Source organism: Schistocerca piceifrons, chromosome 5 (assembly GCF_021461385.2).
Source record: "Schistocerca piceifrons isolate TAMUIC-IGC-003096 chromosome 5, iqSchPice1.1, whole genome shotgun sequence".
Lineage (NCBI taxonomy): Eukaryota > Metazoa > Arthropoda > Insecta > Orthoptera > Acrididae > Schistocerca > Schistocerca piceifrons.
In genome coordinates this window covers 565152497-565296675 of record NC_060142.1, presented here as the reverse complement: position 1 = coordinate 565296675, position 144179 = coordinate 565152497, and the positions used below count along the sequence as shown (strand labels likewise).

At 41.0% G+C, this 144179-nt stretch overlaps 1 protein-coding gene across 3 annotated transcripts; it reads left to right on the top strand.

Moving 5' to 3' along the window:
• Positions 1 to 53734: 53734 nt before the first annotated feature.
• LOC124798153 (E3 ubiquitin-protein ligase MIB1-like) lies at positions 53735 to 131753 on the top strand. Of its 3 annotated transcripts, none has more exons than XM_047261435.1 (9): positions 53735 to 53752; positions 88031 to 88250; positions 98157 to 98285; positions 106028 to 106209; positions 107881 to 108076; positions 115086 to 115251; positions 118491 to 118544; positions 118651 to 118766; positions 131366 to 131753. In XM_047261435.1, the coding sequence occupies exons 2-9, from the start codon at positions 88035 to 88037 to the stop codon at positions 131504 to 131506; spliced, it is 1200 nt and encodes a 399-aa protein (XP_047117391.1). In that variant the 5' UTR covers positions 53735 to 53752; positions 88031 to 88034; the 3' UTR covers positions 131507 to 131753. The 3 variants fall into 3 exon arrangements, with proteins under 3 accessions (XP_047117391.1, XP_047117389.1, XP_047117390.1); XM_047261433.1 differs by lacking the exon at positions 53735 to 53752 and adding an exon at positions 70825 to 70946; XM_047261434.1 differs by lacking the exon at positions 53735 to 53752 and adding an exon at positions 87278 to 87312.
• The last annotated feature ends 12426 nt before the right edge of the window (positions 131754 to 144179 follow it).

Genomic DNA, 144179 nt, shown 5'->3' with positions numbered 1-144179 from the left:
TATATGTAGATGTAGAAAGGTACGGCAGTGTAATGCTCCCAGTAATGTTACACTGTATTAGTCATTCACCAGTTCGTAAGCCGTTTGGTTGACAGCCCGCGCTTCATCTCACATACAGCCTGTTACGTTCAGCAGCATCTCTGAAACAAAAGTTGTAGTTGTTTCCGTATTTTCGATTGTCTTGAGCTCCACAGGTTATAGTTACTAATACTGAAATTTCCTCGCTTAACATTATTTATCTTCCGTTGTCGTATGACACAGTATCCTTCCAGTTTTTGGCGGCATTAGTAATCGCCTCGTTTATTATTAGCAGCTAAACATTTGTTCGGTGTTCGATTTTCCTAAATATGGGCAGGTGTTAGAGGTTAAGTATTCCTTCACGTGAAGACGCAGCTTTTTCTCTTTCCGTAGCGTTTGCCATCGTTCAGTACTCACCTTGCGCCTCGAGAATCTTGTGCGAAGTCGGTTCAGAGTTTTCGGACACAAAAAGTCTGGTGGTAACTCGGCGACAGTTCTTCCTTTAGTGGGACGATGGGGCACTGGCTCTCGGCTCTTTATTTTCAAAGTATTTTAGCTACTTAACGAAAAGCGTCGTTGCTAAAGAAGCTGTGATGCGAACGGAGTCTTGAGGACAGTGGTTGATTCCCCTACGAAAGCGACACTGGATCTGTGATTAGGTACTTCCTTTGTATCCTTGCGGAAATCTCCCTCTTCTTGTTGGATAGAAGTTGACTGGAAACATCCATTAACTATACGCATAATTTTATTGGAAATTACGTGAATTTGCTTGTAGAAAAGCAGCACCGCAAAATATAGTGTAGTGTATAACCCAGTGTTACCACACTTGACGGACTAGTGTGTCACTCCTGTATACACTGACGCAGAAACTGCTCGCATTGATTTCTTTGGCAAATTTCTGGTGAGCTTTCACTCAGCACACGTTACCAAACTGAAGTATGTCTTGACAATCCAGGCCGATTCTCATCTTAAAATTTCCATATATTTTCACAGTCTTTGAATATGGAATAGTAATATATTGTCGATGACATCTGCTTGTGGCCCTTTGGAAGATTTACAAATATGTTCGGAAGTTTCGACAGTTGTGTAATTCACGCCAGGCGCTGGGATGCACACCTGCCACCTTCTGTGCACGCAGCACAACGTGGGAACACTAAATTGCCTTGTTCGTCCGAAGACGTTTTGTATGTTTATGATAATACGAACGGCGGCAGCAGTTCTTGATACCTGGGTCACTCTGATTGAATTATGGTTCCACACACGAGATGATGGTACAGTAGAAGAAGAAATCCGCACACGTGAAGCCATATGGCCTCAGTGGCGATCCCCAACATCTCGATAATCGCCCACAAAAGCGCAAAAGTGGGCTGCTGTCATTGTATTGTAAATACTTTTTCGTCTAATGCCCTCGAGTACATCTTCCGGGAATTCTAATAAAAGACACCTTCGAGGAATAAGTAGAGTACCTATTTTTGCCAGCTGTGCCGTAGAATGAACTAGGGTGTTGACTTATGCAATTAACTACAGCGATCCTTTGTATTCCATAAGCTTTTACCTTCGTGTTATCTACCGTTCTAAGTAACTGAAACGAATAATTTTCAGTACTCATTGTACTCTGCAAGTCATCGTAAAGTGCACGGCTGAGGCATGATTTATATTCATATCTCTATCTGTTCTATTTTCGGGAGAAACATGGACAGAAGAATTGCTTTATTTTCACTTTTCTTTCTACTCCCAGGAGTGGAGCAGGCTGTCTAATATCCAGCCCGTTGTACAACCGCACGCTGGTAGTGGAGCAGAGTGTTCCCGTTGGGGAATAATTGGAGAGAAGGGCGGTGGAGAGGGGGGAGATTATCACTCCCGGCATATGCTTTACAACCAAGGGAAACCTCCTGAGAGCGAGTGATTGGATCTGTCCTTAACTTATTTCTTGCACAGTTTTGTGCCAAATAAAAATCATAATTTTGTATTGTTAGGATGATGTGGCACTTATAGGTCCCGCCGTGGAAACCTTTTCTTGGGAGTTAGGTTTCCGCTGGATGTAGGCATCGATACTTCGATTATTTGCTGCCATTTCCGTTATACTCTCTCCTGTTGAACAAGCCTCTGACTGTTCGCGCCGAATTAAATCGTACGATTTGATTTACATGTAGTCGATATTGTGCAACATCCGCTTCATATCAGCATACTTTGGCTCTTCAACGTTGTTATTTGGCATGATTGATTCTGGTGTAGGAACTAATTAATTTTGCCTTTGGACGCAATAATTCTTTCGTTTCACCAGTTAGTCTATAATTCTTACGTTTCACCAATTAGTCTGTATTATAAATCTTCATACCTAGAGAGAGAGTCGCCAGTTTTTGTACAAGACTGATATTTTGTCTAATCCTGACAGTACTGTACCACCACTTTTTCCTTGAATAACAGTCCATGAGATAATGTCGTCATCTGCAATGCGTTGAGAGTGCAGTTGTCTCTATCCTCTAAGTGACTGTTGTGCACTTTGTGATCAGCAGTATACGGCATTCCCTTACGTTATGCGGAATTGATCAGTAGCTGTCAAAGTAGTTGGACCCGCCAGTATGAAAAGAGGCGGGGAGTATTGTGTCGTTAGTAGAGAAGTTGTAACAGCAGAATGGATCGGCCAGGAGACCTCAGTCACTACGAACGTTGACTGGTTACTGGATGTCACCTGAGTAACAAGTCCATCAGGGACACTTCTAGCCTTCTAAAGCTGCCCGAGTCAGCTTTTGTTGATGTTATGGTGAAAAGGAAACGCGAAAGACCAACCACCGCTAATCTAAGACCGTGCGGGTCTCCTGTACCAGTAGTCCAGCTAGCGCAGTGACTGTGCTTCGGGAGTAAAAAAAGAAAGGGGCACAACGACCGAGCAGCTCCTCACAACGCAAACTTTTCCTTCGTCAGTGCTGAGCGATGCTCGAGGAGCCGTAAAGAACGACGCCACGGGTGAGGAGTCCCACTGTACCCTGTGCCAATCCGATGGGAGAGTTTGGATTTGGTGAATGCGTGGAGAACGTTACGTGTGGTCATGTGTGGTGTCAGCATTGAAACTGGTGTTGGGGTGTGGGAGTGTTTTCCGTGGTTAGGGCGTGGTCCAGTCATTGCGCTTAAGGAAGCCCTAAATGCAAAAGGGTATGAATGCGCTTCACAGCTTTGTGTATTGCGTACGCTATAGGAGCAGTTCGGAGGTGATGATTGATTGTATCAGTCTGATAATGCAACCTGTCATACAGCAGTATCTATGAGGCCGTGGTTTGCGGACAACAACATTCCTCAAATGGACTGGCCGGCCAATAGTTCCGACTTGAACCTTATTGAAAACCTTTGGAATGAGTTACAGCGTCAGCTTCGCTCCCGACCCCAGCTTTCAGCACCGCGACCTTTTCTCGTTTATGCTCTTGAGGAAGAACGGACCGCCATTCTTGCACAGACTTTCAGACACCTCACTGGATGTGTCCTGAGCAGAGCTGAAGCCGTCATAGAGGCGAAGGGTGGACCCACCCCATGTTAATCTCCACTAATAGGTGTCCGGGTACTTTTGATCACGTAGTGTACAAGGATTAACCAAATAAAACCGGGCGGAAATTAAATGTTGACGAACATACTGCAATAGCAGCAATAGCGTGTACAACGCTCTGCTCATCCAGTGTGTGAGAATGATTTGAGTTCAACCAACTCTTCAGTTTGCTCCGCAGGCAAAATTCAGGGGAGAGATCTACATCTAAATTTACATGATTACTCTGCAATTCACATTTAAGTGCTTGGCAGAGGGTTCATCGAACCACAATCATACTATCTCTCTACCATTCCACTCCCGAACAGCGCGCGGGAAAAACGAACACCTAAACCTTTCTGTTCGAGCTCTGATTTCTCTTATTTTATTCTGATGATCATTCCTACCTATGTAGGTTGGGCTCAACAAAATATTTTCGCAACCGGAAGAGAAAGTTGGTGACTGAAATTTCGTAAATAGATCTCGCCGCGACGGAAAACGTCTTTGCTTTAATGACTTCCATCCCAACTCGCGTGTCATATCCGCCACATTCTCTCCCCTATTACGTGATAATACAATACGAGCTGCCCTTTTTTGCACCCTTTCGATGTCCTCCGTCAATCCCACCTGGTAAGGATCCCACACCGCGCAGGAATATTCTAACAGAGGACGAACGAGTGTAGTGTAAGCTGTCTCTTTAGAGGACTTGTTGCATCTTCTAAGTGTCTTGCCAATGAAACGCAAGCTTTGGCTCGCCTTCCCCACAGGCGGTTGCGGTGGCCAGGGAGTGGCACTGCCTCTGCTGGTGGTTCTCTCCTCGCCGAACACTCACGCACTCGTGACAAGGCTGCCAAGGTGGTGAGTGCTGATGCTCCGTCTTGCTAAAAAATATCAGTACAGACGTCCATCCACATATGGATTAAACAGTTTCTGAGCAAACGGGTTGGCGTGAGCAATGTGGCGACAAGATAGTGTTACGGCGAGAAAATCAGTCTTGAGATTACGCAACGACTCTTCGAAGTACTAACGGGGATCTTCTGATGCATAATGGCGCGTGTTCTTAGTGTTCATAAGCCCTGACAGGCTGAATTCACTTTAGCCTTTATAGTATCTATTGTATATGACATATCTCATGAGCAGTGTTCCCCTTCATTAACAGGGGTCAGTTCCGCGTCAGTCTTTTAGTATTTTACGGGCTAGCTTTATTCTTCCCACCCTGTACCTGAAGGCAGTGGCCGTATCTATGGCACCCATCCATTAGTCCACCGCCAGTATGTCTAACTCTTCTGAATAGCTTTGGTTCTTTTCTAATACTTCGACAGTTATTTTAGGCTTAATGCGTCGCTCGATTTATTATTCGTCCGCGTATAGTCTGCGGGGAGAAATGATAGTCCATATTTCATATGCACGCAATAGGAGTATCATCCTTGCAACGATATTGTAAGAGGCAATTTAATCGTTTTGCAATCTGTGTAGAACGCATTTTCTCGAAATTTACCGTAATGTCGTTCGCGAGAGGGATGTCCTCTTTTGTTCAGAGCATTCTTACGTAAGTCCAGTGGATATTCCTCAGTATCCACAAATCAATCACTTGCTAGCAGCGTCCTCCCTATCATTGTTTCAGTTCGATTTGATAGGGGTTCCAAAAAACTCAAAACTATACAAAAACAAGTCGGTATATCTTCTTTAAAAGCATAACACTTTTATGAAGTATACCAATAAACTGAAGTCGATCCTCGATGTGACTAAGATCTGAAGCTATTGACTATTGTCATTTAATAACACACCACCCTTCCTCGTTCGTATGTGCAAACTTCGTATGCTGTTGGTGGATAGATACAAGAATGACTGTTTCATACGCATCTTTGCACTTAGTGTATTGTGCCTTTTGTAATCCTTTACTACTTACAATCACGGGAACCGTGCGAAACTTTCGCAGTTCTATTGTTTTAAAAATGTCATGCATTTGGAATAGGTGTAGTCGTTGGCATAAAGGCAGTTGCTGGAATGGCGAGAAAACATCTTTAAAAATGAACCTAACGACTTGAAGTAATAGTCATGAATTTATGGTACTTGTATATACATTTCCATGCACATAACTTTGAACAAATTCTTTAAAGAGCATTACAGTACCTCGGTGTAAGCGATATTTGACACAAAAATGTAATTTTCGTGTACTTTTTGTTTTTCGTTTTCTTTAAGGGATACAAATATGTCAGTTGCGTTAATTATCCTTCAGTAGATTAATACAATTGTCCGTGAGTAAAAACGGGATTTGGTAAACACAGTCCTGTTCTTTGAAGCGTTGGTCTTTGCGGGTTGTTTACAGCGATCGGTAATGCAATTTTAATAGGGAATTGTCTTCTTGTCAATTGAAAAGGCGTGCTTGGGTCAGATGGTGTTAAGTTTATCCGTGATATTACAACAGTGTTACTGGTGACGATGAGCTGAGGATTAATTGTAAATTCATTGAGTTTTGTTACAACCATGCGTGCTCCATTGACTGAGTACTGTTTAGAATTCAGGTTTCTTATGAACATGACAATAGTATTTTTGTTTAGTATAAGTTTATGTGGCGTTAATCCTGACAGTCTAATGAATGTTAACAGTTCTGCAGGATACAACCTCCCGTCGGACGGTATGGAGTCACAGCAGTAGTAAAAGCGAAATGTATAGGTTGGAACACGAGTGTCCGCTTCGTATCTTCTATGTCACAAAGGACATACGACCTGTAACTGTATTTTGAAATTTTAACTGTGCTTGATAGTTTATGTCAGCACGTTAGGCCTTAGTGGCAATAGGTAAATCACAACTCAAGGTGACAATGACAAACATGTTGTCGTTTCGAACAATATACCACCACCCAAGATACTTCCAAGAATATCCTCCCACCTCCAACATTCGAGCTAACTGCGTCTTCGCACTATTGGACCCTGCAATTACTTGCGCGAAATCTCGATGCTGCGATGTTTACCTTGTCGTAGCAGTGGCCCAGCCTGTATCACGCGTTGGGAAGTATGGCGACCATCGGCCAGCTGCGCCCCCCCTCCCCTCCCCCCCCCCCCTTGCTACCTATCCTTCTCCCTTTGGCCACAGATTTAATGGTCACTCAGACATTGTTGTGCTTCGGTAAGCTTACATTTAGGGTTACTCATTATTGTAGACGATTCCCGTACCAATTGCAAAATCAGAAATTCGAGGTTAATCAGTGTGCTCTGGTGGACATTTATTGCCCAGTGTTCGTTAGCATCTGAGACGAAACCATCCAGCGAGTAATAATGGGAAGTCAACTTTTTGCCGACAGCGAAGTCTTCAGAATTGGGACGTCTACCTAGTTTTGACAAGGCTGAGTTATAGAACCGGCCTTGACCTTTGTGTGAAATCCTTTGAGCATTTATCAAAGTGCCTAGAGGGAAAATCACGAAGCATATACACTAGAACAGTTGTAATAGATCTGTGAGCGTCTCCTTGTCAAGGATGCAGAAGTTGAGCTGCCGTGACGACATTCTGCGTGTTTCTCTTGCGTTCTGAGAAACCGAGTGCTGCTTAAAATGGTTACCTTTGATTCGAATAAGCTGTGATCATTTCTGCATGTACTGCTGTGTTATTTGCTTTAATGCCACTTGTTTGGTAAGTTCTTACACGAAACTGGTTTGCTTGAGGTGTTGTGCAGCTCAGAGGCGTAGGTCCACAGGAAAAACTAAGCTGTTGTGCCAGTGCGGCTCGAAGCGTTCCTGTGTAGATCGTCACTTCTGCCACGTACTAGTAGTTGAGTGTAATTTATTTCAAAGGACAAATGTGCAGATATGTGATGAAAAGAAAGTGAGGCAGATTTGGTCTTGAAGAAGAGAACAGTGTCTAAAAAAAGCACCAGACAAATTGAATCACTAGAGCAATCTTTGGAATGGGCACTAATAAAAGGTTCCTCCTGCCATACGTGGGCATGATAACAGATCCCGTGTTCCTTTCTAGGTAGGCGACATAGACAACTGCAAAAAATATTTGCGCAGAACTTCACATAAACGCCGAAAGCAGAAACGAGTTCTCTTATTTTACTCTTTTTTTAAGTTGATAAATGTAAATCAATGAATAGCTTCGTACCGAGACGCCAGTCAGAAAAATTGGAAGAGAGGTTAGGGTTTTCCGTATTGTCGTTCATAGCTTCATTAGAGACTGACCGCGAACCTGGATTAGACCAGAATTAATGAAGGTGTCGACCGTAGCCTTTTCAAAGGAATTCGACTAAGTGATTTAGAAAAAGTACAAAATTTCGAAATTCGGATAGTCTGAAGCGAATAGGAACGCCGCTCCACCCGATGGATCCCGTGCCTCAATCACCTCGTCAACTCTCCCTCGGTGGACATCGCCACAGTGACGCAGTGCTTATAGCACTATGGACCCGCACGCGGAAATACTGCACTACAAAATACACTGTACGACAAAAGCGGTTACAAATGCGTGAGCTATGTTCTTGAAGATTGAAGATCTTCTGCAACCGGGCAATTACTTTCATGTTTATAGTTCAAAAATCCTCATAAACACACACACACACACACACACACACACACACACACACACACACACACACACACACACAGAGAGAGAGAGAGAGAGAGAGAGAGAGAGAGAGAGAGAGAGACAGTAGCGTACGCGAATATTAACTGTTGAAAGATGTTGCTGTATTGATATCAAATAATGAGGATAATTTACATAGATCACTTCATCAATTTAATAAAACAGCTAAGCAGTACAACATGGGAACCTCATCTAAAAAGACTAAGAATATGGTAACATCAAAAACACTTGTACGATGTTAATGAGAAGTAGATGGTGTATCAGTTGAACAAGTAATGAGCTTTAATTATCTAGAGACTCTTTTATCAGCAGCTATAAAGATTTAACTATGGAAGTTAAAAATTAAGGGACAAGGCAGTAAAGGTAGCCGCGTGCCTGCAAAATAAAACAAGTTTATAACAGATGAGAGGAAAATGAAAATATATAAAACGATGGTGGGTCTACTTAAACCGTTTAGGAGACAATCTGAGCACCCCTCGTAGATGGCAGATGATGCTGCCGTCTGCTGTCTTGTAAAGTTATCAGAAGATCAAAGCTAGTTGCAAAATGATTTCGACACGATATCTGTATGGTACAAGAAGTGGCAATTGACTCTAAAAACTAAAAAGTGGGAAGTCATCCACATGAGTACTAAAAGGAATGCTTTAAATTTTGGATGCATGATAAATCATACAAACTTAAAGGCTTTAAATTCAACAAAATATCGAGGGATTGCCATTATGAATATCGTATGACAGCTTATGAGACGATCACATAGGTAATGTTGTGGGGGAAGACGAACCAAAGACTGTGTTTTATTAAGAGAGCACTTAGAACAGACTTATTAGAGGGAATTCGTAAACTGTGCTTGGCCATCCTCTTCTGGAATATTGCTGCATGGTATGGAATCCTTACCAGATAAAATTGACAGAGGACTTAAATAAAGTTCAGAGAAGTGCAGCTCGTTTTGTGTTATTTCCACACAGGAGAGAACGATGTCAAGTTGGCGTGGCAGTCATTAAAGCAATGGGCTTTTTATTGCGGTGAAATTTCAGTCCCCAACTTCTTCTTCCAAATATGAAGATATTTTGTTAACAACAACCTATACAGGAAGAAATGATCGTTGTGATACGAGAAATCGGAGCTCGTATGGAAAAATGTAAGTGTTCGTTTTTCCTGTGTGCCTTTTGGGCGTGGAACGATAGAGAAATAGGGTCAAATTGGTTCGATGAACCCTCTGCCAGGCGCTTAAGTGTGTATTGCAGAGTATTCATGTAGATGTAGATGCGTTCTGTTAGGGCATACGCAGCACGAACGGTAAAGATAAAATGAAAGTTTCGGCAATGGGAATGAAGGTATCAAGACAGATCTGTAACCCTGTGGGACAAAAAATGTATGATAAGGGAATAGTGTGGAATACGAGATATAAATAAAAGGATTAAGACAAGAAAAAGAAACTGAAAGGATCCTGTCGAAAGGATGGGCCCCACAAGACTAGCTAAAATTTGTAGACATGGACGACCGATCGGAAAACTACTATCTTGACGACCACGGAAGAGATACGACTGCAGTTGCTCCAGTAATTACACTGAGTGAGGCAGACAAACAGGAGCAGCCTAGTCAGCAGAAGAACAAGAAGAAGAAGAAGAAATATTTGGTCCTGGAGTAAAGTGAGCTGTCAAATAGTAAAAATTTGTACTTGTTTTTTCAATTGTTGTTGTCTGTTACTAGTTACATGTATTCCACTGTCAGACATGAAAGATGGTCAGATATTTTTATCGCTGCGTAAATTCATTTTTTCTTTGCCGGGCTCAGGTTAAATAGCAAACAACGGAGATCATAAGTTTTGTCAGTGTAAGAACATAATTGTTTTCAGATATTGGAGGTTGCTGAATAGAAAATTAATAATTGTGTCGTGAACCTGTTGTTAATATGCGTATTTGCGTAAATCATTGTCTACAGGAGGCTGAAGTGTGTGCCGCAGATTACGTTGTAGCGTCTACTATACAGGGTGTTCGGAAATTACCGTTAGAAACGTCTAGGATTGTAGAGGGGAGTGAGTGAATAATATTTTGAATATGAACATATGTCCTGAAACGTCACCCAACGATGTTGCAGAGCGCCTAAGTTGCAGGCGTCGGCGCCTGTAAATGTATGTATATACAGGGTGATTTCGTGATGATGTTACAAATTTTCTCTAATGATGGAGAAGGATAGATGTATCAATTAAACGTAAGAATCCGTGGTTCGGTAACGAACGAGTTGAAAGTTACAAGCGATAATTAACCTGAAACCTCTGACAGTGGAATACATGTACCGGTACTGTTGTTGCTAAGAATATAGGGTATGCAACTTTCAGAGATGGTAGTATGGACCAAAACAAGAAAAATGTCTAGTAAACAAGAGCTCTAAAATGCATACCTGAGGAGCTATGAGTCCTTGTTCAATAGAGGAGGTGTGTTTCACACTAGCGAAGATGAGGAAGTGCTCACAGCTCCTCAGGTATGCATTTTGGAACCCTTGTTTTAAAAAATGGCTCTGAGCACTATGGGACTTAACTGCTGTGGTCATTAGTACCGGTACTGTTGTTGCTAAGAATGTAGGGTATGCAACTTTCAGAGATGGTAGTATGGACCAAAACAAGAAAAATGTCTAGTAAACAAGAGCTCTAAAATGCATACCTGAGGAGCTATGAGTCCTTGTTCAATAGAGGAGGTGTGTTTCACACTAGCGAAGATGAGGAAGTGCTCACAGCTCCTCAGGTATGCATTTTGGAACCCTTGTTTTAAAAAATGGCTCTGAGCACTATGGGACTTAACTGCTGTGGTCATTAGTCCCCTAGAACTTAGAACTACTTAAACCTAACTAACCTAAGGACATCACACACATCCATGCCCGAGGCAGGATTCGAACCTGCGATCGTAGCGGTTGCGCGGTACCAGACTGAAGCGCCTAGAACCGCTCGGCTACAACGGCCGGCCACTGAACCAGGGACCCTTACTTCTAGTTTACACATTTATCATCTTGTATATACACACATTTACAGACGCCGGTGCCTGTAACTTCGACGCTCTGTCGCATCGTTGGATGACGTTTCCGCACTTGTGTTCCTTTTCAAAAGTCCTAGAAGTCAATAACGTGAATTTCGGAATGCTAGGTATTTTTTGTCTGTCTGAACTGAACTGGAAAGAAAGGGAAGCAGACCACAGAAGGTAGCAGTCGTTCTATTTTCATTCTTCACTCTGGAAGACATTGTCCGCAAACTTTGGATTAGTTTATAGCAGATGTCGGGAGGGTACTCTGTTAACTTGCAGAGTATCCGTGCCCTGATACTGAACAGGACAGTACTTTTGGCCCTGTTCTTCAGCTCGAGTATTGTAACGTTATAGTCGAGAGAATAGGCTGGTTCCCGACGGACGTTCTTTGTGGAATTCATAAGGAACGCTGGAGGAGAGCATTGCGACGCAGGAGGGCTGGAGCGGTGATTGGTGGGAGACAGGTGCCAGATAGGAGGCGCGAGGGGGCAGGAAACGCGATCCGCGGCGGGGTGCCCGTGGATTCGCCAGCTGCCTGCCCGCTGCCCTCTCTTCCTCCTCCTCCTCCTCCTCCTCCTCCGCTCCTCCTCTCCCTCTCCCCAACCCCCACCCCTCCCCACCTCGGCGTTGGCCGGTCTATTTCTGCGCCGCATATGGCAGGCGCGTAAATAGCGCCACCTCCCGCGGCTGCCGCCCTCCGCCCACGCCGCACACCGCCGCAGCTAATTCACATCGGATATTCTCCAGCTGGCCGATGGGGAGGCCAGGAATGCAGCTACAAGTCAGACCTCTTATATGTTACGGAGAGGTGACACACTGGCTTACGTGTCAAATCCGAAGCACGATCGTACCATTTCTGTTATGGCGGTTAACGATGCTTTGGCGCGTATGGACAACTTGCGCCGTGGTGCTACAATCGTGTGATGTCCGCCTCTTGGCAGGACTTTTTCCACTTTTCCCCGGCGAAGACAACGTGACAGAGAGTTCATATTTTTGTTTTAGGTTCCCTCCTTAATCTTACCGGGCCACCCTTTTTTGGGACTGTACATTGCTGAGTTTGTCTTGGGTTGGTCGGAGGGCTGGTGATGGGCAGAATGGAGGACAAGAAATCGCTAACATTGTTCACGACACCCAGAGGAATCGAATGCACCTCCTACAACCGGTAACTTTTACGAGGTACGGCCTAGCTGCCTGGGGCACCGTAACCTTCATTAACACAGCCTGTTGTATCCGCAGAGTTCCTGTGCCTGTGTCCATAAATCAGTATTTAAAGTCATGTCTTGCGCATCTGAGAAATTAATTTTGCTTGAATCAAACGAAGCTGCATACGTTTCTGAAGTCAGTTTTCCAGATGACATTTTACTTTTTGCATAAGGATTAAAAGGTACTCTGTTTTTGTATTAGAGTGTTTTGTTTGCTTTTCATGTATCCTAATTTTAAGGAACTATTATTTCACTTATTACCGTGTGAAATCACCGCTGGCTATATTTTCGTTATGGCCATAGTTATTACGAAGCTCCGAAATTAAACATTCTACCGCAAACGGCAACAAATACACGGCCGACTACCGATAACTTTCGCGAGAACAACCAACCAACAATAACTCTTATCTGCTCTCAAGGGCTGTTAACACGAGGTTTGATGAAGTACGGATTAAATAAAGAACACGTGTGCTGTTGGCCTTCCGACTTGTGGAAGGGCTATAGATTATAGTATAACGTTTCGCAGAAATACAGGTAATTAAGTTCGAAGAAATATGAACCAACGATCGGCCATTTCATTTTTAAAAGAACTGTTCTGGAATTAAACATTGGAAATGTTGAAGAGGTGGGTGACTTGAACGGCACTCTTAGGGGTGACGTGTTTAGAGCCTTAACAACTGTGACACCCCGTTCGCAATCAGTTTCCTCAGTTGGTAAATTGCACCAGAAACTCTGTGCTCTGTGTCGTCCAGACGAGCGAAAGTGTTGGTGGAGACGAAATTTGACTCCTTCCTCTCTGTCAAGAGGTCTGAAAATCTACTTGCGATTAACAGACGATACCTGTTGTCGCAGTGCTAAGGTGGTGCTAAGGGCTTTTATTCCGGGAACGTCTGGAAGAATTCATTATTTTGTCGACCAAGGGGCAGTTGCAAATTACTGTCGTATGAGATTGGATTTTTGTGTGCCCACAGAAAAAATAAACAACAACAAAGCGCTTAATGCGAAAGGTTGCCTACGAACCCTAACTTACGTCGTTTTAATTGGTATCAAATATCTGCTGAATTGTATTTCAGACCACGAAATGTTAGTAACTGACATAGCGTATATTCCAAAGACCGTAGCTAGTTCACTTTCTGCATGAAAATGACATGTAGCATAACTTCTGTTTTATGCCCTCGGGCCCACATTTAGTCAAATCCAATTGTAATGCATCGTAAATTTACGGTAAACTGATCTAAGTTCTGTTGCAGATGCGCGTTGCTTACAAAGTCACTGACTCCTAAAACGGGAGACAAGAGCGTGGTAACAGAAGACTTCGCCATTCGTGAGTTGGCCACCGCCCACGAACAGACAGCTAACTCAGTTTGCTGACATCATCGATGCCCACTCGATTACGAAACTGCGGTCTCTTAACAAATTTACGAACTCCGTCTTCTCGTTGGAAAGTAAACTTAAATGAATGCACTTGTTAAAGACTAATAGGAATGTAATTTCAAAATTGCTTGGAACCACAAAATTATGTTTGACAAGAGACCACCGTGGAACTGTTTCATTGCTAGATGCTGTAATTGTATGAAAAGTAGGTTATCATTATATTTCCGTATAAAGACTACATTAAACAGAGCTAGACATAAACACACTCTCATGTGAGCATATCATCATTCAGTGATGTGTAACGTGTCGATGTGCAGTATGCGAAGTTGCCTCTTGCGGCTTTCATTTTCGATCTACATCGTCTTGATCTCTTGGCTAGTGCTTTGTGACGTATTTCAGAATCCTTCCATGATTATTTTGCTAACCAAACTGGTTTTTTTTTGCCTTGTATTTTTTTCCTTGTTGCTGACGTACTTTGAAAGTACTTCCGGACATTATCACTGACAGTGAGGTGCCGCAGTGGTTTTGATTCTTCATGCTCACCGTGGTGTTAACTTTACATTCTATCTCAGCTATTGAAACAAATACTATCGAGACTTCGCCTCTGATGCATTTCATGCTGCTGTATGAGTGACTGGTGATGCAGTAGAGAAATATTGCGGGGGACAGATTTTAAACATTGGATAGTCGAGGTTTCCAGAAATGACTAAAAGCGGTTGCGGAAACGATTTCTTCAGTAAGACCCCACCAAAGCACTGCCAGTGCTTCGTTTGAAATGAAATCGCCGCCCACATAACGCTCACTCCTGCCTTTAATAAACAAATAAACAAGTAAATTTTTTATCTGATGTAGTGTTGTTGGGTTTATATGAATAGCACGACAAAATACGTACGACATCCGAGAGATGTTCCACATCTAGCAATTATTTCGCACAGTTCTTTGAATGATCCACCAAGAAGGATTCGTACCTGGAGGCTAAACTGCCTGGTTGTTGCTCCACTGTAACGGGCATATTGAGCGTCCTAGTTTGTATCATAGCTGCTGTTAGTAACTGTTACACACGAACAAAGCTCGTGGATACGAGAAGTCCGGGAAGACGATTCTTCCCAAAATTAGAACTAATACTGCACCAACACTTTAAGGGTCATATACTTTCCAGCTGTACCAAATTCCATTACACATTGCCGATATACGCTCATAACTGTCAATTTTAGCTTTGTGAGGGCACAGTGCATTTTTACCTGTGTACGAACTGGAAGAAAAGAAGCATACTACAGCCTGAGCGACGACTACGTAGTGAATAGCACTTCAGTGAAACTACTTGATTCTGGTATCTGCAAAATACCGTATACATCGATCAGTTTTCTGCGGAACAATTGAGGACTGCATAGTCCTTTATTATTTCTTCTCTCTCTCTCTCTCTCTCTCTCTCTCTCTCTCTCTTTCTCTCACTGCAGCAAGTGATGCGCTGTACCGATCTACTGAGAGTGAAGGTCCAGTCAATCCTGCCCAGTCTGTTCTGGCACCCTATCTCTAATGACGTCGACGTAGGCAGAACATTCAATCTTCCTACTTTAATTTCGTAGGAATGCTATCAAGAAATTCCAAATACATAGGCTGGCCATCAGTTGACTCATATTCCCTTTTTAAGTAAAGAATCGTGAAAAATTGTCCAACTATTGTGGAAATGCAAAACGAACAAGGTGAGGTACATACCTATACGCAAAACGTTTGCTATAAAGAACTATATAGATCTCTGACTTTAAAAATTTATAATGGTGTCATACGCACATGCCTCAATAAAGCGCCGAATCGGCGTAACGTGCAATCAAAGCCGGCCTGAATATGTTCCTAGGGAGTCTCCCTCCATACTGTTTGTACACGACTCCACAGAGCAGCATTTGTGTATGTTGCAAGGTCGTAGCGATCGAGTTACTGCATTTCTGGCATGTTCAACGGATGGCTAACGAAAGTGTAGGCGAGCGAAACAAATAGTACACATATTTCCTCCAAGAAATCTTTTACGTTCCCGTCACAAGGGGCTCGATTTGGCTGCTGGAGTATGGTATGCGCAGTTGTCTGAAAGCCTTCCCCATGCAGTGGCGCCCTTTTCGAAGCAATCGAGGTCATTTTATGCTTGCTTGCTTGTTTGGCTGTTGTACAGTTTGGCCTCTAACGAATGAGTCGAGATTGTCTGTTGTATCCAGCGATACTTCCAAACACCACACTTTATGTTCGCCCACGATACCATTCCAGAATGCCGGCTGCCAGACAACAGTAGGGTCAGACACACATGCAGCTGAGTAGGACGCGCTGAGCCGGGGTTCATCTACTCAGCACGCCGCGGATGGCTTTTAAGTGTTCAATGCAGTCTCTTGCGTCAATGCAGTCTCGTGCGTTTTGGGTTTGAGGATACGGAGAGCGGAGGCAGTGGCATACATGTCACATGTGCCGTCCGTGGAAGGTGGCGCCGAAGTGTCGACGCGCTGCCACGTTCACATTTGTTGCAGAGCGTCGCTTCGTCCAGCCCAGGCTGTGGACGAAGTTGTGCAGTCCGTTACGCGGATGTGGTCCATGGTGTAGTCACAGTACACTGGCCAGTACCCTCCAGTAATTTTGTACCACCCTCGTGTGTCCACTGGCTGCACACACTTCATCACTGCCGTAGCAGCACGAGCTGAAATATTTTTGTATGACAGACCGTTTCCTGGAGACCGATCATTCCACCTCCGTTTGAACTCACTGACGTGTTGACACCGAGCCTACCGGTATTTGCTTTCACACTCGACGGTTGTTCATTGAATGTCCTTGTCATTGCATGGACTTCAAAGAACTTACAAGTAACGTTAACGTCATGTGTTTGCAGTCTTAACCACTTAATGTTTGTATGCTGCTCTACACAAACTTACTGTTTGGTTTCATTCGGGCAACTGTTTCTGGATGATGAATCATTGTAAGTGCCCGACCACTACAAAAGTTTTCGCCATTGAGCACATTTCTGGCCGAATCATGCCAAATAAAAGGCCTCAATCAGGAGGAATACCAAGACAGACATTTTGCGCAAGGGTGATCATACATCACAATTTGAAAGCTGTGGATCGAGACAAGTAAGTGGGTGCAGTATTTATTGGTTTTCGAAAAGCTCTTGTCTCATTGCCACATCAAATCTTACTAACAATAGCAAGATAATACGCGGTATCATACGAAATTTGTGACTAGATTGATGATTTCTTGGAAGGACGCAGCACATTATCTTGGTTGGAGGATCATCAAGGGTGCCACAGGGAAGTGGTTTAAGACCCTTATTGTTGGTACTACACATTAGTGACCCAGAAAACACTACTTACTTTTTTAAGTGTCGCCGTTATCTATAATGAAGAATTATCTGAAAAAAGTTAGCTAAGTGTCCACTCAGATTTTGATAACATTTTCAAGTAGGTCAAGGATTAGCAATTTCCTTCAAATATTCAAAAATGTGAAATTGTGCACGTGACAAAATGTAAAAACATAAAATCCTCGGACTACAATATCACTGTAATATACTTGGAAAATACACGCAGTCTATAAAGTGGATTGCTTACAAACCATTCGTGCAATCCGTTCTACAACACTGACCAATTGTCTGGTACCCGTACAAGACAGAACTGACAGGGGATATTGAAGAGAAGGACAGCACAAATGGTCAGAGGTTTGTTTGACTGACGGGAGGGCGTCACGCAAATGAGGAAAGTCCTAAAGTAGCAAACGCTTAAAGGAGACGCCGAAACTCCCGCTAATGCTTACTTACCAGGCATTAAGTGAGAAACCTAGCAACACACTGTAGCCCCCCTAGTATCGCTGCGAAGACAAGATCAGATCAGTTACAGCGCTCACAGAGGTATTTGAGCAGTGCAACGGTAACTAGAGCCCAGGGCAATCGTTGAATTTGCACCTCTTGTCTCTCCTCCACCCCTTCCCTACCGACAGCTGCCCACGTTTTGTTTCATCCTCGTCGCTGCTTAGCGTGTTCCTTAGTTTATTGAGATCAACAGAACTTTACAGTGAAGTAATTCTTTTTTTGTATGATTCAAATTCAAATCGTGGAAAAAACACGATACATCGTCACAGTACTTGCGACAATAGCACAATTCCGTCTTCGTTGTTTCATTGCCGATCAATGGAAAGGCGCTGCAAAGAAAACACAGGCAAGCAAAATATAGTCTTAGCGCATAATGATTTCCTTTCGTTCTTTTCCAACCCTTTCTCATTTTACTGCCCCTCGAGTCCTTTCGCGTCTTCTTCTTCTTCTTCTTCTTCTTGCTTCGCCCTCCGTTTGTCCTTCCTCATCTTTTTTTCGCCCACAGGGAAACCGTTCCCAGAGGATGCGCCCTGCTGCCGTACTTTAGTTACGCCACTACATTTTTAACAGTCATTCTTTCCACGCGAATGGAACGGGAAGAAACGTTAAAGCCGGATTTTGACATGCATCTAAAGTGGCCTAACGGCTGTCGGCAGTGGTGTCGCGTGCTGGTGTCTCCACGCACTCCTGTGAAACTTCTAGTGGGCCGCGCGGGATTAGCCGATCGGTCTCGGGCGCTGCAGTCATGGACTGTGCGGCTGGTCCCGGCGGAGGTTCGAGTCATCCCTCGGGCATGGGTGTGTGTGTTTGTTCTTAGGATAATTTAGGTTAAGTAGTGTGTAAGCTTAGGGACTGATGACCTTAGCAGTAAAGTCCCATAGGATTTCACACACATTTTTTGAACTTCTAGTGGCGCCGTTCTCAGTATAGCGTCAAATGAGGTTATTCAGTTATTGGTGTTATCATTCAGGTTATGGCGTTAGAATTGATCCAGCAGTCGAATAAGAAGAAAAGAAAGCCTAACTCTTGGATTTAGAAGTGGATTTTGCGCAACAATAACACGGGGGCATCAAACACACTTGAAGTAGTACTGGTAAACGAAGATCTATTCGTGAACCACTTTCGGATAACAAAAGCAAATTTTGAGTACTGATTGAGCTACGTATCTAGCTTTGTGCATTAGAGATGCAGTACTGGCTTGAGTGAAACATTAAGTGACACCTTGGTATTTGACATTTGGCGATTACGTCATCTTGCAAGTGTATATACCACGTCCCCAAAAGTAAAGTTTGAAAGTTCTTGTGTGATGTACTGGATGTTAGTTACGATGACCTGAGGACTCATTAGAAAACTAATATTTTCACTCTTGCACCCTTCATCAGTTAATTAAATAAGATACCACAGTATTGTATTATTCTGCCGTATACTAAGTTTTGGATCTAAGCTTTGTGCAAATGCAGTAAAAGGCACTGTAATGCAGTCGGTGATTGGATATTGATGTGCTTTTTGTAAAATGTACAGTCTAGCTGAAATTATACTGCCACCAGTAACAATGCTACTTCTAAAATTGGCTTGACGGGTGTTAAACTGACACGGAAACAAGAATACAGTTATGCTGCTTCGAAATTCGACTACGAGATGAGAATAGAATGAGACTAATCGGTGGCGGATGAAGGAAAGTGACGTTAGTAAATCGACTTTAACCTTTAGTGCTAATGGATAACGCCACAGGAATATGCGTATTTCCAGATGCAACTTCCGTGGCGCCACTCGAGTGGCGGTCGAGAGGTGTCGCTTTAGTTGTTTCTGCAAACCCAGCTGTAATGGGTGGGCTGGTGGGAAGTTTCGTCTGCCATGCACATCGCGCTGGTTTTAAGGCGTTTAGAAGCAGATCGTCCGTAAAAACATTTGCGGTACTGGTAATTTTTCCCCAAAAGAAGATCGATTCCATGGATAAAAGTAGGGGGAAGGCTACGTTTGAGAAAGGCACGGGAAGACCGTGGCGTGGCGCAGCGCGGCGGAGTGCGGAGGAGTCGGAGCTTCGCTAATGGGCGCCACGGGACACGCGAACCGACGGCGGGCGCAGGGCGCGGGGCGCTGGCCGCTGGCTTGCCAGATCGCCCGCGGCGCAGCGCTGCCCGCCGCCGCCGCTGTAATTGACGGAGTTTAACATTCGTCAGCCTCGGCCTCAGCAGCCGCGTCCGCCTGCCCGGCCTGCGCCTCCATTCACTCGCTGTGCCATTCCTGCCCTCCCTTCTCACCTCTGGTTCACTAAGCTGAAAAGTCTTCTCTGTATGCATTACGACAAAGCCGTCACTAAATGACGTGCTACTTATCACCGTCTGACTCTTGAGGGATAATTATTCGACCCGGCTTGTAGCCCAGAGAGTAATTTTAGGTGCTGTAATTGCAGTCCTCAGACTACTGCGATCTTTGAGACGGAAGAGCTTCGGCGGGGCTTTAGTAAGACGTTGCCAGCTGCATGGAAGCTGGAATTCTGCGTGTGTAGGCAGCCTTAGGGCTTTCGGGCAAGGGGAGGAGGGCAGAGGGATTTTCACCAAATCCGAGAACAATGTGACACCTGGGAATGCTTTCACTGCACAGAGTGGCTCTCTTGACGTAGCGGGAACTTTCCTGATTGGTAAGTTCCCAAATATGGTTACGAATTTAATGTTAATAGCTTAGAGAGAGCTGAACAAGTGATAAAGCCTCTGAACGAGACAGTCCGAGCACTGTGCAAGGATGGTGCTGATTGACTCAAAAGCCTAAATGTTTATCTTATCGGGAATTGGTCTGATCTCGCGAAATAGAAGAGACTGACGCGGTCCCTAGTGGACTGATAAAGCAGGTCAAACATGACCTCAACAAAAAGTATGAAAGGCGCTCCTGAGTTTCGCAGACCGTCTAAACCATTTTAGCTCAGGCACTAGTTTTAGGAGCACCAACTTTTCTGTCGGTAGTAGTGGATGGGCACTTGTGATTATCAAAGTCGAGTTTACGGTGATGTATCTGTTGTTGTTCGCTGAGAGCTGTATGTAGATCAGGGAGTTTGCAGCTAGCTGGAGATGTACTGGACGACCAAACAAACTCGATAAGGTTTATTAAACAAAAGTAAACTTTTTTCTTGTGTGACTCTTTGTGATATTGGCATCTTCGGAGTATATTCCGAAACTCCTCTTTTCTGAGATTGTCGAGGATTTGGCGAGGTGGTTGAGTTGGAGATTGAATGGAGATTGTTAGCGCTATTTTCCGAGTAGTCAGATATCGGAATTTATCTGAGGGACGACACGTTGCCACAGGGCAGTGATACGTTTTGTAGAAGTTGTGCAATTTTAAGCTTGTCTCGCTGGTTAAGGAAATGATGGCTGCTTCAGCAGTGTAGAGAAGTGATTGGGGTCCGCTGGTTTAAGTTCCTCGGGCAACAGTGGTGCAATTTCGTCACATAGCAGAGTTCTACGTGTCGTAAAGGGCTGGAAAGCTCGGGAGTGCTCTTTTTTTTATTTTTGGGACTGTGCGCTGCTAGCAAAGAGGAGAAGAGGTTCTCGCGGCGCGGTTGATTAAAAGTGTGCTTATGGGTGTTCCGAAGAGTTGTTGTTACCGTTTTATCCACAGTATTTCCACGATGAACCAAGCCGGAATCACATTATTAAGGAGAAGACAATACTGCTACATTACTGCAATGTCGATGACAGCTTCGTTTCTTCACATTAGAGCCGGCCGAAGTGGCCGTGCGGTTAAAGGCGCTGCAGTCTGGAACCGCAAGACCGCTATGGTCGCAGGTTCGAATCCTGCCTCGGGTATGGATGTTTGTGATGTCCTTAGGTTAGTTAGGTTTAACTAGTTCTAAGTTCTAGGGGACTAATGACCTCAGAAGTTGAGTGCCGTAGTGCTCAGAGCCATTTGAACCATTCTTCACATTAGACGCTAGTGACGTGCTACCTGTAGAGAGATATTTCACAAGCCAAATTTAGAGTAAGACAAGTAATTTTGAACAAAGATAATGCTGTAAAGCTAGAAACGTTATCTTTTTTACTGTACACTGATTGTGGAAAGCATTTAGTTAGTTAAATAATTTTGATTCATTAATTCTTGGAAGATGAATCATACATTTGTTAGGAGCTGCGGAGTGAAGATTTCTTGTAGTGTTTTAATTATCTATTACTAAAGATGAATAAAAGAGAAAAAAAGAATTTGTAGTGTACAATTATTTATTCGTAAAATGAATCCAAAACAACAGTTTCCTCAAATAAAATTCAATTACAAATAACGTCTACTTTTAGTGTAAGTAACGATACACATGAATTAGGTGCAGATATAGAATCACAATATTTTTAAAGAGTTGCACGACTCTTCACGCTAGTCACATCGAGTTGTAACCGTTCAGTCATTAACTCTAACAAGAGTTTCATCCATCCGAAATTGTGCAGCGAGTAAAACACTGGATTGCATATGCGACAAGCAAGATTGAAATCCTCATTCGACAGTCTACGAATGCCGGGATTATTCCTTAAACGGATAGCGGCTACTTCCTTGCTCTCACCCCTCTCCGTCCGGGCCACAGATCCGTCATTAGTGGCCTTGAAATCGACGAGACGTTAAACTCTAACCTTCCTGCTTCCTGCGCATATCGGTATCATGGTAGAAAATATGTTTCCCCAGTCATCTTAAAGTGGCTCTTTTCGTTCGTTTGTTAATTGGAATCGATCTTTTGGAGCTCTTAAATAATCCAGAAAATTCTGATTACTCCTAAATCAGTTGATTATAACGTATCTCCGTAAGTCTTGGGCAGTTGTGAAGAAAGACGCAGTAGACCTTTACTGAATCTTCAGCTTTTTTTGTGGGAAGGGGGTGGGAGGTGGGGGTCTTTGGACATTATCCACTCAGCCACCCTCTAATACATGATATGTTATAATTTAAAAGGCACATACAGCCGTATTCATCACACATATGCAGCCATTACTGACACAAAATATTTATATTGGTGTAGTCAAAATAGTTAAATCGTGATGCGTTAAGATGCCAAAAAGTAATATAAGCGAATAGGCCTGTACAACACAATGATACATTTTTTGTCATTGTTTTCGAATCTTTTAAAATTTATGTTCGAACATGAATTTCCTCCACTTAACTATAGCAGTGCCATCACATTCATTATCTTTATGTTCCATTAATGGTACTTTGCTACCTACATCCCGGAGTTAACTGTGACGGCCTGCTACCTATTCATTTTCTATCGGACTGTGTGTAGAGCCAAATTTTACATTTTCTTCCGTCATTCAAACAGAATCTTCTTTTCTTCTTCATGAACAACAGTTCTGCCGCTTTTTGATATACGTCTGTGCAACAGTTCTGCCATCTTTATGAGATACGTCAGATAGAAATAATGAGAATGATATAAGTAAGGTTAGCACTTCTCCTGAGGAATGTAGTTGTTTTTCCCTCACATCACACACAAATGGAATAGGAAAGAAGGACGCAGTGTACTCCACAATGCTCTATACAGTTGTTTTTGCAGGAGATATACGTTATGTAGCTAACTGCCTACAATTTGTGAAATCACTACAATACACTTCTATTCTCCCGAAATCCTGTATTTTATTTTCTTATAGTAAAGGAAATTCAGCACATCCATAATACTGTATTTACATTGAAGAGCGAAAGAAACTGGTACATCTGCCTAATATTGTGTACGGCCCCCGCGAGCACGCGGAAGTGCCGCAACACGACGTGGCATGGACTCGACTAACGTAGTGTTGGAGGGAATTGATACCATGAATCCTGCTGGGGTGCCCATAAATCCGTGAAAGTACGAGGGCGTGGAGATCTCTTCTGAACAACACGTTGCAAGGCATCAAAAATATTCTCAGTAATGTTCACATCTGGGGAGTTTGATGGCCAGCGGAAGTGTTTAACTCAGAAGTGTTCGTGGAGCCGCTCTGTTGCAATGGACGTGTGGGGTGTCGCATTGTCGTGCTGGAATTGCCGAAGTCCATCGGAGTGCACAGTGGAATGAATGGATGCAGGTGATCAGATAGGATGCTTACCTACGTGTCAACTGGCAGAGCCGTATCTAGACGGATCAAGGATCCCATATCACTCCAACTGCACACGGCACCCGTCATTAAACCGCCTCCACCAGTTTGAAAATGCCCTGCTGACATGCAGGGTTCATGGATTCATGAGGTTATCTTCATAACCGTACACGTCCATCCGGTCGATACAATTTGAAACGAGACTCCTCCGACCAGGCAACATGTTTCCATTCATCAACAGTTCATTGCCGGTGTTGACGAGCTCAGGCGAGGCCTAAAATTTTGTGTCGTGCAATCATCAAGGGTAGAGTGGGCCTTCGGCTCCGAAAGCCCATATCGATGATGTTTCGTGGAATGGACCGCACGCTGACACTTGTTGATGGCCCAGCATTGAAATCTGCAGCAATTTGCACTTCTGTCACGTTGGACAATTCTCTTCAGTCGTCAGTGGTCCCGTTCTTGCAGGATCTTTTTCCAGTCGCAGCGAAGTCGGAGATTTGATGTTTTACCGGATTCCTGATATTGACGGTGCATTTGTGAAATGGTTACACGGGAAAAGCCCCACTTCATCGCTACCTTGGAGATGCAGTGTCCCATCGCTCATGCGCCGACTATAACACCATGTTCAAACTCACTTAAATCGTGATAACCTGCCATTGTAGCAGCAATGACCGATCTAACAACTGCGCCACACACTTGTTGTCTTTATAGGCGTTGCCGTCCTTAGCGCCGTATTCTGCCTGTTTACATATTTCTGTATTGAAATACGCATACCTATACCAGTTTCTTTGGCGCTTCAGTGTATTTTAGTCTTTATCCGAGTACTTATTAAATATTAGTAAAAAAATCGTTGATGGAATGTATGTTTTTCGTGTTTTTACTTACCTCTAAAAGGAAATACCTTGTCTTATCTAAATGTAAGTTAATCCATTCGTCAACCACAAAATAGTGACTCTCAGACATTATTTTGAAACATCCGAATAGCTTTTGGTCACATTGTTTGGATTCCTCTGGCGTTCCAGAGTGAACGATGAGTTGTCGTTTTCGTGGATTTCGCTTTGTTTATTTTTTTTTTTAACTCAGTGTCACAAGTACGTAATTCCTGAGATTAATTGAAAAATTAAGTTAGCTGCTTGAAGTCAGATTTTGTCAGTAATAGTTCTGTTCCCTGTTAGATTCACTATTCTGATGTATTGGAAGGTTGAGAAACCACATTCGCCAATAAGAGAAAAACAAGCAAATTTCATTAGGTACGCGACTTGAAACCAGTACCAGTATTCTAAAGTGAAAAGAAGTGTGTGTCTGACAAGTGGTGTACATTTCGGCAAATATGAGTTCTACGTCGCTGAGCTGCCCAGCGTCATAGTATTTACACCAACATATTTATTTCTCCAGTTATGTAACATACAGAAAATTGTAAAATTTGCCTCTCGAAGTACCATGAAAATTACACATCGGAGGAAGCTCGATGTCACACCGTGCCGAACGAGAATCGTGTTTGATAACTGCTGCAGTCCGTTTACACCCAGAGAAGTATATATGACTGCATATTGGAGGTATTGCAAATCCTGGGAATGTGAGTTTATTTTTCTTTTGTATTTCTTTTACATGGAGGAGAACAGTATGGCCGGCAAACGTTTGAAGTTACTGTTGTATGGTGGAACTGTAAGTGCACCTGAACTTCAAATTAGTTGTATGTCCTGTTGTAGATAATGACTGTGGCCACGGTTTTGAAGCCCCAGCATTATAATTCAACTCAGATGACCCAACTACAAACATAACTGAAAAGTTTAAGACATTAACGTACACCTGTGGAGTGTTTTGATGTATTTTAAGACATTTTTGTTACTCGTTGTACGAGTCCACAACACAAAGAAAACATTTTCTGTACAATGTCACTCGCAGGTATCGTACTATGTTGCGTCGTTCGTTTGGACCCCACACGAGGTCGTTACTGCGCTGCTCTTCAACCGTTGCAGAGCTTTTGCTCTCGTCTTCACGACGATGGGTGTGGCATAATAGCGCTTCGTGACTGCCTCTAGTTCAATGACCGGAAACGCGATGATACGGACACAGCCCCCGTTAGCTCAGCAGATAAAAGCACGCTACCAAACGGCCGTCCTCGCTCTGATGACACACACTGCCTCAACGATCCAAGTAATTGGCCTTCCCATTCGTTTCCGCTGCCACGGTGGGCGAAGTACTTTTTATCGCAACCGTAATGTAGCCACACGCCTTGTAGAGCACTCGACCAATCTCCACAGTGCGGAGACGACACGAAACGTTTTAGTTTTCAGCCTTTTTAGTAACGGCAAAGGACTTTGTTACGCATTTGAATAGAATGGACTGTGTTTTGGAAGGAGGATATAAGATGAACACCAACAAAAACAAAACAAGGAAATGTAGTCAAATTAAATCAGCCGAAAGTGAGGGAATTATATTATAAAATGTGACATTAAAACTAGTAGATCAGTTTTGCTATTTGAGCAATAAAATAACTGATTATGGCTGAAGCAGAGAGAGAGGATATAAAATGCACACTAGCATTGGCTAGAAAAGCGTTTCTGCAAAGAAGTAGAGTGGTGAAATGTGGACGGTAAGCAAGTTCAAACAAAAAGAGAACGCAAGTTTTGAAATGTGGCGCTACAGAAGGATACTGAAGATTAGGTGGGTAGATCGCGTAAGTTATGAGGTGGTACTGAGCAGAATAGGACAGAAAGGGAATCTGAGGCACAACTTGGTTAAAGGGATCGGTTGATAGGAGACATCCTGAGACGTCAAGGAACCATCAGTTTAGCTTTGGAGGGAAGAGTGTGGGATAAACACTGTAGATCGAGACCAAGAGATATAAATGGAAATGTCGTGTGGCTAGGGCCTCCCGTCGGGTAGACCGTTCGCCTGGTGCAGGTCTTTCGATTTGACGCCACTTCGGCGACCTGCGCGTCGATGGGGATGGAATGATGATGATTAGGACAACACAACACCCAGTCCCTGAGCGGAGAAAATTTCCGACCCAGCCGGGAATCGAACCCGGGCCCTTAGGATTGACAGTCTGTCACGCTGACCACTCAGCTACCAGGGCGGACTTTTGACCAAGAGATGAATATAGTAAGCATGTTTCAACGGATGTCGGATGCAGTAGTTTTTCGGAGATGAAGAGGCTTGCACATAATGGAGTAGCATGAAGAGCTATATTATGCCAGTCTTCGGACTGAAGACAGTAACAACAACAACAGTATCAGCTGTAGTACGGCTCGTTCCCGTTACGTAAGTTTATTTTAAAGGTCACGTGATCTCTGGATAGTGCCGCTGGCTGGTAAAGCGAGGTCGCGGGTTCGAATTTCGCCTCGGCAGAGGTGTGGGTTTTAAATGCTCCGTTACTTTATGCATAATCTGTAGCTGCAGGGACGCGAACATAAATGATGAATGGAAAATAAATAAGAAAAATGCTTTGATATCATTTAAAATTACTGTGCGGCGTGTAAATATGAGTGGAGGTCAGAGTTTTGTCGACTGGGGATCCTGAGTCGACTGCGCATTCTTAGATTCTCAGGAGGCCTCTGACACTGTTACCCACCAGCTGCTTCTAATCAAAATTTTAGAAAGCATTCTTTAATTGGAGCAAGGCATGCTAACTAAATCGTGTGCCTGTTAAATGAAGTATCAGTTATGTGAATGGATTCGTGATATGCTGTCAGAAAGGTCACACTGTGGAGTAAATTGCTGCAATAAACAATCTGAGCAGTTCTCGTGGATTATTGACAAATGATGCCGTTGTCTGCCTTCTTTCTAGCGGTGTCCAACAGAAAACAAAAAATTAGAGAATGATTCAGACGAGATGTGTGAGTGTTTTAAGAAGTGGCACTAGATTTTGAACAACGAAAAAACGTGCGATTCTCCTCTCAAGTACTAAGAAAATTCCATTAAATATCAGTTACATGATAAATAACACAGATTTAGAGGTTGTCGAGTGAAGTAAATAGAGTATATGCGTCACAGTTACGAATAACTACATTGGAAAGACTACGTAGAAGATGTGGTAGAAAAGGCGAACCAAAGACTGTGTTTCGTTGGCAGAACTCTTAGAATGTGGAACAAAAGCAATAAACAAGTTACTTACACTATGCTTGTCCGCCGTGTATGAGAGTGTTGCTCTCATACCACAAGCAACCAAAATTTTGTTGTACGTCTTGAACCACCGTCTGCAGCCATACACTCAGTCTCACACATCCACAGGAAAAGGTACTGAACATACGACAAGTAATCGAGAAATCGCGAGAGTTCTGTGTTCCTTGACTATAGAAAAGGCTTTGGCTGTGTTGTCTGGAAAATGTTGCGGTAGTTGTTTCCAGAGTTTGGTGTCCCACCAAACTTAACAGCACTGATCGGAAGTCTATACAGTAATTACCTCGCAGCTATGACAAGTGCTGGCACCTCTGATGTATCGAAAGATGTCAGACAGGGTTGTGTTCTATCCTCCCATCTATACAGTACATGTCATTACGAACGTTCTTGATGTTTGGACTAAAGGCGTCTCAGTTAGTGGTGGAACTATTAAGAACCTCCGATTTGCTGATGACACCGTGCTTTTAGCCAGCAGCGGAGGTGAACTTGATGAGTTGTAAACAAAAGTAAAAGACATTAGTCTATCATATGGATTTGACCTCAATCTCAGTAATTCCAAACTCGTGATAATTAATGGAGGAGTACTGGTTCAACTCATATTTCGATTAAAGGAACTGGAAATCGTACAGTCTGTCACCCATTTCAGATCAACTGTCTGTAACACGGAAAGCTATGAAGATGAGATAAGAAGACTGATCACGCCGTTTGAAAGTGGTATTTTGCACCCTCTGCCAAGCACGTAAGTATATCTTTCATAGTAATTGCGTAGATTTAGCTGTAGATAAAAAGATGGCTTCAAAATAAATGCGATAGATGTGTGGATTAGAGGACAAAGAAGAAGAAAGTATTAGTTCATCTGTAGACCCTCTCGTATAGGGCGCTGCACAGCGGGCTAAACTTGCGAGATAGGGAGGGGAGCCAGGCCCAGATGGAGGGAGGGGAGCCAGGCCCAGATGGAATCCGCCCAGCGTATTATCGACGAGGGCCGGTGTGCCAGACAGCCTGGATGAGGATTTCAGGCGGTTTCCCAATCCGACTAGGTGAAAGCCGGGCTGGTACCCACTTCCTGCCTCTGTTACACGATTCGCAAACATTTCGAAAATGAACGCACTTCTTTAGATGGGATAACAATGGACGCAGACAGTTGGGGTACACAAATTCCTTCTCAAGGGGAGGGGAGGGGAAGGGATGGCAAAAGGCTGATGACAGGTGTCAGCATTCTAGATGCGGGATAAACGCTAGGGAAAAGAAAGATAGGTACTTGATATTTTATGGTATATGTAATGAGCGTACCATTTGGTCCTCGCTAACCCGATCTCGAATGGTCCGACTCCCCACTTAGTCCAACCATCCCACTGCCAAAGATAGAATAACTGTTGCTGTCTGTAGTGACGCTAATGGTAGTCACAGTAGTGTTCTCATGTTACGGGTCAATAAAAGAGCTCCTCTGATAGTTCGACCTTTTTTGCATACCGACCATGCTTCCGGTCCCGTAGGTGACGGACTAGCGAGGACCTACTTATCATCTGGCTCGAATATCATCTATCAAAATCAGACGGAGAATAAACGATTCTTATCAAACAAAGGATATGTTTTGATTGAAGCTTTCACTCTTCACTGTAGTGCGTATAACGTAATGAAATTCCGTGACAACAGACTTCTTAGCCAGGCTTCAACCGGATTCTTCCCTTTCGGAGACAAAGTCTTATCAATTAACCTTCCTAATACGCCTCACAGTCCAATGTGACTTGCTTGGACACTTTGCTAATGGTTTGACAACTCTGAGAGTCAGCTTGACAATTAAAGAAAACCTGTTACGGTCACAGTCTGTGATGTGGCTGCTACGCACAGGACGTAGTAATTACTGCCAGGGTTTTTTGAATGATGGCATGACAGGTACGGTGCCAGCAGAAGAACTACTTGAGTGACCAGTAGCGGCTGCAAGGTATACAAAGCCGACAAGGCCGGAAGAAATGTTTGCTGATCCTACGCCCTCCATAACGCATTCGAATGACGCCAGAACGCGGAGCTTTGCTTTAAATTGTGCAAGAAGCATCGACCCTATGTTTTGAGTCTGTAGTAAAATAGAAAAATCGTTGTTTAAACCAGCCATAAATGTGTTCACTTTAATTCTTAGTGTTCCTAAGGAATACAAGGTCTGAAATACCACTTGCTGTCGAGACTAGAAGGATTACACAATAATTAGGAAAATTACCGGCTGTGGCATTATTTAAGGAACCATCATGGCGTTTGTCTCAAATTGTATAGGAATACTACTGACAGGGCTCGAACCCCATTCCTGTAGAATGTGAGCCCATCATCTCACCCACATTATCGCTCCGTCTGGTGTATCCCTTGAAATAATGGGTGTCTTGAGGCATCTGGTCCTCTATTTAACATCTGTAAAGGTGTGTTTGCTGCTGCGTATCAAGCACAGATTACCAGTACCGTATAACATGGCCTGTTGTTTCACAAGTGACCTTCAAGTCGGGAAACCCAGAGTCTTACTTTGGTAAGACCGTTAATTCCCGGAGAAGGGAAAGTTACCTATCCGGCATACAGTTCTAATGTTCTCCGAAATATTATTTATTTGGTCATGAATGCCTTCATGTTCTTAGGACATCGTCGGGTCACAACTGACAAAATACTTAAATAATAATTTTCAAAATGATATTTTGCAGAGTACCACTAATTTATATTGTTGTCTTGTTCTGTCAAGCACCAACGGAACAATCCAGTTTTAAATTGCCAGCAACTTTCATTACCGCAAAAAGCGAGATTCCTAAAGGGTAGCAACGACAGCGCAAAATCGGCAGTTCGACAACGTAAGGCAAAATGACGGTTTTTACGAAATGTGGCGTAATTTTGGTATTTCCGCTGTGCCCGTGTCTTAAATCTGAGGATAGCAGTTTTCTGGTGTTGTTAACTGATAGCTATTGAATGTTGAAAGTGGATTTTGACTTTTTCCTAAATAATCTAAAAATGTTCATTCTCCGCCTAAAAAGCTATGGTTCTAGATGTGACGTCGAACGAAAATACCTTACTTTCAACGATCTCTATCCTTGGAACAATTTTAGTCGCCGACGGTTCTTCGGGTCTAGTGTAGCAGGGGATACAACCCGTCGGCTTTGAACAATGACGTCATTCCTTAGTCATAGATAGTAATGTCTTCTCTTCGAGGCATAGATAATAAAGCAGTTCTGTGTTCTAATAAGCGCTATCATTAAAATAATTGAATGTGAATCTAAAAGCGATCGCTTGATATTAGATACAGATGCTTCAGTAGCTGATAAGTGTTTTTTGGCATTTAAAAAAAAAAATCTCACGAGATAGAATAAACTGATCCTACTTTATTAAGCAATCAATAAAAAAACTAAAGTAAAACATAACAGAAAAATACAAGCGAAACACAAAGGTTAAATAAACAATCAAAACATATAAAATGAAACAGGTTGCAAATGTAACGTACGTGTATTTCCACCTATTCGTAAGTAGGATCAGTTTATTCTATCTCGTGAGATTTTTTTAAAAAAAAGCCAAAAAACACTTATCAGCTACTGAAGCATCTGTATCTTCTAATGGGTGCGGGAGTTCCGACTCCTGGGGAGGTGGGTGGGTGTGAGATACGGATGCTTCAGTAGCTGATAAGTGTTTTTTGGCTTTTTAAAAAAAAATCTCACGAGATAGAATAAACTGATCCTAAGATACAGATGCTTCAGTAGCTGATAAGTGTTTTTTGACTTAAAAAAAAATCTCACGAGATAGAATAAACTGATACTACTTTATGTTAGTAATAGCGGAGACGAAATAAACAGCACATCTACAATTTGTATCCCGTGTTCCACTTAGGGTTTACTGAAGCGGAGGATACATCGTTCAGGTGAAGAACAGGACAGTAATGCTAGTGAAAACGAAGAAATCGCCTTACGACAAACTCGTATTCCGGACTGTACTTAAGCAACACACTTCGAATGAGCTTTTAATTTGTATCGGGTTTCATTTGCGGTGTAGTGAAGCAGGGGATACATAGTTCAAGTGAACAACAGGACAGCAATGCTAGTTGAAACTAAGAAATCGACTACGCTGAACTTGTATCCCGTACTGCACTTAAGCAATACAGTTCGAAAGACTTTCGAGATACAACTGACATACATGTAACGTGATGTATTCTTTGCTAGTAATTTCATTCATTTCTTTCCATTGTATTTTGCGGAGAAATACTAAGATACAAACACGCGATATCGTTAACGTGAAAATACTACTGGCCCTTACATATGTGAAATAAAGTTTATCTCTCTCGCATTCCTTTGTTTCTCAATATTCTCCTCAGCTCTTTCATCTTTGTAATACATGCTCTCTGGCGACTTGTGACGTCATTGTTCAAAGCCGACGGGTTGTATCCCCTGCTACACTAGACCCGGAAAGTGGATTTTGACTTTTTCCTAAATAATCTAAAAATGTTAGTTCATTCTCCGCCTAAAAAGCTATGGTTCTAGATGTGACGTCGAACGAAAATACCTTTCTTTCAACGATCTCTATCCTTGGAACAATTTTAGTCGCCGACGGTTCTTCTTCCTACACTTTTGCACAAGTCCATGTTTTGTAGTTCATAAGTGTGAAAGCCACCAAATAATGCACCTTAGCTTTGGAAACACCTAAATCAACATGGCGTCTCTCAGTTTCTTTCCATCACTCAATCACAGTGTTCTGTTTGACAACCAGGAATTCATTTGTCTGATGGCGGGTGCCTTGTCCTGTGACTGGCCGATAAAAGCAAACCGTACAGACGTGTTAATAACGCTTAAGTGCCGAGGTGAGTTGTTTTCGTATTTGTAATTGCGTAAACAAAAATATGCTATTTAATTGATGCATCGCTTTAATAACCTTTCAAAAACACGTCGATACTGGTAAAATTTGTTGCCTAAAATGTGGTGAATTGTGACGTCGACGGATAAAACTGTTACTTCTGTTTAAAAAGTTTGAAGGGTACTTCGTTATTGAGGGAATAGGAACTTCTGGTGATGAAAGCCACCAAGCTTTTGAGATATACGAAAGGGAAATGTTTCAACCTTAACAGGAGAATGTTGTTGTTGATGATGATAATGATGATGAACTCTATTAATATTGACGAGTTAAATTGTTATGTATACCTGCGGCAGCCGTGTAAATATTCTGAAGGAATACCAATCCCTTCATGATTCAGTGGAAAAGTAATTTCTCCATGCCAGCAGGCAATGTAGACATTCACTATACCCACAGGGATGGCCTATTGCAACTGCCGTTTAAATTGGCAGTTTATGTGGCTGTAATGTACAACCAGTTGTTTCTTATTGTTGTGTTAACTAAGTTTTCAAGTCACTGCAGGCTGGCCATCAGATGAAGATGAAGATGTTACAGGAACATTACCTGGTCCCTAGGATCGGAGTGCTGTCTTAAATAGCGGATACTTAATTAAAGAAAAATTTTTGAAACGAAAACATGGTTGCATTTTAGGGTACCTACTTTGCATTGCCTCGTGGTATCCGTGCACATGGTCCAGATAATGTTCCTGTAACATCTCCATCTGATGATGAGGCAGCAATGGCTTCAGATCTAATTAACAGTGCAGAAAATAATTCTTAGCAAAATTTAAAAAAGCGAACCACTGGTTCCGTATTATATAATACGCCAATTTAGACAATGTCAAATGTCTGTTGTTGCTTAGTAGTAAAAACAGTAGTAGTGGTTGTAGTATATAGTTTTATTTATCCGTAGATCACTTTTACAAGAATATTGGACATGCCAGGGATTTACAATTCGAGAACAACAAAAATAATGCAATTCATATGTGCAGACATGTACATACTTCCAGGTGTAATTTGACAAGGATGGGGCAGGTAGTCGACCGTGGCCATACAGTAGGATCCATCACGGCATTTGCTTCACGTAATTTAGGGAAACCACAGGAAACCTAAATAACTATGGCTGAAGACTGGGGTCTGTCTTTAAGACAGTGTTACCTCATTCGACTTATCCGTAGTGTACTATACCGCTTTGCAAAGAAATTATTTAATAATGTGAAAGGCTAGTGCTACTCTGTTAATTCATTTCTCACACCCACTACTCCACTCATTGCACACACTGTTTGATAATGTAACCCTACGCACACTGTCAGCTGACGTCAGAACGATAGTGACCTTGTTTTGTTTCCATTTTGTGCGCCTCATCTTCCCATCTGCTAGCGTGAGAAACTGACTCACCATCCATCTTTAGTGAGCGAGATGTTGAGTTCAGAAAGAGGAAAAGGTGTTAGTATTATACATTGCGTATCTTGGGCAGTAAGTTTTTAGAGAAAATAAGAAAAAGGAGGAAAAAAATATGACGTGAAAGAGTGATGTGGAAGGACAAGTGTTTTATTATTTATTTGAGTTAATATTTTTATCAAACACCAACTCTGTGGTATCTAAATAATCATTCAATGTACAGAATGACTGAGTTAACATATATTTTCCAACTGCCTTTTTAAATAAGTTTGTTCTAGCAGTTTCTTTACTCTCTTTGGGCAGTTTATTGTGCAATGTTATTGCTTGGTAGAAAATACCGTTTTGTGTTACATGTTTATTCTTTCTTGCTAAATGTAAGTTCAGCCTAGATCATGTTCCATGGCCACGGACAGAGCTGTTTGTGAATAATTATCAATGTTATTTTTTATGTGTACAGCTAACTGGTAAATATACTCACATGGTGTACTTAAAATCGTCAGTGTTTTGAACAACTCTTTGTAGTGGGAGCGACTGCTGTTTTTGGTTATTTTTCTTATGGCCCTTTTCTTTAGTTGGAAAACTGTGTTTTTCTTCCCTAGGAGAGAATTCCATAGCTAAGAACTGAGTGTACAAATGAATGGTATGTAATGAAGTGACACTGGCTGTTACACGCTGATAACAGGACTAACAGCATAACATGCTGATGATGTTGAGTGTGTTCACACCACTTCAACTGAGAATCAATACTGATTCCTAGAAAATTTGTATTTCGTACACAGTCTATAAAGATGCTATCTATATTTAATTTAACACTGTCATTGTCCCTCTTCAAATTAAAATACATAGTATTTGATTTCTTTGTTCAGTGTCGCTTTAATGCATATTTACCAGCTGTGTGCTTCCTTGAGGGCTTAATTTACTTTCTCTTCGAGGAGTTCTCTTGTTTTCTCAGTGACTATAATACTGCTGCCATTAGCAAACAGGATTTTTTTCCCCATGACTAATACTATTGGCAAAGTCACCGATGTATATCAGAACAGTATTGGTCCTAATATACCACCCTGAAAAAATCCTGTTTAATGTATTTTAGTTCTGGTAAGTGTTTTATTACAATTTTAGATTTATTGAGGTATGTGTTATCTCTAATCTTTGTGCCCTGTCCGCTAGGGACCAGTTATTTAGCCGGCCGGAGTGGCCGAGCGGTTAAAGGCGCTACAGTCTGGAACCGCACGACCGCTACGGTCGCAGGTTCGAATCCTGCCTGGGGCATGGGTGTGTGATGTCCTTAAGTTAGTTAGGTTTAAGTAGTTCTAAGTTCTAGGGGACTTATGACCACAGCAGTTGAGTCCCATAGTGCTCAGAGCCATTTGAACCAGTTATTTAGTTGTTCCTCTTCTTGCAAACGCCTCCAGCTTTTTCTCTGTCTTCTGCCTTACCTTTCTTTGGCAGAGGTACAACTCTATCGAATTTTCCATGATGTGACTGACTCTTTATGCATTGTTTCAGCACACACATTGGTACCTCATCTAAACTTACTGCCTTTTTATTTTTTACTGGCGTCATGCTCTGCGGTTGGTAGTAACATCATTGTAATTAGTGCATATTTTTATATTTGTTTTTGGGATTTTTTTTGTAATTTCTCTGCAGTGCTTGAAAAAATCCCCATTTGCATAGTTTGCTAGGTGGTGTTGATCATTTATTACTGTATCCCTTCCCCTTATGATCATGTAATTATGCTCTTGTTTGTCTCTCCCTGTATCCTTTTTAACGACATCCCTGTCTGCTTTACTTTTACTCTCTGCCTTGTACCTTATTTTGTCATTTTTTGTGGTAATGAGCACCTTTCTATAAATCTTTTTCTACCTATGATAGAAATTTGAGAACTATGGTTCAATATGACTGTTTTTCATGGAAGTGAGACGCTTTAGCGGACTTCCTAATACCTATTTTTGTGAAACATCGATACTGATGTGGTTGCTTTTGTAAATGTCTTTTCAAAATTCAATTTATATAATGTTATGAATTTAGAGAATTTCTCATATTCAAGGATTTCTCTTCACATTTCATTCCAGCTATATTGTGCTGGTTATCTTTAAAAATATTTTAATTTTTCATTTTTGATCAATCTTCTTTGTAGGACTGCAGTTTAGGCATTTTTCCTTACCCAGTTTTACTGTTATTATTTATCAGAAATAGCCTGAGAGTCCAAGATCTTTATAAACAGTCACATCACACCTTTCCTGTTCATATTTGTGGCCACTTGGTCGATTATTGATGGAGTCATTGTAGTAACCCTAGTTGCACTATTGGCCGACAGGGACATGCCAAAACTCTGAAGAATATTTATGAGGATGCTACTACTTTCATGTGTGATATTTGTGTTTATATCTCCATACACAATTATGTTGCCTTTTGTGCTCCCGCTAATTTAATGAAAAAAGTGTCCGCACTGCCAATGGGTGATCGATGCACACAAAATGACTAGTTTCTTGATGATGTCAAGCCATCTTAATTCAGTAGCTGATATTTCAGGGTGTTTGTCCTCACTTACTGTGCTAAGTTCATGTTTTGATCTGAATTGTGTTCCTCTTCTGCTATAAATGCATGATCCTCCACCCTTTGAGGTAGTCCTACAGTAAAAGTCTGTCGTTTCATACACAGATGTTACTGCATGTTGTACATCTGTGTGTCTGTGCCATTGCTCTGTGACACGAACTATTGTGCAGTGTAAAGATTGGAGCTCAGCTTCAGATTGCTGAATTTAATTTTTTATTGGCTACATAGTTTGGTGAAGGATTGTTCAGTGGTTTCTTTTACTTTATAACGTGTAATACGTGTGTCACGTGGTGTTTTAGAATCTGTCTTGTGAGTGATTATTGCCGTATTTTTAAATCTTCTAGAGATAATGTTTAGGTAGGGGAACCTATTGTGTGGATTTATTCTAGAAAAGACCCATCCCCTGTACTTCCACGAATTAGCTGTACTACTCATCCCTTTCCAATACTAATCAGGTGTAAGACATACCTATAGAGGTACCATCTATGAATAGACTCGACTGGTGGCAGAGAGACATGCGCAAAGTCGGCTGCCATCAGCACCATCTGTATCCCCAGACGAACCCGCATCACAGGGTCATTAAAGCATGGCCAATCATGACGTCGGAACAGCACGACAAAGTGTATATCAGTGCCACGATTCAGGGAAGCTATTTTGTCCAGGTCACCACCTATACGCACTATCCCTGTCCAAAGTGTCTCCCGCTTCATCCACTATCCCTGCACGAACCTCTTTTGAAAAATCATGACATAAAGACCCTTAGTAATTTTTCACTTAACTTACACTAGACTTCTTAAGTCAGGATATTGGCACAACTCGATGAGGACCCTTGGCAGCTTAACCTGATGATGTTCTTCTGAATGAAACTGATCGTGACACTTTAAATGTGTGTGAATGCAGCTGTAGTGGTTTCTTATTAATATTAACAAGAATCAGCTGTGGAGCTCGAGATAGTCAGTATCATTGACGAAAGCTTGTCGCATGCATACGGAACTGAGACGACCGGTAGGACGCAGTGTGGCGTGACACGTTTTCGGCTGCCGCGGCATGCACGGCACGGCGGCAGGGTAGGGTGGTGGCTGCGGCCGTGCCGTCTGGCAATTGAGTCGACGCGGAGGCCGGGCCAGAAAAAGTCGAGCGAGGCGGGCCGCCCCTCCTCTCCTCTCCCCTCCCCTCCCCCAGCTGCCGCCCACGCATGCCGCCAGACTCTGTGCCCATCTGCATCTCGGCGTGTGGTTCGGCACCGACGCGACTCAGCGTGTGCTGTACTCATTGCGGTAGGCTGCCCCCTCGCTTTAATCTCTCCTGCCATGCAACCAACGTAAAGGTTAATAAGTCGCCAGTAAGTAAGCAACTACGTACATCAACTACTTGCCTTAAAATACAACGTCTCAGGATGTTTTTTGTACGGTAACTGTCTGTTAACTGATAAGAATACTTGGAGAAATACAGCAACCAGACACTTTTTATATGGCTTTAGTTATGCCAAGACGCGTTTCGGGCTTTCACTCTTCTTCAGTTGGCGTAACATATTTGAAATGCTTCAAATGGCTCGTAGCACTATGGGCCTTAACATCTGAGGCCATCAGTCCCCTAGATCTTAAAACTGCTTAGACCTAACTAACCTAAGGACATCACACACATCCATGCCCGAGGCAGGATTCGAACCTGCGACCGTAGCGGTTGCTCGGTTCCAGACTGAAGCGCTAGAACCGCTCGGCCACTCTGTCCGGCTAACACATTTATGAGTTCGTCTGTGTAATGTCTTTATCGACCATATTTTGAACACTGCAGCTGCTTTTTAATTCCTTTTCCCTCCACTGTGTGCGATCGCAAATACTTCTAGGTTCATTGATGCATACTGACGAATTTACATATGTATTACGCTAACTGAAAGCGAGTGACAGCCCAAACTCGCCTTAGCATAACACGCAGTCGAAGTTTTTTCAACATTTCACTATTTAAAACATCTGCAGAAAGATAAAAAATTTCATTTGATGACGGGAGAGTTAGTAATTGCAGGGTGCGTTGTCAAGGCTGTTTTTTAAGATGAGGAGGACAGATGGTAGTTCGGAAACTGCCACCCGCATTTCGTATTCCGGATAGATAGGGGGGGGGGGGGGGCGGCGGTGCATCGCATTATCTTGATTCAAGGAGTATTATTAGATCTTACGTTTCCGTGTATCAGATCTAAATGGCACATCCTGCGCATAATGAGGCCCCTTAGGGGTACAGGTGCCAACGAGGAGAAGAAGTTCGGTGTGTGCTCTCTGTGTGCGTACCGGTGAGAGTCATCCCGGATGAGGGACGGGTCCTTCCGGAAGCCACGAAGAGCACAGGCAGCAGCCAGCTGCAGGCATCATGTCGGCACTAATGGCGTGTTTCTCCCTGGACCAGAAGAGATTCTCCCTGATTTCTGGCTACTGTGAGAACTGGTAAAGACGATTTTCTTGCGGGATGAAGGCAGAGCTCACCATGGACAGGACCGATTACGGACTTTTGGTAGAGAGCTGGGGGGCGGACTGAATCAGAAGCTCAGACGGTTCTGCGACCGCTTATGCTGCAGATTCCTGACATGACAACCGAAATAAATTAATAATTGGTTCCTTTTTCCGATCCCCGACTCAGGTGATACAGTTGCTAAACAGTACAAAGAAGACTTGTGTCTCATAAAATTATAGTTGGCGGCGACTTCAGTCTTTCCTCGACATATTGGCAAAAATACATGTTTAAAGTCATTGGTAGGCATAAAATATCGTTCGAAATCGTACGAAATGCTTTCTCTGAAAATTATTTTCAGCAGTTAGCCTAAGAGCCCACTCGAAGTGTAAATGACAACGAAAGCATACTTGACCTGTTAGCAAAAACTATTGAGCAAGTTGGGATGTACATAAGGGATGCATGGTCGTTTTAGGCAGACTGAATACCGTATCAACCGAACGCAGTAAATGTATATATTTAGAAAAGCAGAGTTAAATTCGCTTCACGCCTTCTTAAAAGCCAGTCTCCAGTCCTTACAAACTAATTATGTAAGCGTAAAGCAGGTGTGGCTTGAATTCGAAGAAATAGTTTTTGCGGTAATTGGGAAATTTATACCAAATAAATTAATAAGAGGCAGAACTGATGCCCCATGGTACACAAAACAGAACGCTGTTGCAAAAGCAAGAAAAAAAGCATGCCAAACGTAAAAGAGGACAAAACTCCAAGATGTCGATATTTTTACTGAAGTTCGAAATTTAGTGCGGATTTCAACGCGAGGTACTTTTAATAGTTTTCACAACGGGGTTCCAAATGTTGCTAAGAGTTTCGACTAAGCTGTAGAAATTTCGATGAGAAGCCCTTAACACATTCTCCGTACAGTTCCGATCTCTCCCCATGAGATTTTCATATTTTTGGTGCCCTGGAGAGGGACATTCGTGGCCCTCGAATTGCTTTGGACGAAGAGGTGCACGCCAAGGTACAATCATTGTTCCGTAGACAACCGTAAATATTTTTCCATGAAGGCTATGGCCGTCCTATCTCACAGAGGGATAAATGTATAAACAGTTACGGCAATTACTTTTGGAATAATAAACCTATTTCTTACTTTTCCCCTTCTGTCACGTTTTCATTTGGCTACCACCTAGAAACGTAGTCTCAGTTGGCAACCACTCTCTGTGTGTAGCAATTGTGTTCAAAGTCACTGCCTATAAGGCCCATTGAAAAGAAAGTTGCATTTGTACATATTAAGGGGCTATAATGAAGTGCTCCTCTGTCGTGTCTGAAACTTCCTCCTAGATTATTTCTGCTGAACACAATTCTTAGCAAAAGCCCACGATTAAACACGTCCGGTATATTAAATCTTTTGTATTCTGAAGTCCCCTTGCAGTACCGAAGTCACAGTAACGAAGAAATTAGTTACAAGCAGTGGTTTGGACATTCCTGATGCAAGGCTGTCAGAAGCAGACGAGTTCCAAGAACACAGTTGACTCCCTACAGTGATGCACGGACGCTGGTCGTATTGCCCGTGATTCACGCCTATTGTGGTATGCCAGCTACTTCATACAGCACGCGGTGCGATCCCACGCAGGATACTGTCAAGTTCACTGCAGCGCTTTTTATAGAAAGTTTCTCGCCGTGTTCGCCGTCTTGTTGATGACTGTAATAATACATTCACAAGCCTGATCTTTATTAATTGCTTTCTGAAGAACGTTGTTATTTTCGCTTCACACATCACCGTTCACTCGCTGTTGTATATCAGTAATTGCAAAGTTGTTAGCAGCCGGGCTCGAGGATGGCTAGACTGATGAGCCTGACTGCCTTGAATGGGACAAGGGAGACGAGAACGATTCTTACCAGCGAGATACATGAAAGTGACTGTGCTCGAGAAAAAAAGAAAAGAAGGAAGATTAGGGTTTAACGTCCCGTCGACAGGATTGGTCATTAGAGACGGAGCACAAGCTCGGATTAGGAAAGGAATGGGAAGGAAACGAGCCGCACCCTTTTCGAAGGAAGCATCCCGGTATTTGCGTGAAGCGATTTAGGGAAATCACGGAAAACCTAAATCAGTAAGGCCGGACGGGGATTTCAACCGTCCTCCTCACGAATGCGAGTCTGGTGGACTACCCGCTGCGCCAACTCGCTCGGTAGCTGAATTTCAGGTAGATAATAAAACAACTAAAGAGATAAACTAAGTAACAAGCTCTGATTGATCGCAGCTGCAAATACTGCGCCAACTCGCTCGCTCTAAGGCCCAATTTTCACAGAAATGTCGTTGCGCGGACGCCTGGCGGCGGTGAGTCAGGGACGTGGTGTGGGCGGGGCGTGAGCAGTTCACAGTGAAGTGGCGCTGCCAGAGAGGCGCGGACCGGTCGTGCTGCGAATGGATTAGAAAATGATGCGCTGGAGATTTTGTAACTCATAAATGTTGAGCAGCGAAAAACATAAGCCTATTGTGCACATCCGTTATTATTGAAAAAAGAGGAAAGATATGGCATCTTAGATGTAATAAAAGAACTGAACATATATTCTGAACGTTTCCAGATTGACTGACATAATATGGAAGTACTTCTGACACAAAGTGAAGGACAGTATTTAGAGAAAAAACAACGAAACTGGAATGTTTTGATCATAATCCCTATTTTTCATATGATTTCCATTTGAACGTAAGCCTAAACAATGCTGATTTTGTGAGATGTGTTCAAAATATTAGGATATTATTCCAAAATTTCATAATCCGTAAATATGTACTGCGGAAGACCAGATGTTCGTCATTACAGGGCATAGTTTCCGACCATATGAAAGAGATTTTGCCCTTATAGAGAGAAACAAAATATTCTTTCATTCACACGCCAGGATTGGAACCAGAGAATTTCAGGGATCTTAGCGCACTAGACCACGGTTGCACAGAGACTCATTCAAAATAACTGAGTATGTCTGGTTACAGATTTCATCTGACGACCGTACTACACTAAGGGGAAGGAAAACATCCAGCAACGGTGAATTTGTCAAAACATTGCAGGGAAGCCGAGAGGTACTGGGAAAAGAAACCTGCAGTCAGATAACATTACAGTTTTTCATATTCTGCAAGCAAAAAGTGTTAAGAAGAAACCCTTACTAGATATGTGGCAGTGTTCCCAGCGGAAAAACGGAATTTCTATGAACAAGAACCAAGTGAACACAGGATTTGCACGTCTTGTCTGACAAAACTCATTGATTGGTGATGGAGAATGTACATGTTTAGTGTAACTACAACAGGAACAGTGTTACGTTTTTCCCTTTCCTCTGCTGTTGCTTGCACAGATTTTGACCTTTTTTATTGTACTTCTTCAAATAAGGTTTCTTTTTCTGCAGTTAGTAGCATATAAAAACCAGAGATTTTCAGCAGCACAACGTTGTAACTGCACAGATTCAACATTGTCATGGAAAATAAATGAGATGGTACTATTTCTCATTAATTGTGTAATGCTATCAAGCTGCCATGTCGACTATAACATGTGGAAGATCTTTTTTTTTTCATTTTTTTCTGCCGAATAGTTTCCTCCAAACCGAATGAGGAAGGCTGTAGAGCGCAACATGCGCGGTTCCTAAAACAGTGGTTTTTAATTTTTTACGCGGAAAGGCCCAGTTCACACACCAATGACGTGGCGCGAACGTCATGCGGGCACGTGGCGGTGCTTGGCGCTACTAACCCTTTCGGTCATGGTGTCCTCATTATAAGGACATACTAAAGAAATGCTTAGTATATTAAAATTCGTTAAATTTTACCATTTGTGATTTTTGTCCTCATATTGTCACAAGCAGATAGTTTATTTGATAACTGTGTCGACATCTCCAGTCAATCTGTGGTAGCACAAAACAAAACTGAATGTGCACAGTCACATGGATGCTGCCCAATAATCTTTGTACCTCCCATCAGCCTGTTAATATCTTCTGAGTTTACATTAAACAAAATTATTTGTGCGTAGAAAGATGCATTCTTGAAGGTGAAAACTAAACGTGTCTTTCAGAACGAAACGCAAGTGGTATATTTATAACTTTATACATGTCTCCAAATGAGAACATAATGATTGAAAGGCTGTAATAGCGTAGAAATTTAGGACATTATTTCGCTGTCTTTTTAGTCATCTTGCGGCGATTTCACATTGCCCCCCACTCCAAGATAGACGAAGGCCACCTACAGAAGAAGTTATAGAGCTCCTTAATTCATCAGAAATTCACGAGCTACCAGATGATCCTGGCGACAATTTTGAACAAGAGGATAATGATGGAGGTAATATTAGACGTTTTATATCATACGATTTATTGTAAGGTGAGTAACCTAGACGCAAGACCGTCAGTTACATGATGAGTGACAGTGAGATAATCACGAAACGCTCGTCCCATTCAAACGACAATGCACTGGCAGCGAGAATGTTAGTGTTGCGTACGAATTTGTTATAGCGCAGCCAACCTAAAGCTCAATAAGAAAAATATCTATTCTAATAGTAACAGACTGAAAGATAGCTTTGAATGTCCAGATTGGTAAGTCTGATGTCTGTTCACGTGCGTGGCAGGACGTGGCAGAGCGACAGCCACGTCTATTGGGCATTTAGCGGGCTTTGCACCCGAAGACAATATGCAGTTAGCTCCTTTTGAAACCAAACACGGTTTACGACGACCATTTTCAACGGTTTATAGCCGGTTTTGCAACCTGAAACATATTCCACCATGTAAGCGCTGAAAAAACCCATACGGCCGTGAGCCCATCTCGAAATCGACATAAAATGAATTTTTCTATGACAATAAACTTCACCAACAGCCGTACACTTTAAGATATTTTATTTTATTTTGAAAGCAACCAGTTTCGACAATTCATTTTGCCATCTTCAGGCCCCATACGTTTTTATCCAAATAAAGTAACATCGTATAGCGCCATAAAACACTGGATATCGTGAATTCCAATCGATATGCAAATGCTTCATTTGTGTAATTTAAGTATTTCGGTGAAATAAAATCAAATAAAATACTTTGGCTTTTAGACTTATTCTGCACCCACTTGAACACAATGTCCTCATTTGGGGATGCGTTGTATCTCCCCTTGGAGGCACCTCGGAATATTTTATACATCTGAAAAATCATAATTTAATTCGAATAACTGTATAGCAAAGGCTTGAATTTTTTAAAGAAAAAAATAATTCGTGACCGAAAGGGTTAACAAATGAAGCGATTCACACAGAGACGGCGTCGCTGGGACGCGTCGCTCCGTGGTCCGCGACACTTCCGTTTGTCATCATGAGTGGCGCACCGAAGGGACTGCTGCCACATCGATTTGGAGTCATCCGATGTGCCTCAAAAAATTGTTTTATTTACTCATTAACACTATAATTCGCGTAATTAATTACAAACCACTGTTTTTCGGATCCACGCATGTGCTCCGCTATGCAGTCTTTGTCATTCGGTTTTTAGGAAACAATTCGCTGAAAAAATTGTTTTCCGCATCTTATAGTCTGATATTACAGCTTGATAATGAACTACTTTTGTCTTCTTTACTGTGATACTTCCCAAATAAGTAAAACTTCGGACATATTTTAAAAAGTTTGCTGTGGAGAATGTAGTCGCTGGCCAGTTTACGTTTGGTGGCTTTGAGGACATAGATTGCTACATATGAAATATAGCTAACATATTAAAATTATTTTTAACAGTGGAAGGAAAACGATACCCCTTCCCTGTCCCGAGTAAATAAGTGACAAACTCTGATGTTTGGTCGACTTTATGGCCGAGTTCATTCGATTGTGATTTATGAAGTCAGTTACAATGACATTTTAAATTTACATTGCGTTAATATCTATTCTCATTTTAAAACTAGAGGTAGACAACCGCAGATCTAACGGCAGAGTTAGCTATATACTGTATACATAAATTTATCTTGTCTGCACTGAAAAGGTTTGTTCAGCAAACACTGAATAACTGTTTTCGTTCACGTATTGTCGTACAAATGGCGTGTGTTACAGCGAGTAATGAATGAGAAATGGGATCTTGCTCTCTATATAACTGAAGTATTCTGTGTTCTGGATGTTTTATGCTTACCTATTTTATTTATGCTTATACATTTGCGCTTCCTTGGTGTAGACATTGTATGTGGTGTAAAACACCATTTTGCATATTTTTGCAACGGTTATTACACAATTACGGATGTTACTTTCAAAAAATGGCAGTCTTTTTCACTTTCCAGGGCGGACAACGTGATGCTGTTGAACGCTCTGGTTTTCGTGTGTTATTTTTTGCAGAAATTATTTTAAGGAGGTGAAAACATTTACTGCAATACAAATGTACACACGCAGCAGCAGCAGCAGCAGAGGATACGAACAAATTTAACACTATTCCTCTTGCAATTAGGCTAAACACGTACAGTCAGAATTCCAAAAAAATGATTCAAATGGCTCTAAGCACTACGGGACTTAACATCGGTGGTCATCAGTCCCCTAAACTTGTTGTTGTTGTGGTCTTCAGTCCTGAGACTGGTTTGCTGCAGCTCTCCATGCTACTCTAACCTGTGCAAGCTTCTTCATCTCCCAATACGTACTGCAGCCTACATCCTTCCGAATCTGTTTAGTGTATTCATCTCTTGGTCTCCCTCTACGGTTTTTACCCTCCACGCAGCCCTCTAATACTAAATTGGTGATCCCTTGATGCCTCAGAACATGTCCTACCAACCGATCCCTTCTACTTGTCAAGTTGTGCCACAAACTCCTCTTCTCCCCAATCCTATTCAATACTTCCTCATTAGTTACGTGATCTACCCATCTAATCTTCAGCATTCTTCTGTAGCACCACATTTCAAAGGCTTCTATTCTCTTCTTGTCCAAACTGTTTATCGTCCAAGTCTCACTTCCATACATGGCTACACTCCATACAAATACGTTCAGAAACCACTTCCTGACATTTAAATCTATACTCGATGTTAACAAATTTCTCTTCTTCAGAAACGCTTTCCTTGCCGCTGCAAGTCTACATTTTATATCCTCTCTACTTCGACCATCATCAGTTACTTTGCTCCCCAAATAGCAAAATTCCTTTACTACTTTAAGTGTCTCATTTCCTAATCTAATTCCCCCAGCATCACCCGACTTAATTCCATTATCCTCGTTTTGCTTTTCTTGATGTTCATCTTATATCCTCCCTTCAAGACACTGTCCATTCCGTTCAACTGCTCTTGCAAGTCATCTGCTGTCTCTGACAGAATTACAATGTCATCGACGAACCTCAAAGTTTTTATTTCTTCTCCACGGATTTTAATACCTACTCAGAATTTTTGTTTCCTTTACTGCTTGCTCAATATACAGATTGAATAACATCGGGGAGAGGCTACAACCCTGTCTCACTCCCTTACCAACCACTGCTTCTCTTTCATGCCCCTCAACTCTTATAACTGTCATCTGGTTTCTGTAAAAATTGTAAATAGCCTTTCGCTCCCTGTATTTTAGCCCTGCCACCTTAAGAATTTGAAAGAGATCATTCCAGTCAACATTGTCAAAAGCTTTCTCCAAGTCTACAAATGCTAGAAACGTGCCTTTCCTTATTCTAGTTTCTAAGATAAGTCGTATGATCAGTAATGCCTCTTTCACATCTGTTAATGCCTGATTTCTTTGGGATTGGAATTATTATATTCTTATTTCGCCTGTCTCATACATCTTGCTCACCAGATGGCAGAGTTTTGCCAGGACTGGCTCTCCCAAGGCTGTCAGTAGTTCTAATGGAATGTTGTCTACTCCTGGGGCCTTGTTTCGACTTAGGTCTTTCAGTGCTCTATCAAATTCTTCACGCAGTATCATATCTCCCATTTCATCTTCGTCTAAATCCTATTCCATTTCCATAATATTGTCCTCAAGAACATCGCCCTTGTATAGTCCCTCTATATACTCCTTCCACCTTTCTGCTTTCACTTCTTTGCTTAGAACTGGGTTTCCATCTGAGCCCTTGATATTCATACAAGTGGTTCTCTTTTCTCCAAAGGTCTCTTTAAATTTCCTGTAGGCAGTATCTATCTTACCCCTAGTGAAAAAAGCCTCTACATCCTTACATTTGTGCTCTAGCCATCTCTGCTTACCCATTTTGCACTTCCTGTCGATCTCATTTTTGAGACGTTTGTATTCCTTTTCGCCTGCTTCATTTACTGTATTTTTATATTTTCTCCTTTCATCAATTAAATTCAGTATTTGTTCTGTCACCCAAGGATTTCTACTAGCCCTCGTCTTTTTACCTACTTGATCCTCTGCTGCCTTCACCACTTCATCCCTCAAAGCTATCCATTCTTCTTCTACTGTATTTCTTTCCCCCCATTCTTGTCAATTGTTCCTTTATGCTCTTCCTGAAACTCTCTACCACCTCTGGTTCTTTCAGTTTATCCAGGTCCCATCTCCTCAAATTCCCACCTTTTTCCAGTTTCTTCAGTTTTAATCTACAGTTCATAACCAATAGATTGTGATCAGAGTCCACATCTGCCCCTGGAAATGTCTTACAATGTAAAACCTGGTACCTAAATCTCTGTTTTACCATTATATAATCTATCTGAAACCTGTCAGTATCTCCAGGCTTCTTCCATGTATACAACTTCCTTTTATGATTCTTGAACCAAGTGTTAGCTATGATTAAGTTGTGCTCTGTGCAAAATTCTACCAGGCGGCTTCCTCTTTCATTTCTTACCCCCCAATCCATGTTCACCCACTACGTTTCCTTCTCTTCCTTTTCCTACTATCGAATTCCAGTCACCCATGACTATTAAATTTTCATCTCTCTTCACTATCTGAATAATTTCTTTTATCTCATCATACATTTCTTCAATTTCTTCTTCATCTGCAGAGCTAGTTGGCATATAGACTTATACTACTGTTGTAGGCGTGGGCTTCGTGTCTATCTTGGCCACAATAATGCGTTCACTATGTTGTTTGTAGTAACTTACCCGAACTCCTCTATTTTTTTATTCATTATTAAACCTACTCCTGCATTACCCCTATTTGATTTTGTATTTATAACCCTGTAATCACCTGACCAAAAGTCTTGTTCCTCCTGCCACCGAACTTCGCTAATCCCACTATATCTAACTTTAACCTATCCATTTCCCTTTTTAAATTTTCTAATCTACCTGCCCGATTAAGGGATCTGACATTCCACGCCCATAAACTTAGAACTACTTAAACCTAACTAACCTAAGGACATCACACACATCCATGCCCGAGGCAGGATTCGAACCTGCGACCGTAGCAGCAGCGCGGTTCCGGACGAAGCGCCTAGAACGCTCGGCCACATCGACCGGCAGTCAGTATTCCATTTTCTGTGCTCAGTCAATTGGTTTTGCCAGACAGACGTCCAAATTCACTATTCACTTTGTGCTAGCTCGATTGGAGCAAGCTGTCTGTGACGGACCAACATAATTATTTTACATAACACCCATGTTGCTGTCTATAATTTGTTGCCCTGTAGCAGTATAGGGTTGCAACTTGCATCAGCGAAGTTGGAAGTCTACCGAATAATATACATGACACATGATACCCCAACCGATAATGGGAACAGTATAAAAAAATCTGAGGCGCTACTTTTCAGCACGCCTCCGTATTGCTTACCATAAACAGAAATTTGCCAGACTTTTTAGATGCATTGTACAATCTTCTGGGCGCACGACATCGAACTTCAGCACTCACACTGTAGTTTAGTGAGACGAATGTGTTAAAACATGTAAGAACGTTAAGAAATTACACACACACACACGAAATCATATTTTATAGCAGTTTGAAACTACAGTACATTTCATTTGTTGTGCGACAAGGTAAATAAGTAACTGAATGACGTTTATATTCTTAAACCTAGATGTTAAGGGACCTTTTGGTAATGGAATGTAGTCGTGCGTGAAAGGATCTCTTGTTCCTCACTATAACGGCAAAATCTGTTCCACGTTGTAGGAAAATGTGTCCTGTAACGAGGAATTTTTGGTCAGTTACGACTAGATGTTACACTACTGCATCACAACTCTCAGATATTTAATATACAGCTACAACTTTTTGGCTAAGCGAATGAGAGAGTTTTATTTCGTTGCGAGTTGCAGTTACAGAGTTGTTTCATTCACACCGTCAAGTGACAATTTTGCAGCATCGGGACTATTTCCCCTCGATATATAAAGACATGCACTGTCCCTCGGTGTCTGCGTTTATTGCCCTTCCACTCAAAACAAAGAATTTTGTGGTTGGACAGTGGTAGCGCGACGGTGCTGCTGCGTCTCTACTGCAGCTGCGCCCCCGCGTGCGTTGCTCACGTCCCGCCCGCGCCACGTCCCTGCCTCGTCTGCGTCACGCCACCCCATTTGTGTGTGTACTGGGCCTAACGACTCCGTGTCGACGGGAGATTAAGCTCCACACTGCGCTTTGGCAGACTTCTTACAAACTGCTCCTTGTCACCTATACTGAAGTATTTCTGCGTCGTGTGGCATGTGTACTTGTTAGGTCATATAATGGATACTAGTCTTTCCATTTCATGTGGGAATGTTACAGAAATGTGGATGATTTGAACTGGGTAACACGCAACGAACCTTCTTATTAGTTGCATAAAATTTATTTTCAAGTCCTTTACCGTCTCATATACACCAGTCTCGTACCAAACGAGGAACTGTGGCGAGTAGAATTACCGTCCATGTGGAGGCATGTAAAAAATTATTCTTGTGGCGTTATAACCTGCCACACCTAGTGCGGTTTGTATTAAGAGTGACGACATGCCGACCATGGTGGCCGAGCGGTTCTAGGCGCTTCAAATGGTTCAAATGGCTCTGAGCACTATGGGACTTAACTTCTGAGGTCATCAGTCCCCTAGAACTTAGAACTACTTAAACGGAACCAACCTAAGGACATCACACACATCCATGCCCGAGGTAGGATTCGAACCTGCGGCCGTAGCGGTCCCTCGGTTCCAGACTGAAGCGCCTAGAACCGCTCGGTCACTCCGGCCGGCCTTGGGCGCTTCAGTCCGGAATCACGCGACTGCTACGGTCGCAGGTTCGAATCCTGCCTCGGGCATGGATGTGTGTTATGTCCTTAGGTTAGTTAGGTTTAAGTAGTTCTAAGTTCTAGGGGACTGATGACCTCATATGTTAAGTCCCATAGTGCTCAGAGCCATTTGTTACGACTTGTTAAAACAGCAATTGAGACAACCACATGATTGATGTTCTAAATCTCAATTCGAATCACAGACAGCTCTGCATGTTTATTCACGCCATCAGCAGTACAAACACAGACCTAATATAGTGGTGCGTGATACTGAAAAATATGTAGTCTGCTAACTGAGTGAGGAATAGTTTCTCTACTTGATTAATTAGGGAACAAATATCTAGCAAAGCATAAATTGTGTTGGCTTATCAGTATGTTATGTAGGATATTGAAGAGGAAAAATGTGTCACATTTAGTCATATATAGTCCTGTATTGGAACATGCAATAACGTCAATTATGAACAGAACACTTTCAGAATAGTGGTAGACATCTTTCCAGCGATAACAGACGCCTTGACTGAGTGGCGTTTGGAGTTTACCCCGTCATCAGAAATAAACTCAAATTATGACAGTCGGGAGAACAGTGCGTCTTTGCATTTCACAAGACGTCAGCGATCCCTCTTGTCTTGCTCGTAATTGTTCGCAGAAAGATGTCAAATCAACGTTAGTTTGAGTGTAACAGCATGAACAGCTATACCTAGTTATATGTAACTTCAGAATAATTGTACATCGTCTACTGAGAATTTACAGCCGCCGGCCAGGGTGGCCGAGCGGTTCTAGGCGCTACAGTTTGGAACCGCGCAACCGCTACGGTGGCAGGTTCGAATCCTGCCTCGGGCATGGATGTGTGTGATGTCCTTAGGTTTAAGTAGTTCTAAGTTCTAGGGGACTGATGACCTCAGAAGTTAAGTCCCATAGTGCTCAGAGCCATTTGAACCATTTTGAATTTACAGCCTTAGTCGTCATTCACAAGAGAGCTAAACCAAAACGGTTACTGAGTCGAAGAAATCAGGAGAGAGTTTACATGAGAAAAAGTACGTGCGGCTTAATTTGTGACAGTGTATAATACGGAAAAATAGCGAAGTACGACCACATTCAGTTTGTCCAAGAATTTCCATGGGTACAGTGCACTAACAGACGATTCACAGATGATGCGGTTATCTATGAGGAAGTGTTATCTAATGAAAATTGTAGTACTCTCCAGTAAGACAACAAAAAGTGCTAAACAAGTGTAAAGACTGGAAAGTAACTATTAATATAAAGAAATGTAAAACAGTGTATATTCTGAAGCGTTGAAATAGTTTTCTTCAACTAACCAACTGTTAAATCGCAGCTGGAATCAGTTATTTCATATAAATACCCTGGCAGTGAGCGATAATAAATGCCGAGCTATTTGTAAAACATAGGCTTACAACTTTGACAGTATTTTGGAACTCTGTTGTCTACGAGAGAGATCGCATATCAAATATTTACTCAGAACAAAGCTAAACTGCCTGAATGTGTGCCAGGTTGGACCAATAGGGACATTGAGATGAAAAGCGTGAAAGTCCCAAGTTTGACTGAGAGCGGCGTGTAATAGAAGTACTGCAAATTCTGAAATGACAAAAATATGAAGAGGGACGGCTACTATTTCGCGAAAAGCTACGTAGAGAAACCCAGGAATTGTTTTGGGGATAAAATCTTAAAGGTTTTGTAAACTTCCCACAGTTGGAGCGGACTGTAGCACGACGAAAAGTGAGACTAATGGAAGCTTGCAGAAAGATACACGAGCAGTTCTTCCCACGGCCCATATACACGAGCAGTTCTTCCCACGGCCCATCGTTGAATAAAGTGGAGAAGATTTAAATACATGGTGCAATGGTTTTTTATATGAAAAAGTTACGGCAGACGTTGAGCGTTACCTACGGAACAATGGTCCCACTTGTCAGACTCGCACGACGGTTGCATGCCTTACAGTCGGAGGAGCTTTCTTTCGTGCCACATCGGACGGGAAGTATTATCGGTACTAGGAATGACGGGTAGTGTTTTAGCAGAATGCGCTTCGAGATCTGTGGGATGGCAGTCGCGATTGCGGAGGGCGTGTTTACAAACGCGGAGTGCCAAGTAACCCAAGGCGCAGTGTGTCGGCTACGCTTTTAGCCCGCTGGCCACGTGACGCCGTGGGCGCGGGCGCTGACGTCAGCGTAGGCGCGTGTCGCCATGTTTACACTGACCGGCTACCTGCCGACGTCCGCCGGCTCACGCCTTAAAGCCGAACTTCCTCTGCCGTGTTGCCTTGGCCAGTGCGTGTTTCCAATTCTTTAGCGTTGTTAATTCGTATCCGGGAGATATCCTCTTTGATCACCCCGCAATTGTCGTCTAGGGAAAGCCGAGATGGTTGTTACAGTAAGACCCCTCCTTGTCTAAATCAGTTTTTGCTCTGTGTTTACTGACGTCGATATTGCATTTAAGCTTTACAGATCACTGTAATGTGCGTTGCAATAGCCTCTTTCCACCACACCGTATACTACGAAGTTTTTATCGCTCATTTCCCGGGTGACGCTTGGTAACAAGTACGAGAAATAATTCGCCTAATATTATTTATGCCGTCTTTAAAATGTAAAATATTATGTATTGTTTCTGGAGCCCTCGCTAGATACTGATTCCAGCAATTCGATTTCGCAGACTAGGCGCCTGTCGATTGATACTTTCGGCATTTGTGTTACTCCCACAAGTAAAGAAACTTGCGAAATTTCACACCACACTTATTCACATACGCGTAGTGTCTGCTGTTCAACCAGCCTGGTACCGTCATTTATTATTGGCTTTTCCGTCCTAAGCTTACTGCAATTTAATTGAAGAGAATTTTGCATCGGACGTCGTTTCGCTTTTATTTATTAAGCGGCTTCCGTGGTTATTCTGCAAAAGGAGAAACATACGTATCCAATTTGTAGTATAACCACGGAAGGTGCTTTGTAAATAAAAGCGTAACGCGTATAGTGTAAAATTTTCTTCAGTTGAATTGCTGTAAGCGTACGACGGAAAAACCAATAACGATTGATTTTAACAGCTGCTGCGGGGAAATGGTCGTGCAAACAAACATAGCCTGATACAGGCTCCACCGCGCTCGAACGGTATCCTAGTATGGGCCGAGCAGTTTATGTCTCCAACCGACGAACGGAAATTTGTCTACACGTTTCGCTTCTACTAACCGTGCGTGATCGATCCTTCGCGGTACGCAAAACGTCGAATTTCTTTTAAATTCTGGGTAGTTCGAGCCTTTAGTAAAAAGAGCTACTGACTAAAATTTGGTTGCCCTCGGGAAGAATCTCGAACAAAGCAAACTTCTCGGCTGTGTGCATCGCAATGTACTGATTAAGTGAATGCGATTCGTATTTAAAACGAAGCATACGGACGGTGACGCTTTTGCTGCTGGCAGTCGGAAATGTGGGTCCTGAATGCACCTCTAAAAACACGCACGACACCTGTTGTTGGCGGTGAGTGTCGGGAAGGGCGACTGTCGCTCGTCGCTTCCGGAAGTGGCTGCAGGTACTCACCGCGCGTGCGTCGGCGTCGGCGTCGGCGTCGGCGTCGGCGTCGCGGTCGCCGCTGCGTCGCCGGCGGCCGCCCGCGGGGAATGGCGGCGCTGGCGGCGGCCGCGTGGCGCCGCTGGCCCCGCCTCCCCCCACCATCGCGCCGGCCCGGCCCACATGTGCCGCACAAAAAGCCGCCGCCGCCGCTTCCGGGCAACGCCACCGCCTTGGCTCGCCTCCCAGGCAACGCCGCCGCGCCGGTACGTGCTGACACGTTCTGCCCGTAGGCGCAACATTCAGCTCTGGCCCTCACTAGGGGTCCGCGCGGATTATCCAGTTGGTCCGTGAAGTCCCCGTAGCACTGTATACTCCAGCATATACGTACACTGATACACTAAAACATCGTGACCTTTGCCTACCGCCAGAATGTATGCCGCTCGGTGGTGTTGCGGCGACGTCACGTGGTAAAGAAAGTATACAGCGTGATTCACCTAAAACTTGCACCGCAAACATTGCGGAAATCGAAAGTGCTATTGATGTGCGGTTTTCACACAGTTTTCATTACCACACACACACACACACACACACACACACACACACGGCTGTCTGTTATAAAATGCAGTTAAATGTATTTTTACCACTGTTAACTTCTAAATTATAGATCACATTTTTTTTTTTTCTAATGATGAAATGTTCATATTTATGAAAATTATGTGAATACCGCACATCAGTGGCACCGCAATGTTTGCGGTGCAAGTTTTAGGTGAATCACCCTGTAAAAGCGGAGCAGAGGCGAATGGAGAATCATTCGAGCGACGATACGGGCCACAAATGGAGAAATTTACTGACCAAGGGTAATTTATCACGGTCCGGCGCATCTAGAAAACGGCAAAGCTGATCTGGTGTTCGCTTGCTACTGTTGTGAGCATCAGTGGAAAGTGGTCGAGGGACGGTGAACCCACGAAGAGGCAACGAGATGATGGAAGACTGCGCCTCAAGTCTGAGGGTTGCCTACTCTATACAGCTAGCCAGAGGGGCGATCCGTGGCAGATAGGGTGACAGCTAGTGCAGGTATTGGTGAAGCACCAGCTCGCCATTCGGCGCACATTGTAGAACAAGGGGTTCCGCAGCAGACGACAGTTACCGTGGTGACCCAACGATATCGCCATTTGCGATTGCAGTGGGCACGCGTCGATGATTGTGTCAGTTTCTCCTTAAAATCAGCGGCGATAGCGGCTTCATCCCCGGGTAATGATTCGCCGCTGATGGCGATTTCACGAATGCCGTGCCGCTTATTGAACCGACCCTGTCCGCCATCACTTCCGAGGAATTCTTGCTCCTTTCCTTCAATCAGCTCATAAAAAGTCATCGCTTTTTGACGAAGTAGAGGATCTGAAACTGGCACGCCTTTGGCTCTTATTTGTTCGTGCCACAAAAGTAAAGCCTCTTCTACATCTACATCTACATTCTACATTGATACTCCGCAAGCCACCCAACGGTGTGTGGCGGAGGGCACTTTACGTGCCACTGTCATTACCTCCCTTTCCTGTTCCAGTCGCGTATGGTTCGCGGGAAGAACGACTGTCTGAAAGCCTCCGTGCGCGCTCTAATCTCTCTAATTTTACATTCGTGATCTCCTCGGGAGGTATAAGTAGGGGGAAGCAATATATTCGATACCTCATCCAGAAACGCACCCTCTCGAAACCTGGCGAGCAAGCTACACGCGATGCAGAGCGCCTCTCTTGCAGAGTCTGCCACTTGAGTTTATTAAACATCTCCGTAACGCTATCACGGTTACCAAATAACCCTGTGACGAAACGCGCCGCTCTTCTTTGGATCTTCTCTATCTCCTCCGTCAGACCGATCTGGTACGGATCCCACACTGATGAGCAATACTCAAGTATAGGTCGAACGAGTGTTTTGTAAGCCACCTCCTTTGTTGATGGACTACATTTTCTAAGCACTCTCCCAATGAATCTCAACCTGGTACCCGCCTTACCAACAATTAATTTTATATGATCATTCCACTTCAAATCATTCCGCACGCATACTCCCAGATATTTTACAGAAGTAACTGCTACCAGTGTATGTTCCGCTATCATATAATCATACAATAAAGGATCCTTCTTTCTATGTATTCGCAATACATTACATTTGTCTATGTTAAGGGTCAGTTGCCACTCCCTGCACCAAGTGCCTATCCGCTGCAGATCTTCCTGCATTTCGCTACAATTTTCTAATGCTGCAACTTCTCTGTATACTACAGCATCATCCGCGAAAAGCCGCATGGAACTTCCGACACTATCTTCTAAGTCATTTATATATATTGTGAAAAGCAATGGTCCCATAACACTCCCCTGTGGCACGCCAGAGGTTACTTTAACGTCTGTAGACGTCTCTCCATTGATGACAACATGCTGTGTTCTGGTTTGCTAAAAACTCTTCAATCCAGCCACACAGCTGGTCTGATATTCCGTAGGCTCTTACTTTGTTTATCAGGCGACAGTGCGGAACTGTATCGAACGCCTTCCGGAAGTCAAGAAAAATAGCATCTACCTGGGAGCCTGTATCTAATATTTTCTGGGTCTCATGAACAAATAAAGCGAGTTGGGTCTCACACGATCGCTGTTTCCGGAATCCATGTTGATTCCTACAAAGTAGATTCTGGGTTTCCAGAAATGACATGATACGAGAGCAAAAAACATGTTCTAAAATTCTACAAGAGATCGACGTAAGAGATATAGGTCTATAGTTTTGCACATCTGCTCGACGACCCTTCTTGAAGACTGGGACTATCTGTGCTCTTTTCCAATCATTTGGAACCCTCCGTTCCTCTAGAGACTTGCGGTACACGGCTGTTAGAAGGAGGGCAAGTTCTTTCGCGTACTCTGTGTAGAATCGAATTGGTATCCCGTCAGGTCCAGTGGACTTTCCTCTATTGAGTGATTCCAGTTGCTTTTCTATTCCTTGGACACTTATTTCGATGTCAGCCATTTTTTCGTTTGTGCGAGAATTTAGAGAAGGAACTGCAGTGTGGTCTTCCTCTGTGAAACAGCTTTGGAAAAAGGTGTTTAGTATTTCAGCTTTACGCGTGTCATCCTCTGTTTCAATGCCATCATCATCCCGTAGTGTCTGGATATGCTGTTTCGAGCCACTTACTGATTTAACGTAAGACCAGAACTTCCTAGGATTTTCTGTCAAGTCGGTACATAGAATTTCACTTTCGAATTCAATGAACGCTTCACGCATAGCCCTCCTTACGCTAACTTTGACATCGTTTAGCTTCTGTTTGTCTGAGAGGTTTTGGCTGCGTTTAAACTTGGAGTGGAGCTCTCTTTGCTTTCGCAGTAGTTTCCTAACTTTGTTGTTGTACCACGGTGGGTTTTTCCCGTCCCTCACAGTTTTACTCGGCACGTACCTGTCTAAAACGCATTTTACGATTGCCTTGAACTTTTTCCATAAACACTCAACATTGTCAGTGTCGGAACAGAAATTTTCGTTTTGATCTGTTAGGTAGTCTGAAATCTGCCTTCTATTACTCTTGCTAAACAGATAAACCTTCCTCCCTTTTTTTTATATTCCTATTAACTTCCATATTCAGGGATGCTGCAACGGCCTTATGATCACTGATTCCCTGTTCTGTACATACAGAGTCGAAAAGTTCGGGTCTGTTTGTTATCAGTAGGTCCAACATGTTATCTCCACGAGTCGGTTCTCTGTTTAATTGCTCGAGGTAAATTTCGGATACTGCACTCAGTATAATGTCACTCGATGCTCTGTCCCTACCACCCGTCCTAAACATCTGAGTGTCCCAGTCTATATCTGGTAAATTGAAATCTCCACCTAAGACTATAACATGCTGAGAAAATTTATGTGAAATGTATTCCAAATTTTCTCTCAGTTGTTCTGCCACTAATGCTGCTGAGTCGGGAGGTCGGTAAAAGGAGCCAATTATTAACCTAGTTCGGTTGTTTAGTGTAACCTCCACCCATAATATTTCACAGGAACTATCCACTTCTACTTCACTACAGGATAAACTACTACTAACAGCGACGAACACTCCACCACCGGTTGCATGCAATCTATCCTTTCTAAACACCGTCTGTACCTTTGTAAAAATTTCGGCAGAATTTATCTCTGGCTTAAGCCAGCTTTCCGTACCTATAACGATTTCAGCTTCCGTGCTTTCTATCAGCGCTTGAAGTTCCGGTACTTTACCAACGCAGCTTCGACAGTTGACAATTACAATACCGATTGCTGCTTGGTCCCCGCATGTCCTGACTTTGCCCCGCACCCGTTGAGGCTGTTGCCCTTTCTGTACTTGCCCAAGGCCATCTAACCTAAAAAACCGCCCAGCCCACGCCACACAACCCCTGCTACCCGTGTAGCCGCCTGTTGCGTGTAGTGGACTCCTGACCTATCCAGCGGAACCCGAAACCCCACCACCCTATGGCGCAAGTCGAGGAATCTGCAGCCCACATGGTCGCAGAACCGTCTCAGCCTCTGATTCAGACCCTCCACTCGGCTCTGTACCAAAGGTCCGCAGTCAGTCCTGTCGACGATGCTGTAGATGGTGAGCTCTGCTTTCATCCCGCTAGCGAGACTGGCAGTCTTCACCAAATCAGATAGCCGTCGGAAGCCAGAGAGGATTTCCTCCGATCCATAGCGACACACATCATTGGTGCCGACATGAGCGACCACCTGCAGATGGGTGCACCCTGTACCCTTCATGGCATCCGGAAGGACCCTTTCCACATCTGGAATGACTCCCCCCGGTATGCACACGGAGTGCACGTTGGTTTTCTTCCCCTCTCTTGCTGCCATTTCCCTAAGGGGCCCCATTACGCGCCTGACGTTGGTGCTCCCAACTACCAGTAAGCCCACCCTCTGCAACTGCCCGGATCTTGCAGACTGAGGGGCAACCTCTGGAACAGGACAAGCAGCCATGTCAGGCCGAAGATCAGTATCAGCCTGAGACAGAGCCTGAAACCGGTTCGTCAGACAAACTGGAGAGGCTTTCCGTTCAGCCCTCCGCAATGTCTTTCGCCCCCTGCCACACCTTGAAACGACCTCCCACTCTACCACAGGTGAGGGATCAGCCTCAATGCGGGCAGTATCCCGGGCAACCACAGTCGTAGTCCGATCAGGGGATGCGTGGGACGAGCTGGCCGTCCCCGACAAACCCCCATCCGGACCCCCACAGTGATGCCCATTAGCAACAGCCTCAAGCTGTGTGACCGAAGCCAACACTGCCTGAAGCTGGGAGCGAAGGGATGCCAACTCAGCCTGCATCCGAACACAGCAGTTGCAGTCCCTATCCATGCTAAAAACTGTTTTGCAAAGAACGTCTGAACTAATCTACAGAGAGCGCAAACAAATCGATAAAATTTAAACGGTTATTAAAATACAAGATTGCCTAGTAAATGCAGTAATGTTGCTACTTGCGCACTGCTGACACTGCTCGGCGGCGGAAGGAGACTAAGCGAAATTACACTATTCAGGTACTAAAACGCGATGCTACACTCAAAATACTATAATACGCCCGAAATTTATGAATTAAACAATGCAAGTACCAAAAACACGCAAAGAAATTAAGAATTAAACTATGTAACAAATGAGTGAGCTAGGAGTATACGACTTGCTGCTCAGCTGCTTATCCAACGGCGGCAGGGAGCACACTGACTGTGACCAACCGACACTGGCCGTTCAAAACAAAAACAGTAGACAAACGACTACGCGAATTTACACTATTCAGGTACTAAAACGCGATGCTACAACTCTCAAATACTATAATACGCCCGAAATTTATGAATTAAACAATGCAAGTACCAAAAACACACAAAGAAATTAAGAATTAAACTATGTAACAAACGAGTGAGCTAGGAGTATACGACTTGCTGCTCAGCTGCTTATCCAACGGCGGCAGGGAGCACACTGACTGTGACCAACCGACACTGGCCGTTCAAAACAAAAACAGTAGGATATGCACCTTTTCTCATTGTTTTTCGAGATTTCACTGCGCTGCCTGACGCTTCGATGGAACAACATTTTTCAATTTCTGATCTATTTGTCTCCCAATAATTAATCGTACTCTTACCGACGTTTAAATCCGCAACAACTTTCGCGGGTGGCTCAGCAGGACCAGTTCTCTGCAAAGCGCGAAGCTTTTGCTCCATCGAGATTACACTTTTTTTTTCGTTTCGCCTCCGTAGTCACGTTCAGCGCTTTTTGTACCGAAACTAAACTGATTCTTTTTTGGCTTTTCGCCACTTTTATCTCTGGACATTTTAAAGCAGGTAGCGCAAAAACGAAGCGTTTAATCGAAAACATAGACGCACTAGACAAAGGTTTTGACTTTTGAAACCAGGCAGTGGCAGCCATCGAATGAAAACATTCGACACATCTATCCCGCCTCCCCTGTCCTACCCAAGCCCCCTCGGCAACACGACAGTGCGTTGTACGTGTACTGTTAAATTGCTTCGTCTGATGTACCGACAACAGGCGGAAAGTAGCGCCGCACTCCCATTGTCGGTTTCGACAGGGCTGAGTCGCGCTGCATAGAGCAGTACTGAACGTTCTGTTCTTTCGAGGAGTTCTAATAGATAGCAGTGGCATGAAAGCACGCAATACGAACAAGAAAAACGCTAAAACTTCAACCAATACACGCACAAATTGACGACACTCTGACTTCTGACCGCGCCAGTGCACTGATTAGCAGTAGACTGCCGAAAAAGACCAGCGAATGCATGGCTCTAGGCGCAGACAAGTTTCAAGTTGTCAAGTATCTACCCAAAAGCGTAGCTGCGCGGTACGTCAGACAGCTCCAATGTGAGCCGCGAAAATCGGAAACATTTGTTCGGATTAAGCGTATTTCGGATAAACGGGAGTTTATTGTACTCTTAAAAAAATTGCTCGAGCAGATATTGTGATGACATCCCTGCCGATATCATAAGATGAGGTGGATTCCGGCAGTTATTGAGGAAACTGGTGTAATCCCCTGCCGATTGTGGGACGCGTTGGAACAAACTATGCTTGGCATCTAGCCTCTCAGGTCTGGTACACCATTCCAGAGACTGGCAGGAAAGGTTGAGAACACCAGCTTCGTTCACGGAGTTTCGACGAAACGCACCATCTGCAGCAGAACAGATTGTGCCCCCCTGGTTCTTAGTCGAGTAGGACGCTTGGACAGAGACTGCGAAGGTTCTCTGATAAACTCGGCCGTGACTTCTAGGGCTTAAGCCAAAAACTGTCGCGTCCCCCTAAATGGGTCAGGTGTTCACTACACATCAGGAAAAAAGTGTATCGATTACTACATTTTCGTTGTTCTCGCAGTAAAACTGCCACATCAGGTATGGCGTTTTAATGTATTGCTTCTTCACTACTAACTGTATTCGCAACGTATACCAATGAATGTACCTGCAAAATTTATCATTCTGCGGCACATATTTAGGAGATACGACGTTATAAACATTGAGATGCGTTAAAGCTAGCTATTTTAAGCACGGTGCGCGAATTACCTAGAGTATATTCAGGCAGTGTTCGATAGTGAGAGCACTCAGCGACTTAAAACAAACTTTAAGCGTAATTTCGAACATTTTATAATTTTTTTCTCGCTTACATGCTTAACGTCAAATATTTAACGCATTAACTCATTTGTAAAGTAATCAGAAGGTTGAAGCTGATTCATACATGGGAGTTCTAGTCATCAAAGAATCGGGTGTCTACTGATGTAAGATTGTACAACAAATGGATCTCAAGAATATTGGAAGGTAGCGTTGTAGCCCACTGCTGCTACCCTTCTTGTACACGGGTGTGATTTGTACTGTCTTACAACTACTGGGGCGGTTTTTTATCCTACGGATCTGCGGTAGATTATTGTTAAAAGGGGGCTAACTCAGCCGCAAGTTCAGTAAACAAGCTGATATTGATTCAGTCGGGCCCTTGAACTTTGTTCAGTTTTAAATATTTTAGCTATTTCTCAATGGCACTGACTTTAACTTTACTCACCTTTTCATTGGTAACTGGCGCAATACTCCTGGCTCGCCCTTTGTGAAAGAAAATTTGAAAATGGAGTTAAGCGTTTCCGCTTTTGCTTTGCTACCCTCACTTTCAGTTCCCTTTCTCTTCCGTGCGTGTCTGGACACCAGCTTTGGTGCCGCAACAGCCTTTACATACGTCCAGAATTTTAGCAAAAGATCTTCCGCTACGGCAGTCGCTGAAGCCTTTGCGCATTGCTCTCTTGACAACCAGATGCGTCTCATCCAACATCTGTCAGTCTACAACACTGTATTTGTTTCACACTTATTATGCAGTAGTCTCTGTTTCTTTAGGAATTTCCTTACCCTGACTGTACACCATGGAGGCTCCTCCCATCACGAACTGCCTATTGCGCACACATGTATCCGGTGCAAGGTCAACTATTCTTTTAAACTTGAGCCAAAGTTCCTATTTTTTTTTTGCAGATTTGTGGTGAGATCTTATGGGACCAAACTGCTGCGGTCATCGGTCCCAAAGCTTACGCACTACTTAATCTAACTTAAACTAATTTACGCTAAGGACAACACACACTCCTATGCCCGAGGGAGGACGCGAACCTCCGATGTGGGGAGCCGCGAGGGCCGTGACAAGGCGCCTAAGGCGCGGAAGTTCCTACAACGCTCCTGTCATGCGCTAAGAGTTTCTAGTTCTAACGCCACCACCCTTTAATTAGCATTTAATTATTTTACTTGTAATTAATGTGAAAGCCAATAACGGGTTGTGAACTATTTTTATATTAAAATGAAAAGCAGTGGCGGCAACGTTAAAAGAGATTGGAGCCTCTTTCACTTAAATGACTGACTTAATTCAGAACTTTTACGAAAGTTAATGCAATTTCTTCTGAAAGTAGCAGCGGCCCACAGTTGTGGCTTGGAGAGCAAATCTTTTGGTAAAATTCGTTACTGACTGTGAATTTAAATGTTTCCATGCGGAAGTTAGTATAAACTGATTATCGGGTTTCGTAACATTAAAATAATTGCAGATTCTATCGTATTTCACAAATAAAATACTACGGCGCATGAAATGGTGCACACAAACTATATAATCAAAAGAAATGCTTCCGTATTTAAGAAAGCACACAAAATGATGACTCTGTAAAGGAGGAACAGGTTTGTAAATGAAATATAGTTAAATTTTAAAAGTGTATTTTAAAGAAATAAAATTCAGCTTACACTATTCCACACAGCTTAATATGCAAAACAAAAGATCCTCTACATTAAACGCGCGATATTCAAATGCATGCACTTGGTAGTCTGATTTATAATAACAGTTACAGTTGCAAATAGTTAAGTAACAGTCCAAGAAAGATCTTCTATGACAATTTCATCGAATCGCAGAATTAATTGTGTAACATGAATCACGCTAACCGAGAGAGACAAACACAATGGCAAAAAGAAAAGAGCAAAACATAAAAGAAAAAAGGGTGGTGCCTTCGTTTCACAAGTATTTAAACTAATTACACATCATGATCTTTGTATGCTTATCGATATATTATTCAGAGGTGCCTGACATAGTTACATTACTTTGGGTAAATTTCGTGTAAAAGTTTGGACGTTATAAAGTTCCTCATTGAGATATGGCACTATTTCTTGTCTATGTATTATATTGAGTATATGAATCTTTCTATTTGTTTTAGTTGCCCTTTTTACTTTGTTAATCATTGTTGCTACAACTGCCAAATAGTCACTGATATTAATTTCGATGTGGACATCCGCAAAGAGACCAGGTCTGTCTGTTTCGATTAGATCCAATATATTTCCATCGTGAGTGGGGTTCCGAACTATGTGTTCTAGGTAGTTTTCAGAGAAGATATTGAGGAATGTCTCACAGGATGTGTTGTCCCTCCCACCACTGACAAAAATGTAATTATCCCAATTAGTTGTTGGACGATTTAAGTTTCTTCCAATGATTGCACTGTGAATAGGAAACTTACATACTAGCGAAATGAGTTTTTCTCTCACGTTTTCGGTTGCATCAAGAAGTAAGACTGGCAGCAGCAGATAGAAGGGTCTAATTATAGTCATATGCCGGAATACTGTTTCTTGCCCAGACAATTTCACGTGAAGCTTCAATTTATATCTCGGTAGATGTCAGTTTTTTATCTACTGCGACACATACACCACCTCCATTTCCCATTAACCTGTCTTCAATTTTGCCCCAAAATCTCACTGCTGTCAGTTTCGGAATTCAATCAGTTGTTTTTTATTTATTTATTTATTTATTTTTTTACGTACTGCTATTATGAGTGCTTCACTGATTTTTAGGAGTGCTTCAAACTCTGCTAATTTGTAGCGAGTGCTTCAGCAGTTAACCGCTAGGATTTTAATACTCTCGTATGTGGGGGGGGGGGGGCAATTCTTTGGATCTTTGGGTCTCCTGCAGCTATTTTCTGCATTGGATAGATCGTCGCTAATCTAAAAAAACTTTGTCTGCACCCCACATACAATCAGCCATCTGGATAGCAGCCTCTGAAAGCAAAAATGTTTCAGCAAGGCTTGCAATTATGCATAAAGTTGGCTGCAAGTCACTAAGTGCTTTCTCATTCTCAAATACTGGGTAAATATAGTCTGGATATTTGCACGCGGGGAGTTACGCTACCACATGACTTACAGTCAACTAGTAACTGTTAACATTTTCCTTACCGTACTGAATCCGTCACAGCATTTAGGATCTTGTAGTTCAATGAACGAAGAAAAGTTACTGTTGAATGAAATGGGTTAATAACAAATATTAAACATGTGTACCACTTCTAAGTGCAGTAAAACCCCGTATTCAGGGATAAACTGTGTTCTGTGGGTGTGATGGTCTGGAGGTGATGGTGGAGAGAGGGAGGGGGGGGGGGGAGGAGGAGGAGTTCGAAGTTAGATTCCCTCATTCGTATGTCACAAACAGAACAGCGAGCAGGCGATTCCCCACATTCTCTACTACAGGCAAGAAGCAACTAAAGGCTGTTTCGCAATAATATACCGACCCTCTGCTTGAATACCTGGAGAAGCAGTGCACAGACATGCCCTGAGGTGTGTTGATACAGATACAAGTTACCAACAATACTACTGCAAGTAGTATATCGTGGAAAGTGGATGTGAATATTCCGGACGAAATATAACTGATCATGCTCATGTCAAGAACAGTAATCTGCTGTAATGTATTGCTTATGTAGAAATATCTCAAGTTCTGTTGCAGGGGGCTTCAGTTTAAGTTTCTGACACTCTTCAGATGCTGGAAGAGCTGAGGGTGGGGTGAAGTATTTTGTATTCCTCATTCTGTGAAAAGTATTCCAGCCATTGATAATACATATTGGCAGCAACCTCTTCAGTGTGATAGACAGTTGACGGCTCCAGAAATTGAGCTTTGTTAGGTAACTCACTTAACAACTGCAAATAAGTACTCACTTAATAATCTTAAAATAACTCCACTATATAAACACGGGTTCGGTGTAGTCGTTTTGGCTACCCACTTAAGAAAAGCAGAGAACTGGATAGGAAATCTGGGGAGACATAGCCTGCAAACTGAAAAACCAGCAGCGCTCGTGGTGGAGGATGTTACCTTTCGAGGAAGAATGCTACAACTATCGTGCAGGGTGACTTATAGATGCACCCACACCCCACCTGTCAGGATTTCAGTATATTATCCATGGCATTCCCCCATACCGCTGTGTAAAAATTTGCCGCTACATGAATTTCTTCACCTAGTTGACCCTTTTTGTTCTCCGTTGACTGGGTACTATCTGTATATGAGTGTATTACGTCAGTATTTTAAAGTTTTTAAATTCGATCACCATGTATATAGAAATATTGAAAATCAAATTTTTGTTGTCCATGGAAGCCGTTAGATAGTAGACAGTAGATACTCTGATCTCAAACGTAATGAGGTACCTGGAACAGAATGGGGATTCCGAAGACACAGATCATATGAAATTCAACTCGCATTTTTCAAGACATGACATACAAAAATCGTGGATGAAGGCAGTGAGGTAGATGCAGTATTTCTCAATTTCCTAAAAGCATTTGACTCAGTATCACGTCTACGCTTGTTATCAAAAGTACGGTCACAAGATGGGATATCAAGCGAAATTTGTGATGGGATTGAGGAGGCAGCAAGCTATCTTGGATGAAGAGTCATCGAAATATGTGAAATATGTCAAAGCAACTTCCAGTGTGCTCCAAGGAAGTGTGGTGGGACCTTTACTAATACTGAACATATATTAATGACCTTGCGGACAACATTTATAGTAATCTTAAACTTTTTGCAGATGATGCAGTTATCTGTAATGAAGGACCGTCTAACAGAAGCTGCTGCACAAATATTCAGTAAGATCTTGATAACATTTCTACGTGGTGCAAAGGTTGACAGCTTGTTTTAAAAACAGGAAAGGGAAGGGGAAACTGGCTGGGGTAATAGCAGGAAATTTAAGGGGGGGAGGCACTGCCATGAATGGTAAAATACCAGTGGTTACAGGTGTTGGAGCAGCACCTTTTTTAGGATAGGTAAGACAGAAAGATGTCAAGTTCTACGAGAGGTCAGGATTGAAACAAATCTTCAGTTTAGGAAAGAAATTAAACAGCACAATTCTAGCACATTTGATCACCAGTCACAGCTATCAATTATAAATTTTCACCAATCACCAGAAATTTTATCTCCACCAAGTTGTATCTCAGTCCTAGGTAATTGCATTGATGAATTAAAGTCACCCAACCCAGTTGACGTAATCTGCCTCTCTGAACACCATGTGACCACTGGTATAGGAACTAGGCCTAAGCACAATGAGAAACTCAGACAGGAGAGTACTACAAATGTTAGAATAAGGAAAGGTTCTCATAAAAGTATAATTAAAAATAATGTAAGTATATTTCATCAAAATATTGGGAGTTTAAAGAATAAAGTAGATGAGCTTCTGGTTTGTTTAGAAGATTTAGAAGCTGAGAGTGAAATAGATATACTATGCCTGTCTGAGCATCACATTGTTACTGATATGGATAAGGTAAATGTAAGTGGATATAAGCTCTCTGCACATGTACTGAGAGAAAATATGGAGAAAGGAGGAGTTGCCATATATGTCAAAAGTTATCATTGTGCAAAAAGTATAGAAACAAAAAAGTTTTGTGTAGAGAAACATATAGAAGCATGTGCCTGTGAGCTTAAATTAAATAAAGGCACATTTATAATTGTAACTGTATATAGGTCCCCATCAGGAAATTTTCATCTATTTCTGAAAAATTTGGACTCCTTGTTGTGCTATCTGTCAGACAAGGGGAAGCAAATTATTATTTGTGGGGACTTCAATGTAGATTCTCTGAAAGAGGGTAATAGGAAAAATGACCTTGAAGTATTACTCGGTTCTTTCAATTTGACACCCGTTATTGATTTTCCTACTCGGGTGGTAAAGGATAGCAGCTCACTGATAGATAACTTCTTTATAGACCAAGATAAGTTTAACCAGATAAATGCTTAGCCTGTTGAGAATGGTCTTTCTGATCATGGTGCACAGCTAGTTACAATATATGACATAGCTCCATTCAGCAAAACTAAACAGTCCTCCAAAGTAGCACGTTCAGTCAACGATTTAACAATTGCAAATTTCAGGGAAAGCCTACAGCAGTTAGACTGGGATGAGGTGTACCATGAACCTGATGCCAATTTAAAATATAATTTATTTCATGACATTTTTGTAAATGCATTTGAAAACTGCTTCCCCAAGAAAATAGTTAAATATACTCGTAAGAAACCTTGTAACAAACCATGGATTACTAAGGGTATAAAAATATCTTGTAACCGTAAAAGGGAAATGTATCTGACAGCAAGAAAGAGTAGTGACCCAGAAACTATCAAAAATTATAAAAACTACTGTGTTATATTAAGAAAAGTTATTAAAAAATCCAGGAGTATGTGTATCATGTCTGAAATCAGCAACTCTGATAATAAAATTAAAACAATTTGGAATATTATTAAAAGAGAAACAGGTCAACCAAGAGCACAGGAAGACAGTATTACCATCAAATTGAATGAAAACTTTACGAACAAAAAGTCAGAAGTTGAAAATATTTTTAATAATCATTTTCTAAATGTTGTGGATATAGTAGGATCCAGGTGTTCATTAGAAGATGCTAGGCTGTTAATGGAAGAGGCCATACCTATGCAATTTGATACAATTGAAATCTCACCCACTTCTCCCTCTGAAATTAGGAAAATAATAAACTTGCTTAAAAGCAAAAACTCACATGAAATTGATGGCATTTCCAGCAAAATACTAAAAGCTTGTTCTCAACAGATAAGTAAGATTCTCAGCCACCTGTGTAATAGCTCTCTGGAACAGGGCATTTTCCCTGATAGACTGAAATATGCTATTGTTATACCTTTGCATAAAATGGGGGATAGATCTGATGTCAACAATTACCGTCCAATCTCCCTTCTAACAGCTTTATCCAAAATTTTTGAGAAAGTAATGTATTCAAGAGTAGCTTCACATATCTGTAAAAATGAAGTACTAACAAAATGTCAGTTTGGTTTCCAGAAAGGTTTTTCAACAGAAAATGCCATATATGCTTTCACCAGTCAAATTTTGAATGATCTGAATAACCGAACACCACCCATTGGGATTTTTTGTGATCTCTCAAAGGCTTTTGATTGTGTAAATCATGAAATTCTGCTAGACAAGCTCAAGTATTGTGGCATGAGTGGGACAGTGCACAAATGGTTTAATTCGTACCTAACTGGAAGAGCGCAGAAAGTTGAAATAAGTAGTTCTCGTAACATGCAAAGATCAGCACATTCCTCAATCTGGGGAACTATCAAGAATGGGGTTCCACAAGGGTCAGTCTTGGGTCCTTTGTTGTTCTTATTATATATTAATGACTTGCCATTCTATATTCATGAAGAGGCAAAGTTAGTTCTCTTTGCTGATGATACAAGTATAGTAATCACACCTGACAAACAAGAATTAACTGATGAAATTGTCAATACTGTCTTTCAGAAAATTACTAAGTGGTTCCTTGTAAACGGACTCTCACTGAATTTTGATAAGGCACAGTACATACAGTTCCTTCAGGGAATGGTATGACACCATTAATAAATATAGACATTAATCAGAAGCATATAGCTAAGGTAGAATATTCCAAATTTTTAGGTGTGTCCATTGATGAGAGATTAAATTGGAAGAAACACATTGATGATCTGCTGAAACGTTTGAGTTCAGCTACCTATACAATAAGGGTCATTGCAAATTTTGGTGATAAACATCTTAGTAAATTAGCTTACTACGCCTATTTTCACTCATTGCTTTCATATGGCATCATATTTTGGGGGAATTCATCACTGAGGAATAAAGTATTTATTGTACAAAAGCGTGTAATCAGAATAATAGCTGGAGTCCACCCAAGATCATCCTGCAGACATTTATTTAAGGATCTAGGGATATTCACAGTAGCTTCTCAGTATATATACTCTCTTATGAAATTCGTTACTAACAACCAAACCCAATTCAAAAGTAATAGCAGTGTGCATAACTACAATACTAGGAGAAAGGATGATCTTCACTATTCAAGATTAAATCTAACTTTGGCACAGAAAGGGGTGAATTATACTGGCATTAAAGTCTTTGGTCACTTACCAAATAGTATCAAAAGTCTGACAGATAACCAACAAGTATTTAAGAAGAAATTAAAAGAATTTCTGAATGACAACTCCTTCTACTCCATAGAGGAATTTTTAGATATAAATTAAGAAAAAAAGAAAAAATATTTAAAAAATAAAAAAAAGAAAAAAAAGAAAAACAAAAAACACAAAAAAATAAAGTTGTTATATTAACTTTAGTATGTTGTTAAATTAATCTAATTATGTCATGTATTAGAAAATTCGACTCGTTCCACATCATTACGAAATATCATATTCATGATCCATGGAACTAGTATTAATCTAATCTAATCCGTTCACAAATATAAAATAATGGACTCACAAAACGAAACCACGTAGTGTTGTATCTGTAATATCTATGAGTCACTGTTTTAATCTGTAAACACGTGCAAATACCTGGGTGTAACAGTATGTAGGGACGTGAAATGGAACGATCACAGTCTCACACGTAGGTAAAGTAGGTGGGAGACCGCGGTTCATTAGTAGAATTCTAGGGAAATGCAACTCGTCTACTGAGGGGACAGCATACAAAACACTCGTGCGACCGAGCCTAGAATATTGTTCAAGTGTGTAGGATCCGTACCATATACGACTGACACAGGATGTTGAACGGACACAAAGAAGAGAAGCACGAATGGTCACTGGTTTGTACGGCCCATGGGAGGGCGTCACGGAGATGCTGCTTACTGAACTAGCGGAAGGTTGAAGACTGGTAAATCTGGGAATATATTACAGCTTCCTCCGGATCGTTTTCAGAGATATCGCGAAAACAAGATGAGACTGATTATAGCATGCACAAAGACATTTAAAGAATCAGTCTTTCCGCGCTCCGTACATAAATGGAATAGAAGAGACCCTGATAACTGGTGCAAAGATACGTACGCTCTGCCATGCATTTCACAGTGATTTACGGAGTATGAATGTAGATGTAGATGATGAAAGTGGACAAACATGTTACTTATATATATTGCTAAAATGGCAGTAATAGGAAATTTAGGGAACAGTTTTTCCTCACTAGAACATTAAAAACGTTTTTTAAGTACATCCGTTGTTTTACAGACGTTCTGATGTACATTATTTATTTCGTTGACAGTGTTATCGATTCGGCTAAGAACTGTGTTCAACTTACTAGTTATGTACTGAAGCTGACTTCGCTTCCTGCCTTGTACAGCACATTCCAGGCAATGTGAGGTACTGTATGTCATTCAGTTCGTTCTTAGAGGTTCGCCTGCAATGAAATAAGGCTGTTGCGATTGGTACGTACAGACCCAAACGAACAATTCAAGACTAGCAGAAGAACCTTTTTAACTTCCATGCACTTTCTTTTGTGGTATTTTAGCCTACCACTCATTGCAGGTCCGCAGCTCGTGGTCGTGCGGTAGCGTTCTCGCTTCCCACGCCCGGGATCCCGGGTTCGATTCCCGGCGGGGTCAGGGATTTTCTCTGCCTCGTGATGACTGGGTGTTGTGTGATGTCCTTAGGTTAGTTAGGTGTAAGTAGTTCTGAGTTCTAGGGGACTGATGACCATAGATGTTAAGTCCCATAGTGCTCAGAGCCATTTGAACCATTTGAACTCATTGCAGTTAATACCTTCATAATCAAGCTATACATTTTTTTTCATTGTTTCCTATCTGCGAAGGAGACCGAATTTTTCACTCCGGTCGAAGTTGTTTGAAACTTCCGGATGAACATATGCTCCGATCATGGCTCGACCAGCTCTTCGCCTCAAAACCATCTGCGTTATACAGTCGCGGAACGGAAAAGTTGCCCCAGCGTTCGCAGACTCTTGTAAGTAGTGAAGTAGAATATGTTACTGATGACTGAAGTCTCTGTTATGTGTAGCTGTTGTGTTTATTAAACGTAAGGAAAAATTCTACGAACTTACGCGCCAACTCAATAAAAATGGGATATTGAAAACTTTGGTGGAACACCAGTTTCAAGTCCCACCAGCTGCCACTGGTATTTCAAAACAGTTTCTACAGCTACATCTACGTGATTATTCTGCTGTTCACAATAAAGTGCCTGGCAGCGGGTGAACCACCTTCAAGCTGTCTCTCTACTGTTCCACTCTCGAACGGCACGCAGGAAAAACGAGCACTTAAATTTTTCTGTGCGAGCCCTGATTTATCTTATCTTATTGTGATGATCATTTCTCCCTGTGTAGGTGGGTGCCAACAGAATGTTTTCGCAATCGGAGGAAAAAACTGGCGATTGAAATTTCATAAGAAGATCCCGTCGCAACGAAAAACACCTTTGTTTTAATGATTGCCACTCCAATTCACGTATCATGTCCATGACACTATCTCCCCTATTTTGTGATAATACAAAACGATCTACCCTTCTTTGTACTTTTTCGATGTCATCCGTCAGTCCCACTTGATGCCCCACACCGCACTGCATAGTTTCGCAATAGAATTACAAACAGTGCTTAATACACTACTGGCCATTAAAATTGCTATACCAAGAAGAAATGCAGATGATAAACGGGTATTCATTGCACAAATATATTATGCTAGAACTGACATGTGATTACATTTTCACGCAATTTTGGTGCATAGATCCTGAGAAGTCAGTACCAAGAACAACCACCTCTGGCCGTAATAACAGCCTTGATACGCCTGGGCATTGAGTCAAACAGAGCTTGGACGGCGTGTACAGGTACAGCTGCCCATGCAGCTTCAACACGATACTACAGTTCATCAAGAGTAGTGACTGGCGTATTGTGGCGCACCACTTGCTCAACCACCATTGACCAGACGTTTTCAATTGGTGAGAGATCTGGAGAATGAGGTGGCCAGGGCAGCAATCGAACATGTTCTGTATCCAGAAAGGCCCGTACAGGACCTGCAACATGCGGCCGTTCATTATCCTGCTGAAATGTAGGGTTTCGCAGGGATCGAATGAAGGGTAGAGCCAGGGGTCGAAACACATCTGAAATGTAACGTCCACTGTTCAAAGTGTCGTCAGTGCGAACAAGAGGTGACCGAGACGTGTAACCAATGGCACCCCATACCATCACGCCGGGTGATACGCCAGTACGGCGATGACAAATACACGCTTCCAATGTGCGTTCACCGCGATGTCGCCAAACACGGATGCGACCATCATGATGCTGTAAACAGAACCTGGATTCATCCGAAAAAATGACGTTTTGCCATTCGTGCACCCAGGTTCGTCGTTGAGTACACCATCGCAGGCGCTCCTGTCTGTGATGCAGCGTCAAGGGTAAAGGCAGCCATGGTCTCTGAGCTGATGGTCCACGCTGCTGCAAACGTCGTCGAACTGTCCGTGCAGATGGTTGTTGTCTTGCAAACGTCCCCATCTGCTGACTCAGGGATCGAGTCGTGGCTGAACCCACCGATTCCATATTCTGCTAACAGTCATTGGATCTCGACCAACGCGAGGAGCAATGTCGCGATACGATAAACCGCAATCGCGATAGGCTACAATCCGACCTTTATCAAAGTCGGAAACGTGATGGTACGCATTTCTCCTCCTTACACTAGTCATCACAACATCGTTTCACCAGGCGACGCCGGTCAACTGCTGTTTGTGCATGAGAAATCGGTTGGAAACCGCATTCGCGATAGGCTACAATCCGACCTTTGTCAAAGTCGGAAACGTGATGGTACGCATTTCTCCTCCTTACGCGAGGAATCACAACAACGTTTCACCAGGCAACGCCGGTCAACTGCTGTTTGTGTATGAGAAATCAGTTGGAAACTTTCCTCATGTCAGCACGTTGTAGGTGTCGCCATCGGCGCCAACCTTGTGTGAATGCTCTGAAAAGCTAATCATTTGCATATCACAGTATCTTCTTCCTGTCGGTTAAATTTCGCGTCTGTAGCACGTCATCTTCGTGGTGTAGCAATTTTAATGGCCAGTAGTGTATTATTGCGACCCGTGGAGACAGCATGGAGACGGGTAGAGCAATATCATCGGCGAACCTCAAAGTTTTAATTCTTCTACATGGATTTTAATTCCTACTACGATTTTTTCTTTTGTTTCCTTTACTGCTTGCTCAATATACAGATTGAATAACATCGGGGAGAGGCTACAACCCTGTCTCACTCCCTTACCAACCACTGCTTCTCTTTCATGCCCCTCAACTCTTATAACTGTCATCTGGTTTCTGTAAAAATTGTAAATAGCCTTTTGCTCCCTATATTTTATCCCTGCCACCTTCAGGATTTGAAAGAGAGTATTCCAGTCAACATTGTCAAAAACTTTCTCTAAGTCTACAAACGCTAGAAAGTACGTTTGCCATTCCTTAATCTATCTTCTAATATAAGTCGTAGGGTCAGTATTGCCTCACCGTGTTCCAATATTTCTACGGAATCCAAACTGATCTTCCGCGAGGTCGGCTTCTACCAGTTTTTCCATTCGTCTGTAAAGAATTCGCGTTAGTATTTTGCAGCCGTGACTTATTGAGCTGATAGTTTCGTAATTGTCACATCTGTCAACACCTGCTTTCTTAGGGATTGGAATTACTATAATCTTCTTGAAGTCTGAGGGTATTTTGCCTGTCTCATACATCTTGCTCACCAGATGGTAGAGTTTTGTCAGGGCTGTCTCTCCCAAGGCTATCAGTAGTTCTAATGGAATGTTGTCTACTCCTGGGGCCTTGTTTTGACTCAGGTCTTTCAGTGCTCTGTCAAAATCTTCACACAGTATCGTATCTCCCATTTCATCATCATGTACATGCTCTTCCATTTCCATAATATTGTCCTCCAATACATCGCCCTTGTATAGACCCTCTATATACTACTTCCACCTTTCTGCTTTCCCTTCTTTGCTTAGAACTGGGTTTCCATCTGAGCTCTTAATATTCATACAAGTGGTTCTCTTTTCTCCAAAGTTCTCTTTAATTTCCCTGTAGGCAGTATCTATCTTACCCCTATTGAGATATGCCTCTACTTCCTTATATTTGTCCTCTAGCCATCTCTGCTTAGCCATTTTGCACTTCCTGTCGATCTCATTTTTGCTTGCTTCATTTACAAATCTCATTACCCCAGAAATCTTAACAAGATACTGGTGCCCTACCATAGGTTTGTTTGTGTGATGGTTTAAGTGTGGTGTGTGCTCTGTACGTAGCAGATTCAGAGAGGGCGGCATAATCTAAATTAGACACCACTCCAGCAACACTGGCTGGTGAACTTATTAGAATGACATAAATCCTAACATAAATATAGCTAGGGTCACTTTACGTTTTATTGACAAAAGCTCGGGTCAGACAGATCTTCAAAACATCCTGGAAAGTACCCCAGGGCATAATTCGCAGCAGGCGGTAGGAAAAAATCTCGTGATAACCTCAACAGTGCGCTCTGTGACCTCACGAAAGATAAAAACGATAAATATTCCCCTTGCCATACAGGAAAGTCACCTCTCACATCACAATACGATTGGCTACACCCTTCCAAACTCTTAATTTAAGTGATAGAAACTAATGGTTTCCCCAAAGAAGCATTTACGATCTCATAACATACACCACATGGCCGGATGTTCAAAGCAACTGAGGTGAGGCACTGGAAAATAATACACGTTCAAATGAATGACACATCACATTTTGCTACCTTACATGTCCTTGACGCTCTGAAGAGAACAGATAATACGTATCGTCAGGATCCACTGGCGCTTCATGCTGATCATAGCTGCACTTCAGTATCTGAAACATTTGCTAAACACGCAGTACGCTCATGTAATAAGCGATTGTCGCGCCATATGATCGAGAGACCAGCAAACTTGGACTAGCAGACACTCATTTCCAACAACAAAAATATGATTTGCAAGGCGGATCTAGCTCCAGCGGTCTACGTAACATTCTACCCCAGACTCACGCTCAAAAGATGCAAACATGTGCAAACTGTAAGAACATCAAAATAATCTCGAAACAGAAATTATATGAAATCTTATTGCTAAATACCAAAAAATATCACAACCAGTTTCATAGGCTATGCGGAACACCCTGCTTCTTTGGTGTTACCCATTTTGGCCAACAGGTCGTCTCCGACCTAATCATACTTCAGGATGTGAAGGCTGTTGACTGCAGTCCGGAGCTGGGTTCCATATTTCAACTATTCCCACTGCTCCGTTTACCCGCTCCCTCGGCTGTCCTTGCATGCCGTTTCATGGACAGGGTCTCTCCTCATAATGTCTGAGTCTCTGACGTCTCCAATTATTCCTCTGATTTTGAGACTGGCTGCCATTGCTGCTCTCACTTGCGTTGCCACTTGTACACTCATTCTGTTATGAATTTCCAAACTGGTTCATACAGTTACAGAACTCACTTTCCTATCTTCCCGTCGTACTCATCGAGGTCTGTTAAGATTAATCTAAATGTCTTCAGATTACTCTTTTAAAAACAGGGGAGAGATGTCTTGCATTTTGATGGCATAGTATTAGCCATTTGACTGCTCTGAACGCGTTACATGTGCCTTTGATCCTTCCATCAGGTGCTCTATGCGCCGCGTGGGATTAGGCGAGCGGTCTTGGGCGCTGCAGTCATGGACTGTGAGGCTGGTCCCGGCGGAATTTCGAGTCCTCCCTCGGCCATGGGTGTGTGTGTTTGTCCTTAGGGTAATTTAGGTTAAGTAGTGTGTAAGCTTCGGGACTGATGACACTAGCAGTAAGTCCCATAAGATTTCACACACATTTGAACATTTTATTATTTTTAATTTTTGCTCTATGTGCCCCCTTGCTGACGCCATTGTGCTCCCGACGTATTAACAAGGCCGGACTGCTCTGGACGTATTAACGCGCAAGCCACTTAGCGGGCAGGTAGAGCGCTCATAGCAGCTGCAGTTCTGCCCAGAGTGGTCAGCGACCTTTGTGTGTTTGCTGCTGTGAAAGTATTTGTGTTTTCATCTTCATCTTGGACTGTAATGGCATGCTATTGTGGTTGTACAGATCAAGAAATCATGAAGATGGCGACAGGCAATTACACCTGGTACTTGGCATCATATGATAAAAGAAACTGAAGTAGAGTATCAGACGCCTCCATTTATAGGCCATTGCAGTAGTATTGCTGGAAAAAATAGTTGGCAAGCTGATCTCATTACATGAAGCTATAGTGCATTCTAAAGGCCCCTATGGAAATAGAGATAATTAAACATTTAGTTACATAGCGATTACTTCTTGTGGCGTAACAACAAACAGGTTTCGATTGAAGTTGAGTATCCCACATAGAATATCGTAAATAATAATGTGTATAGTGCCACAGCATTCTTTTTTGATGAGATATTAAATGCTGTTAAAAGAAGTACATCATTCCATCGAAAAAAATTATAGGTACTTCTGTATCTTGATAGACAAAAAAAAGATTCAAATGTTAATCATATGGCAGTATACACATCTCTTTGCATGCTGTCAATTGCAAAAACCTCTTTTCTATATCTTGAACCATTTATGAAGTACGGTAGGTGTTATAACCATATGATTCACGTTGCGCATGGACGTAACACTGGGCGTAATAAATGCAACCGTCCCGTAGGAAATATATTGATGGCGAGAATAGCGATACATATCATTATCCTCTTAGCGTTAAATAAAATTTCGATAGGTTGCCTACATTTTGTTCTCAGTGATCAGTGGCCTAAAATGAACCATACACAATGCGTTTTTATCTCTTCAAAAATCTTAAAATTTCGCGCAAAGGTTTATTTAACTGGATGCAGTGCAGTAACTAAGACAAATAACGAAAATATATTGTGTCGTTTATCGAGCGAAGGTATCATAGTGGAAGATGTGAAAGAATCAAATTTCCTTGCCAAATAGTTTCCTTAGAATTGGATGATATGTATTTTGTAGTGGCCGGCATGTTCACTCAAGGGCATTGCCGCCAATTCACGTAGCCCCCCTGTAGCTGTAAAAAACTAGTATCTCAAAAAAGGTGATAGACATCGTTCTGCTATATATTTAAATAGGATTTCGAAATGTTGACTACATTTCATACGCAGCAATCAACGTCCTAAAACGAACCGTACACAAAGTCTAAGCACTGTGCTTTTAACGTTGCAAAAATCTTAAAATTTCGTGAAGTGTTGTATGCAACTCGAGCACAGTAACTAAGATGAATAACGAAAAGAAATTCGCTCCTTTATCGACAGAAGATATATTGTAAGATGTGAAAGAATCCAATTTTTTCACCAAATAATTTTCTTAAAATCGTGTGACAAGTATTCCATTAGCAGCCCTCATGTCCGCTCAACTGAGTCGCTGACAGTTCGTGAACGGAATCAACAAACGTGGAACCAAAAAAGTTATTACAAGCAGTCCTGTTGGGAGAATATCCGTAACTGAGTATTATAGCAGAGGTTGAAAATACCGCTTCAGTTGTAAATCTCTTTATTTTCACACGACCGGTTTCGGACTCTTATAAGCCCATCTTCAGGTATCGTAGCTGTGCTGTGGTCCCCGAGCGCCGCGTATACCAGGCGCGGTGTGCTGCCTGGTACACGCGGCGCTCGGGGACCACAGAACAGCTACGATACCTGAAGATGGGCTTATAAGAGTCCGAAACCGGTCGTGTGAAAATAAAGAGATTTACAACTGATGCGGTATTTTCAACCTCTGCCAAAAAAGTTATTACTGTGGTTCCCAACGACTGCCACTGTATTAGAGCGATATTACTTATATATCCATTCTTTCTTTTGAGTCTCTACAGTTTTGAATATATGTGAGAGAGCAGGTTTATGAAAAAGTAACTGTAAAAAATACTAATTTACTGAGATGGATCCAAAGTGACATGTCTCTTTCGTCATAGGCTTCTAACATCCTATTAAAATCAACAGGAAAGATGCAATTCTTAGGTGTGAAAGAATATTGACATATCCTTGTGTCTGTCTATGCAGTCATTTATTCCTAAAGGAGTTTCAAAGTGAAAAGCTTAAGTTGTTAGAGTAACTGCATTTATTTTGTACTGAGAGCGGCGAATCCCAGAGCAGCAGATGAAATCGTCACGCCCAGCGCTCCAGAAATATTCAGCGCAGGCGAGCTGGACCGTACAATAAAGCCAGTGCACAGAATAGCGGTTTAGGGCGACGACAAAGCTGCGCTCACCACAGCGAGCGCGTCTGTAGCAGTCAAAGGCTTGGTGGACAATTGAATCATCTCATCACCACTGTGTGGATCGTCGACATGCTGATTCCATTTTAGGATCTCGTCGAAATACTTTGAGTGTGACTGAAAGCGCGTTCCTGCCACTGGTAGAGTTTTTATGATACCTAGTCGTACCCTATTTCGTTCCACAGTGGACCAGTACAGCTTCTTAATTTCGGATACAGAATTTACGAAGGTTGTCCGGTTTCCTGTGGCTGATAGAATTTTCGTTATTGTATCTCCACTTATGTGGCTACGCATGAACACTCTCTTCAGATTGGCAGACAGACCAATCCACGTTTCAACATGCAGGTCTCCGCCTGCGGCATAAGTGATAAATTTCCTTAGGGATGAGTAGTCCTTGTCATCGAAGTCCTGTCCGTTGGCAGACGCAGACCTAGACGCCGCACGACTCCTTCGCAGTAGCTCTATTTTGCATCACTGACGGCAAGCCACTAGGCTCCGACGCTGCCAGTTATGCCACTCATTATTGACCCTTAACCTACTCTCTGCCAGGGGCATTACTGGCTCTACGACTTTCTCTTTCTTCTCTAGATCTCGTTTGAGCGAGGCAAATTACTCAGTTTCCAAGAATTGAACGTCCTCCATAGCGTCAGATTCCGTTCGCTCTTCCAGAGTCTTCATTCTCTGGGATACTGAGGTATTTGTTTCTTCTATAATCTGAATTCTTTGAGAAACTGAGGTGTTAATGTTACTCTCCCTTCATAAATTCGACTCAGCCTCGGCCAACCTGGAGACGTTGGTTTGTACTTCTATTGAAACCTCGTCCAGCTTTTCATCCATTGATTTCAATCGGGAAACGAATTTTTTGTGTGGCGCTGTCGTCTCTTCCTATCTCTCTCCTCTGCTCGTTTCCTATCTACTTTGGCCTTTCTTGCCCTCTTCTGTGCTTCTTTCCTACCTGCCTCGGCTTTCCTGTCTCTCTCCGGCATTTCTTTCCTCTCAGTTTGTGCTTGGTTCCTATCTACATCGGAATGTCCACGCCATAACCCGGAATTTGGCGATCTGTGCCAAGGTCGACTTCATTTCACAAGTCGCGATGGTTTCACTCTGTTCAATTTGTCAGTGTGGCTGGGTTTCGGGCAACACTATTGCTGCAGAGACTTCCCCATCATAGAATTCCAAATGACTTCATACGATTCCATTGATTCCTCGTGGCTAGAAATTATCCTTGTCTCTCTAGATCACACTCGACTAGTCCTATCCATGTATAAGAGAAACGAAGTCAAAATCTACTACACAGTAACTAACGCTATCAAAAATGTAATATGAGTGAATATCTTCATATATGATTGAAAAATCTTCACATGAAATGAAATTTTACTCGTTAAAATCTTCTAAAATACAGGTGGAGGCGCAAGAATGAAATTATAGTAAAGCTTGATCAAAGTTGAACTTGTATAATTAGGAGATCTGGCCAAACTGTACAAATATTTCAGTTCCGACGCAGTCAATACACTTCCGTATGTTAATTTTTGTGTAAAGCGGAGTGTGCCTGAAGTGGAAACGGAATGCATATTTTAAGATTAATTAATAATTCATTATATAACGCGGAATAAAAGCTTATACAGTACTACTGTATTAAAGTAAACACTATTTATTCACACACACACACACACACACACACACACACACTCACACATATATGTTTCAGTTGACTTGTAGTACATGTCGCTAACAGTTAACGAAAAGATTAATGTAATCGAGAAGATTAACAAACACTCTGTGTGCAAAATGATGTTGCGTCTGAAATGCGGTAAAACACAAATAAATGAAACTTTGAGAAACAAGGCTAGGATACGGGATGAGTGGATGAAAGGGAGTGGTCAAATGAAAAGAAAGTCGAAGAAGACGCGAAATGAAGAAACTAACGAGATAGTGTGGGAATAATTTATAAGTACGCGGGCAAAAACTTATCTTTGTCTGGATCCATGTTGCAGAGTGCGCTTCAGAAAGTCGCTGGAGGCTAGATAGGAGTATTGGAATAGCTGTTCTGGACGCTATGATAATAGTAAAATAGCCACCGGTATTTTTGTGACTACTCTTTTTAATGACGCGTTTCGAAAACATCATCGTCAGATTCAGTTAACGGAACAGACACCGTACAATGTACTGAGTCAGCTTAGCTTGCCATATCGAATAGGAGTTCCTGTTTTATATGGCACAATGATGGACCAAAACATTGTGCACACTGCCCAGCGCGTGATTGAATGCTACCTTGTGGCGTTGCGACCACATGATGCGGTCAGTATAGAAGCGGGCAGAAACATTTGGAGAATTAATCAAGCGACGATACGCTGACATAAGCGACTCTGGCGAATGTCAGATTATTATAGCTCAACGCCTGAGAACGAGCAGCTCGGAAACGGCGCCCTACTGCCGTGAGCATATATGGGAAGCGGAGGGAAGACAATGGAAGGAGGGCGATGCAGCCACGAGTAGACGTCAAGGTGTTGGACTCACAGAACATGAAGGCTGGAGCACTTGCTCTCTCTGTGAACCAGGGTACATGGCAAATCTGACAACGGAATACGATTCTGGTGCAGCACAAGTGTTTCAGAGCACACCGTCCAGTGCACATTGTTAAACATGGGTGTTAAACATGGTTTTCTGCAGCAGACGTACCATGCATGTTACCATTTGGTCCAACAACATCGTCAGTTACGATTGCAGTGGATCCCAGATCATTGGATCGTGAATCATTCGAAAAAACGTGTCAGTTGGTCGGATAAAACACATTTATTGTTACACCAGGTCGACAACTGGCGAACGGCTCTGGAAGCATACACTGCTGCACAGACGCAGGTCGGTGGAGGCAGTATTACGCTGTGGGGGATATTCACCTGGCCTTCCGTGGGATCTGTGGTAGCAATCAAAGGGACCATGACGGCTGTGAACAACAGAACATTATTGATCACCTGAATCCCTTCATTTCTTCTCCGAGGCCGTTGGCTCCTTACAGTAGGATAAATTTCTTGTGAGTCGTAAGGCCACAATCGGGCTGCTGTGGTTTCTGGAGCATGAGACTGAGCTCACGTTGATGTCTTTGCCACAAAGTTCGCCTAATCTGAATACGATGGAACAGGTTGGCAGCCATGCACCAGGCGAGACTTCAGAGTTTTTGCGCTCTCGTAAAGATAAGTTTAGATTGTAATGACTATTAGTTTATTACAAATTACTCATTGAATACGAGTATGAGTGCTTTTTCAAGGTTACGATTAAAGATATCACTGTCCTGTACATATTAGTCCAGAAAACGCTAAAAGGGCGCGAGGTCGGACTTTAATAGCATATTTGTTTACGTTGTGGCACAATTAAGTTAGAGAATCCCGTTTAATTGTTCTGTTTTCCTTTCAAACAATTTAATTTGAGTGTGTCCATTCACTGTTAAGTTCGTATTTGCGGAAAGTAGCATAAATCTTAATTTGTTTGATTCTTTCGCACCTGTCGGTTCTTTACGTTCTGTTTTGGTACAATAAAGTTACATTCTTTTGTGATTAAGATAATTCACCGGGTACTGCAGTTGAGTGAATGCTAGGTTCTTATAGTAAGCGGAAATAAATAACTTTTTACTTTTTATCATACATCCGAAGCGCTAACCTGTAGGCCTAATATTTGCTGCTCATAAGTAACGACAATTCGTGTAATGTAAGGTGTGTTAAGTGATTTATTTCTATTTTTAAGCGTGTAATCTGTGTTGCAGTTCGTGATAATTGTGGATGTTGCCGTAGGATGTAGTAGTGGAGAACTAAATGGGGAACTCAACAAGGCTCTCCCATGGGACTGTAGGCTTTGTAAAAAGACAAGAGAATCGTTGAGCAGGAGGCAAAGATTTGTGCCATTCAGGCAGAATTAGATCACGCGAAATTTGAAATAGATGAATTGAAGGAGGAAAAAGATCTCGGGAAGTGAGTAAAGGTAACAAGCAATGGGCAAAAGAGGAGCAGCTTTTCAACTTCATCTGCACTTGAGCTAACAGTATCCGATAAATTTGACTTGTTACCTGAAGTAAGAAGTAGCGTGCAACAGAAAGTCAATATAGGTCGGTATCGAAGAAGAGTAGGAAGAAAAGAGTCTTGCTGCTAGATAGCAGCCATGGGAAGGGTGTAGGCCAGATGGTGCAGGACAAATTAGGGACAGGGTACCAGGCCACAAGTATTGCGAAGCACAGTGCTAGCCTTAGCCAGGTGACAGAGGGTGTGGGAATTTGTGTAAAGGTTTTGGCGAGGAGGATCAGGTTCTTATAGTTGGTGAAGCAGGGAACAGCCTGGCTAATACTAGTAATTACTACATTAGGGGTGACACGGATGAAATAGCAATAGCAACAGCAACAGCACACACAAATGTGAAGGTCCTGCAGCCCCATGACCGGCCCTGGGTAAATGCTACTCTGAGCCGTGTGAACACAGAGTTGAGCAGGCTGCTGTTAACTGAAACAAAATCTCATATGAGTGCAGCGCCTGTTGTTACAATTAGGACATGGGGATATACTAGACATGGCCTACACCTGAATAGGAGAGGGAAAGATAGGTTGGCTGAGCTCCTTGGAGGTAATATACGAGAGCATCTATTTTAGGTTAGAATCAGGATTCAGGCACCCTGTTTCGAAAGAACTGAAAATAACAGAAGAGCCTCACAAAATTCTTAATAATGCACAGAAAAGTATGGTTAGCTCATTTCATCAAAGTATTAGAGGATTGACTTGTAAGGTAGAAGTGCTTCTTGTCTGTTTGGGAAATTTAGAGAGCTCTGAAAAGATAGATATATCGTGCCTGCCTGAGCACCACATAACTACACGGTTAGATAAACTGCATTACACTGTTGCAGCTTACTTACACAGAAATAACATAGCAAAAGGAGGAGTTGTTGCATACATTAAGACAGAACACAAGTTCAAAAACAATGGGACAAGTGATCAGCACATAGAAGTGTGTGCATGCTGAAAAATAGTTCACTTTTAACGGTAACTGTATATACACCCCACTGGGAAATTTTGAGCTATTTATGAGTAATCTTGATTCCTTACTGTGCTATCTGTCAGACAGCAGCAAGTATTTCATAGTCTGTGATGACTTCAGTGTAGATTTTCTAAAGAATTCTGATAGCAAAAATGATATGGAAACCTTATTTGGATCCTACAATTTGGTCTCAGTAAATAACTTTCCAAAACTGGTGGATAAAGACAGTTGGACTCTAATTGAAAGTGTTTTCTTTGATGAAGCTCAAAGTAAGAAAATAACTGTTGATCCAGTAACAAATGGTCTCTCTGATAATCAGGCACAGTTAGTTAAGATAAATAACGTAGCATCCCTACAGTATGGATACTTCTTAGTGGAAATCAGTTAGAATAATTAATGACTCCAGGACAAATGTTTTTAGGAATACTTTACAAGCGATGACATGGGATGTAGTTTACAATGAGCCAAATGCTAACAAAAAATTTAATCTACTCAATGATAAATTCATTTCATTATTTGAAAAAAGATTTCCACATAAGCTAGTCAGAAAGGACACTAAACTACCATTTAAAAGACCATGGATCACTGGGGGGTTTAAAGTATCTTGTGAAAGGAAAAGGGAAATTTATCTTTTGGCAAGAACAAGCAGGGATCCTGCAGTACTTGCACACTACAAAAAATACTTAAAATTACTAAGAAAGGTTATTAAAAAAATCATAGAACTTAAACATAATGTCAGAAACCAGTACTTCCGACAACAGACTGAAGGCGATATGGAATGTAGTGAAGCGAGAGACAGGAGAACCAGCCACAGAACAAGACAACAGCACTATTGAAGTGAATGGAAGGTACATTTATCAATCATTTCTTAAATATAGTAGAAAGTATAGGGACAATCAGCTCAAGAGCAAAATCACGGCATTACGTTGAAATGTAACAGCCATGAAATTCAATCATATGAGTGTATTACCAAGTTCTGCTTCAGAGATTAAGAAAATTATGCATTCTCTCAAAAATATCTCATGTGGCTTTGAGGGTGTTTTCAAGAGAGTATTAAAAATTTTGTGCCATATAATAAGCCTAGTCTTATCTGAAATATGTAACGCATCACTAGCTCAAGGCATTTTTCCAGAGTGACTGAAATATGCCGTTGTTAAGCCCCTCTTTAAGAAAGGTGATAAGAGAGATGTCAATAATTACTGACCTCTTTCACAGCTGACTTCACTCTCCAAAATTTTTGAGAAGGTGATGTGTTCTTGAATAGTATCTCACCTTAACAACAATAGTACCCTTAGCAATCACAGTTAGGGTTTCAGAAGTGTTGCTCGACTGAGAATGCCATTTATGTATTCACTAACCAGATTTTAAAAGCATTAAGTAATAAAATAGCACCGATTGGTGTTTTCTGCGACCTCTCTAAGGCATTTGAATGTGTGAATCACAGTATGCTCCCAGATAAATTTCACTTTATGGCACTGATGCATGGCCAACCAATGGATAATGTCATATTTGACAAAAAGATCACAGAAAGTTGTACTTAGTGATTCAAGCAATATAATCCAGGCACATAATTCTGACTGGGGAGAAATCACATATGGGGTACCACAAGGTTCAATCTTAGGTACACTACTGTTCCTCGCATATGTAAACTATCTTCCATCTAGTATACAACTAACAGAATTAGTTCTTTTTGCAGATGACACTAGTATTCTAATCAATTCAAGTATACAAACAGAAACAGAAGAAATGTAAACAGAGTTCTTAAAAGTATCATTGACTGGTTCTCTGCATGTGGTCTCACCCTCAATTTTAAAAATAAGGCCTAGCAGTAATCCTTGGATACCACATGAGATATTAAATTTATTTGATCAAAGAAGAAAATATAAAAATGAAGTAGGCGAAAGGGAATGCAAATGTTTAAAAAATGAGATTGACGAGAAGTGCAGAATGGCTAAGCAGGCAGAATATAGGACAAATATAAGAATTTAGGAACATATTTCATAGGGGAAAGATAGATGTCGCCTGCAGGAAAATTAAAGAGGACCTTGGGGGAAAGAGAAGCAGTTATGGGATACCAAGAGCTCAGATATAAAACCAGCCTTAAGCAAAGAATTTCAAGCTAAAAGGTGGAAGGACTATATAGAGAGTTTATACAAGGGAAATAACTTGAGAGCAATATTATAGAAAGAGAAGAGGGCGTAGATGAAGATGAGATGAGGGAGATATGACACGATTCGACAGAGCATTGAAAGAGAACGATTCGACAGAACATTGAAAGACCTAAGTCGAAACAAAGGCCGCTGGAGTAGACGACATGCAGCCGAACCACTGGTAGATCTGGCGTGTAATATGTGTGGGACAGACGAAATACTCTTACGGTTCAAGAAGAAGTAATAATTCCAACAGAAAAATGCTGAAGATTAGATAGGTAGATCGCATAACCATGAGTAATGAGGATGTAGTGAATAGAACTGGGGAGAAAAGAAATTTTTGGCACAGCATGACTAAAAGAAGGGATTGGTTAGCCGGGCACATTCTGAGACATCAAAGGGTCATCTATCTGGTATTGGAGGTAAGTAGGGGTTGGGAGTAGGGGGGGGGGGGGGGGGAGGGAGGGCTAGAAATCGTAGAAGGAGACCAAGAGGTGACTACAGTAAACAGGTTCAGAAGGATGTAGATTGCAGCAGTTATTCGGAGGCTTGTACGAGATAGAGTAGCATGGACAGCTGCATCAGACCAGTCTTCGGACTGATGACCACAACAAAAACAGCAACAGTAGGCCTACACGGAGAGTGCTGGATTCATTGCGTACGTTTTCTGTGCGGCCGTAGCTCACAGGGAAGCAAGGTATCTTGGTCTAGAGGTATTCTAATAGGCGCGTCCCACAGGGTGACAAGCAAGCACGCCCTCCACAGAGAGAAGTGGCGCAGCCACACGAAATAAATTTTGACGTGTTATCTGACAAACTCACTGCCGATTATTTTCCTCGTGTGCATCTGCTATCTTATTGTACCAACTCTAATCGTGTCAATGCGTTAAGCTAAAGAATAATAATAATGAGCGATGTAACACGGATGGCATGAACTGCAGACACTGCTCTTTACGGCAAGCAGTGACAGTGGACTGTGCCGGTGGCGAGTCAAGGCCGGTGGCCCAGCTGGGCGCGCCCCTTATTTAGCACAGGCGGAGGGCACCGAAATACCGCCTCAGAAAATACAGGCGGCGCTGGCCGGGCCTAGTATGGCTGCGAGCCAAGTGTGACGAATTTAGTCCCGTCGCCTGCCGCCGGCTGACTAGGGCGCGCAGCATCACGTTACCCTGCGCTCCTGCCGGCCCTTCGCCGCTTCCGGGGTGCACTGAGCTGTTTCCCCTTACATATTGTAGACTGTGTATCCGCAGTTACAAAGTCTTTCAATAAAAAAAGGGAAAAAAGTACTGCGTATTTTCTGATTTCACACAGGGGGAAGTTTCCCTTAAACCGCTACGGTCAAAATAAAAATTTGGACAAAGACCTACCCGCACGAAAAAGAGAAACATCACAGTCGCAAGAAGCCGAACATTACGTTACTTGTAAATTCATGACAGAACTACAGAACTGACACGTATTACGAAGAACATTACAGAAGCATGTATGATGTACCACACGCGACGAACAGTCGCAGGAAAAACCATCGAGGGCGCCGACAGCGTTGAGCGCCCATAAAGCGGAAAACGCACGCACGCACACACACACACACACACACACACACACACAATTCCAGTTCTGCTGTTTGAATCAGTGACATACAAGTAACAGTTCTAATAATTTGCATTACAATTTAGCCAAGATTTAATGTAGGACATTTAGAGATCTATAATTCTGTATGGCACTTGACAATTCATTCTTAATTGAAAATGACAACTCTCTAGTCTTACGAAACTAAAAGCATCTTTCTTTACGTCGGTAGAATTTTTATTTATTTGTTGTTATAATTCCACCAGAACCATCGTTGTCTACAATTTTTTTTAAATAAATGAAATGTTATCAATCCCACGAAAAAAACTTTGCTTTTAAGGGACATGCTTTTCCTTCTTTCAAGGTAATCATAAAAAAGATTAACATAAAATTACATGATTGAATACTTGCGCTACTGATTCTCATGTATACGTTAAGGCTTTTTATTTTGAGATGACTGCACCAAGTTCCTTTGCTGCATTTAGGAATGAGGCTTATGTTTGTTGTCACCGACCATTTGGCTATAACCAATTACCAGATCGGCTTGATCCATTTTCGATATCACCAACCATCTCTCAATCCAATGTTGAACGAAAGTTCACATGTATCCTTATTCCTTTGGCCACTGCTTTCTCTTGGTTCAAAATGATGTATGGAGCTTCTCTCAAATTCAAACTTTGAATTTATTCATTTACCTTCTCTTATAACAATTCCTGTTTTCACATTAAAACGAATAACTTTCTTAAAACTAGTGTATTTTAGTTTTTTTGCTACCACAGTTTAACATTTTGAATAATGTATATATTTATGATGTATAATTTTGATTACAGTATGACTTGTCAAAACTGGTGTCATAAAATTCTGGATAACAGCTATTATGTTAATTAAAAGTGCTAAAAAGGCTATTGTCTCCATAAATATGTATCATGACTGAAGTAAATGAATGATAAAAGAGAAGCTGACCTAACTTTTTCTAACAGAAAAAGGGCAAGGGCATTCTAATACATTTTATTAAGATAAATAATTATTATTAAAAACAGTGTTTACCATTTCATTACTCAATTTATTTTCTTTTGTAACAGTGCAATGCGCATCTTGCTAATGAAACTTCCGAGACCGTGGATAGTGGATGAAAAGAAAGATGATGGATACACAGCACTACATCTCGCAGCTCTCAACAACCATGTGGAAGTTGCAGAACTGTTGGTCCACCAAGGACGTGCTAATATGGACTTACAAAATGTAAATCTCCAGACAGCACTGCATCTTGCTGTCGAACGTCAACATACCCAAATAGTCCGGGTAAGAACATTTCATTTAAGGTGTTGCAGTACTACTAGTAACATGACAGACCGCAATTTTTTAAACAATCAAACTCCCACGGCGGGGAGTGAACAAGAAAAAGTTTTGAAATTGTGTGAAATGATGTGTAGAGTTTATTGGAAATTATTATCAGCTCTCACACTTAAATACTGGATGAACATATTCTGGGTAATTTGCATGCTGTGAGTTATGCTGCCTCAAGACATACATACAGTTTCTAACTTTAAAATATGACCTATGTATAACATAATATTGTACCTCTTAATAAGTAGATTCTGACAGCATTTTAAATTCTTAAATTCAGTCATTAATTACATGAAGTACCGAAAATAAAATTTCCGTTGCCCCTGGAAGCTGTCAGATAGGCAGCCTGAAACTGGGATGGGGTGACTATTTCAGTCATTTAATAATATAGATGTTTAAATAACATCCACGTTTAATTATCTTATTCATATCTATTGTTTTTCAGCAACTGTTGATTAGATACCGCAAAAAAAAAATAAAAAAAATAATTACAGCACCAAGAAGGAGTTTTGCGACAAAAACGAAAGTTGGTACGCATGTTTCTACATCTGAAACATGATGTCTGTTCAGATTTTGTGCCAATCGCATAAAAGTGTTGCTAGTAGCATTATTATAAGGATGCAGATCAGGTTTACATTAAACACATGCTGTAATGGTCATGAGCATTAGTTTTCCTTTGAGAGTTTAGTCAGCTTTCTTAAATCAAAGTAATAAATCACTTCCTCCACTGACACTCAACAGTTTGCATCTCTTTGGCAAATCACTCTGCTTGTCTTTGTTGATGACAGCTTCCTCTGCCTCGACACCCCACTGACCGTGACATTGCCATCACTGAACACATTTCTTTGAATAACCATCTTACTCAAAATTCACTGCTGCCTTTCTTGTACTGATAACTGACTATATCCTTACTCATAACTACTTCTTATTCAAAAAACAGAACTCAAGAAAAAATCCATGATAGAGCTAGTCGGTCAGTCTTACTATACCAACAACGTTATGAGTCGACTAGGGGATCCTCTCTGACCACCCAGAAAGAGAGTGAGAACCTTGCAGTTTTCCCTTTGATCTCCAAACCAACCAACCACCCGCCCACCCAGGACCTATATTACTAAGTGACTATTACAGTTCATGGTTCCAGCTGTAGGTAGCCTATCTAACGGCTTCCAGGGGCATCAAAAAATTTGATTTTCAATCTTTCATACATTTACTGACCAAATTTAAAAGGTTGTCATAACCTTGTGTTAAAAGTTTAATAAAGTAAGACAAGTATTACAGTTAGAAACTGTATGTATATCTTTAGGCAGGATAACTCGTGATGTGTCAGTTAGATTACAGTCATCCAATATTTGAGATTGAGAGCACTTAGTGACTTCCAACAAACCTTATGCGTAATGTCAAACAGCAAAACTTTACAAAACTTTGTTCATTCGCGGATATTGAATGTTCATTCTTGCATCAGGCAATACATGCTAAAGATAGTTATTTTAGACCTCTTACTTAGTTGTTTATTTCTTTCTACCCTGTTTTAGGGATGAGGAATATTTTGAACAGTTTGATAGCTATCATAAGTATATCACATTTAGTGGGCATATAGAATTTGGTTGAGTAGTTCAAAACATGATTTCTTTCATATATGCGGTAATCATAACTTAAGCAATGAATATGTTTAAAAATTGGCCTGTTGTTCCTTATTAATATACGTTTTGACCAACAGTGAAGTAATGCCACAGTACTTCAGAGCCTTACCTTTCAGTGCTATTAAGAAAGCGAACGTAAATCTTGTAATGAAAGTTGCGTGTTAGTGATTCTTAATCTGAGATATTCCCTCTCACTTCATATATTTCTAATATTTATGTAGTAATAAATTTTTGGCACTTCTGAAAAGACACTGTTAAATTATTCAAGTTGGTTTATGAGACCATGTAACAGGTACTATGGTGGAGAATACTTTTGTGTTGTGATCTGTATTGTATTTAGTTTGTGTTATGTACAATATGAACTGAGTCTAAAGATATTTCTCCATTCTGGATTGTGTAACCATATATATAAACCAAAATAGTGTAGGGTTTCTGTTTAACTACCCTAATTTAGGTTTTCTTTAAATCACTATAAGCGAATAGTTCCTTCAGTAGGCCACATCTGCCACATTCATGTCCAATAGAAGTGATACAGTATTTATAATGGCACTAATGAATTAGATATCATGCTCTAATACTCTAAATTCCTTTCATACATAGTTTTTATGAATTTATTATTATTATTGTTATTATTACTGTTTTCTTTTATGACTTGTACCTTAGTGGCCATAAATCTTATGCTGAATTGTGGATATAACCAACTTGGTTCTCATCTTCCTGAGAAGCACACATTTATTTATTTATTTATTCATCCATGGAACAATATATATTGTATGGATGTCGTCAGTTTCATTTATTTCGTCCTGTTGATTACATATTATACAACCAGTGTACAAGCAATATAGGACAAGTCAATTGATACAATACAGTAGTACATAAATATTTATACATCACATTGCACAGACATTTGTTTATTTACAAAGAACAATTACTTGTATGCAGTATTAAAGCCTGCATTATGCCGAAAACAGTTTAAGTGACTGTTTACAATAGGAGAATAAGTGATAGTGCATATTTTTATGCTACTACATGTATAAGCAGGTAAATTTGCTTCATGGTCATGGTTTGGATTGAATAGAAATTTTAACTGCATTCCTTAAGAAGAGGTTAAGTGAATGCTCAAGAGTATGGGATACATGGGAGTTCACATTTTCTCTTAATGACAGATAAATTTACATTTTATCACCACAATTTCAGTTAAACTACAAGTAACAGCATCACACTTCATCTTTAAGTGAGTGCTTTTCTTAGGTAGTATCCCCCACTCTTATACCTTATAACTCTAAGTATTCATTCATTTTATAGAAAGTTTGTTCAATGAGGAATAATTTTATTTTCCTTTTGAAAACCTGTACATTATTTATTTCCTTTTTTATATTGACAGGGAGCTTATTGAAGACCTTTATACCTGACTCAGTAATTCCCTTATGTACTTTAGTGAGAGTTGCAGAGCCTCGGTGAAAATTTTTCACCTGTCTTGTGTTGTGGTTGTGGATGTCACAATTTTTCTAAAACAATTCCCTGTTGTTGGCTGCAAATAACATCAGTGAGTATATATAATGACCTGTGATGGATAGTATCGTGAGAGATTTGAAGAGATCTCTCTAAGATGCCCCATTAGGGACCCCACACATTAGTCTCACTGCTCGTTTTTGTATTCTGAAGACTTTTCCAACACCTGCAGCATTTCCGCAGAAGATAATGCCATAGGAGAGAACAGAATGGAAATATGCAAAATATGACAACAACATTATTTCTCTGTCCACTAACTGATGGGAGAGCTCTTAATGCAAAGCACGATGAGCTAAGTTTCTTGACCAGCTGATCAACTTGTTCTTTCCATCTTAGGTGACTGTCTATCTGGATACCTAGGAATTTTGTATGTATGGTTTCATTAATTTTGTGATTGTTAACAGGAACTTTTTTTTCAGGAACTGTACCATATTGGTTTTTGAAAGATTTAAGGTTAGGCTATTTGCAGTGAACCATTTGTGTATTTGAGTATGGCTGTATCCTACATTGTGGAGTTAGGTCCTTTTACAAGGATACTTGTATCGTCGGTAAACATTACTGTTTTTGCTATGTTATTAATGTGATTGGTAGATCATTAATGTAGATCAGGAAAATTAGTGGACCAAGAACTGAGCCCTGTGGGACTCCATACTTTATATTTCCCCAGTCTGATTTTAATGCTGTACCTGTCCTCCTTAAGACAACCCTTTGCTTCCTGTTCTGTAAGTATGATTCTATCCAAGTCAAAGATTTGTCTTTAATGCCATAATGTGGAAGCTTTTTTAAGAGTGTGTTATGAATTTCATCTGTTAGGTTAAATATAGCTTTGTCTGTGGAGGAGCCCTTATGAAAGCCGAAATGTGTAAGAGCCAGTAAGCCATTTTGTGTAGCGTGACTATAAATCCTATCATACGATATTCTCTCGAATACCTTTGAGAACACTGGCAGCAGAGAGATTGGCCGATAGTTGGATATTTCATCCCTTGCTCCAGTTTTGTGGATTGCCATCACTACTGCATGTTTTAACCTATCTGGGAACACACCAGTTTCCATAGATTGGTTGCACAAATAGCACAATATATAACTGATTAAGTCTGCACATGATTTTAAAATCGTACTTGATATGCCATCGTATCCATAGAAATCTGAGTTTTTGAGTAATTTTATGGTTTTTTCAACTTCTTTAGGAGTTTTACTTCTGAAATGAAGTGCTACTTTAGATGTTGTTTGCATGTGGTTAAGTAGTTCAATAGCTTCTGTGTGAGACTGTTAATTGGGGTGCACTGTTTTTTCAGCTATAGTGAGAAAAAAAATTCTTGAAATCTGAGGCTGCAACTTTGTGGTTATTATTGTCAGGTTTTATGTTCCTGTTAGTCTCGCTTTTTATGATGTGTCACATGGTTTTTATTTTATTGTTTGAGTTGCTAATTTTTTGTGCATAGTGCAACTGTTTGGCCTTCTTGATTACATTTGTTAGAATTTTACAGTATATCTTGTAATGTAACTTTACTGCTGGGTCTGTACTAGTCCTCTGTTGTACATACAGATCTCTCTTTTTGTTACATGATATTTTTATGCCAGTAGTTAGCCACTCTTTCCTTTTACTACAGGCTTGGTTTGATTTTAATCTGTCTTTGGGGGAAAGAAGCTTCAAAATGTTTAAGGAATAAGTTCAGGAAAGAGTTGAACTTCTCATTCACTGTGTCAGCCTGGTATACTTCCTCCCATTGTTCATGGCATAAACTATTTCTGAATAAGCAAGTAGATTCAGCATTTATTGTTCTAACATGTTTAACTTGGCTACAATGGTCATGTGCTGTTTTTCTGCTGGCAAGTTTTAGGGTTGTCATTTGACTCAGACAGACCATTTGTTACTGCCCTTGTCACCACTTCATTGTAATTTGTGGGATATAGGAACAGATTATCCCTCAGGGTCTTGCTGTGCCAATATACTCTTGTTGGGAATGAGATTGAAGGTTAACAGTAGTGATTCTAATAGTCTCTGAGTGTTATTTTTTGTGAGTAAGTTTATGTTAAAGTCACCACATATGATGACATTACTATTGTTTCTATAAAGTTTAGTAAGAACTGTTTCTAGCTGAGAGAGAAATTTTTGAATGTTTCCGATAGGTGTCCTGTAAACTGTTACTATAATCAGGAACTGTGTTTCAAGCTCTAAATTTGACTGCACAACATTCAAAGTGCTGTTCAACACAATATTTAGATATATCTAAAAACAAAGATGATGTGACTTACCAAACGAAAGCGCTGGCAGGTCGATTGACACACAAACAAACACAAACATACACACAAAATTCAAGCTTTCGCAACAAACTGTTGCCTCATCAGGAAAGAGGGAAGGAGAGGGAAAGACGAAAGGATGTGGGTTTTAAGGGAGAGGGTAGGGAGTCATTCCAATCCCGGGAGCGGAAAGACTTACCTTAGGGGGGAAAAAAGGACGGGTATACACTCGCACACACACACACACACACATATCCATCCACACATATACAGACACAAGCAGACATATTTAAAGACAAAGAGTTTGGGCAGAGATGTCAGTCGAAGCGGAAGTGCAGCGGCAAAGATGTTGTTGAATGACAGGTGAGGTATGAGTGGCAGCAACTTGAAATTAGCGGAGATTGAGGCCTGGTGGGTAACGAGAAGAGAAGATATATTGAAGGGCAAGTTCCCATCTCCGGAGTTCGGAAAGGTTGGTGTTGGTGGGAAGTATCCAGATAACCTGGGCGGTGTAACACTGTGCCAAGATGTGCTGGCCGTGCACCAAGGCATGTTTAGCCACAGGGTGATCCTCATTACCAACAAACACTGTCTGCCTGTGTCCATTCATGCGAATGGACTGTTTGTTGCTGGTCATTCCCACATAGAATGCATCACAGTGTAGGCAGGTCAGTTGGTAAATCACGTGGGTGCTTTCACACGTGGCTCTGCCTTTGATCGTGTACACCTTCCGGGTTACAGGACTGGAGTAGGTGGTGGTGGGAGGGTGCATGGGACAGGTTTTACACCGGCGGCAGTTACAAGGATAGGAGCCAGAGGGTAGGGAAGGTGGTTTGGGGATTTCATAGGGATGAAATAACAGGTTACGAAGGTTAGGTGGATGGCGGAAAGACACTCTTGGTGGAGTGGGGAGGATTTCATGAAGGATGGATTTCATGAAGGATGGATCTCATTTCAGGGCAGGATTTGAGGAAGTCGTATCCCTGCTGGAGAGCCACATTCAGAGTCTGGTCCACTCCCGGAAAGTATCCTGTCACAAGTGGGGCACTTTTGTGGTTCTTCTGTGGGAGGTTCTGGGTTTGAGGGGATGAGGAAGTGGCTCTGGTTATTTGCTTCTGTACCAGGTCGGGAGGGTAGTTACGGGATGCGAAAGCTGTTGTCAGGTTGTTGGTGTAATGGTTCAGGGATTCCGGACTGGAGCAGATTCGTTTGCCACGAAGACCTAGGCTGTAGAGAAGGGACCGTTTGATGTGGAATGGGTGGCAGCTGTCATAATGGAGGTACTGTTGCTTGTTGGTGGGTTTGATGTGGACGGACGTGTGAAGCTGGCCATTGGACAGACGGCGGTCAACGTCAAGGAAAGTGGCGTGGGATTTGGAGTAGGACCAAGTGAATCTGATGGAACCAAAGGAGTTGAGGTTGGAGAGGAAATTCTGGAGTTCTTCTTCACTGTGAGTCCAGATCATGAAGATGTCATCAATAAATCTGTACCAAACTTTGGGTTGGCAGGCCTGGGTAACCAAGAAGGCTTCCTCTAAGCAACCCATGAATAGGTTGGCGTACGAGGGGGCCATCCTGGTACCCATGGCTGTTCCCTTTAATTGTTGGTATGTCTGGCCTTCAAAAGTGAAGAAGTTGTGGGTCAGGATGAAGCTGGCTAAGGTAATGAGGAAAGAGGTTTTAGGTAGGGGGCAGGTGATCGGCGTGAAAGGAAATGCTCCATCGCAGCGAGGTCCTGGACGTGCGGAATATTTGTGTATAAGGAAGTGGCATCAATGGTTACAAGGATGGTTTCCGGGGGTAACAGATTGGGTAAGGATTCCAGGCGTTCGAGAAAGTGGTTGGTGTCTTTGATGAAGGATGGGAGACTGCATGTAATGGGTTGAAGGTGTTGATCTACGTAGGCAGAGATACGTTCTGTGGGGGCTTGGTAACCAGCTACAATGGGGCGGCCGGGATGATTGGGTTTGTGAATTTTAGGAAGAAGGTAGAAGGTAGGGGTGCGGGGTGTCGGTGGGGTCAGGAGGTTGATGGAGTCAGGTGAAAGGTTTTGCAGGGGGCCTAAGGTTCTGAGGATTCCTTGAAGCTCCGCCTGGACATCGGGAATGGGATTACCTTGGCAAACTTTGTATGTGGTGTTGTCTGAAAGCTGACACAGTCCCTCAGCCACATACTCCCGACGATCAAGTACCACGGTCGTGGAACCCTTGTCCGCCGGAAGAATGACGATGGATCGGTCAGCCTTCAGATCACGGATAGCCTGGGCTTCAGCAGTGGTGATGTTGGGAGTAGGATTAAGGTTTTTTAAGAAGGATTGAGATGCAAGGCTGGAAGTCAGAAATTCCTGGAAGGTTTGGAGAGGGTGATTTTGAGGAAGAGGAGGTGGGTCCCGCTGCGACGGAGGACGGAACTGTTCAAGTTAGGGTTCAATTTGGATAGTGTCCTGGGGAGCTGGATCGTTAGGAGTAGGATTAGGATCAATTTTCTTCGTGGCAAAGTGATATTTCCAGCAGAGAGTACGAGAGTAGGACAGTAAATCTTTGATGAGGGCTGTTTGGTTGAATCTGGGAGTGGGGCTGAAGGTGAGGCCTTTGGATAGGACAGAGGTTTCGGATTGGGAGAGAGGTTTGGAGGAAAGGTTAACTACTGAATTTGGGTGTTGTGGTTCCAGATTGTGTTGATTGGAATTTTGAGGTTTTGGAGGGAGTGGAGCTGGAAGTGGGAGATTGAGTAGATGGGAGAGACTGGGTTTGTGTGCAATGAGAGGAGGTTGAGATTTGCTGGGAAGGTTGTGAAGGGTGAGTGAGTTGCCTTTCCGGAGGTGGGAAACCAGGAGATTGGATAGTTTTTTGAGGTGGGGGGTGGCATGCTGTTCTAATTTGCGGTTGGCCTGTAGGAGGATGCTCTGAACAGTTGGTGTGGATGTGGGAGAGGAAAGATTAAGGACTTTTATTAAGGATAGGAGTTGACGGGTGTGTTCATTGGCTAAGTTGATGTGTAGGTGAAGGATTAGGTGGGTGAGGGCAATGGATTGTTCAGTTTGGAACTGGTATAGGGACCTCACCTGTCATTCAACAACATCTTTGCCTCTGCACTTCCGCTTCGACTGACATCTCTGCCCAAACTCTTTGTCTTTAAATATGTCTGCTTGTATCTGTATATGTGTGGATGGATATGTGTGTGTGTGCTAGTGTATACCCGTCCTTTTTTCCCCCTAAGGTAAGTCTTTCCCTCTCCTTCCCTCTTTCCTGATGAGGCAACAGTTTGTTGCGAAAGCTTGAATTTTGTGTGTATGTTTGTGTTTGTTTGTGTGTCTATCGACCTGCCAGCGCTTTCGTTTGGTAAGTCACATCTTCTTTGTTTTTAGATATATTTTTCCCACTTGGAATGTTTCCCTCTATTATATTAACAGTATTTAGATACATCTATAACTTGTGACCTAATAGTATTGTGTGTGTAAATTGCCACTCCGCCTTGTCTTAAGTTGCTCCAACAGTAGGAGGAACCAATTTTATAACTATTTAAATGTAGCTGATTAATTTCTGTAGCTTCCAAGTGATGTTCATGTAAGCAGAGCACATCAGGAATAATTACATCTGTGTCAGCTGTTTCTTACAGAGAAAGCAGCAGCTCTTCTTTTTTATTCAAAAGACTTTTTGTATTTTGATGAAATATTTTTAAACAATATAGCTTATCAATTGTATTTTTAACTGGTTCCTTAATGTTAGTTTTCACATGAGTTAAATTATCAAATGGTAGATTATATTCATTCCTTCATATTCTGTGGTCCATGAATGCATTCAGGGATGGGTTTTCAGAGATAAGAAACAAATCAGTGTATAAATTTATGGAGTTTAGTAGCTGGAAACTACTTATGTGGAATATATTTACAATTTACTATGACCTATTTGTACTTCAAAAGGCTATAATGACCATGATATAGTTAGTAAAAAAAAGTTGTACTTTGAAGAACAGGGCTGCCTGCCCAGTTATATCAAGTAATTGTTTTTATAATTGTATGCTTGCATGATGTTTCCACGTGGCCACAGCTAAATATCACAACCTTACAATTACTCCCATGCTGTAAAACTTGAGGCATGTATCCAATAAGCATTTGCTCTGTAGCTAAGTGGTCAGCATGTCTGACTGCCATATGAAGGATCTCAGTCCGATTCCCAGTATTGCCAAGGATTTTTTCTTGGTAGGAGGACTGGAACAGGGCACATACAACACCATGAGGAGTCACTTTATTGACAAGCAGTGGCTCCAAGGTCTGGAAAGCTGAGATTGGCTGCAAGAGCCCTCCATAGTGCATTCAACTCACAATGGGACAGCAATTTTGAGAGGGAGAGGGAGAGAGAGAGAGAGAGAGAGAGAGAGAGAGAGAGAGAGAGAGAGAGAGAGATAAAGAGAGTTGCAGTTTACACAAAAACATTTCAAACTGCATATAACATGTTTTATTTTTTAGCTGTTGGTGCGTGAAGGTTCAAACCTAAATATACCAGATAAAGATGGGGACACACCTTTACATGAAGCTCTGCGACACCACACACTGTCACAACTGCGACAGTTGCAGGATGTTCAAGATGTTGGAAAAGTAAGAAATGATTATTTATTACCTGTATTTCCTAAGTCAGCTATCAGTAGAGAATAAATAAATGATAACTCTTTGGTAAGTATCTATTGTTCCATACTGATGTGTGAACCATGACATACATAAACTGTCTTGTTCTGCCAATAAAATGTATTTCAACTTTAAGATCTCATAATTTATACATTTAACAAAGGAAATTTGTTCAAATATATGGTATGCAGGTAAAGTAGCATTTTCAGCAATGTGCACAGAGTTTTAAAGAAATGTGTCCCTTACTCATACAAGAGACCGTATTGCTCAAAACTAGAAAGAAAAAAGCTCCTGGTAAACATATGTCCAGGAATAAATACTTTGTAAGCAAAAATGCAGCAAGAGTGTGATATTAACACACAACCATGGATGGGTAAATGCAGATTCTAAAGCAATCATCAAAGCAAAATATCAGTTTGTTTTGTTGGGATGTGATTTGAAAATGAAGGCTTGACACGTAATTAACGAACAACTGTATTTGTATCTAACAGTACAGAGAATAACACAGAACTAAGAAAGACATAAAAAAGTATGATGCATAGTGCTATCTGCTGACACCAAGGTAGTAAATGGAGGTAAAATTTGTATCTCAACACACCACCTCAGTTTTCACAGACAGTTCTAAATTAAGAACTGAATCTTAAGTTTGTCGCTCTAGAATTGAAGTTCAAGTCCTTCAAAACATTTCTTGTACTTTTGAGCAGGAAGAGCCAACATCAGTACATCTGCCATCATATCTTCTGTCCGTTGATATTCCAGTTTTAGCAGGTAGTGCCAGAAAAATGCATTTAAAGGTTTGGGTTACATTTTTTGTAGTTAAGTTAAAAATACCTCCAATCAGTAATCCTTGGGCCATACAGCAATCCTTCCATATCCAAAAAGGGGTCCTCCTCCATCTTCTTCATGGCCATGGTGGTTCTGTCACTCTGGCAGCTTTCTGTTATCTTCTGCTCTGCTCCTCTGCTCATTTGATATGCTTTTCATCAGCTTTTGGGCAGAAGCTGTAACAGCTTGGTCCAATATCAAGTTTGAGCATGTTCACCATTACTGTAATGCCTGTTAGGCTGTTGTTGAAATTACTTGCTGCCACATCGGCTGCAATGTCAACTATTTTCTTCCTGCTGTGAAAAGCTTGCGGAGACACTTTTTCACAATTCACCATGTTACTCTATAATGGGGTTTCTGGCAAACTTGAGAGGAAGACCACAAAAAAGTAGACATCCTAGAGAACATTTTAATCAAAATAAATAAATATAACAACAAAAATAATCAAATATTGATAATATAATGTAAATGGATAGATAAAAAAAATCTACTCACCAAGCAGCACCAGGGTGACACACACACAAAAGGATTTAACTTTTACAGGAATCTGGAGCCGGTGGTTCCTCCTTCTGGCAGAAGAGTTGAAGGGGGAGCAGGAGGGATGAAGGAAAAGGATGTTCAAATGTGTGTGAAATGTTATGGGACTTAACTGCTAAGGTCATCAGTCCCTAAGCTTACACACTACTTAACCTAAATTATCCTAAGGACAAACACACACACACCCATGCCTGAGGGAGGACTCGAACCTCCACCGGTACCAGCCGCAGAGTCCATGACTGCAGCACTTTAGATCGCTTGGCTAATCCCGCAAGACAAGGAAAGAGGCTGGAGAGGTTTAGTGAAAGGGGTATAGTTTAGAAAAGTCATCCAGAACCCCAGCTCAGAGGAGACTCCTTTTTTTTCCATCAGTCTTCTGACTGGTTTCATGTGGCCTGTCACGAATTCCTCTCCTGCGCTTATCTCTTCATCTCAGAGTAGCAGCTGCAACCTACGTCCTCAATTATTTGCTGGGTGTATTCCAATCTCTGTCTTCCTCTACAATTTTTGCCATCTACAGCTCCCTCAAATACCATGGAAGTCATTCCCTCATGTCGTAACAGATGTCCTAGCATCCTGTCCCTTCTACTTATCAGTGATTTCCACGTATTCCTCTCCTCTTCGATTCTGCTCAGAACCTCCTCATTCCTTACCTTATCGTTCCTCCGATTTTTCAACATTTGTCTGTTGCACCATAACTAAAATGCTTTGATTCTCTTCTGTTCTGGTTTTCCCACAATCCATGTTTCACTACCATGCAATGCTGTACCTCAGACGTACATTCTCAGAAATTTCAGCCTCAAATTAAGGCCAATATTTGATATTAGTAGCCAGGAATGCTCTTTTTGCCAGTGCTGGTCTGCTTTTGATGTCCTCCTTGCTCCATACATCAATGGTTATTTTACTGCCTAAGTAGCAGAATTCCTTAACTTCATCTACATTGTGACCATCAATCCTGATGTTAAGTTTCTTGCTGTTCTCATTTCTACTACTTCTCATTACCTTTGTCTTTCTTCGATTTACTCTCAACCCATACTCTGTACTCATTAGACTGTTCATTCCGTTCTGAAGATCATGTAATTCTTCTTCACATTCACTCAAGGTAGCAATGTCATCAGCGAATCATATCATTGACATCCTTTCACCTTGATTGGCTGTTGTACATATTGTATATGACCCGTCTCTCCCTACAATTTATCCCTATGTTTTTCAGAATTTTAAACATCTTACATCTTTTTACATTGTCAAATGCTGTTTCGAGGTCGACAAAGCCTATGAACATGTCTTGATTTTTCTTTAGTCTTGCTTCCATTATTAACCGCAATGTCAGCATTGCCTCTCTTGTGCCTTTACCTTTCCTAAAGCCAAACTGATCATCATCTAGCACGTCCTCAATTTTCTTTTCCATTCTTCTGTAGATTATTCTTGCAAGCAACTTGGATGCATGAGCTGTTATGCTGATTGTACAATAATTCTTGCACTTGTCAGCTCTTGCCATCTTCGGAATTGTGTGGATGATGCTTTTCCAAAAGTCGGATGGTATGGCACCAGACTCATACATTCTACACACCAAATGAATAGTCATCTTGTTGCCATTTCCCCCAATGATTTTAGAAATTCTGATGGAGTGTTATCTATGCCTTCTGCCTTATTTGATCTTAAGTCCTCCAAAGCTCTTTTAAATTCTGATTCTAATACTGGATGGTGGGATTCGAACCCGGGACCAAAGACATGAGTCAAAGACGCTACCCCAAGACCACGGGTGAATTTACCGGACGGGATGAGAAGGAAAGACTGATTGTTGAGGACTGCACTGGACTAGATTTGAAAACTGAGGGCTTAAAGGTGGAAGGCAGGGTAATAGGCTAGACAGAGATTACTACTAAAACATTGTGCACGAGTTAATAAGAGTGAAGAACTGAGTGCATTGTCTGTAACAGAGGTGGAAATATTCTTTCTTCACTACGTTTCAGTTTTCTACATCTTTCATTTTGTAACTTATCTATTTTTCACCGTCCCCCCTCCCACCTCTGTTACATGCAATGCACTTAGTTTTTCACTCTTATTAACTTGTGCATTATCCTTGTCTTCCACCTTTAAGCTCTCAGGTTTTCAAATTTCATCCAGTGCAGTCCCTGACAATCAGTCTTTCCTTCTCATCCCATCACAACTGTACCCCTTTCCCTAAACCTCTCCAATCCTTTTCCTTCAACCCTCTTGCTTCCCCTTCAACTCTTCAGCCAGAAGAAGGAGCCACTAGCTCTGAAAGCTTGTAAAAGTTAAATTCTTTTGTGTGTGTATCCCCCTGAGTGGATTTTTTTGTCTATCCAAAATAAATAAATAAATTGCATCATAGACAGGCATAACAAAAAGATTTCTAAAAAAGTAAGGTTTCAGCAGCGAAAAGGCCTTCTTCTGACTTAGACAACATACACACACATATTCATGCAAAGTAAACTTGTACACACAAGATCACTGCCTCTGGATTCCAGAATATGGACTCGACAGCCAGAGGCAGTGGTCTTGTGCATGTGAATTGCATTTCAGTGAATGTGTGTGTGTATTGTCTAATTCAGAAGGAGGTCTTTTGATCAAGAGCTTACTTGTTTAGCAGTCCTTTTGTTGTGCCTGTCTACAACTCAGCATCTCCACTATATGGTGAGTAGCAATCTATCCTTTTATAATATTGTTGTCATTCCATTGATTTTCCTTTGCTTAAATAAATAAACTGATTGTTTGAAATTTTCAAAGAGGACAACCCCCTTAATTCACTTGTGTCTTTTTGTATGAATAGGTTGTTCATAATTCGTGAGATTCAATAGCACATCTAAAATTGTCATAGCTATGTGGAAGACTGTAGAGCAGCGTTATTGACAACAGATCATTGTTTATATTGACATCCATTGGTTGAAGAATTCAGTAAGGGATGTGTCACATTACCACTAGGTTGCATTTTGTGAAGCATGAGGCATTTGAGTAGTGTTGCTTTGCAACAAGTCCTCTGGATGCATAGATTAAGTCTAGTTCAAGCCATACCTGATATGATGTAGTGCAGTTCTTTACTTGCTTCAGCTCAGTGAGAGAAATGGATATAGCCAAATCTGTGTTTTGCTTTTCTGTCAGCTGCTAGCCATTCTTTATATGCAGCTTCAGCAGCTGCAAGCATTTCACCTTCACCAGTCACTGCAGTCAGTATGTCTCCAGATATTGATCCCTATGTGTTGTTTTTGATGTATAATGCTTTCGCTCATGGCTTCTATGTGTTGTAATTATTGTGTGACGAGGAATCCAGATGAACTCTGTGTCCAACAGTCACATGCACCATACTCATCATATTAATCTGACAGGTTGACTTGGACACTAAAGTTTATATGATTATTTCCACACTTTTCAGCTTACAAATTTAAGTTTTTGAATGATGAGGAAATGTTGCTTTTGCTGCGTGACCTGGGCCAATAACCTGTTGGGGTGTGGTGTGAAAATACAGGCATGATATGTAATTACTGAACAGCTTCATTAATATTTGTAGAATAAGGTATTCACACAAGGTCTGATTCCACCCTTGTGCTTTGGCCGATGAAGTCATATTTGGAAAAAACAGCATAGGTACTAATACAACTACAGATAACATTTAATAACAGACAACTAGCTGAAATGAAGACATTGATACCAACCTTCACCCCGCCCCTCCTCCCCCCCTCCAGCACCACCACCAAACACAAATAAAATTAATCAAACACTAGTTTGAAAATCATCATTTCAAAGAAATTTCTATTCCATTAAAAAGCTACAGTCTCACAATGAATAAAAAAGATAATAAAAATGTACTTAACAACCACACACAACTCAAAATTAGCCAAGGATAAGCACAAAATATACTGCCCCCCCAAACACACAAACCATATCGCAAACAATAAAATATTCAAATACAATGCCAAGGCCAAACTCCATACAAACAGATGACAAACACACAACATTTAATCTAAAAAACCGACAAACTGAAACTGAAAACTAACAGCTTGAAAACCAAAATCAAATTAATAATCAGTAACTCAATCCCATTAAACTAAACCATTACTACAAACCAAATCATAAACACAAACATCCAGCACAAAAGCCTGCCACTGCTAACAACAACAATCCCCCTACAAAAACAATACATTTCAAATATTCTGCTCCTCCATGATGTCACATTCTAAAAGAACAGCCAAATATTTGTAAGAACAAAGTTTGTAAATATGATCACTACTCACTTCACTCAAACCAGTTTGAGCTAAGCCTTTAGGTTCCTGCCTAACCTCCACCTTGAAAAATGTGCCATATTCGAAAAACAACCAACATGTTTGTGAGAAACGAGATTGTAAATATGAACGCTACTCATTTCTCTGGCAACAGTTTAAACTGTGCTCTCACGTTTCTGTGTAAGCACGCTCTCCTAAATCATGACATATCTGGAATAAATAGCATAGTTTACACCAATTACTAAGATGACCACAAATTACATCCTTCACATCGTAAATTCATGACGTCACACAGGATGCACAGGATGTCACAGTCAGAGCTGACGAGTGGATTTGGTGCATGCACTTGACCTGAGAATAGCACAGAACTAAGAACAGGAGATTTGAAAAGCTGTACACATAGCAACATGTTGTTGTTGTTGTGGTCTTCAGTCCTGAGACTGGTTTGATGCAGCTCTCCATGCTATTCTATCCAGTGCAAGCTTCTTCATCTCCTAGTACCTACTACAACCTACATCCTTCTGAATCTGCTTAGTGTATTCATCTCTTGGTCTCCCCCTACGATTTTTACCCTCCACGCTGCCCTCCAATACTAAATTGGTGATCCCTTGATGCCTCAGAACATGTCCTACCAACCGATCCCTTCTTCTGGTCAAGTTGTGCCACAAACTTCTCTTCTCCCCAATCCTATTCAATACTTCCTCATTAGTTATGTGATCTATCCATCTAATCTTCAGCATTCTTCTGTAGCACCACATTTCAAAAGCTTCTATTCTCTTCTTGTCCAAACTATTTACCGTCCATGTTTCACTTCCATACGTGGCTACACTCCATACAAATACTTTCAGAAATAACTACCTGACACTTAAATCAATACTGGATGTTAACAAATTTCTCTTCTTCAGAAACGCTTTCCTTGCCATTGCCAGTCTACATTTTATATCCTCTCTACTTCGTCCATCATCAGTTATTTTGCTCCCCAAATAGCAAAACTCCTTTACTACTTTAAGTGTCTCATTTCCTAATCTAATACCCTCAGCATCACCCGACTTAACTCGACTACATTCCATTATCCTCGTTTTGCTTTTGTTGATGTTCATCTTATATCCTCCCTTCAAGACACCATCCATTCCGTTCAACTGCTCTTCCAAGTCCTTTGCTGTCTCTGACAGAATTACAATGTCATCGGCGAACCTCAAAGTTTTTATTTCTTCTCCATGGATTTTAATACCTACTCCAAATTTTTCTTTTGTTTCCTTTACTGCTTGCTCAATATAGAGATTGAATAACATCGGGGAGAGGCTACAACCCTGTCTTACTCCCTTCCCAACCACTGCTTCCCTTTCATGTCCCTCAACTCTTATAACTGCCATCTGGTTTCTGTACAAGTTGTAAATAGCCTTTCGCTCCCTGTATTTTACCCCTGCCACCTTTAGAATTTGAAAGAGAGTATTCCAGTCAACATTGTCAAAAGCTTTCTCTAAGTCTACAAATGCTAGAATCGTAGGTTTGCCTTTCCTTAATCTTTCTTCTAAGCAACATGTATGGACACCAAAAATATTACATGGCAGTAGAATTTGAGTCTCAGCATGTTTTAGTATCAATGTGTGGGCACAAAGTGACTGACGGACTCATTTGACCATAAACTTTACCAGACAAACTGACAGGTGCTGTTTACTGCCAATTTCTGTGTGATACATTACCTGCCCTATTGGAGAACATTACCCTTGTAGGGAGACAATGTACAGTATGTGATTTATGTACCAGTAACTTCTGCATTTACCTTAATGTCTACATAAGGACTAATAATGGCAGGGTCTACAGCAGTTTGCATTCCTCCAAACTCTGTGAGGGCCCACAGTGGTGTTAAGAGCCATGAAAGGAAGCCTTTTCCGTTTTACAGTTTTCATGTCTGGTTTTTCCTCCACCCAGTGCGAATTTTGCTATGACATCTGTGTTAGGACCGTTGACAGAAAAGCAATATTATTTATGTGGTATTTTGTGTACTCATCTCTTTCTAATGGTGTGTGTGTGTGTGTGTGTGTGTGTGTGTGTGTATATATATATATATATATATATATATATATAGTTATTAAGTTCTGACATTTGCAGTTGTTGATGGGGCTTGGCAGTCAAGGAGCTGACAAAAAATCATCTGCGTCAATAGCATGCTTCCTTGCTGGCAATGGAGCTGATTTGACAATCAAGAATAAGAAAGGACAGACGCCGCTGGATCTCTGTCCAGACCCAAATCTTTGTAAAGCTCTTGCCAAGTGTCATAAGGATAAGGATACGTAAGTATAAGTAACATGCAAGCATGTATGTTATGTTTTAAGATAAATATAGCAACTCTATGCAGTTTTATCAACTTCAACTTCATGGATTTGATGGTCATGTCCATCACCATTTTTGAAAATTACCTTTCCTTTATAGTATTATTAGTTCTAGCTTTCTCATAAACAGTATAAATTTTATAGGAGACAAGGTGTATCTGATAGAGCATTAACTCCGAAGAAAGATATTTTGCCCAGTGATTTTTGCCTGTTAAAATCCTGTATGGATCACTGACCTTTTGCTACTTTAATCCCCTGCCCATAACAGATTTCTCTTATCATGAGGTACATGCAGCCCCATTAAATTCATAGTACCCAGAATAATTTCTAGAAGCTGTTCAATTTTAATGGAACCAAGGTAATGGCAAAGCACGAGATTGTTGAAATTATTCATTAAATTTTCACACTTTACAGGAAATGTCTGGTGTAGGTCATGCCTCTCTATAAGAAAGTCAAAATAATAGAAGCACAGAATTACACATCAATTATCCTAGCATCAGTCAATTGCAAGATGATGAGTATCTTCAACACAACAATTTGTTCACTTGCAGAGAAGAACCATTTCTCAAATAATCAGCCTGGGTTTATAACAATGCCTCATTTTCTACGTACATGTTGTCTTGTAAGTGGTTGATACAAATGAACATGTAGCTTATTTCATCTTAGATTTCTGAAATCCATTCATCATTGTTGGCTGATAATAAAGACACCATCATTCCAATGCCTCATCAAATATGTGATTGCTTCATAGAATTTTTAACTCTTAGTCCAGTATATTATACTGGATAATTAATGTTTAACAGAAATGAAAGTAACACAAGGTGTGCCAGTAGGAAGTATAATAGAACCATTAATGTCCTCAGTATCACAAACAGTTAATCAGATAAGTGAGCAGCACTTTCAGATAGTTCCATGGTGATGATGTCTACAGTGAAGCATAGTCACTGGAATAATGTAAATAAATGGACAGAATTTCTACTTGGTGTGCTGAATGGTAGCTCTCTTTTACATAGGAATCTCGGAATGAAACATTATGTTCACACAAACTTTGCATATTTAGAGAAATTGTTTTTGGGGACACACTACAACAATTTTACTGCCACCATCATAAATCCAGTACAGGGATCACAAAAAAAGAGAAAAGGGTTTAGGGGACACATTGAGATATATAGACAATAATTTTTCCTTCAGTTCTTAAGTGAATGGAGTATTACACCAGATCAAGAATGTAGGTAAGAAGTACCCTCTGCCATGCGGTATATGATAGAAATAGTGCACTGTTACAAAATGAAGATATTTTGAAAATAATATAATGTTTCATTACAACATTTGTCTTATAGCTTGTAGTAAGTATGTCATTTTTTTTAGCCTTAAACTTAACTTGAAGCACTAATTTTTCCATCATCAACAAGTTATATGCTGTGGAAGCAGTCTAGGAAACTGTAACATTCTTTCATCTTACACATATTTATGACTCCCTGCCAGAACAATGTATAGGATATAGAAAACAGATTGCTAAGTTCGTATACATAGTAATGATAATAATACTTTTCATTTGCAAAGCAATAAATAATTTTGTCATAGTTCATTCTGTTTGTCATACATAGCGTTAATTAATTTCTTTTCCTTTAGCGACCAGATTGAACCACGCCCTTCTGATGGAAGCAACGGTGATGACTGCGTAACACTGGATGAATGCTTGGTCTGTTCTGATCTGAAGAGAGATACACTCTTTAAGCCATGTGGTCATGTTGCATGTTGCTCAGTTTGCTCCCCAAGAGTCAAAAAATGCCTCGTGTGTCGGGAACCTGTCATTGCCCGCATTAAGGTACTGTTAGCATATACAGAATAAAAAGATATTTGAGCTTTCATTATACTACTACTACTGTAAATTTTCTCACTATAGTGCCTTGTAGCTTGGTAACAAATAAATAACCAATAAAATTTTAGATCCAGCCTCATCAGGCCATGAGTAAGGAATATATGCTGGCCACTATGTAATTCCATATTAATAATTAACATATGGTTTTATCTTACACCCAAACCTCCAGATGTCAGACACTCAAATTGATACCAAATGTTGTATGTTGATAGAGTATCAACCAAAACACCAATTTAGTTCATGCTGTGTGCTATTGTCCAGTAAAACTTGCATAAACTGTATTTAAAAATAACACCAGACCTACAGAGCACAGGAAAAGCATGTCTGTGAGCAATTGTTTCGAAGATCCAGCCTAGGTGAGTAGGTAGAGCATGAGTTTGTTGTATCAGAGGTCCTACTTTCAAACCCCACTGCAGTCAAATTTTTAAAACTGTTTACGCGTGAAACTGTTGTATGAGAGAACATTTTTCCTGCCACGTAGATGAACTTTTTGGAGTTTGTAGCAATGTTCTTTTGACAGTCTGCTTTCGCATTGTTAGTTGAAAGTAGCAAACCTATAGAGTAACAGTATTAGAGAAGGAAAGTTGCTACTCACCATATAGTAGAGATGCTGACTTGCGATAGGCACAACTAAAAGATTCATACAATTATAGCTTTCGCCCATTAAGGCCTTTGTCAACAACACACACACACACGCACACACATGTCTGCAGTCTCAGACAACTGAAACCACCTTGTGAGCAGCAGCACCAGTGCATGATGGGAGTGATGACTGGGTGGGGAGTAAGGAGGAGGGTGGGGCGAGAGGGGGAGGGAAAGTATGGTGGGGGTGGTGAACAGTGAAGTGCTGCAGTTAGATGGAGGGCAGGAGAGAATGTGGGGAAGGGAGGCGGAGGGGAGTAAGTTGCGGAAAGGAGAGAAATAAAAAGAAATTAAAAGACTGGGTGTGGCGGTGAAGTGACGAGTGGTGACAGTGACTAACGAAGGTTGAGGCCAGAAGAGTTATGGGAGCATAGGATGTATTGAAGGGAAAGTTCCCACCTGCGCAATTCAGAAAAGCTGGTGTTGGTGGGAAGGATCCATATAGAGTACATTTTTATAGATAAGTGTGGTGTTCTGTGGCACATGTCCAGCAGAACACCACACTTATCTATACAAATAGTCTATAGGTGTGCTACTTTCAACAAACACAAAGTGAAAGCCAAACATTGCTAAAAACTCCAAAAAGTCCTTTTACGTGTCAGAAACTGTTATACGTATAACAGTTATACGGGAGTATAACAGTTTCACATGTAAACAGTTAAAAAAGATTGTCATAAATGGTATCTGAATGCAGGACCTATGGTATGCCAACCTCACACTTTACCAACTCACCTATGTGCGATCTTTAGAGCAACTCCTCACAGAAACGATTTTCCTGTGCTCCGTAGTTCTAGTGTTAATTTTAATTACCATTTACACATGTTTCACTGGATTACAGCACACAGCATGAACTAAATTGGTGTTTTGGTTGATACTCTATCAACATACAACATTTGGCACCAGTCTGAGTGTATGACATCTGGAGGTTTGGGTGTTAAATAAAAAAGGACGATCAATTTCCTGTCTCAATAAAAACTCCAAATCTACAAAGGAATTGGATGAAATGAATTTAGTGTGTTCACCATATGTGCTCCCTCGCGGAGGCAATTCATTGTCAAAAATGCTCTTACATGCAGGTGCAAGTACAGTAGCACTTCATTCTGTTGAAAAATGACATTTTTGGTTTGTTCTCACAATTGTGGAAAAGCAAGATTTCCAACATATGCAGGTTCACAATACCTGCAGTTGTCTTGTCCACAAAAAAGAATTGACCCTAAATCATTTTTAAAGGAAAGGTGCAATTCACATAACTCTGCAAATCATTGTTTATCAGCATCATGAAGGGCATTTTAGTAATTAAATACTATATGGTTTGAAACACAAAAGTCACTGCAAAACATGCCAGACAGACATGTGAACAATGGCTAACTCTCAGCTGTCACAATAAATAGATTTTTGTGGACCATGTGCAAAACTCAATTGAAAGCACTCTACATCTTGAACAAGCATATGGAGAAGGACCTGTGGATTTCCCATTATGTAAACAACCAATATCTTGGCATGTCCATCAAATGCTTTGAGCTGCAGAAAAGAGCAGTTCCATACTCTCAGCATAAATCAGTGACACAGAGAAATTGAGCAAGCTAGCTGCATCTGGGTACCCATACCGACAATCATGTGAATGAGAAAGTTACAATTGGTGCTGGGGTAAACTTTTAATTTCAATATATGGGTTCGTCTTCACTTATGTGGAAGATATAGTCTTATGAATTCGGATGAGTTGCACTGAAATTCCGTGTACTATGGAAGGTGGCATTCATCTCTGTAGCTTCTGACAAACACTTGTTCTTTATTTTGTTTATACCCAGGCAATTCTCATAGGAATAGTAATTTGTTGTTAATTTGTACTCAGTTATCAGACTGATATGCAAGCAGAGATACCAGACAAATGGCTGTATGTCATATCAAATTTGGTGGCCCACTGACTTGAGTTCACTACTTATTAGGATTTCTTTGGTTCTTATTTTGCATTCACACATTATCACCCTGGCATTATATCGTATGAGGAATGTGATTGTATGATTCAAGGAAACACATTCTTGGATGCCAACCATAATATAGTACCTTTCAGCATGACTGACCCACCGTATTGAGCTCTCAGGCCACACTTAATGGTATCAGGCAAAACAATGTACAAATATCCCCTACAATACTTGATGTTGAGAGGGTACTAATAATCACCATTCTTTTCCCATGTCCAAACTAACTGGTATTTCTCACTCTTCAAACGTAATCATCTCTTTCTACTGACAGTTGTGCACTTTTGTCATTCTGTAGTGTTAGGGTTGGAGGGTACTCTTAAAAACTTTATGGCCTGTTGCAGATTTTTAATTATGAACTGGAGCCATATTTTGATAAAAGATCCAGTTCTTTGGTTTTGGATAGCTAATGTAAATTTAGGCTGTCAGTGTTAATGTAACGAACTTTTATAATAGGCACCGAAATGATCAAGAAGTATCTTTGTATTGAAACTGACACCTGAAGAAAGATCCACAGTGCTTGAAATGTATCGTGCATTGGCAATAATGATATAGCGAAGCAAACTCGCATCTGTTTAATTTGTCTGACTAAAAGTATATATATGATATGACAATTTGTTGACAGAAAGACTGATCTGGTTGTTGTTATTGTTGTTATCAGTTAACATGTGTCCCTTAGATAATGGATATCGAACAGTTGGTTCATAATTCTTTAGCTCCACCATCTTTAATGTTCTGGTGTTTAATTTAGTTTTTAATGGATCATATTTCACGATAATATCAGACATGTGATTTTGCAAGTTTTATATAGAATACACAAAATTTCTCACAAATTCATCATTGATACAGAAAAAAATTAAGTAACAGATGATCAATATCACCTAGATACTGTAGGTTCAGCAAAAAACACTAAGAGAATAAAATTTTAAGTAGTAATAATAATGATAAATATTAGTAGCCTGCATTAATTTACACAATAATTTTGTAGATATAAGGAAAGCAGACAAAGTTGTACAGGGTGATTCAAAATTCCTCTTACCGGCTTCTAGGGGCTGCAGAGGGCACTTAGTAGACATTTTGATGAGGATCTCATGTCTGGAAATATACCTTTAGAGTGTAAATTTCCCACTTCACTGTATGCAAGCAAGCTGAGAAGAGGAAGCCATCTTCAGTCCTCATTGTAATTATGACATTACGGAACACGTTCATCCGACTACAACAGTGGCACTGTAGTGGTCCACGGTCACGCGGCACACTTGACTGTGAGGAGGAATCCTTTGTCATGTAGAAGAGAACCCAAGGATGAGTACTCGAAATGTCACCCCTGCCATGTGCTTGTACAGCACACAGGTCACAGGTCATTGTCTTTGATGTCTGCATACCATGAAGTGGGAGATTTGAAAGTGATCTGATCCTCAAACTGATTGTACATCCAAATGGTACATTCCTGGACATAGGTGTCTTATCAAAACTTCATGTACTAATTCTCCTCTACGATCCTTAGAAGCTTGTAATACGAATTTTGAATAACCCGCTATATGTATGCCATGCTGCCAAACAATACTAAGATATTTATATAAACTGAAAAAGTGTTTTTTAAACAATATGTGTATACCATAATTCAGAAAATATTAAGACATTTATACAAACTGAAAAACTGTTGTTTACATCATATTTGCACTAATACACAGAATCATGAACCAATTTTCCACTTAGTCTATCTGTTCTTTTCTTCTTTACTTTCAGCATTTCACTTAGTCTTCATCTTTTTCCCTCCTCAGGAAGTTGATTTACACATGGAGAATTTTAAATTTACCTTTTGTTCTATGAATCTGTCTGCAAGTATTGCTTCATCTTATATCAACATCCTGAGATGAGGTGTTACTTCAGTTTTCTCTTGAAAGTTCCTTTATGCCCCTACACTAAGTAGCAGTGATGAAATAATGTCGCTTCATTTCTAGGATGCCAGTATGTCTTTTTCATCATTTTGCTGCTGATATATTATTGACATGTTCCACATCATAACATTTATCATGAATTTGATCTACAAATGAATGAATGAATGACTGCAGGAAGGAAGGAAGATAGATAGGTAGATAGATAGATGAGGGATTAATGTCTTACTGATATCAAGGTGTTAGAGATGGAGCACTAGATCGTAATAGTTCAAGGATGTGCAAGGAAATCAGCCTTCCTCTTTCAGAGGAAACATTCTGTATTTTGTGTGGAGCGATTTAGGGATATCACAGAAAACCTAAATCTCGATGCCCAGATGTGGATTTGAACCATCATCCTCCAGACTGCAAGTTCAGTGTGCTAATCACTGTGACACCACAATTGATAATTTAATCTAAGGAACAAGTAACAAACTAATTATTGTAATTTTCTCTAGTTCTTATGTTATGATCATGAAAAACTGTTTAAAAGTGCTGTACAATTTAGTATTAAAATAAGTCTTGTCTGATACAAGTACAAACTTGGTACAGTTAATATTTTAAATTATATATAAAAACAAAGATGAGGTGACTTACCGAACAAAAGCGCTGGCAGGTCGATAGACACACAAACAAACACAAACATACACACAAAATTCAAGCTTTCGCAACAAACTGTTGCCTCATCAGGAAAGAGGGAAGGAGAGGGGAAGACGAAAGGAAGTGGGTTTTAAGGGAGAGGGTAAGGAGTCATTCCAATCCCGGGAGCGGAAAGACTTACCTTAGGGGGAAAAAAGGACAGGTATACACTCGCACACACGCACATATCCATCAACACATACAGACACAACCAGACATATATGTCTGCTTGTGTCTGTATGTGTGGATGGATATGTGCGTGTGTGCGAGTGTATACCTGTCTTTTTTTCCCCCTAAGGTAAGTCTTTCCGCTCCCGGGATTGGAATGACTCCTTACCCTCTCCCTTAAAACCCACTTCCTTTCGTCTTCCCCTCTCCTTCCCTCTTTCCTGATGAGGCAACAGTTTGTTGCGAAAGCTTGAATTTTGTGTGTATGTTTGTGTTTGTTTGTGTGTCTATCGACCTGCCAGCGCTTTTGTTCGGTAAGTCACCTCATCTTTGTTTTTATATATAATTTTTCCCACGTGGAATGTTTCCTTCCATTATATTAATATTTTAAATTTATTTTTGCCAGATTCCCGTGGTGTTATTTTCCATATGCATCAGATGGCTTTCTCTTAAAGTTTTATAATTATCTGAATGTGTAAATCTGCTGCTCCTCACCCTTCTGGTATACAGCACACAATATGCGCGGGAAGATAAGCCCATGGTTTCTGTGTCCATCATATAGGTTTCCCCATGTCATAAATTTGTCGCTGTTTTCCCAGAAACCTAGTATAGTCCACTTCTACTATGTCTGCATCCCCAATGCTCACGATAAAATCCCCTGAGGCATCAGTTCTGTTTGATTATTTTCTTTAAAATATCTTTCTGCCATTTGCATGTTCTCATTGGCTCTCCCTTCCATAACCTTTACTGAGTCGCCACATACTAGTTAAGTTGTATCATCAGTATATACTGCAGTGCACGTGCCAATTATATGCAAGATAAAGAGCAGAGGTCTTAATACTGAACTCCAAGTTACTGTACTCCATACCATACAGAAATTCGTAGTAGACTTTTTCTCTGTATGTATGTATGTTTTATTTTGACACAGTTGCCTGTTTTCAATAAAGTTTTTTGTAAAATATGCAGCTATTCCTGTTACACCATAGCAGTGGAGTTTCTCTAGAAGAATTCTTTGACAGACATAATCAGAAGCTTCAGAAAGGTCTGACTGTATAGCAGACACTTTCCTTTGGTCATCCAGGGCCTCACACTGCAGTCTTTATGGATCTTTCATTCCTGAACCAATGTTGCGTTTCATTCAAGATCTTTTGTTTCTCTACAAAGTTTACAAGTCTATCTTTAATCACTATTTTGGACAGAACAGTTATGGGTCTATAGTTTCCTGAATCTCTTTTAAATATTGGCACTACCTTGCTCCTTTTTAAACATTTTAGAAATAATCCTTTCTTCACGTCTAAAGTTATCAAGAGAGGCTTTGCAAGATATCTAGCACAGTGTTTTACCAGTTTTTTGACATGCCATCCAAGCCCGCTGTATTATTATTTTAGCCCTCCAGTAATTTTTTAAAATAAACTTCCCATTCCTCTGTAGGAGTAGGTACAGTAAAGAACAATATTCACTACACACACACACACACGCACACACACACATAATGTAATAAATAAATATTAGATTTGGAAAATAATTGAATGAAGTGTCTTACTTGCTACTCTTTCATTATATGAGTATGGTTTCTTATTGGTTTTGTTCTAGATTGAAGAGTGTGTAGTTTGTTCAGACAAGAAGGCATCCGTGCTCTTCAAGCCTTGTTGCCACATGTGTGCTTGTGAAGGTTGCGCAGCACTTATGAAGAAATGTGTTCAATGTCGAGCACAGATAGATCACATTGTGCCTTTTGTCATATGCTGTGGAGGTATTGGTAAGAAGCATTGCAATGATATTAATTCAGCTATACACTGTAGCATTCTTTTCTTCTCTTATGATTTGTTTACACATTTTTTGCACTTATGTGCAATGAGTTGGAGGAGTTTTATATGAGCTTCTGTTTCTACGATTATTTATGTGGAAGCCCTAATTTTATGACAACAGTTATAAGTAAGGACATGTTTTCATTTTCAAGGCATTGTTTACTTGCAAGTATGAGTTTTCAAAGTAAAAAAAAGGTTTTTGAGAAACAACGGGTGTAATATTATACGCAGACTCAAAAGACTCTTAGCAAGATAGCTGAATCAAAAGAAGTCAAGTGACTCTGGCCACTATTGACTCTTTCTGATCTCTGCCAACTTCAGCTAACAGATGATACTTTGTGTAATGCATATACATCCATGAAAACAGAAGTGATACATTGAATTAACGATTATGCAAATATCACGTGTAACTGAGTTTGTAATCATCTAATTTATTGGCATGTTACACACAGTTTTGGCCACTAGTATGAATTCTGTCAGTTTAACTGCTATCTGCTACCTTGTCAAATGTTTTCTTGGAGTGTGTGGAGGAGTAGGTAAAGGTAGTTGCAGCTGCTGAAATCCATGTTTCATTATGTATGTGCAAAACTAACTGTTGAAAAGAGTATTGAAGCATAAGATTGCGGCTTCAGTTCATGAGCTGACATGCTCGACATATGATTTCTGCATCCTTAAAATTCCTCCGTACTGTTACTCAACTAGAACACTATTAAAAAAAAACATGACAAATTAATTATTTATCCCCCTTATTTCTTTCGTTCTTATTTCCCCACTGTAAGTGCATAAACAAAATACTAATTTAATTAAATGTAATTCATTTTTTTTTTTTACACAGTGTTGCAAAAGATCACACAGTTTGTATTATACTTGCAAATTTTTTAAAACAAAAAAGGGTATCATATTTCATAATTTCCTTCTATATACATTCTACCTGCATATCTAATCACATAATTTAACAGAAAATATGCAATAATTGTTGTTGTTGTGGTCTTCAGTCCTGAGACTGGTTTGATGCAGCTCTCCATGCTACTCTATCCTGTGCAAGCTTCATCATCTCCCAGTACCTACTGCAACCTACATCCTTCTGAATCTGCTTAGTGTATTCATCTCTTGATCTCCCTCTATGATTTTTACCCTCCACGCTGCCCTCCAATACTAAATTGGTGATCCCTCGATGTCTCAGAACATGTCCTACCAACCGATCCCTTCTTCTAGTCAAGTTGTGCCACAAGCTCCTCCTCTCCCCAATTCTATTCAATACCTCCTCATTAGTTACGTGATCAACCCATCTAATCTTCAGCATTCTTCTGTAGCACCACATTTCGAAAGCTTCTATTCTCTTCTTGTCCAAGCTATTTATCGTCCATGTTTCACTTCCATACATGGCTACACTCCATACAAATACTTTGAGAAACGACTTCCTGACACGTAAATCAATACTCGATGTTAACAAATTTCTCTTCTTAAGAAATGCTTTCCTTGCCGCTGCCAGTCTACATTTTATATCCTCTCTACTTCGACCATCATCAGTTATTTTGCTCCCCAAGTAGCAAAACTCCTTTACTACTTTAAGTGTCTCATTTCCTAATCTAATATCCTCAGCATCACCCGACTTAATTCGACTACATTCCATTATCCTCATTTTGCAATAATTATGAAATATGAAATGAAAATATGAAATATTTTTTCTGGCTGCAACAGGGAAGCCATCAGAATTAAATTAAACAAGCAGTTACAGATGTACTGGATTTATCAAGTAAGCATAGCAGACACCACTTCTGGATTCCAGAATTCAACAATACATTAAAAAAGTCCTGTTTGTGTGTGTGATAAAACACATAAATCCTTGCTGATTTGATAGCACCTGTCTCTTGTCCGCAGCTCATGGTCTAGTGGCTAGCATTGTTGCCTCTGGATCAAGGGGTCCTGGGTTAGATTCCCGACCCGGTTGTGGATTTTCTCTGCCCAGGGACTGGGTGTTTTTGTTGTCCTCGTCATATCATCATCATCATCATTTGTGACGGTGGCTAGATTGGATTGTGTGAACATTGGAATGTGTCAAAATTGAGACTTTGTACAGGCACTGATGACTGTGCAGTTTAGTGCCCAACCCAAATATCATCATCATCATCATCATCATCATCATAGCACCTGCCTCAAGCTATTTCTGAAACCAGTCAATGTCTCAAGCTATAGTTTATAATGGGACTGAAGAGTGCAATAGTAGTACTGATTTTGACAAGCAATTAATTTCTAACTGCAGATCAATCTCACGCCTACCTGTTTTCTCAAACGTATGTTATGACAGAGTGCTTACTGACCTTGCAATAAGTTGTTAAAGACCTCTCAGTTTGTCTTCATTAAAGATTTCTTCACACAGATATATTTTTTTGATCTCAGAAATGAAGGTGTGACATAGTTAAGCTACAAAAATTGTCCTAAAGTTTAATAAGGGCTTTGATTGTCCACATCATAATATTTAGTTTGAAAACTTAAATCTTATGGTTTCAATGTGTCTCATTACATGATTGGTTTTTCTACCCCCATAATGGAAAGCAGAATATTATATTTACAAGCTCTACCATAAAAGCAAAGTAAAATGTGACATTCCTCAGGTGTACATGGCCTGCTGCCATTTTTTATTTTGATAAATGACTCACATGAGCCTCAAAAACATGTTCTAATATTGCAGTTTTTGCTGGTGAGGCAAATATATTAATGAAGGACACAATTTAAACCATACAGCACACATCTGATATAATACGTTAACAGCCTAATAAGTGTTTCAAAGCAAATTCCTGAACTTATTTTCTTACAAAAAACAATAATTTGCAGGCCCTAGGAATAGAAACATCTAGATGAAATTCTGGTGTCAACATGGACAAAACTTTAGGAATCTTACCGCAGAAAGAAAAAAAAATTCAGTCTAGTTTGTATGTGCAAGTATATCTCAGTGTCTAGACATTCATGGCAAGGTGTTACTATAATTTGCGTACTTCACCTATCAGCTAGCATCAGTAGAGTATTCATATAGACAACAAAAACTGACAACATACAACTGAATATCTTTCCTCTTGTTAAAACTTAGTGTTTCTCATTCATTAACTAACAACTAACTGCTTAAAACAGAAATGAAGCTATCTTCTTTAAATTTTACTAAAAGAGTGCTTGTTTTCTTCATATGTTTCAGGAACCATATCTGACGTGCAACCTGAATGTGAGGAGACTCAAAATGCCACTTTAGGTATCATATCATCTAAAATATTTTGTCTTTGTAAATATGTATCTCACACGACATCCTAGTTTTACAGTTTATAAAAATACATAAAATTATATATGTAATGTTTCAGCTACAGTTATAGAGCCAGTTTCGCTGACAGGAGCACTCATGAACAATGGTATCCGTGATACATCCAACTCAGACATACAGAAACTTCAACAGCAGCTTCAGGATATCAAGGAACAGGTAACCTGACATCTGTTCATCTATTGTACTTCCAACCATGTTATGTTAAACATTACTTTGAATGCACTAAGGGTTTGGAGGTGAAAGTGTAGGGGGGTTGGGTTGGGTTGTTTGTGGGAAGAGACCAAACAGCGAGGTCATCGGTCTCATCAGATCAGGGAAGGAAGTCGGCCGTGCCCTTTCAAAGGAACCATCCCGGCATTTGCCTGGATCGATTTAGGGAAATCACAGAAAACCTAAATCAGGATGGCCGGACGCGGGATTGAACCGTCATCCTCCCGAATGCGAGTCCAGTGTGCTAACCACTGCGCCACCTCGCTCGGTGTACGGGGATTACATTCATAATTCTTATTAGATCACAAAATGACAGCTATACCTAGTCACCTACATCAATCAGAATGATGAATATGTGACAATATTTTAACCATAAAATTTTTTGCCCATTACATATTCTACTGCCTGCAAAAGGAATTCACGATAGTCATTCACATCTTTCTAAGAAAATCTGATCTAATCCAGTATCATTTCAAACTGTGTACTGTTGTCAGAAATACTGCACTGATGCTTTGTTTTTGCATTGCTGATAACTGCCACTTCTCAATCCTCTGACTGCTCTAGACATGTTAAGGCACACCACCTTGACCATCCCCTATGTGTTCCCAATTTGTTGACAAGGGCTGCGGTGTGCTCTGGAGGTGTTAACATGCTAAGCTGTATTATTTTCCTGAATGATTCCTAACTTTTCTGTTAGGCCTTCTCAGTTAGTCCAAGGTCCACTCCACTGTGGGTTTACAGAGGAAGATACAGGGAGTGGACAAAAATATGGAAGCACAGTGAGAAATGCATACTTGAACATAAGTGCAGATGGTAGTCAAGCCTGCAGGTTGTGCCATTGTATCTGATCACACATGACACTTTTATAATGTTCTCAATTCGTTGCAAGTGTCAGTCATGGTAAGCCAGTGTTCTGTGTAATTGTGACTGCATTATGGATGCTTTCATAACCAGGTAGCGAAACTGTTCAGTGTTTCAAGAGGCATCATATCGAAGATTTATATCGCATTCAGAGAAAGTGGGAAAAACATCATCCATTAAGTCACGACATGAATGAAAGTGTGTATTGAGTGGCTGTGATGGACAATCATTGAAGAGGATTGTGATGAAAAATAAGCGAACAACAGCTACAAAAATCACTGTAAAACTGAATGTCACACTTGCAAACCATGTGAGCACCAAAACAACACAAAGGGAGCTCCATAAGCAGGGAAATGCAGGGTGAGCTGGAATCCCAAAACCACTCATCAGTGATGCAAATGCCCATAACAGGAAAACATGATGCTGAAGCCATAAAACCTGGACTCTGGAGCATTTGTTGGATGAGTCACATTTCACAGTGCTTCCAACTTCTGGCCAAGTTTATTTTCCAAGAGTGAAACATGATAGGGGTTCGGTGATGATTTGGCCAGCCATATCAGTGTATCCTATAGGCCCCATGGTTACTCAGTAAGTTCACAATACTTCCAAGGATTATGTGACCATTGTGGCTGTCAGGTCAATTCCGTGGTGCAATGCTTGTTTCCAAATAGTTATGCTGTGTTCAAAGATGACAGTGCACCTGTTCACACAGCCTGCATAGTGAAAGACTGGTTTCATGGGCGCGGAGGTGAATTGCCACATCTTTCCTGACCACCACATTCACCACATCTGAATATTTGCGGTCTACTTTGGAGAGAAGGATGCATGATCACTATCCACTTCCATCATCATTACCTGAACTTGCCACTATTTTGCCAAAAGAATGATATAAGATTCCCTTGAAAACCATACAGGACCTGGATTTATCCATTTCGAAACTTCGAAACAACTGGAAGCTGTTTTGGGTGCAAATACTTTTCCTATACCGTATTAAGCAGGATAAAGTGTTGTGTTTTTGGTGTTCCCATATTTTTGCCTACTCCTTGTATAATGGAGAGTCTCATTAAAAGTGCCAGTGGAAATGGACTCTTTGACTGTGATGATAGTGATGACTCTTCGACAGAACCACAGCACAGCAGTCCAGATCCATGTCTGTTTCTACAGGAGATTGTAAGAAAATGAGAATAACACACTTCAGCAACTCATTAGATGAAAGGAAGTAATTTTCATCTTGTAGTGCATGAATTGATGATTCAGCTGTGAAGTGTGTATTAGGACAAGATACCAGTCTTCTGTCATTTTTCCTGGTATTTGTAATTTTTTCTGGTATTTGTAATCGAAGGTCTGATGTCACCTATAGCAGATTAGACCAATAGATTTTATTTATAGACATAAGACAGAATCAGTGCAGTTTCATTTGTCAAGATGGAAAGAATTGGGATATGTGGAACTGTAGTCATTTGTTGTCTGCTTGTGGGAATTTGGGGAAAAGGGGCAAAACTCATAAAGTCATATTTGAACATCTTTATGATACAAATTGGTATTCGAGACCGGCCTTTTCTCTACTTTCACAATCATGCAGTGCTGGAAAACTAGGAGCAAGGGGCAACATGCCAAAACTACAGGACAAACTAAAACAATGCAAAATCAAATTTATTTACACTGGTATACCATTTGTCATGAAATTGTGCAATGAAAGAGAAGTGTCGACAACCTGTGACACCACAGAAATGTTTGGGGGGGAAAAAAAACTGACAAAGACTGATGAAACCACAATGTCTTGCAGGTTACAAGTTAAGTACAGGGGCAGTCAACCATACTGATGTGCTATTGAGATTAGTGAAATCAATGTGGAATACAGTGAAGTGTGTAACTCACCTGATCTGTAAATTCACCTTAAATGATCCCATAATCTGTTGTTTTAAATTACTCTCATGTAATTAATGGGTTTGACTGACAATTGACAAAGTACATACACTACACTGTAGCACATTCTTTTCAATTCCCTCATATTTATTGGAACACAATTATATTTTTATGGTGATCTGCTTTTTAACAGTCAAGGGTCTTAATACTTAAACCAGGTAGGCCAATTACACTTGTTAACAAAGTCTCACATTTCACTGGTTGAGATTAGAGTACTGACATCCCAAATGATGTTAATGTAATGTTTGATACCCACAGACCAAGTACATGTTGTAAATTTGCAACAGATTCACAAGAGAGGTAACCATGGACTGACAGAGGTGTAAACATTTTAATAATTAAACAGGGATTGTAACATGAGATGTATTTTTGGATAACTAACCCAGGACTGACGTTGATAGTAAAACAAAGATGTAGACATTGCAGATGACTATTACCAACTGTCTGAAGCATTGTGCTACACAGTTACTTATAGATGAGCAAAAAAATCAAAATCAGAATTTGGTTTTACTTATTAATTAAGAACATGAAAAAGAGCAAAAGATAACACAATATCATAACAAGCAAGAGAATGTTGGTTCAACTTGAACCATAACTTTTATTGCCAGAAACAAGACAAATTTTTACTGTTTCATATAAATAATTTCTATTTCTGTAGGTATTCCAAGGCCCTGCCATAAATTATTAAACCATGAAATTTTCCAAACCAAATACTTAGCAAACTTACAAGGTGTTCTAATAGAAGTGGGCATTTTTGAAAATCAGAGCTAGAGAACTATGAGACTGAATTGTGGATATAGTCCACAAGTTAAGACTGGAACATTCTAGAACACTAGAACTTTGGTTATGACTAATTTTTTTAAACAGAAAGGGTTTTGAGCGTGGGAGGTGGAGGGAGCAAATACTTGTGGGGGAGAATGAGGGCATTGAAATGAACTGTACCAATTTAGCCAGAAACATGTATTAGTTCACTGTGGATCTAAATGTTTTTCTAATGAACCTTAAATTATGACTATTTTTATACGAAAAATAAAATTTACATTGATGTTAGGATTTTTCCAAGAACATCAATTTTTTTTCTTGGGCCTGTACATTTAAAATGCTCTTGCTCTCCACATAGTAGTAACAGCACAAAAAATGTTGAGTTCCATCTGTCTCTGGTAAGTGATCTGGTTGAAGCTTATTTCACACCATGGTGAAGGCAGAGAAAGACGCTCTGATGATAGTGATCCTCTACTACTTACTGGCAGAAATTTTCCAGACTCAAAGAAAGGTATGCCACCAGGGGATAGATGCACAGTCCACTAAAAACAAAGTGGGCTGAGAAACCAGTTACAAATACAAAACCCGCACATATTACTACAGAACATGCACTGTATCACTACATTGTGCTGTGTTTCGAAGCTTATGATACAAATAAAAATATAGATAGTTTTAGCTTTGCCAGTCCAAAGCCTGGGGAAAAAATGATGGAAAAATATACATAGTAGGTATAAAATGTATTCACTTAAAGAGTTCCCAACTTTTAAAACTCTCTCCAGGGGAAGTACTGCATTGACATACACAAAAACTTCACAGATTTCAGGTGCTGGAATATCTATTTTGTGTGTGGAGTACAAAAATTAAAAACACAACTTACAATGTTTCAGTGAAACAAGAATATACTTAAATGTCTATTTACAAACCACAAATATTATTGGGAGACCAACAAAAAGTAATACAACTCTTGATGATTTGGTATTGAAGATTGCCTGGAGACATTTTTTGGGTTTGTGCTCAAGAAATAATGGTAAGCTTGCAAAGAGTTTTGTGGCATACAGATGTCATCCCTTCCCAGCTGTTTGTAGTGGAGCTTTTTTTGTGGTACAGATGAACAGGAATGGTTAAACACTTCTGAAGTTATAGTCAAAAAAAGTTTACACCAAAGGAAGCTTAACTGGAGACAACCAACCATTTCAGTGTTGCAGAAAGTGATATAAAATTAAAGCAACCTTTTGGTTATCCACTAGACAAGACAGTGTCTGTGCCTTACTAACACTCTTTATACAGTGTACTTATAAAAGGTAGACCATCTGTCTGCAATGGAGCACTCGTTTTTCTCTACAGAGTTTCCACAAGTTTCCCCAAGTGAGATTCTCTGATATTTCCCTGATTTTCAGACAAGTTTTAGCATTTTTCTCTGACAAATAATGAGATCTCAAGAGAAAGTAGAGACATAAGTTGAGAAAAAAATGTAAGGACTTCTATATTTCTCCCCTGTGCGAGCAAAAATCTTAAGTACTAACATCAACATCTCTCTCTTTTTATGGAGAAAGCAAGCCAAAATGGTATATGTGTTTTATTAAGACCACCATTGATATTTTATTTCAATAAAATGAAACACATCTTGTGACAAAAATACGCATTTCCTTGGAGTCACAAGGTAGATTTGAAATACCTTTGCACTTATTTCAGAAATAACCTCAGAAAAAGTAGGTCTCTTGAAAGAATTGTATAAGAAAGGTAAGAATTGTGTAAGCCAACAGTATAGGTCACTGCCACAAAAATGTTGGTTGTACTACGTTCGTAATTGTTGGTTATTACCCACTGTTTTATGCCCATTATTTTACAGGTATTGTGTTGTTGGTGCCCCCCCCCCCCCCCCCCCCCCCTATGGTTTGTCATAGGCTAATAAACTGTGTCAAAAACTACTGGAACAATAGTTGAGACAACACTTAATGACCTTGAAAGTATGTTGAGTAATTCAGCAGAAGAGAAGCTGTGAAGCTTTAAGTGACAAATAACTTATTTGCTCATTGTATTTACATTTTACCACTACTGCATAGATTCGAGAGTGACAAACAGAATTGCCATTGTGCCCTCCAATAAATATTCGGCACATGGTGATAAAGGCCAGGTGGGTAACTCAGCTGCAGGTACCAGCCCAAAGCAAGGCACATCTGCAAAGAGTTACACATAAGATTTATGTTTTTTGTGGCAGTAGTTGATAACTTTTTAAGTGATCCCTTCATGAGAAGAAGAGGGCAGATAACAAATCCAACAGGATCATTGGAAACAAAGAGAGGAAGTGCAAAAGCACATTGTTGGCAGAGTGAGAGGGAGTTCCAGAGGAACAATACCAGAGACCTGTACCAAGCTATCAGATTGCAGATAACTTCCTATTTAGCCAAGACACTTCACTTCCAAGAAATGAAGACAAAATCGCTTGGCAACATAAGCAGAATATTTCAACGAACTCGCCAACTTGGAGGAACCAGAAGAGAAACTGCACATTGAATCTAGGCCTGTTACTAAGGCAGATAGTCTCACACCAATTAAAGACAAGATATAGATGATCATTTTTAACTTGAATCCAACAGAGAAGCAAGGGATAATGGTACCATCGGGAACTGTGAAAATATACAGATGAGGATTGAGCCCTGATTATTCATTTCATAGCCAATACCTGTGCAGCAGGAAGACTTCCATAGGACTGGATCTCTGCTGTCAACTGTCCACTACACAAGCAGGGACACTTGTCAGACCTTAACATTTATAAAGAGATGTGCCTCTTTATATCGCCATACAGAATCTTCTCCAAGGCATTACTTACTAGAATGGAGGGTCAACTAGACTCCTGCGTAGGAGACCATTAAGCCGGATGCAGGAAGTCAAGATGATGTTCAGAAAAGGTCCTGAACTTCAAAACCATTTTCACTTACAGTAACTTAGGAAGACTCATCTTAAGTAACAATGTTTGCCAACCTCCAAAAGCTCTGACTTAGTAAACAAAAGTTCCTCTTCCAGATGCTAACTGAACTGAGCCTAGACAACAAGATATAAAATAAAGTTTAGAGAGGAACTGTGTACAAGGGAAGAATTGGTGTTAGACAAAGAGGTGGCCTGTTACTCTTCAACTGTTTACTGCACAAACTTATTCGTAAATAGATGAAACACTTACAGAGCACCCTGTATTGAGAATCTATTGCAAATAGGGCCAATTGGTATCCCACTGCCTAACCTCGACAGATGACCTCACTTTCAGCATCCAGCATAGAACAAGCTGCTTACCAACTCTCTTCACTCAACCACATAGCAGCTAAGTAGAATTGAAGTGTTCCATCAATAAGACAGTGTTCATTACCAACATCAGAGATGTACCCAATGTCGTCCCATTGGCCAACACATAGATGCACCAGAGAATGGATAATCCTGAAAATAAATGAGGATTTGCATATTGACTGTCGGCACACCAAACTGGAGAGATTAACAGATCTAAATCCCTTTTCCTCAACCTAAAACTCCAACACTATAACACCATAGTGAGTCCTTCAGCATGCATGCCTCAGAATGATTGAACATGGTAAGAAAGAGATAATGCAGGAAATGAGAACTAAAGGATAGAAAGATTCTGACAAAAGTAATGACCCCCCCCCCCCCCCCAGTTGGTTGGTTGGGAGAATAAAGGGTCTGTCTGAACTACAGGGTCATCAGTCCCTCATCAATGAAGATGATGGTACATTTATCAAGCACACTAAGGAATTCTACCAACATCTAGAGTGCATTAAAACAACAATGAGAAAGAGGTTAATACAGACATACTGTGTTGCAGGACAAATGGAGAATCATGTCATAGGTGTCTTTGTATACAGAGAAAGTGACAAATGCCATGTGGACAAGATTAGTAAGCTAATACTTTGGGCACCTAGAAATTGACCACAATGACATTCACAAGAGAGATAAGTACAGATGCTCATCAGAACATCAGTCTCTCCATTCACTCACAGCAATAACAGTGTGTCTGGGATCTGAAGTGAAATTTACTCAAGAACAGAAAAACACCCACAGCTCCAGGAGCAGAGAGTAATGGGCTAAGAGGAAAGCTCACCACAATTGAGAACTACATGGCCCACCATAGTCCTAAACAAAATATAATAATAAAGGAAAGATGTACAGATACAGCAAAAGGCAATTCTTATCATGCCCTAGAAATGAACTAAAACTTAAAAGTGATAATTCAAGATAAGGCAGGATGTAGGCAGCGAAGGTAAGGCAAACAGGAAAGGAAGAAGGAAAAAAGGTAATATAAGTGAAAATTATGTGAATAATAAAAATTTCTTTGCACCCACCCCCACGTCACCTCCTAGAATTCATTTAGTTACACGATGTTGAGAATTGTAAAGTACAGAAAAATCTTTTGTAAATTTTGTCAAATTGTAAGTATATCCTATATTGACAAAATATACAGCTTGGTTAAAAGCACACGAGACTTTTAAAAGACCATTCTTTTCCAGGACATATTTAACTGTTATGCAATAGGCATGAGTATGGCTTTATTGAGGACAGCTTCTTCATCTCCCAGTACCTACTGCAACCTACATCCTTCTGAATCTGCTTGATGTATTCATCTCTTGGTCTCCCTCTACGATTTTTACCCTCCACGCTGCCCTCCAATACTAAATTGGTGATCCCTTGATGCCTCAGATCATGTCCTACCAACCGATCCCTTCTTCTGGTCAAGTTGTGCCACTAATTTCTCTTCTCCCCAGTTCTATTCAATACCTCCTCATTAGTTATGTGATCTACCGATATAATTTTTAGCATTCTTCTGTAGCACCACATTTCGAAAGCTTCTATTCTCTTCTTGTCCAAACTATTTATCGTCCATGTTTCACTTCCATACATGGCTACACTCCATACAAATACTTTCAGAAACGACTTCCTGACACTTAAATCTATACTCGATGTTAACAAATTTCTCTCCTTCAGAAACGTTTTCCTTCCCATTGCCAGTCTACAATTTATATCCTCTCTAATTCGACCATCATCAGTTATTTTGCTCCCCAAATAGCAAAACTCCTTTACTACTTTAAGTGTCTCATTTCCTAATCTAATTCCCTCAGCATCACCTGGCTTAATTCGACTACATTCCATTATCCTCGTTTTGCTTTTGTTGATGTTCATCTTATATCCTCGTTTCAAGACACTATCCATTCCATTCAACTGTTCTTCCAAGTCCTTTGCTGTCTCTGACAGAATTACAATGTCATCAGTGAACCTCAAAGTTTTTATTTCTTCTCCATGGATTGTAATACCTACTCCGAACTTTTCTTTTGTTTCCTTTATTGCTTGCTCAATATACAGATTTAATAACATTGGGGAGAGGCTACAACCCTGTCTCACTCCCTTCCAAACCACCGCTTCCATTTCATGCCCCTCAACTCTTATAACTGCCATTTGGTTTCTATACAAATTGTAAATAGCCTTTTGCTCCATATATTTTATCCCTGCCACCTTCAGGATTTGAAAGAGAGTATTCCAGTCAACATTGTCAAAAGCTTTCTCTAAGTCTACAAATGCTAGAAACGTAGGTTTGCCTTTCCTTACTCTAGCTTCTAAGATAAGTCGTAGGGTCAGTATTGCCTCACGTGTTCCAATACTTCTACGGAATTCAAACTGATCTTCCCCTAGGTCGGCTTCTACTAGTTTTTCCATTCGTCTGTAAAGAATTCGTGTCAGTATTTTGCAGCCGTGACTTATTAAACTGATAGTTCGGTAATTTTCACATCTGTCAACACCTGCTTTCTTTGGGATTGGAATTATTATATTCTTCTTGAAGTCTGAGGCTATTTCGCCTGTCTCATACATCTTGCTCACCAGATGGTAGAGTTTTGTCAGGACTGGCTCTCCCAAGGCCGTCAGTAGTTCTAATGGAATGTTGTCTACTCCCAGGACCTTGTTTCGACTCCGGTCTTCCAGTGCTCTGTCAAACTCTTCACGCAGTAGCATATCTCCCATTTCATCTTCATCTACATCCTCTTCCATTTCTGGAATATTGTCCTCAAGTACATCGCCCTTGTATAGAGCCTCTATATACTCCTTCCATCTTTCTGCTTTCCCTTCTTTGCTTAGAACTGGGTTTCCATCTGAGCTCTTAATATTCATACAAGTGGTTCTCTTTTCTCTAAAGGTCTCTTTAATTTTCCTGTAGGCAGTATCTATCTTACCCCTAGTGAGATAAGCCTCTACATCCTTACATTTATCCTCTAGCCATCCCTGCTTAGCCATATTGCACTTCCTGTCGATCTCATTTTTGAGACGTTTGTATTCCTTTTTGCCTGCTTCATTTACTGCATTTTTATATTTTCTCCTTTCATCAATTAAATTCAATATTTCTTCTGTTACCCAATGATTTCTAGTAGCCCTCGTCTTTTTACCTACTTGATCCTGTGCTGCCCTCACTACTTCATCCCTCAAAGGTACCCATTCTTCTTCTACTGTATTTCTTTTCCCCATTCCTGCCATTTCTTCCCTTACGCTCTCCCTGAAACTCTGTACAACCTCTGGTTTAGTCAGTTTATCCAGATCCCACCTCCTTAAATTCCCACCTTTTTGCAGTTTCTTCAGTTTTAATCTACAGTTCATAACCGATAGAATGTGGTCAGAGTCCACATCTGCCCCTGGAAATGTCTTACAATTTAAAACCTCGTTCCTAAATCTCTGTCTTACCATTATATAATCTATCTGAAATCTGTCAGTATCTCCAGGCTTCTTCCATGTATACAACCTTCTTTTATGATTCTTGAACCAAGTGTTAGCTATGATTAAGTTGTGCTCTGTGCAAAATTCTACCAGGCGGCTTCCTCTTTCATTTCTTACCCCCAATCCATATTCACCTATTATGTTTTCTTCTCTCCCTTTTCCTACTACCGAATTCCAGTCACCCATGACTATTAAATTTTCGTCTCCCTTCACTATCTGAATAATTTCTTTTATTTCGTCATACATTTCTTCGTCATCTGCAGAGCTAGTTGGCATATAAACTTGTACTACTGTAGTAGGCGTGGGCTTCGTGACTATCTTGGCCACAATAATGCATTCACTATGCTGTTTGTAGTAGCTTACCTGCATTCCTATTTTTTTTATTCATTATTAAACCTACTCCTGCATTACCACTATTTGACTTTGTATTTATAACCCTGTATTTGCCTGACCAAAAGTCTTGTTCCTCCTGCCACCGAACTTCACTAATTCCCTCTATATCTAACTTTAACCTATCCATTACCCTTTTTAAATTTTCTAACCTACCTTCTCGATTAATGGATCTGACATTCCACGCTCCGATCTGTAGAACGCTAGTTTTCTTTCTCCTGATAACGACGTCCTCTTGAGTAGCCCCCACCCGGAGATCCGAATGGGGGACTATTTTACCTCCGGAATATTTTACCCAAGAGGACGCCATCATCATTAACCATACAGTAAAGCTGCATGCCCTCGGGAAAAATTACGACTGTAGTTTCCCCTTGCTTTCAACCGTTCGCAGTACCAGAACACCAAGGCTGTTTTGGTTAGTGTTACAAGGCCAGATCAGTCAATCATCCAGACTGTTGCCCCTGCAACTACTGAAAAGGTTGCTGACCCTCTTCAGGAACCACACGTTTGTCTGGCCTCTCAACAGATACCCCTCAGTTGTGGTTGCACCTACGGTACGGCTATCTGTATTGCTGAGGCACGCAAGCCTCCCCACTAACGGCAAGGCCCATGGTTCATTGGGAGGGGGGGGGGGGGGATTCATATCCTGCCATTCAATTTAGGTTTTCCATGATCTACTCTTAAATTACTCAGTTCAAAGGACACAGCTGATTTCATTTCCATGACACTGTCATCTATGAAAATTTTGTTAGAGCGGGTATTATGGTACAATGTTTACAAAAGCCTGATTGGCATACATCTTGTTGTAGGTTATTTGTAATTGAATAGCTATTAACAAGATCAAGAATTATTTATGACTTCCTTGATAAATTAAATTGCAGTGTAAGGTTTTACTATGGAATATGAGTATTGCTATTCTCATATTTTTGGGTTGAGATGTTACAAATACTATAATTGAGCTATTAGTGGAATTCCTTGTTTTGATGCATATTGTATGGCAGTAAACTTTAAGTTAATGTCACATCAATGTATAACTTCCATAGATGGCACCAATAAACATCATTCATAATTTTTAAAATTTTACTATTGGTAAAGTAATAATACATTAACGTTGCCTTCATTTCACATCAGAAACTTTCATTCTTCTTTATTTACATTCTACAAATAATGTGGAAACTGAACTGGACTGCCTTGTCTGCTGCTGACCGCTACACAGTAACTGTCCAAAAAGTGAAAACATCTGCACTTATACACTACAAATGAGATTTACACCTCCAGAAATAATCTAGGCCTGATAAAAACAATGACACCGACCAAAGTTTTATGCTACGAAACCAATCGTAGAAGAAAGCAGGTATTGCATTTTCCATCTCTGAATCACCAATAAATTTTGATGCGAGTAGGGAAGGTGGGAGAATTTCAGTTTTTTTAGTATCATCAGTAAAATGTAGAGTCTGCAAAAATGGGAACACATTGTAATTTAGTACTTTTTGATATGCCCCTCTCTCTCTCTCTCTCTCTCTCTCTCTCTCTCTCTCTCTCTCTCTCTCTCTCTCTCTCTCTCTCTCTCCCTCCCTCCCTCCCTCCCTCCCTCCCTCCCTCCCTCCCTCCCTCCCTCCCTCCCTCCCCTCCCCTGGGGGAGAAGGATCAATTAATACAGAAATGTCTTGAAACAAATAACAGACTTTCTTGACAGTACACATACACTATTTGCATGCTAGTCCTGTAATTTTATATACTTTAATCTGTTTTGTACTCCATGCTTTCTGATACTGTGTTAGCTGACGTAAGTACCTGCAAAGGATATTTATGACTAATTCTGGATAAACTTTTGTTTCAAATTTCAGACCATGTGCCCAGTATGCTTGGATCGTTTAAAAAACATGATATTCCTCTGTGGTCATGGTACATGTCAAATGTGTGGTGACCGCATGTCAGAATGTCCAATTTGCCGTAAACAGGTTGAGAAACGGATTCTGCTGTATTGAAAATCACATCACAGTTCAAGCCAGTAACTGCAGTATATGGTAATTTAGTTATTAAACTACATCTAACAGGAAAGAGAAGACCATCACTTGCATAGTATGTAGATCCTTGCATTTATTTACTTCTCGGCATGCAGCAAGATATGTTTGTGGTGTATGTTCCAACCAACATATGAGTCTCAACTTAGGAAAAAAAAGGAAAGAAGATAAAAAAAAAGGGAATCTGTTGAAGGGTCCCCAGACAATAACAGCTAAATGCTTAATGTAGGTTGATTCTTAAAAAGAGTCAACCTACATTAATTGTACACAGCCACAGCCTCACCATGTTAGTTTTAGACAAAATAGCATAGAGCTAAATGAGCTAAATGCTTGCTCACATACATACAGGTAATAAGTGTGTCTTGTCTCTCCTGTTACGTAATATTTAAAAAGTGTGATGTGATAATTGATTTCAATTTGAGTATGCAAAATGATCTAATTATGAAGCATGTAATTTGTCCCAACATTTGGACTTTTAGTAAAATGATGCCATTAATATGAAGGATTTTCTGGCCTTCCGGCAGTATTCTTCTTCAACAGTGACATTTGTTATGTGTCCAGTTAAATTAAGGTCTTTCAAAAGATGTTTGTTGTTACAAAAAACCCAGCTTAATTACTCACTTTTCACTTAAAGGTCGAAAAGGTTTTCAGTAAGTAGAGAGAAATAACTGTTCACATTTGTTTCCAGTTATATAGATCCTGTCTATTCAGGATAAACTAAAATGATTATTCTTGCAGCTAAGTGATATTTATGGTTTACCATGGGCATAAATATAGCAATAACAACAATAGGATGTGTAATTCAATCAAACAAAATATGATTATCAACAAAATTTTGCAATAATGTGGCTTAAGTGAAAGAATAATATCACAACCACAACCAAAATAGCTACAGTCTAGAAGCAGAATCAAAAGCTACTCATCCTTAGTTCCTCATGAGAACTGTTAAATTATATATATATTCTTCATGGTGGTAACTCGTACCTCATTGTTGTACTGAAGTGATTATTCCATTACTTTGTTCTAAAAAATATCCAATTTTTCTGTGGAATGTATTATTCCAGTTAGAAAGAGATGTTTTTGCATTTCAGGCAATGCAAAAAAATTTGCTACCTCCAACAGGCACTTTAAAAGTTTATGGCCGTAAAATTACTTATTTTAATTCTGTGACAAGTGAAACAAGATTCAGCTAAGTTAGCAGTGATATGTCACAAGCTTTGAAATGATCTTTTCCATAGTCAAGAAACTAAGAATTACAGAATGATTGATAAAATAATCATCAGAGTTGATTATTATTGCAATGTCTAAAGTTTTGTGAATGAATTCTGTAATTTATATTGTTCATTTGCTGCAAACAGTTCAGACAGAAGTTCTTCTGTCACTTAATAGTGTCTTAATAATAAAATTTTTCTTTATAAGAGTAAGTAGTAAAATTAAAACAAAAAAAAACATCACTCTAATTTGTCATGTATGACTATCAGATCTGAAGACTAACTTTTTTTTAATTCACTGTAAGCATTTTGTGTTAATTTAACAAATATATTTGAATTTCATCTGGTAACTACATTGGTTTTTATCTGTCCTTTCCTAATACTGTCCCAGTCAGAATGTTCTCACTCACTTTTGTTTTTATCTCTCCTTTCCTAACATTGTCCCATTCAGAATGTTCCCACCCATTTTAAATGACTTGTATGGCAACTGTGCACTTATTCTATTAAGGCTCTCACAGATGTAACTCCTGCAACATACTGTTAACAAATACGACACAGCTTAGTCATTAGGTTGGGGGAACAACCGTCCACATCAGTCTTGAGCAACCATTTTTTAGTTGTATTTTACTTCTATATTCATTATCACTCTTTCTTCAGTTTTAATTACTAATCACATGAAAACACAAGTATTCACAATACATTCAAATTTGCTAATAAAAAAGTGTGAAACATTTCTATTTATAATGATTGAACAATAATTTTTCATTTAACAGTCAGGTATTTTGCTATTCTGTATCACATTTTAACATACTTTTTATTTTTAGTACTCGTTGCATGAAAGTATGTTATTTAAAAAAAATATGATTTAATATTTAAAAATAAACGCCAAATTCAAGTCACCATTACAGGACTCCGATGCTATGCCCTTAGTTAATGGATTTAAAATTTCCAAATATTCAATAATAAGTTATGTTTACTTGAGAATTGCGTTGCACTGCTTTGGGAAACTGATGTCCTATAAAGTATAAAGGAAATTGAAGAGGACCAATCCGTAAGGTCCCCTTCATAATAATAAATGACTCAGATATTTTGTACAGATAACGTTTTTAAGGTAACTGATGTTACATTCCAGGTACTGTATAATCAGAAAATGAATGCTTGGCTAAGTGATCTGTGATTTATATAAAATATGAGACTGGTGCAAACACTTTCAACAAATCAAATCTGCCCTATAACCACAAAGAAATGAAATGGAATATACATTTTCAAAAAGCTTTTCACTCAGTACCACGCTGATGCTTATCAACTAAAATATGATCACAGAGGATACAATCAAGGCTTGTGACTATTGTTACAGAGGATAAAAAATGTCATCTTAGATGGAGAGACACAATGGAAGTAGAAGTATCTTCTGGTATGCCTCAGAGAAGTCTTCTGGGACCCTTGCTGTTAATGTCCTTTATTTATGACCTGGCAGACAATATTAACAGTGACCTCACTTTGTCACATATGATGCAGTTGTGTATAACAAAGTACAGGACATAATGACATTAAAAACCTGATATGATACTGCATCTCCTCACTGCCTCAATGATGGATTGGCCATAAACAGTTTGTACAGATCCTACATTGTACAGTTGGCCGTGAGAGTTTCTGAAAGACTCTGTCCATGTGCCTCCCCTTCTAACAACTTTAGATGAACTGTGAAGCTGTATAGCAACAGCAACAAATGCAGAACTCCATACATTCTTACAAAATTATGGGATGAGTGTGACTATTGTCTAGATGTTTGTTATGTGGCCAGTGGAGGGCATATTGAATATTTTTGAAAGATAAACAAAAACTTTCACTCTAAGTGTAATTGTAAAATGTACCCCAAGGCCATATACACATGCATGTAAAAGATATACCCTTATAAAATAAAAACTATTAGTCCCAAACATAACTTAAAATTTATCAACAGTTTCTGTCCTCATTTGTATGGAAGACATAGTCTAGTGAACTTCTACAAATCTTTTTTTAAACACCCCTCAGTATATGAAAGGAAAGGCACAAATATCAAGGAGATCTTGGATACAATTTCATAGTGGTATAAGGAATGGCAATTTTACTTGCATGTTCAGAAATGCAAAATTGTGTATCTCACAAAATGCAGAAACATAGTATCCTACGACTACAATAACAATGAACCACAACTGCAACCAGTGAACTCATTCAAATGCATGGGTGTAAGAATTTTGGGGGATATCAAATGGAATGGTCACATAGGTTCAATAATAGGTAAAACAGGTGGCGTACCCCCTTGGCTCAGTGGCATAATAATAATAATACAAAGGAGACTGTTTACAAAACACTTGTGCAGCCCATCCTAGAACACAAATAAAGTGTGGTATCCATACCAACTCAGACTCACAGGGAATACTGAAAATGTACATAGAAGGTTAGCATGAATGATCACAAGTTGGTTTGACTTACAGAACAGTATCAAGGAAATGTTGTTAAATCTGAACCAGCAAACAGCTGAAGAAAAATGCCAACTATCCTACAGGAACCTCTTACAGCCTTGCAAAAACCAGTATTATGTGAGGTATCTAGAAATATACTAGAGATGGGTCATTAGCAAACTAACGGGTCCAAAGGAACGGTTCATCAAGATGAATGGAACGAGCGATGAACGGATTCTAAGGAACAGTCTTTCATATTTCACTTTGGTCGCGACTTTCTACTTATAGTTCCCGGGAACGGGAAACGTTTGGTCTCGTTCCCACAACGGCACATCGGCCGGTCTCGTTCCAGCCTCAGTTCTGTTCCCGTTGGTATCGGTCACGGCTTTGTACTTATAGTTCCCGGAAACGGGAAACAGTCGGTCTCTTTCCCACAATGCCACGTCGGCCGGTCTTGTTCCAGCCTCAGTTCCATTCCCATCTGTCTCGGTCTCGCTTGGCTGGACTCGTCCTTCTTCGCGTGGCCACTTGTCGCAGTTCCACTGCAGTCTGCTCATAGATAGTTCAGTATAGAGTTGTTCATTTCGCTCACTGTGCACGCCCATTCTAAATCTGTTTCAGACTTTTTTGAACTCAGAACTTTTGGCTCTTTTTGTATCCTATTTGGTGTCCATGACTGATAATTAATATGTATTTTATAATTACATAAATTACATAAAATTATGTGGTATGTAATACATACATCTTTTCAGTTAACAAAACGGCATATCAGCTCACTTCACTATTTCGATAAACAGGAGAAGAAATACTTGTAAAAAAGCAACTTTTTTTTATTTTATTACACACGCAAAGGAAGTCAGCATGGCACACACGAACGGCCATTTTCTGTCGTTTTGATCCAAGGTAAAAGAGCATGTTCATTATTATTGGAAGCAGACGGACTTACAACCGAATGAAGTCCACATTCTATAATTGAGTGTCTGGTGTCACATTTTGTAAAGAGAATATGATAACATGTACAATATTATTTCAGTGATACAGGCTGGCACACGAAACATTGGCCCCGAGTACTAGACTGCTCATTGTCACCTATCAATCATCATCTATTGATTCGAAGTTGTTGCTTGCATTGACTTATTTGTTATTTCTTCACTGCCTAATTACTACATGTTTATCTATTCTGCTCTTAGCGGTCAATAAATTCTGTGTATTTGGCGAGCAGTCTGTACTTGGGGCCAGTTTTCCGTGCACCACCTCATATTATATCACTGCAATCAGCCACATAATGCTACAGTTGACTAAATGAGAGGTTTTGCAGAATCACAAAAATTACAAGTGTGTGAGAATTCTGTTATGAATAAAAACTCTGTACTCCAGGGCAGAGGTAGGTACCCCCTCTTGGCGCCTTCCATCTTCAGTCACCTATGCTTCCAACTTCAGTCACCTTTGCTACTAATTTTCAGTTTTTCATAAGAACCAGGTACCAAGTACAAATGAATGATGAACAAGTTAAAATGAACGGTTCCCAAAAAATAGTGATCACCAGTGAACTAGTTTCCAAGGATGAACGAGTTTGCCCATCCCTAGAATATACCATTCCCTTAGGGGCTGTGGAGATAAGATTATAAAAATTACAGTATACAGCAATGCTTTTAATCACTCAGTCTTCTAATGGAAAGTAATGGCTGCCGTGCACGTGAGTGTGTGTTATTTCAGCTTACATCTCCTAATCCAATCCACAATACAGTAACAAACTTTGTAAATACGCTATTAAAAGCTTAAAAAATATCTTCTAATGAGAACTAATGCCAGATTTGTAGATTTATTAGTAGGGAGTAAGGCACTTACCTTTATTAAAAAATTATATATAATGTATCTCAGCAAATACTACTTTCTTTACCGAGCGAGGTGGCGCAATGGTTAGCACACTGGACTCACATTCGGGAGGACGACGGTTCAATCCCGTCTCCGGCCATCCTGATTTAGGTTTTCCGTGATTTCCCTAAATCGCTTCAGGCAAATGCCAGGATGTTTCCTTTGAAAGGGCACGGACGATTTCCTTCCCCATCCTTCCCTCACTCGAGCTTGCGCTCCGTCTCTAATGACCTCGTTGTCGACGGGATGTTAAACACTAATCTCCTCCTCCTCCTCCGCTACTTTCTTTTGAGAGTGTTCTGCTATTACAGAACTAACAGTATTGCTACCTTCATCAAAATGCATTATCCCCTCCCACACACTATCTCTAGGGGGCTTTTAAAAAGTGTCATTTTGGTCCCAATCTCTCTTTAATGTCTTTACACAGTGATGAGTCTAGTGAAAGATTCAAATTTTGCAAGCATCAAAATTTGATATTTGTAGGTGATATTATGAGAACAGGCCCATATATGTCTCTGAGAGTTAATAGCATTCAATGGCAATATAGAATTGAAATTGGTTTTTTAATTAACCTTACTTATCTTTGGGGGTAGAATCAATAGTTGCCTGGGTATGTTCTTATTATTAATAAGCTAAGTTGAGATTTCTTTTAACTTTGTGTTTATTCCTTAAAATAAATATACTAAACTTTTAAGACATTCTTCAATTTACACCTTCCATAATCCTCACTGAGTGATAGATTACTAGCCCTGAGCACATTTTAACATTTTGCACGAAAGCTAGGTAATACTGAACTTGAATATCAGTTCACTAAAGTCATTTACTAAATGTAACAGAAACTTTTAAGTTTTCAACAAACAATACCAAAATGATTGAAGTATTAGCTAAGTTACCATATTTCCACACCAAAATACAGGGAAACTTCAGCAAGGAAAGGAAAAAAAGGATAAAAGACAGTTAATTGTAAGAAACTAAATTTAGTTGAGAGGATCTTAAAATTACGAGACAGAACTGCAGAACAGTGCTTATGCCTTCAGGGACCAAATATTTCGCACTGCCAATAGACACATATAAAAATGCATGACACTATTCTGGTTTTTTAAATATTAATTCCTTCCTCGCATAAGAGAGAGGGATGGGTTGGGAAAAGTTAATAAAGAAGGGTAGGTTACTCAGGCCCCTTGTTGTGAGGACAAGGGGAGACAAAGATGAAGAAGATGATGTCAGAATTGGAAGATGACATCAGTACAACCTTAGAGGGCAGTGTTGCCACATGCCTGTTGCAACCACCAATCTTGCAGCAAATCAAATGGCTTGTGCCTCTACATATGGCAACGGCATAAGGGGCAACACACTTCCATTCCACTACGATGTTGACATTACCCATAAAACATTTCCATGGAATTCTTCCAAGCTGACCTTTGCTGTACTCGAACTCTTATTATGCATTTGCTGAATTTTGGCTGTGTGTTCAAAGTTACTTCAGACCACGTCCATACCATGTTGTACCATCCTCAGAGTTCTATTCACAACTCTGTTCGATAAATGCCTGCCTACCACAAACAGCACGATCCACATAAGATGGGTTGTATTAATATTTAGTGATCTCTTCTGCAATACTTTTCTTTTTGTGTGTAAGAAATTATGTGCTCTATCATTTCATGCTCAAAATCTAATGTATCTAAAAACAAAGATGATGAGACTTACCAAACAAAAGCGCTGGCAGGTCGATAGACACACAAACAAACACAAACATACACACAAAATTTAAGCTTTCGCAACAAACAGTTGCTTCATCAGGAAAGAGGGAAGGAGAGGGAAAGATGAAAGGATGTGGGTTTTAAGGGAGAGGGTAATGAGTCATTCCAATCCCGGGAGCGGAAAGACTTACCTTAGGGGGAAAAAAGGACAGGTATACACTCGCGCACACACACACACACACACACACACACACACACACACACACACACATCCATCCGCACATACACAGACACAAGCAGACATTTGTAAAGGCAAAGAGTTTGGGCAGAGATGTCAGTCGAGGCGGAAGTAAAGAGGCAAAGATGTTGAAAGACAGGTGAGGTATGAGTGGCGGCAACATGAAATTAGCGGAGGTTGAGGCCTGGCGGATAACGAGAGGAGAGGATATACTGAAGGGCAAGTTCCCATCTTCAGAGTTCTGACAGGTTGGTGTTAGTGGGAAGTATCCAGATAACCCGGACGGTGTAACACTGTGCCAAGATGTCCTGGCCGTGCACCAAGACATGTTTAGCCACAGGGTGATCCTCTTTACCAACAAACACTGTCTGCCTGTGTCCATTCATGCGAATGGACAGTTTGTTGCTGGTCATTCCCACATAGAAAGCTTCACAGTGTAGGCAGGTCAGTTGGTATATCACGTGGGTGCTTTCACACGTGGCTCTGCCTTTGATCGTGTACACCTTCCGGGTTACAGGACTGGAGTAGGTGGTGGTGGGAGGGTGCATGGGACAGGTTTTACACCGGGGGCGGTTACAAGGGTAGGGGCCAGATGGTAGGGAAGGTGGTTTGGGGATGATTTCATGAAGGATGGATCTCATTTCAGGGCAGGATTTGAGGAAGTCGTATCCCTGCTGGAGAGCCACATTCAAAGTCTGATCCAGTCCCGGAAAGTATCCTGTCACAAGTGGGGAACTTTTGGGGTTCTTCTGTGGGAGGTTCTGGGTTTGAAGGGATGAGGAAGTGGCTCTGGTTATTTGCTTCTGTACCAGGTCGGGTGTGTAGTTGCGGGATGCGAAAGCTGTTTTCAGGTTGTTGGTGTAATGGTTCAGGGATTCCGGACTGGAGCAGATTCGTTTGCACGAAGACCTAGGCTGTAGGGAAGGGACCGTTTGATGTGGAATGGGTGGCAGCTGTCATAATGGAGGTACTGTTGCTTGTTGGTGGGTTTGATGTGAACGGACGTGTGAAGCTGGCCATTGGACAGATGGAGGTCAACGTCAAGGAAAGTGGCATGGGATTTAGAGTAGGACCAGGTGAATCTGATGGAACCAAAGGAGTTGAGGTTGGAGAGGAAATTCTGGAGTTCTTCTTCACCGTGAGTCCAGATCATGAAGATGTCATCAATAAATCTGTACCAAACTTTGGGTTTGCAGGCCTGGGTAACCAAGAAGGCTTCCTCTAAGCGACCCATGAATAGGTTGGTGTACGAGGGGGCCATCCTGGTGCCCATGGCTGTTCTCTTTAATTGTTGGTATGTCTGGCCTTCAAAAGTGAAGAAGTTGTGAGTCAGGATGAAGCTGGCTAAGGTAATGAGGAAAGAGGTTTTAGGTAGGGTGGCAGGTGATCCCCGTGAAAGGAAGTGCTCCATTGCAGCGAGGCCCTGGACATGCGGAATATTTGTGTATAAGGAAGTGGCATCAATGGTTACAAGGATGGTTTCCGGGGGTAACAGACTGGGTAAGGATTCCAGGCATTCGAGAAAGTGGTTGGTGTCTTTGATGAAGGATGGGAGACTGCATGTAATGGGTTGAAGGTGTTGATCTACGTAGGCAGAGATACATTCTGTGGGGGCTTGGTAACCAGTTACAATGGGGCGGCCGGGATGATTGGGTTTCTGAATTTTAGGAAGAAGGTAGACGGTAGGGATGCGGGGTGTCGGTGGGGTCAGGAGGTTGATGGAGTCAGGTGAAAGGTTTTGTAGGGGGCCTAAGGTTCTGAGGATTCCTTGAAGCTCTGCCTGGACATCAGGAATGGGATTACCTTGGCAAACTCTCCCAATCCGAAACCTCTGTCCTATCCAAAGGCCTCACCTTCAGCCCCACTCCCAGATTCAACCAAACAGCCCTCGTCAAAGATTTACTGTCCTACACTCGTACTCTCTGATGGAAATATCACTTTGCCACGAAGAAAAATGATCCTAATCCTACTCCTAATGATCCAACTCCCCAAGACACTATCCAAATTGAACCCTGCCTGGAACAGTTCCGTCCTCCGTCACAGCGGGACCCACCTCCTCTTCCTCAAAATCACCCCCTCCAACCTTCCAGGAATTTCTCATTTCCAGCCTTGCCTCTCAATCCTTCATAAAAAAACCTTAATCCTACTCCCAACATCACCACTGCTGAAGCCCAAGCTATCCGTGATCTGAAGGCTGACCGTTCCGTCGTCATTCTTCCAGCGGACAAGGGTTCCACGACAGTGGTACTTGATCGTCAGGAGTATGTGGCTGAGGGACTGTGTCAGCTTTCAGACAACACCACATACAAAGTTTGCCAAGGTAATCCCATTCCTGATGTCCAGGCGGAGCTTCAAGGAATCCTCAGAACCTTAAGCCCCCTACAAAACCTTTCACCTGACTCCATCAACATCCTGACCCCACCGACACCCCGCACCCCTACCTTCTACCTACTTCCTAAAATTCACAAACCCAATCATCCTGGCCGCCCCATTGTAGATGGTTACCAAGCCCCCACAGAATGTATCTCTGCCTACGTAGATCAACACTTTCAACCCATTACATGCAGTCTCCCATCCTTCATCAAAGACACCAACCACTTTCTCGAATGCCTGGAATCCTTACCCAGTCTGTTACCCCCGGAAACCATCCTTGTAACCATTGATGCCACTTCCTTATACACAAATATTCCGCATGTCCAGGGCCTCGCTACGATGGAGCACTTCCTTTCACGGCGATCACCTGCCACCCTACCTAAAACCTCTTTCCTCATTACCTTAGCCAGCTTCATCCTGACCCAGAACTTCTTCACTTTTGAAGGCCAGACATACGAACAATTAAAGGGAACAGCCATGGGCACCAGGATGGCCCCCTCGTACGCCAACCTATTCATGGGTCGCTTAGAGGAAGCCTTCTTGGTTACCCAGGCCTGCAAACCCAAAGTTTGGTACAGATTTATTGATGACATCTTCATGATCTGGACTCACGGTGAAGAAGAACTCCAGAATTTCCTCTCCAACCTCAACTTCTTTGGTTCCATCAGATTCACCTGGTCCTACTCTAAATCCCATGCCACTTTCCTTGATGTTGACCTCCATCTGTCCAATGGCCAGCTTCACACGTTCGTCCACATCAAACCCACCAACAAGCAACAGTACCTCCATTATGACAGCTGCCACCCATTCCACATCAAACAGTCCCTTCCCTACAGCCTAGGTCTTCGTGGCAAACGAATTTGCTCCAGTCCGGAATCCCTGAACCATTACATCAACAACCTGAAAACAGCTTTCGCATCCCGCAACTACACTCCCGAGCTGGTACAGAAGCAAATAACCAGAGCCACTTCCTCATCCCTTCAAACCCACAACCTCCCACAGAAGAACCCCAAAAGTGCCCCACTTGTGACAGGATACTTTCCGGGACTGTATCAGACTCTGAATGTGGCTCTCCAGCAGGGATACGACTTCCTCAAATCCTGCCCTGAAATGAGATCCATCCTTCATGAAAATTTCCGCCGTCCACCTAACCTTCGTAACCACTTGGTTCATCCCTATGAAATCCCCAAACCACCTTCCCTACCATCTGGCCCCTACCCTTGTAACCACCCCCGTTGTAAAACCTGTCCCATGCACCCTCCCACCACCACCTACTCCAGTCCTGTAACCCGGAAGGTGTACACGATCAAAGGCAGAGCCATGTGTGAAAGCACCCACGTGATTTACCAACTGACCTGCCTACACTGTGAAGCTTTCTATGTGGGAATGACCGGCAACAAACTGTCCATTCGCATGAATGGACACAGGCAGACAGTGTTTGTTGGTAACGAGGATCACCCTGTGGCTAAACATGCCTTGGTGCACGGCCAGGACATCTTGGCACAGTGTTACACCGTCCGGGTTATCTGGATACTTCCCACTAACACCAACCTGTCAGAACTCTGAAGATGGGAACTTGCCCTTCAGTATATCCTCTCTTCTCGTTATCCGCCAGGCCTCAACCTCCGCTAATTTCAAGTTGCCGCCACTCATACCTCACCTGTCTTTCAACAACATCTTTGCCTCTTTACTTCCGCCTCGACTGACATCTCTGCCCAAACTCTTTGCCTTTACAAATGTCTGCTTGTGTCTGTGTATGTGCGGATGGATATGTGTGTGTGTGTGCGAGTGTATACCTGTCCTTTTTTCCCCCTAAGGTAAGTCTTTCCGCTCCCGGGATTGGAATGACTCCTTACCCTCTCCCTTAAAACCCACATCCTTTCGCCTTTCCCTCTCCTTCCCTCTTTCCTGGTGAAGCAACTGTTTGTGTGTATGTTTGTGTGTCTATCGACCTGCCAGCGCTTTTGTTTGGTAAGTCTCATCATCTTTGTTTTTAGATATATTTTTCCCACGTGGAATGTTTCCCTCTATTATATTCAAAATCTAATGTGATGCATGTTGTGGGAAGCACAACTTGTGACAATGATTAAAAGTGTACAATTTGTTCTTTGGTCTTCTGACCTAACTTTGATGGAGTTTATGTTTTCTCTTAGTTTTCAGACAGTTACTGATACTGAAGGGTATTTTTGAATTCTGAAAATAAAATCAGTTGATTTGGTTATGGAATATTAGGAAGAATTCTATAAATTGGTGATACCTGGATTACAAAGGAACATAGAAACCCCAGTAAAATGACGAAGCTCAAGAATGACATTGCATCATAACTTCAAACTGGTTCTAACAGAAAGACAACTATTACAAAAAGAAGATGATCTCCAGAAGTACATTAGTGATCTCCAAACTCATACTGCAACAAACAGTGACATTAAATTATTCCCGCATACGACAACACAGATTGTAAATATGACAAACAATACACCTGCCAAAACAAGTCCACTCCATGAATAAAAGTACAAATTCTGAAATTCCTACCTGAGAAACCAGAACTGTGGCTCCAATGTTAGAGTTGATGTTCAAGTAAATGATGTAACTAATGATCACACACTGACTTGCCATCTTGAAAATAAAGTACCAAACTTACCCTACTAACAGTGGAAATGAAATGATTGTATGGCATTGTCGGCCGGGATGACCCAGTCAGGTTCGGCCACCAAGTGCATATCTTATTTCAGTCGGCACCTCATTGGGCAACTTGCGGCAGATGATGAGGATGAAATAATGATGAGGACAACACAA

Bases quoted from the DNA above. Each gene is read 5' to 3' on its own strand.
- LOC124798153 (XM_047261433.1), top strand. From the start codon at position 70,843: ATGAACATATGCTCCGATCATGGCTCGACCAGCTCTTCGCCTCAAAAC. The intron at 70,947-88,030 runs GTAAGTAGTGAA...CTTTTGTAACAG, and splicing joins CCCAGCGTTCGCAGACTCTT to TGCAATGCGCATCTTGCTAA. The intron at 98,286-106,027 runs GTAAGAAATGAT...TGACATTTGCAG, and splicing joins ATGTTCAAGATGTTGGAAAA to TTGTTGATGGGGCTTGGCAG.